We start from the raw sequence: 133,740 nt of genomic DNA, 5'->3' as shown, positions 1-133,740 counted from the left end.
GGGGCCTCCTTCTGCCGCCGCACCACCAGAGCATGATTTCTGTTCTCATCCTGAAGCAAAGTTCTTAACCCAAGGTAATATTTCTGGGTTAGCAGAGTCTGTAACCTGAAGCGTATGTAACCCAACGTACCACTGTACTGAAATTTAAGGGGAGGGGAGAAGCAGAATGAGGAAAGAATGTCATTCTCAATATTTTAATATTTTGCAAAGATTCTCTTCTGAAAATCATTTCCTCCCATCAGTTCAATCATGTTTCTGAAATAATGAGGCCAGTGTCAGAGGCTTTACAGGTCAAAAGTACAACTTTGAATGGGGTTCAGAAAGTAATTGGCAGGTAGTACAGTCAAGCCAGGATCGATGTTGTGTGCCCACATCTTGTTGCACTGGTGAGCAACCTGGCTGCTGAATGCTGTACCAGCTGAAGTTTCCAAACCATCTTCAGAGACAGCCCCACATATGATGCATTGCAGTAATCTAACAGAGCATAAACAACAGAAGCTAGGCTGTCCCTGTCCAGATAGAGGCACAACTGGGAAACCAGCTGAAGCTGATGGAAGGCATTCTGCACCACCAAGGTTTCCTGAGCCTCAAGACAGCAAAGCATCCAGAAGTAGCCCCAAACTACATACCCACTCTTTCAGAGGGAGTGTACCCCCATCAAAAGCAGGCCATCTCCCAACCATCCTCTCTAGGGAACTGCCCACTGGCAATGGATTGAGCTTCAGTGAGTTGGCTCTCATCTACTCGACTAACGAGGCAAGGTCCAGTACATCCACTGCTACTCCTGCAGGTGTGAAGAAGTAATTGTTGTTGTTGTTGTTTAGTCATTTAGTCGTGTCCAACTCTTCGTGACCCCATGGACCAGAGCACGCCAGGCACTCCTGTCTTCCACTGCCTCCCGCAGTTTGGTCAAACTCATGCTGGTAGCTTCGAGAACACTGTCCAACCATCTCATCCTCTGCTGTCCCCTTCTCCTTGTGCCCTCCATCTTTCCCAACATCAGGGTCTTTTCCAGGGAGTCTTCTCTTCTCATGAGGTGGCCAAAGTACTGGAGCCTCAGCTTCAAGATCTGTCCTTCCAGTGAGCACTCAGGGCTGATTTCCTTAAGAATGGATAGGTTTGATCTTCTTGCAGTCCATGGGACTCTCAAGAGTCTCCTCCAGCACCAGAATTCAAAAGCATTAATTCTTCGGCGATCAGCCTTCTTTATGGTCCAGCTCTCACTTCCATACATCACTACTGGAAAAACCATAGCTTTAACTATACGGTGGCAAGGTGATGTCTCTGCTTTTTAAGATGCTGTCTAGGGTTTGTCACTGTTTTCCTCCCAAGAAGCAGGGGTCTTTTAATTTCGTGACTGCTGTCACCATCTGCAGTGACAGTGAAGAAGTAATACTGTGTGCCTTTGACATATTGCTGGCAACATGCTCCAAAATTTCAGATTTATTTATTTATTTATTTATTTATTTATTTATTTATTTATTTATTGAATTTATATACTGCCCTATACCCGGAGGTCTCAGGGTGGTTCACAGAACAAAATCAAAATATAAATACATAATCACAATAAAAGCAACAACACCACAATTACCCCTCCCCCATAAAAAACCCCACATTTTAAAAGGGCACAAGATGTCAATAAAATCAACCAAAGGCCTGGTTAAAAAGGAACAGTTTCGCCTGGTGCCTAACTTCCCTGGGGAGAGCATTCCACAGATGGGGAGCCACTGCAGAGAAGGCCCATTCTCATGTTGCCACCCTCCGGACCTCTTGAGGAGGAGACATACAAAAAAGGTTATCTCAGGGTCTGGGTAGGTTCACATGGAAAGAGGCGGTCCTTGAGGTATTGCGGTCCTGAGCCATTTAAGGCTTTATAGGTCAAAACCAGCACTTTGAATTGGGCCTGGAAACTAATTGGTAGCCAGTGCAGTCAGACCAGGATTGGTGTAATATGCTCAAACCGTCTTGATCCAGTAAGCAACCTGGACCCTGAATTCTGCACTGCACTGAGTAGTTTCATGTAGAGGTTAAACAGCATGGGGGATAAAAATCAAACACTGAGGAACCCCACACTGAAGCTCCATGGGGCCAAATGATACCCCCCTCAAGCATCATCTTATAGAAATGAACATCCAAGTAGGAAGAATGCTGCCCACCTCAACTCAAACAGCTGCTCCAAAGGATACCATGGTCAGTGGTATAGGCACTTATAAAGGATACAATTTGGGGTTGCTGCACACATCAGTGGGATGCTTCCAAGTCCCTTCTGCCCTGTTCTGCCCCTGCCCCTTCCTTGTGGCACTGAAAACGACATGTGAATGGGGAGTTGCCTGTCTCAGAAGCCATTGAGAGGTCAAGGGGCAAGAACACATTTTCCTGCCTCTCTCCCGACAGAGGCTGCCATATAGGGTTACCAAGGCTATTTCTGTAGCAAAACTGGACCTAAACCTCAGTTGAAATGGATCTAGAAATCAGTTTTCTCCAAGAGTGCCTGAAACAAGTTCTGGTATGATACTGTACTGCATCCTGAATGAAAGTTCAGCACCTGTTATGTGGACTCTTTTCAATGCATTATTTCCCAGTTACTCACTATGAAACCTACTTGGCCTGAGGCCCCTGTTTTCCATGTGTGATATTTTGCTATGGCATTTTATCAGTGTGGTTCTCTACCTCTACCATCTGTTATTACAGTATACTCCAGAGAACAGCCTCCCCATCCCCGGAAAATGTACCTATTTACGGGGAGACAGAGATCTTTAGACACACACACTACAGAAGGGATAGTGGCTGAGAACCTCAGCCTTTTGCATGTTCCTGGAGTGGGGTGTGCATGTGGATGGTTGTCTTTTTCATAGGTTTGTCTTTAAAAACTGGAGGGGCAGACAGATACACTTAACTCATGTTTAAAAGGTGCTGTGTGTGCATATCTGGAGGTCCATAGATGAGTGGCAGAGCATCTGCTTTGCATGAAGAATGTTGGAGGAACTGGACATGGAGGAAGGGGTTAATTTATTTCATGGGCACAAATCACCCCATGCATGAGATAAGTCAACAGGTGCAAGGTCAGCCAAGCCAGTTGCTATGACAATGCCCCAGTGCCATCTAGATAAGTGATTAAGGCGTGTCAGCTCATCAGTCATTCTGTTTATGAGTTGGCATCTATGTTATGTCCTGAAGCTGGAGTAACAGAGATGCTTTGTACCTGTATATACCTATATCTGTTTCAGCAAAGCCTACAAGCTGCATCTGCATATCAACGTCCAGAACTGTATTGTGCAATCTAGTTTTCTACAGCAGTAAACTGCCCTCTTTGCACTAGGTGCCAGGAAGAAAGGCTTGGGATCAGGCCTGGGCTAGGCCATGAGATTCCTCACGGCCTCACTCTTTCTCCCAGTACTTTCCCACCTTTCTCCCTTAGTGTTGGTGGCGGCGGAGACAGAAGTAAGTGTTAAATAGTGGGTAGACATAGCAGACGACACAGCGATTTCTCCAAAGCAGCTCTTTATTTGTAAGCTGGAACAGAACTGAACAGCAAACAGCTCGGCCGGCCTGCTTTTATAGGCAGCTGGCTGTCAACATTGTAGCAACAACAACCCAGGGTTTCCTGCCTAAAGTAACTGATGTGGACCTGAGCTGAAAACTACATACATGATACTCCTGGTGGCCAGGGTGAGAACGTAACAGTAAGCTGGTGCTAGGCTGGGTGGGGGGGGGGGCTCCTTTTTGCTCCAGGCCTCATAGAATCATAGAGCTGGAAGAGACCACAAGGGCCATCGAGTCCAACCCCCTGCCAAGCAGGGAACACCATCAGAGCACTCCTGACATATGGTTGTCAAGCCTCTGCTTAAAGACCTCCAAAGAAGGAGACTCCACCACACTCCTTGGCAGCAAATTCCACTGTCAAACAGCTCTTACTGTCAGGAAGTTCTTCCTAATGTTTAGGTGGAATCTTCTTTCTTGTAGTTTGGATCCATTGCTCCGTGTCCGCTTCTCTGGAGCAGCAGAAAACAACCTTTCTCCCTCCTCTATGTGACATCCTTTTATATATTTGAACATGGCTATCATATCACCCCTTAACCTCCTCTTCTCCAGGCTAAACATGCCCAGCTCCCTTAGCCGTTCCTCATAAGGCATCGTTTCCAGGCCTTTGACCATTTTGGTTGCCCTCCTCTGGACACGTTCCAGTTTGTCAGTGTCCTTCTTGAACTGTGGTGCCCAGAACTGGACACAGTACTCCAGGTGAGGTCTGACCAGAGCAGAATACAGTGGCACTATTACTTCCCTTGATCTAGATGCTATACTCCTATTGATGCAGCCCAGAATTGCATTGGCTTTTTTAGCTGCCGCGTCACACTGTTGGCTCATGTCAAGTTTGTGGTCAACCAAGACTCCTAGATCCTTTTCACATGTACTGCTCTCAAGCCAGGTGTCACCCATCTTGTATTTGTGCCTCTCATTTTTTTTGCCCAAGTGCAATACTTTACATTTCTCCCTGTTAAAATTCATCTTGTTTGTTTTGGCCCAGTTCTCTAATCTGTCAAGGTCGTTTTGAAGTGTGATCCTGTCCTCTGGGGTGTTAGCCACCCCTCCCAGTTTGGTGTCATCTGCAAATTTGATCAGGATGCCCTTGAGTCCATCATCCAAGTCGTTGATAAAGATGTTGAATAAGACCGGGCCCAAGACAGAACCCTGTGGCACCCCACTAGTCACTCTTCTCCAGGATGAAGAGGAACCATTGATGAGCACCCTTTGGGTTCGGTCAGTCAGCCAGTTACAAATCCACTGAGTGGTAGCATAGTCAAGACCGCATTTTACCAGCTTCTTTACAAGAATATCATGGGGCACCTTGTCAAATGCCTTGCTGAAATCAAGGTAGGCTACATCCACTGCGTTCCCTTCATCTACCAGGCTTGTAATTCTGTCAAAAAACGAGATCAGGTTAGTCTGACATGACTTATTTTTCAGAAATCCATGCTGACTATTGGTGATCACAGCATTCCTTTCTAGGTGCTCACAGACTGTTTGCTTAATGATCTGCTCCAGAATCTTCCCTGGTATTGATGTCAGACTGACTGGTCGATAATTATTTGGGTCCTCTCTTTTCCCCTTTTTGAAAATAGGGACAACATTTGCCCTCCTCCAGTCTGCCGGGACTTCGCCTGTTCTCCAGGAATTCTCAAAGATGACTGCCAGTGGTTCTGAGATCACATCTGCCAGTTCTTTTAATACTCTTGGATGTAGTTCATCTGGCCCTGGAGACTTGAATACATCTAAACTAGCGAAGTATTCTTGTACTATCTCCTTAGTTATTCTGGGCTGTGTTTCCTCTGCTGAATCATTTACTCCAAATTCTTCAGGTCGGGCATTGTTTTCTTTATCGGAGAAGACTGAGGCAAAGAAGGCATTGAGGAGTTCAGCCCTTTCTGTGTCCCCTGTTTGCATTTCACCATCTTCTCCTCTGAGTGACCCCACTGTTTCTTTGTTCTTCCTTTTGCTACGAACATACCCATAAAAGCCTTTTTCGTTGCTTTTAACCTCTCTAGCAAGCCTGAGTTCATTCTGTGCTTTAGCTTTTCTGACTTTGTGTCTACACGTGCTGGCTATTTGTTTGAATTCCTCTTTGGTGGTTTCCCCCCTTTTCCATTTTTTGTACACATCCTTTTTTAATCTTAACTCAGTTAAAAGTTCTTTAGATAGCCACCCTGGCTTCTTTAGGCACCTTCCATGTTTCCGTCTCATTGGTATTGCCTGACGTTGTGCTTTTAGTATCTCCCTCTTAACAAACTCCCAGCCATCATGAACTCCCTTTCCTTTTAGTATTACTGTCCATGGGATCTCACCCAGCACTTCCCTAAGTTTTATGAAGTCGGCTTTCTTAAAGTCAAGAAATTGAGTCCTAGTATGCTTGGCTGCTCCTTTCCGCTGTATAGTAAACTTCAGAAGAGCATGATCACTCGCGCCTAAAGATCCTTCCACTTCTACCCCACTAACCAGGTCATCAACATTGGTTAGGACCAGATCTAAAATGGCTGTTCCTCTTGTTGCTCCTCCCACTTTCTGGACAATGAAGTTGTCTGCAAGGCCAGTGAGGAATCTGTTTGACCTTATGCTCTTGGCTGAGTTTGACATCCAACAAATATCCGGGTAATTGAAGTCCCCCATTACTACTATCTCCCTTCTTTTTGCATGCTTGGCCATCTGTTCCAGGAAGGCATCATCTATGTCCTCCGTTTGGCTTGGGGATCTATAGTAAACTCCCACAATGAGGTCACTGTTATTCTTCTCTCCCTTAATTTTGACCCAAATGCTCTCACTTTGGCTTTGAGTTTCTAAATCTTGGATCTCTTCACAGGTATACACATCCCTGACATATAACGCCACTCCTCCTCCTTTCTTGTCTGGTCTGTTTCTCTGAAATAGATTGTATCCCTCCATTATTACATTCCAATCGTGGGACTTATCCCACCAGGTTTCAGTGATGCCTATTATGTCATATTTAGTTTGCTGTACCAAGAGCTCAAGCTCATCTTATTTCCCATGCTTTGCGCATTAGTGTACAGACATTGAAGTCCATTAATCATTCCCCCGTGTCTCTTATTTAAGGATTTTTTCCTCCTACCACTAGGTCTGCGTGCTGTTTGCTCCATTTGGTCTATGACATTTGGATGATCATCTTCATCAATTGATAGACTCCTACCTTCAGGAGCACTGTCTCCCTCCCCCCACATTAGTCAGTTTAAAGCCCTCCTGATGAGGTTTCTGAGATTTTTGGCAAAAACACTTCTCCCAACCGTTGTGAGGTGCAGCCCATCGCTTGCCAGAAGTCCATCTTCAAGAAACTGCATTCCGTGACCTAAGAATCCAAACCGTTCCTGTTTACACCATTTGCGAAGCCAGCTGTTCACTTCCACTATTTTTCCCTCTCTCCCTGGGCCACGTCGTTCAACTGGGAGGACAGATGAGATGACAATTTGTGCATTTAATTGCTTCAATTTCCTGCCCAGAGCCTCGTAGTCTCTTTTGATCTTCTGGAGGCTATTGCTTGCAGTGTCATTGGTTCCCACATGAACCAAGAGGAAGGGGTATTTGTCAGTGGGTTTTATGATTCCTTGCAGTCGTTCAGTTACGTCTTGGATCTTAGCCCCAGGGAGACAGCACACTTCCCGAGACATCTTGTCAGGCCCACAGATCACTGCTTCTGTTCCCCTCAGTAGGGAATCCCCTATCACCACTACACGCCTCCTCTTAGGTTTGTTCGGGGTCCTTCCGTGAGCTGTCCGTTCCAAGGTCGCCTGCACATTCCCTGAGGACTGACTTTGCTGCTCGTCTTCATATACCTGATTGACTGTAATGAGGGAGAGATCCTCGGAGCTCCTCTGGGCTGTCGGTCAGGTGGTGTCGGTCGCAGACGCTGGGGGGAGTTGGGGGCTCTGTGCAGCCTCCCTGGTTGTCGCATTGGGCACCTCTGGTTACCCCCAGTTGCGGTGGTGGCAGCGGCAGTGTTGGTGGCGTGGGGACCAGCCAGGCAGCACAGTTGGTGCTGGAAGTCCTCAGGAGCTCTGCGCGGCCAAGGCGCTCGCCATTGCGCCTCGATGCACTCCTTCAGCTTTTGGAAATTGGCCTCCTTAAAGTCCAGAGTGCGTGAGTTTTCCCTTGCCACCATATCCTGAAACCCAGGAAAACATGATCACTTCTTCCCAAGTTTCTGAGCACTTTCACTTCATCAATCAGTTCCTCCATATTGGTGAGGACCAGGTCCAAGATAAGTGATTCCCTTGTTGGTTCTTCCACCTTCTGAGAAATGAAATTGTCCGCGAGCAATGGAGGAATTTGTCACATCTTACACTCTTGGCAGAGCTTGAGTCCCAACAGATACCGGTGACGGTGAAGTTCTACGTGATTATTTTTTCTTTCCTTTTTGAATGTTTGGTAATCTGCTCTAGTAAGGCATCGTCCAAGTCTTCAGTCTGGCTTGACACCCACAGTAAGGTCACTGTTGTTTCTCCCTCCTATAATTTTTACCCATATACTCCCAATCTGCTTTCCATGCTCCAGGTCATGGATTTCTTCACAAGTGTACCCATCCTTTGTATATAATGCTGCTACTCCTCCCTTTCTGTTTGATCTATTCCTTTTGAACAGATTATACCCCTACCAGGTTGTATTTGCTATCTTGTATTAAAAGCTCCAGTTCATCTTGTTTCCCAGACTCTGTGCATTTGTGTAGAGACAACTGAAACCATGAGTCGTTCCCTGCAGCTGCTTTCTTCCTGTGGTTTCTTGCCCTTTAGCAGGTTTCTGGAGCCCCCCCCCCCCCAGTTTCCTGTGCATCAATGAAGCTATTATCTCAGTGTCAGGTGCTCTTTTGCTTTTCATATTGTTTTCTCCCTCCCCCTGAAGATCTAAAACTCTCCTGATCAGATTCTCAAGTAACCAATGCGTGCACTACTGTTGCAAGGCCTTCCTGGTCCAGGAATGGCCAGAATCTAAAATCGTCCTCCGCATTACAAAAGTTTTTATCTAAATTGCATGACACTAGAACTGGTAGACATCCAATGAAGCTGAATGTTGGGAAATTCAGGACAGACCAAAGAATGCACTTTTTCATGCAGCACCTCATTAAACTATGGGCCTCACTCCCACAGGAAGAAGTGATGGCCACTGTAGAGGATTCCACCAACCCAATTAATAAAGTAGTTGATCCAGCCCACCAACTGCCCCCACCTCACAGTACATCAATTAAATGAATGTCTATAATTTACCACAGGCTATCTTGTGTGAGGGAAAACTTAATCTTAGGCAGGAGCTGAACAAACAAACAAAGTTTTATTTACAAAAATAGTTTGTGAAACAAAGTTCGGTCAAGAGATGTGTTCTTTCAAACAGAAGTTAACTAATTACTTAAACTAGATATAAAGATGACACAGGCTTAAATGCAATATAATAGGCACAGTAGTTCTTAAACTTCAATTACTAAAAAAATCAGTTGGTACATGCAGGCAGCGCTGTGGGTTAAACCACAGAGTCTAGGACTTGCCGATCAGAAGGTCGGCCATTCAAATCCCCTCGACGGGGTGAGCTCCTGTTGCTCAGTCCCTGCTCCTGCCAATCTAGCAGTTCGAAAGCACGAAAAGTGCAAGTAGATAAATAGGTATCACTCTGGTGGGAAGGTAAGCGGCGTTTCCGTGCGCCGCTCTGGTTCGCCAGAAGCGGCTCAGTCCTGCTGGCCACATGACCCGGAAAACCAGAAAAATTGTATACCAGCTCCCTTGGCTAATAAAGCAAGATGAGCGCCACAACCCCAGAGTTGGCCACGACTGGACCTAATGGTCAGGGGTCCCTTTACTTTTACCTTTACACTTCAGGTAGGTGTTCAGGTTTCTAGGCTAGGTGGTAAAACACTTAACTCAGTTTCAGTTATTTCCCTCTTGTTTCTTCAGTTAGTTGAGAGAGTTTAATACTTACAAATATATTAACTTTGGCAGCAGGAAGTGGAAGCACAGCTTCCTTCACCACTTAATACTTTGTTTCATGAGCGAGGGGCGCTTTTTGCCAGTTCCCCTCTCCTAGCAACTCCCCTCCTGGGGGTTCCAGTTAGTGTAACAGACCCAGGGGATCCCCTCACCCAGGGCCGGATTGAGGTTTGATGAGGCCCTCAGCTACTGGAGGTAATGGGGCCCTTGATATGTCCAGCTGTCCTTTGTCAACAACAAATTGTCGCTGTTTTTTGTGTTGAATATATGCTATATGGTAATTTGTGGACCTAATTTACACATAGCAAATAGGAGCCTACACAACACAAAACATTGTTGCTGTATGTAGGTTTTATTTTAAATTTTTTTATCTTATATTTTGGAAATGTACATCCAGGTTTTTTTCCCTTTAATTTTTTTTGGGGCCCCCAAGAGAGTGGGGCCCTAAGCTATAACTTGTTTAGCTTATACGTAAATCTGGCCCTGCCCTCACCCCTTGTTTCTAGGTTCTTCTTTACCTAGAGAGGTACCTAGAGGTACCCTCTGTTCCTGACAGGAATGAGCCCCAGGGAGTCCCTGTCCCCCCAGCTCCTGCCTCCCCAGGCTCAGCCCTCCACTTTAACTCCTGTCTGAATCCTCTCCCAAGACGCTCCACACGGCCTCCCTCTCTAAGCCACGGCGATCTTCCCTCTAGCTACAGGTATTCTCCTCAGAGCCAGTTCTTCCTCAGACAAACCCTCTCCTGCTCCCTGTCCCCCTTCGCAAATCAAGCCCTATCCCTCAAACTCAGGCATTGGCAAACTCAGCCCTCCAGATGTTTTTGGCCTACAACTCCCAGGATCCAAAGCTAGCAGGACCAGTGGTCAGGGACGATGGGAATTGTAGTCCCAAAACATCTGGAGGGCCGAGTTTGCCTATGCCTGCTCAAACTGAACCCCATCTAACATCTCAAATCAAGCCCTATCCAACGCTCTCCCTCAGAAACTGCTCCTTTTATTTTCCCTCCAAAAGTGCTGCTCTCCCCCCTCCCCCCTCTGGCTGGCTGTCTCTGTAGCCAATCAGAGGGAGGCTCTAGTCCTCTGGTGGAATTCTGAGGGACTGCATCACTTGGCTCTGCTGTCCGTCACAGCCGCCAACTTGGATGGTTTGGAAAGAGAATTCGACGGATTCCTGGAGGAGTCTGCTATGGATGGCTACTAGTCATCAGGACTGTGCTCTGCCTCTGAGGTCGGAGTAAGTAATGCTTCTGAGTACCAGGTGTTGGAAGCCGTGAAAGGGTGGAGTTGCTGTTATAGTGCTTATATCTTTCTTGTATGCCCTTCTTGGGTGCATCTGGTTAGCCACTGTGAGACCAGGATGCTGAACTAGATGGACCCCTTTTGTTCTGATCCAGCAGGGCTCTTCTGATGTTCTGATGTTTAGGAGCACAAACTGCCAACATAGGGAGCACTTCAAGATACCAGGAATATACACCAGATGCAGAGGGGGCTTGGGAGCCAGTGTAGCAAACCAGATCTACTGATGAAGGGCGGTATGCAAATTTAATAAAAATATTACTATTTTTTTGGTGGGAGGAATAATAAGCTTCAGCTTTGGAAGGCCATTTTTTCTGTTATTTGTTTGTTTGTTTGATTGTATGTTTGTTTACTTGTATGTACGTCTGTTTTTCATAAATGTGTTTATTTTAAATTAATAAAAATATTTATTTTTAAAAAGGAAACACTTGGGACCCCAGGGTCTGTTGGTTGTGGAGGAGACAGAGGGGAGATTTGGTTTTCTTCCAGCTTGTTAGCTAGTTTATTTGTTATATGGTTTCTGTGAGTTTTTAACTGTAGAGTGAGTGAAATATAACACCGTGATGCAATTTTAACAAAAGATTTATTCCACAGATTTAGTCTCCCCAAATAATGAAAAGGAAGCACCTTCACTTCAAAAAGAAGGCTTGGTCAGTTGCTTGTTTTGTTTTCATATAACCTTGAGCTTCTCTTGTAAGGCTCTCAGGGACATGTGGAACAGGCAGCTGATAAAACTGGCTCTCCATTCCTCCCCACCCCCACACAAAGGCAACATTTGCCCTGTTTTTCATCCAGTAGAGTGCCACACACACAGCTTTGTGATTAAACTGTGCAGCTAGCATTTGACAAACGGTGGCATAAGAAGAAATGTGTGCATAGGCACACCAAAAAATATGAAGAGGGGAACTGGTGTTGCCCTTTTTAAAAATGTTATTATTTGTGGCTGGTGGCTTTATATGCTGTTCAAGAGCTGCAACACGGAAGGCTGAAGACTCAGCAGCTGGAGCATTTGAGGATGGAGCTAAATATCTCAACCCTGACTAGCCACCACCTTGGATCCATCCACTTCCCACTGCCCAATCCCACCCCCTCTGTTTTTAGATTTTTCTTATGGGGAACACTCCATATTAGTGTGCTGAGGAGTCCTGAAAAAACAAGAGCTGCTCTCATGTCTCCTTCCACATTTGGCCACGTTTAATGGAGGCCAAACTGCCAGAAGTTAAGCAAAATCTATAAGCCCAAAAGGAACTGAATGTCACATTTGCAAGAGCTGGTTTGAGGCTGTTGGGTGGGTTTTGATGAATAGGAGAGGATATTTATTGTCTGATTATCTTTCCTCTTCTTATTTGTATAAGAATGCAAATACTTATTTCAGCAGAGTGAAAAATCTCCACCCATGAGCAGCTTATCTGCTCATGAGCCTATTTGGGCTCACCCGCAAAGGCTGATGGATCCTGATAGATTCCGTCAGGCCTTGCAGGACCCTGCTCCTCCTGGCGACTCATTAGATGACCTTGTCAAGGACTGGAATAACTGGCTCTTGGCAGCCATTGATGAGATCGAGCCTAAGCGCCCTCTGTGACCCCGTCGAAACCGGGCTCCTTGGTTTACTGAGGAGCTCCGGAAAATGAAGCAGGATCTCAGATGGCTAGAGCGAATATGGCGACGGACTCGTGACGGAGCCTCAAGAACATCTTATAGGACACTTATGAAAGCCTATGAGATGGCTATGAAAGCTGCTAAGAAATCTTACTTCGCAGCTTCCATTGCATCCGCTAGCTCTCGCCCGGCACAACTTTTTAGAATAATTAGGTCGATAACGTCCTTAGGAGGACAACCAAATTTAAGCTCAAATTCGACCCACAGCTGTGAGGCATTCGTGAGCTTTTTTGCGGAGAAAGTCCTGTTGCTCCGCCGTGACTTCTCTGCCAATTTAGATACAGTGACTGAACTGGAGGCCCCTCGACTGACTTCGGGTCCAATGTTGGACCATTTCGATCTGATACTCCCTGCTGATGTGGATAGATTCCTCCAAGCTGGTAGGCCCACCACCTGCCTCCTCGATCCGTGCCCGTCTTGGCTGATTAGGGCATGTCAAGGTGTCGCGCGGATCCCTCAGTTGAAATTATCAATTTGTCCCTTGGCACAGGGACATTCCCAGGGGAACTGAAGGAAGCAGTGGTGTGTCCGCTCTTAAAGAAAACTTCACTAGATCCTTTAGACCTATCCAATTACCGCCCAGTTTCAAATCTTCCATATCTGGGTAAGGTAACTGAGAGAGCGGTTGCTGAACAGCTTGGTAGGTTTCTGGAGGAAACATCGGCTTTAGATCCATTTCAGTCCGGGTTCCGTCCTGGTTTCGGGACCGAGACAGCTCTGGTTGCCCTAACAGATGATCTCCGTAGACAACTGGATCGAGGCGGGTCAGGACTGCTGATCCTTTTAGATTTGTCAGCAGCCTTTGACATGGTCGATCATGATCTTCTGGACCACCGCCTCGCCAACGTGGGAATACAGGGCATAGCCCATAAATGGCTGTGCTGTTTTATCTCTGGTCGGGGACAGAGGGTGGCACTAGGGAGGGAGATGTCATCGTGCCACTCCTTGGTGTGTGGAGTGCCGCAGGGCGCAATCCTCTCCCCAATGCTTTTTAACATCTTTATGCGCCCCCTTGCCCAGATTGTCCAGAGCTTTGGGCTGGGCTGTCACCAATATGCTGATGACACTCAGCTCTATCTGCTGATGGATGACCACACCGACTCGGCCCCGGACACACTGACCAGATGCTTGGAAGCTGTGGCTGGATGGTTTCGTGGGAGCCGATTGAAACTAAATCCTTCAAAGACAGAGGTCCTATGGCTGGGTCTGGATGGCATGGGGATGAGGGACCAACTCCCTTCTCTTGCAGGGGCCCAATTAGTGCCATTGCCTTCCGTTAAGAGTTTGGGTGTAATCCTTGACACCTCTCTTTCCATGGAGGCGCAGGTTACAGCAACAGCCAAGGCGACATTTTTTCCACCTTCGCCGCATCAAGCAGTTGGTCCCTTACCTTTCCCGCCCCGATCTGGCCACAGTGATCCATGCGACGGTCACCTCCAGGCTTGACTACTGTAATTCGCTCTACGCGGGGCTGCCCTTGAAGCTGTCCCAGAAACTCCAGTGGGTGCAGAATGCTGCAGCGAGGCTCCTCACGGGGTCTCTGCCATGGGAGCATATTCACCCAGTGCTTTTCCAGCTGCACTGGCTCCCGGTGGAGTACAGGGTCAGATTTAAGGTGCTGCTTTTGACCTTTAAAGCCCTTCACGGCCTAGGACCCTCGTACCTACGGGACCGCCTCTCCCGGTACGTCCCACGGAGAGCCTCAAGGTCCATAAATAGCAACACCCTAGTGGTCTCAGGCCCTAAGGAAGTTAGATTAGCTTCAACCAGAGCCAGGGCCTTTTCAACTCTGGCTCCGGCCTGGTGGAACACTCTGCCTCATGAGACCAGGGCCCTGCAGGATCTGATTTCTTTCTGCAGGGCCTGTAAGACAGTTATTCCACCTGGCCTTTGGCTTGGAGCCAATTTGATTCCCTCCCCCTCTTTCTTTTTCCTTTTTCCTTTTCTCCTCCTGTGACGAGGCTGCATTTTAATATTTTAATGTTTCAATATTTTAATGTTGTATTTTAATCTTGTTTTTAAGTTGTATTCATTCAACTTGTTTTTATTATTGCTTGTTAGCCGCCCTGAGCCTGGCCCGGCCTAATTATTATTATTATTATTATTATTATTATTATTATCTTTAGAAGCTTTGAAGACAAGGGTGTGTAATGTTCTAAAAGAATTATGTCATCCAAGGATGCTCAGGCAGATGTTGAATCCCATCCCATCTATGTGAAATCACTCTCAGACTGTTTAAGTAAACAATAAAATACAAGATTTGCTCACATTGAAAGATGTGCCAGGATTCAAACAGGTACAGCGATGAAAATCAGGCACGCAATAATCCTTGAAAGTTGCAAAAGTCCATTGTCCAGATCAAAATGCTGTGCACTCTCTGGAGAGAGCTTTCTGACAGCCTGTCCGTCCCATTGTAGGTAAGAAGAATAGGTGCAGTGATTGGAAGAATAAGGTTCCCACCACAAATTTTAGAGGATGTGACATAATACAATCCCTTGTTTGTGACTCTCTAGCAATCTGTGTTTGGGATTTTTGGCTACTGATTTTGGTTTCCCTCAATTCCGCTTGTTTAAAGGGGGTGGGTTAGAATCAGGCAAAAAATGATGAGGAAGCCAGACAACGCGCTCCCCAAAGTGTTAATGCAAGACCCAAAGTCTTGACAAAGTCCATTGCTCTCTGGAGGATGGTTGGAAACAAAAAGTATGGATCTGGGTACTGTACTTCAACATGAAAACAAATGGGTGTTCCCCCATAAAATGCCAGGTCATGGAAGTAAGTCCCAACCCCCTGCCTTGTCCCTGAGTTTTCAAACTGTGGCCTGGCTTTCATAACATCCAAGAAGAGCAGTTGACTATGTCTGCAGAGAATGTTCTATTGGAAATGGATGTCACAGTGACATGCATCTCACAACAAAGAAGTCGTTTTGAGAGAGAAATAGCTACCCATCCTTTCCCCACCTCACTTCTTCATCCAGGGACACAAGATTCTCCCTACCTAACCAATCCCTCTGCTTGGCCCAAATTCAACACCAGAAATGGCAATAGGTTCTTAGGGTTATTTGGGCACTGTGAGAACTGGATGCTGGGCTAGACAGGCCTCTCCCTTTGGCCAGAGCTAGCTATGGGCTGTTCTTGCATCCAGCAACCTCTGAGGTCCACAGAGGTGCCTGAAAGATGTGACCACCTGGCCTCCTGCAACAGAGCTGTTTCCCTTCTGCTTCCTTCTAGGACTGGAAATGTGCCTCCTTCCTGTCCCACCCCCTCCCTGAGGCTCACCATGACTGCGTGCATCGGTTCATCCACAGCGAGGATCTGTGGGAACACCTGATCTACCCTTTGGCCCTTGTTGTAGGTAATGTTGTGGATGTATCAGGCCAGGCTGCAGCCACTGCCCGTGAGGATGGTCAAAGCCAGAAAGTAGCCCTGCCACTTGTAGGTGTCAGCTCATGGCTTGCTGTAGTGGTGGTCCATAGGGGCTCTGGATGCCTGCAGCCCGCTGAGAGCTTGGGGAAGCCAGAAGGTGGGACAGGCAGGGAGACAGTGGCTTTGCCTGGTGCTTCATGCAAGCCAAAGTCTGCCCCTCTGAGCCACCCTCCCTCCTGCCCAGAGGAAAGCTGGACTCTTGATTTGATATCTGTATCAATCAATCCACAGTAGATGTACCATCCTGCTTGCTAGCAGGTAAGACCTTGCCAGTTATTAAATCTGCCAATAGATGAGGACTCCAGTCCCTGCGGAGGTGATCTGACTCCATCCCCACTTCCACATAAATCAGACCCAACAGCATCAGACCCTCCAAGTTCCCCTATTTTCCAAGGAGTGTCTCAGATTTACAGAAGCCATTCCAGTTTTTGATTTGATTCTGGAAAGTCCCACTTTTCCTTAAAGGTAAAGGGAACCCTGACTGTTAGGTCCAGTTGTGACCGACTCTGGGGTTGCGGCACTCATCTCGCTTTATTGGCCGAGGGAGCCGGTGTACAGCTTCCAGGTCATGTGGCCAGGATGACTAAGGCGCTTCTGGCGAACCAGAGCAGTGCACGGAAACACCATTTACCTTCCCCCTGGAGCAGTACCTATTTATCTACTTGCACTTTGACGTGCTTTCAAACTACTAGGTTGGCAGGAGCAGGGACCGAGCAATGGGAGCTCACCCCATTGCGGGGATTCGAACTGCTGACCTTCTGATCGGCAAGCCCTAGACTCGTGGTTTAGACCACAGTGCCTATTTTCATCAGAGAAACGTTGGAGGGCATGGAGTTATGTGACCCCCAATTCAAAGAGATAAGTAGTCTTTAGAAGACATCTGTATAGGGAAGTTTTTTAATGTGTAATGTTTTATTATGTTTTTATACATGTTGGAAGCTATGATAATAAATAATAATTATTATTTATATAATTAATAATTATTATTAATTAATAATAATAATAATACATTGGTACCTCGGGTTACAGATGCTTCAGGTTACAGATTCCGCTAACCCAGAAATAGTACCTCAGGTTAAGAACTTTGCTTCAGGATGAGAACAGAAATTGTGCTCTGGCGGCGGGAGGCCCCATTAGCTAAAGTGGTACCTCAGGTTAAGAACAGTTTCAAGTTAAGAATGGACCTCCAAAATGAATTAAGTTCTTAACCTGAGGTACCACTGTAATAATTGTAGAATAGGACGTCCCTATTTTCACTGGAGAAATGTTGGAGAAGGTATTGCAGCATTGTGACTAAGATCCAGGGAACTGGGTTCAAATGTCTCCTCTCTCCATGTTTTATTCTCAATACTGCCATTTTGGGCTTGGCTCCTTCAGCGCAGAAGCCAATAAAGCTCCTTGGGAGAAATCATGGGATAGAAATGCAATAAATAAAATAAATAATAACATTTGAGTCCTCCTGGCTCCCCTTAGGCCATGTTGCTAAGCATGTCTGCCCATCTTTACTCAAGCTTTGATCTCCTGGCGCTTTCTCTTTAGATACATGAAGCCCCACAGCACTCCCCTCTGCACCCATATGTTCCCATGTACACCCCCACATAACCCATGTACATGTACACTCACGTGCACTCATGTATACCCATACACACATGCCCGTGTACACCCTGTGCACTCATGTACACCAATGTGCACCCCAGCCCCTCTCCCCCCTCTTCTCCCTCAACCTTATACTGTGTACAACACTAATGTCTCACACTGAATGTAACTGACCTGTAGAAAAGACTCTGGGACCTGAAAGAAGATGCACGTACTTTTGTAAACGAAGAAAATCTTTATTGAAATATTTTTTTAAAAGGTAAAAAAATAATGGATAGAAACAAACACATTGATACAGAGGTTTTTGAATGTTAATATCCAGCTAAAAGCAGAACTTCTTACTGGGACTAATGGATATACAATTAGAAAAAGAGTATAGAAAATTATTTCAATATATGATTACAGCAGCAAGATTGTTATATGCACAAAGACAGAAGAGCTTATCATTACTATGGAAGAATGGCTATTGAAATTAATAGATTTGCATGTTTAATTAGAGTAAAATTATTGCTGACATTTTTAAGGATTTAAACTACTTGTGGACTATTTGCACAAAAAGAAAAATAAGCTTGTGATATCTAGGTTTGAAGGTTGATTTATAGAAAGTAGGATATTACTACAGAGCAAGGATTTTGCATAAATCGATAAAGCTGATAGAAAAGCAGAAGCATTTCTTTTCTTCTTTCTTTTGGTTTTCATGTCAAAAAGGGTTTGGAATTTGATGTTAACTGCTGTATATTGCTTTTTCTTTGCTCATTTCAAGGTTTAATAATAAAATACTTTTTTAAAAAAAAGGCAGAAGCATATTGGAATTCTATAATAGGCATTTAAGAGTTGCAAGATCCTCTCTACTTTTTTTTAAGCTTATGCATAAGATTCTACCAAAAAACTCTGCAGGCACTGCCATCATTATTCTGAATACTTTCTCTTAGATTACACCCCCTCAGCAGGAGGATCAGCACGGGGGCGGCCTCTCCCCCATCTGAAGGCTGTGGGCCAGTCTCCCCTCTTGCTCTCTCTTCCTCTCTCCGTCATCTCTTTATTTTTGGCTTCACAACAGGAGGATCAACACTGGGGCCGGCTGCTCCCCCACCCAAAGGTTCCAGCCCAGTCTCCCCTCTCCCTCTCCCTTCCTCTTCTTGTTTTCTCTTCATTTGTGGCCTCCCAGCAGGAGGATCAGTGGCAAAGATTCCCAGCATGTAGTGGAAAACTGGAGCTCTTCTGAAGTACTTGACTGCTTCATGATGAAGTTTATTCCAAGGAATGCTAGGTAAAGCTCCACCACCAGCATTTTCTTCACGATCACGGTCTTCTCCTTCTGGTTGATTTAAGCCCATAAATGATGATACATTTTTGTCAAAATCATCTGCATCGAATTTGGTGCTCTTTGAGGGCAACTGGCTCACTTTCTCCTTTCCTGAACGTGATGCCAATGTTGGGGGCAGAGCTTCCATGTCAGCCTGGGACATGCCTGCAAGCTGTTCATCTGCATCTTCATAAGATTCTTCCATTCCTTCAGGTTCTGCAAACATTGCCGGAGCTTTTTCTTCCAGAGGCGAACTCTCTTCCTTATCTTGCGCCCTCTCAACAGGAGGCTCAGCACTTCGGCCAGCTGCTCCTGCATCCAAAGGCTGTGGGCCAGCCTCCCCTCTTCCTCCCTCTTCTTCTTGCCTCTCAACAGGAGAATCAGCCACAAAGGTTCCCGACATACAGTGGGAAACTGGAGCTCTTTTGAAGTACTTCATTGCTTCCTGGCCACGTTTATTCCAAGCAGTGCTAGTTGAACATTCACCAGCAGCCTCCCCCTCTTTGCTATCATGTTCTTCGTCTTCCAGTTGAGTTAAGTCCATAAATGATGATAAAGCATCAACAAATTCATCTGTGTCAAATTCGGTCTGCTCCTCTGGATCCTCTTGCCCCTCCTGATCCTCCTGATCCTCTTGCCCCTCCTGATCCTCCTGATCCTCCTGCCCCTCCTGATCCTCTTGCCCCTCTTGCCCCTCCTGATCCTCTTGCCCCTCCGGATCCTCCTGGTCCTCTTGCCCCTCCTGATCCTCCTGATCCTCTTGCCCCTCCTGATCCTCCTGGTCCTCTTGCCCCTCCTGATCCTCCTGGTCCTCTTGCCCCTCCTGATCCTCCTGATCCTCTTGCCCCTCCTGATCCTCTTGCCCCTCCTGATCCTCTTGCCCCTCCTGATCCTCTTGCCCCTCCTGATCCTCTTGATCCTCTTGCCCCTCCTGATCCTCTTGCCCCTCCTGATCCTCTTGCCCCTTTTGCCCCTCTTGCCCCTTTTGCCCCTCTTGCCCCTCTTGCCCCTCCTGATCCTCTTGCCCCTCTTGCCCCTCCTGATCCTCTTGCCCCTCCTGATCCTCTTGCCCCTCTTGCCCCTCCTGATCCTCTTGCCCCTCTTGCCCCTCCTGATCCTCTTGCCCCTCTTGCCCCTCCTGATCGCTTCCTAGAGTTGCTGCCAACATTGGGAACAGAGCATCCATATCATCCTCCCTTGCCAGGGATAGGTCTACAAACTGATCATCTTCATCTGCATACAATTCTACAATTTCTTCAAGCACGTCAAACACTGCCAGGGCTTCTTCTTCCCCCTCAACAGGAGAGTCAGTACTGGTGCCAGCTGCTCCCTCATCCGAAGGCTGTGGGCCAGTCTCTCCTTTTCCTTCCTCTTTACTGTGAAATAAAAGTAATAGCAATAATGATAATTATAATAATTAATAATAATAATTTATTATTTATACCCCGTCCATCTGGTGCATCTGGTAATTAAGATATGTATGTAAAATAGAAGGCCCTCTAAAAGAACTGCTATAAGCATGGGGAGGGGGTAATTAAAAAGCAATTAAACATTGAGAAAATTAGAACTATATACATACCAGGATATAGAATCTAGTGGGTGCCAGTTAAAGTATTTCATTTTAATTGCTCAAACTATATAAAAAGGGGGCTAGCTGACAACTGAGAAGTGCTGAAAAACTAATTATAGGAGAAGCCAATCTACTAAAATGACTATTTTCTATATGTTATAAAACATTAATCAACATTTTATTCACTTCTTTTAAGCAAACCCCTGTGGATGGTGGGAATCAAACTGGCAAATAAAGGAGGAAAGCTGGTCAAAGAGACCATACAAGTCTTCATTGGCTTTGACAAAGGAACGTCCTCTCAAGTCAGCCATGGCTGGTGCTTGACCTTCAGGCCGCTGTCCTTCACAAAACCAACTCCTGTATGCTAGAGGGGCTGTGCAGGCCTTGGTATGTCCAAAAACAAGTGGTGGGACTACCCCAACAAAGCAACTTTTTGGAATAGTATTTCACTGATCACAGCACAAAGTAGTCCTCTCTGTTCTTATTTGGCTCTACCTGATGTATTTACAGGAGAAACAATGCATTTACTAAGTAAGGACTTATATATCTGTTAACTGAAGCTCACACTGACATAGCCAGATCTTGGAAAGCTTTGGATTTCTTAAATCTGGATCAATGGTACACTGTAGTTTCGCAAACAGTGCTATTAGAAGAATTATCCCACAAACTGAAAGTTGCAAGAGGTCAAAGTAATCATGGCAATTTCTATGCAATTTGATATTTCTTTTTGCTTATTTATTTATTTATTTTATTTATTTCATAAAATGAATATACTACTAGAGGGTGGGGTGGGGGGGACTCAAAGCAGTTTACAAAAAAAAACCCCACAAACCCATAAAAACATCATTAAACATTTTACAACCATAGTGTAAAACATACAGAAAGTTAATGAGGTTCAGGTAATGGGGTACATAACAAAGGAGTTAACTCAGTTTATAATATAGTTGAGCTTTCATAAATAAATACTTATTTTCAGGCTGGCATACACACTATCCAAACTCTTTAGCTAAGAAAGTAAAATAACATGTTTTCGAAATAAATACCGTAAATAACAGCTATTTTAAAAAAACGTGTGAATCATAACAAACCTGTTTTCATTCATCATATTTTTGGTAATGTTAATAATTGTGATTCTTTTTTTCTTCTCCTTTCTATTTTCTGTTGAAGATTCAATAAAAATAAAAAGAAAAGATAAAATTAAAACATGTCCGTTTAGGCAATCCTATCAAGATATGTAGAATATTGAAATGTTTTTGGCTCATCGTTGATTTTAATGATTATTCTTTGAATGTTTAAATACTTGTTTTTAACAGTTTTCACATCTAAAGTCATTGTTTTATTCCCCCCCCCCCCGTAAATCGCTTTGAAATGATATTTTTATACAGTCAAGCAGTGCTTAAACTTTAAGGAAAATAAAATAAATAAAATAATTCTTGTGGAGTACCATACGGGGGTGGTTTCTTTCAATGGTATTTAATGCATTCATTGGAAATAGTTCTATACCGCGGCTCCTGGCATCTGGTTCCCGAATGGTTTGCACAATTTCAACAGACAGGTTCCATCAATAGGAGCCTGAGCTAAGGGACTCCAGCTCTGAGATTCAACCATTCACTTTTATCCTCCCTGGACGAGCCTAAGATTACAATAAGCAAAACTCTACCTCTGTTCTCGTCGCCAAACTGCACTGGTCCACAAAAACGAAACTTTTTGCCAATTTGCTGCCCGCTCCAGAGGCTTTGCAGAACAACTTTCACCAGCCTCCACCTAAAACATTTGGAGAACAAATGTTTTTCAGATTTGAAAATAAGGGATCAGCAGCCTCACCTGTTCCGGGGACAGTCTACGGGATATCTAACAATCCGGGATAGCAGCGGGAAACAGTGCTGGAATAAGGGGATTTCCCACAAAAAAAGGGAAGGTTGACAGCTATGAGGGGAATAAGGAGGCTCAACTACAGGCAAACGGCAACGGGGCAAACCACGCATAAGCGAAAGGCTGGTCTCCAAAACAAAAAGACTCCTATGAAGGGCAGCGGTTGCTGCCAGCTCATTTGCAGCACATTCGAGAAGCTAAGAATCTGCGAAGGACGCCCCAAACTTTCATGTATGCACACTCACCCTCCCCACGAAAATAAATATTTTGTGGCGCTTTTTCCGAGTTTAATTTGATTTGCTGTGGCGTGGGGAGATGATCCGTGTTCAAGTCTCCTTGCAAGGAGAGAGGGGAAGACTCAACAAAAGGTTTCTTCTAAACCTAATTGGGGACAGCTGAGGATAGGAAAGTTAAATCTTCCAACACCAAACCACCACCACCCCAAAATCACCCCTTCCTTGTTGCAAAACAGAAGTCCTCTTCCAAGTCGCCATGCAAGCGCAGAGAGCGGGTGCTACGGGGACCAGGGCAGGCGACACACAGCTAACTCGAATATTAGGGCACAAGGAAGCCCGACCCCAGCGTTTTGTTCCCGGTCCCCCATGCATGCGTATCCTTTCAAGTTCTTAGGCGCATAAACTTTTGCAATTGTTTAAGTTCGAGCAGGTGCCGATTCCCACCACAGTCGCTCCACGCGCGCACGCGCACATCCCTTCGGAACAGCATCCCGGCGCATACGCATCTTTGGATGCTCATCTTCAGGACCTGAAAAATTGGGGCTTCAGGTGAAATGCTATCCCTACCGCATAGAAAAACCTATGTGTTTCCATCCCCCCCGGACCGTTTGCTCCGCTTCGAAGACAAATGGTCTCGGAGGCGACAAGGGGCAGTGGGAGCAGCGGGGGCGCTTTCCTGCAAGGTGGGAGCCCCCTCCAAATGCACTTCTGGAAGTCCCTGCGGAGGATTCGGAACGCGAGTCAGCCCGGGTGAACCGAGGAGGCTCCTGGAGCTCTCAGTCTTACCTTTTTCTCTCCTCAGATTCAGAATCGCCGTCCGCAGAAGCTGCTTCAGTTTGCCTCCCGCTCGCTACCGAGTCAGTTCAGCTGCTGAACTGTCCTGGGCGAGGCTCCTCAAACCACCTGAAACAAAGCCTGTCTTGTCATTGGTCCAAAGGCTCCACCAATAGAAATTCAGCAGACACCTTCAGCGTTCACCTTAAAGAAAAACTTGCGGGAAACTTTATTGTATACCACTAGCTTCTGCCCGCAATTAAGGATACATCTTCCCAGGAGAGGAGTTTTCTTATTGCAACGTTCTTAGAATCATAGAGTTGGGCGGTACAACAAGAATCCATGACAGATAACCACCCAACCTCTGCTGAAAAACTTCCCAGGAAGTGGATTCTCTTTCTTTAGAGGTTTTTACGCAGAAGTTGGTCGTCTTTAGAAGTTGGATGCTTTAGTTTGGATTCCTGCATTGCGGGGGGTTGGGCTAGATGACCCTCGGGACCCTTTCCAGCTCTACAGTTCTAGGATTCTAAGGGCGTGAGAAGCCTCCCCTCTCCCAACTAGCTAAACCAGTGGTTCTCAAACTGTTTCCTCTGGGCCACACTTTCAGAATAAAAATTTGTTCATGCCATACCATTTTTTTATTGATAAAAAAATACACTGGAAAACAAAAAGAAACAATGCTTAGCTGTGCTTAATTTATAACACAGAACACAGCTGCTATATAATATGATCACGAAGCATCCAGAAAGTGTGAAAAAATGAAGCTACATAACAACATGAATTATTCCCAAAATAAAATTAAAAACAAGCCTCTTACATATGTACCTTAAGTATATATACAAACTGAATGGGAGGTGTGAAGTTGCTTTTGTCAGGTAATGCCATTTATAAGACAAAATTTGAGACAAACTCTCATCTCCCCAACAACACAACCCCCCCCCCTTTTCTGATCTTTCGTATTTGTCAGAGTTGAAAATCTCTGTTGACAACAATATGTAATGGAAAACAGTAGAATAGCCTATGTTTTTGAAGAGAGGCGTGGACACTGTTTTTTGGTTATGTATATGGGGGGATGCTATGCTATGCCATGCCATGCTGCACTGACATGCTTACATGTTACATGTTTACATGTTACTTTGAATCTTTATTATTATTATTATTATTATTATTATTATTATTTATTAAATTTGTATACCGCCCCATCCCGCAGGTCTCAGGGCAGTTCACAACATAAAATTACGATTTAAAAAGCACAAAATACGTAATAATAATTAAAAACCTACAAAGACAACCCAATAATCCCCCTTCCTACAACACATTTTAAAATGGCAGGGGATATCAAACAGCCAAAGACCTGGTTTTTGTCTGGCGCCCAAACCTCCCTGGGGAGAGCATTCCACAGACAGGGAGCCACTGCAGAGAAGGCCCGTTCCCCTGTCGCCACCCTCCGCACCTCTCAAGGAGGAGGCAGACGGAGAAGGGCCTGATGAACGCAGGGCTCAGATTGGTTCATACGAAGAGAGACGGTATTCGAGGAATTGCAGTCCTGAGCCATTTATAGCTTCATAGGTCAAAACCAGCACTTCGAATTGGCCTGGAAGGCAGCTGAGTCTACAACGCTATGCACCCTTACTCGTGAGGAAACCCAACTGAAAATAGTGCGACTGAGTTCTGAGTAAGCATGGATAGGTGTACCTGCTGTGAATCTGAAAGACTGGCTGACGCAACGGAGCAGAGCAACCGCAGAAAGGAAAAATTAAAAATTAGTCCCAAGGAACCAGAAAAAAAATATATATATTTATGAAATCAAAATGTCTATGCCGCAGTAACTTTCCCACGATTTCTCCTCTTCAAATTAAAAAAAACAGCTTGCGCCATCACCAGCATCAAGTACGAGGCAGGAAAAAATAGAATAACGTACATTCATAGAGCTTTAACATACATTAGCTTAGAAATCCTGATAGCAGTCGTACATAGGTTGGTATGGTGCTTATTATTCCTATACAAATTGGTGGACTGATTGCTTAGGGGTGAAAAGAGGGGAGGAAAAAGTTAGCAAGGAAAAGTTTCCTCCCTCATGCTATCGTTCCCTCCCCTCTTTCCCCCTTTAACCCCCCCCCCCAAATATGGCATTTACTTTACTTGCACACTGCAGCACGTCATTGCCAAATTCTTAGTTGTGTGTCTCTGTGTTAGAATCAAAGAATCGTAGAGTTAGAAGCGATCGGGAACCTCGAGGGTCATCTAGTCCAACCCCCTGCAATGCAGGATTCTTTCAACCAACATGGGACCCGAACCCGCTACCCTGCATCTCATGTTCTATGGAATGAGCCATGCCAGCCATGTTGCAGTGCAAGGCTATTCAGAAGTAATCGCCGCTGTGATCAGTGGGAGTTAAGTGCCAGAAAACGGATCTAGGACTGCGGACAGTGCACATTTTAAAATGCATGCTTTTTACAGTACAGTGGTACCTCGGGTTAAGTACTTAATTCGTCCCAGAGGTCCGTTCTTAACCTGAAACTGTTCTTAACCTGAAGCACCACTTTAGCTAATGGGGCCTCCTGCTGCCGCCGCACCGCCGGAGCACGATTTCCATTCTCGTCCTTAAGCAAAGTTCTTAACCTGAAACACTATTTCTGGGTTAGCGGAGTCTGTAACCGGAAGCGTATGTAACCTGAGGTACCACTGTAGTTTGTTTATTTTTATTTTTTTACAGTTTTGCCTTTCTAAGCTAAAGGGCCAGATCGCTCCGCCCCAACTTGCCAACCCCTTTTCTGCTCTTAGGCTGAACGGGGTTAATTCAGAGGGCTAATTCGGCGGAAGACAGGGATGAGTGCGGGGCATGGAGGAACACATTTTCCCTGGAGGAAGTCCCTTTGCAGTCGGTGGGGCTTACTTCAGTGCGTGAGCCTGAGTCGTTAGCTGTGCTAGTCAGTGAGGACCGCAAGATGGGTTTTCCTTCCTCCGCCAAGGAGAGAGGGCTTTTGTGAGGAAATGACGGACCCTGCCCCATGTGCTATTCCCCCTTTTATGGGCAAAAGGTTTGCCAACTGGAAGGCACAGACAGCAGACCCGCCGGCTTCTGCTTCTGAAACTCCGGAGCAGCCCCAAGGTCAGAAGTGCCCCCTCTTCCTCCTGCAAAGCTGCAGGGTGCTCAGAGCAAAGAACGCGCAGCGGGGCTGATAGAGCGGATAGCAAGGCGAGACCTTGATGCTGATCACGGAAACGCGTTGCTAGCCAGGTGTTGATACGAAGCTTAATCGGAGTGCAGTGACGACCTAACGAGGCTGCAGAAAGTAAATGAAAAAAGAGAGAGAGAAAAGCAGAGCGCAGCTGTTCTCCTTATTTCTGCCAGAAACTGTAATAGAAGGGAGTGGCCGCGGTTTGACGGTCTGCTTATGAAGGGTCCATGTAGGGTTTTAAAAATGTGCAACGTGACTCTAGATCTGAAATACAAACAGGCAATCAGAAATCAGGAAGACCAAAATTTTGATAAGGAATGGGGGAAATTTCTAATTTATCTTAAAAATCATTGTAAACAGTTAAAATCGTTAGTAGGATTGGAATAACACTTGTAGTTTAATTTTGGATATAATGGAGGTGCAAAAGATTTGTATTATTATAAAAGATGTAGGAGGAAATGACTAACAATAGGCCCCACAAAGGGGAGGAGGGAAGTTCAGGAGATTCTTTGGAATCTTGTTTTTATGATGTATGTTGGATATGTGATTGCAAAACTTTAATTTGGAAAACCATATATATATATATATATATATATATATATAGTATGAAATACAAATAGGCAGAAGCTGTATGGACACAAAGTCGCAATGCTTGCACACTGTTTGAATGAGGACCCCCCTCAAATATTTTGTTGGGAGGGCGAAGGGTGTGTTTTCTTGTAAGAGCCTTTTCTACTCACTAAAACTCCATGTGTTGCATTTTCAGTTTAAAATTCTCTTTTGCCTATAGAGGGCAACCAAGTCCTTATCGTTTTAACTCTGGGAGACTGATTACAACAGATAGAATCCATAGCTTGATAACTTTAAAGCAAACTTATAAGAAATGTACATCTGAACTATTATTATTCTGAGTGGTTATCACAAACCATTGTTTCCTTGCCTTTGCCATAAGCATACTCGTATGCATGACTCGTATGGTATCATTTACTCTGTTTGGTTCATCCACTACACTCTTTCCTGGAAACACAGTTATTTTTCACCTCTGAAATACTGGGGAAATTGAATACACCACAGCATTAATGCTCCCCATGCAGTAGCATCACAGAACTAATAATGCAGAATAAATTCACCACAAATGTACTATGATTATGTCAAGTGCAGAATACACCCACAATAAAATACCAGTCTGGAGGGGCCTAAAGAATAAAACAAATACCCCTGACTAAAATTTACAACACCCCGTTATTGAAACAATGAAATAAATCAAGCATAATTCAAGACTCTAAAAGTGTGTTTAAGAAAAACAAACACCAGTGCTCACATACCCATTGAGACTAGCAATTGATGAAGCAGCAAGAGAATCAAAGTCTTGCTTTAAAAAATGAAAACCTTCAAATGTCAGAACACAGATAAAGAGGAAGATGAGCTAACTTCTTTGGGCAGGAAGCTCCCCAGGTGAGGTGATGCCACAGACAAAGCCCTCCCACACATTCCCTTGGACTGTAACCCTCCTGCATGTGAAGCAAGCGCTCTGTGCTCCTTTGTAACAACCTTCTGCAACCTGCTGCCCTTCAGATATTTTGGACTACAACTCCCATCAGACACTCCCCCCCCCCATCCTAGATGATGTTTATGATATTAATTCTTTGCCCCTAGAGGAGCCACAGGAACCCACTATTTGCCACAAAACCAGAGCAAACAGCAATTCACAGAAAACCCATTGGCTCCAATTCAGTGGTAAAGGTGGAGTTTTCCTGGGGAATGCAGGGGGGTGGGTGGGAATGCTCAGACACAGACCTGGGAAGCCAAGACCTGTGCCTAGAAAGGCAGAGCAAAGGTAAGTGTGAATGAGCCCTAAGACACAAGGGGGAGGAATTCCAAAGAGGAGGTGTCATGACACTAACTGCTCAATTCCTCTTTTGGGGTCCTCTATTGGTGACCTCCTCAAGGAATCCCCTTATAGGTTGGTACCTGCAGTGGTTAATTTGGTATAGAAGGGGTGAGATGCTCTTTTAGGTTTCCTGGTCTCAACTGGTATACACAACCAAAACCAGGACATCAGCATTGGCTGCTTACTCAGGTTGTCAGGTGAGGAGCATCCCAGACTGGCAGTGTTCATTGGGCTGTTTGAGGGGTGAGATGCTCCCTTTCCGTCATTTGTCTTAATAATAATTTTTAAAAAGCATCCTCTGCAAACCTTCTGATATTGCCCCACTGGTTGTTTTTCAAAAGCAATGTGATTATCAGTCTGGTTTTGGACTACAATTCCTATCAGCCTGAGATAACTGAGTATGACATTTCAGTTCAAAACCTCTGAAGCACACCAGGTTGGCAAAGGCTCATCTTTATGATAAAAGTATACCTACAAATTGGAAGTTCTTTTTTCAGTCGCTTAATATTGCTGTGTCTATTTTACCTTTGTTTTTTTGACCCGGATTTGGTGTAAGAAGAATCCTTTATATTTGTTTGCTTCTACAAAAGAAAAGAAAGCAAGGATTCCAGCATTAACAGGGCGCCCATTTCTTCCTGCATTGCAGGGGGTTGGACTTGATGAGCCTCAGAGTCCCTTCCAACTCTACTGTTCTGATTCTGAGAGTTCCCACACAGTGCATAATTGGCTTAAATTCCCTTTGTCCCAGGCATTGCATTGTTTTGGGTTTTCAGAGATACCAGTAATATATAAAACCGCTTCTTATCTTCTTTGTCTTCTTTTTCACATGAAAGAGTAAAAAGTTTCAGAGTTTCGCTAATTAATTTCTCAGACTCCCACTCACTGTGCCTTCTTCAAACTCCTTAGCAAATTTCTTGATAGCAAACTGATCAAGACCTGAGCAAAATGGAAAGTTAATAAGCAAGTTTGCAGCTTACCTCACCATATGAAGTGCTTTGCTTAGCCAGCTCTCTCTCTTTCTTTCTTTCTTTCTCTCTCTTTCTCTCTCTCTTTCTTTCTTGCACCAGTCTTTGAAGTGTGTTTCAAACTTTCTCTTTCTCTCCCTCTCTTTCTTCGTATTTATTGTATCAGCATACTGTGCTGGCAGAATAGCAGCTAGGAAGCAAAATCATGTGCAATTCTGATTCTTTTCTTGAAATTAAAGTGATAAAATATTCAAAACCTTTTACATGCAGAACATATAGCTAAAGAAGGATATATGCAAAGTATTTACATTCACATGTTAATCCAAGCACGGGCTTAGTTTTTCCTTAGGTGAAGATTACAGCGTCTTCCTTAAACATTCAAACAAATGTGTCTTTCTCTCTTTCCAGTCCTTGCACTCCGCCTTCTGTCCGTGACCCAGCCAGGCCACACATATCCTTCATGAGAGGTTTCCACTTTCTCCTTCCAGCAGATAAGACTTACCACCCCAAAGTTAACACGCACACACACACACACACACACACACACACACACTAAACTTATTGTAAGCCATTTGTGTTCTAGTAAGCAGCATGCAATTATCGTAAATGGCTTGGATATTTTTAATGATATAGCAGTACGTAAATGTTTTCTATGACTCAAGAAGGCCTTGGGAAACAGAATGGTCCAGCTGGCCGGAAAGAACCTCAAGGATGGTGCTGGGAGCTTCCCTAGCAGGATATTGCACAGCTGGATTGTCGCTAGGGAAAAGGCCCTTGCCCTGGTGGGTGCCGGCTTCCCTTCATTTCTGTGAGCACTCAGAGCAGGTATTGCAGGGGGGTTGGACTAGATGGTCCTCAGAATCCCTTCCAACTCTGCAATTCTAGGATTCTGAGAGTTCCTATACTGTGCATAAATAGCTAACATCCCCTTTGTCCAAAGAGTTGCTTTGTTTTGGGTTTTCAAAGATCCTGGCAATGTATAAAACCCTGTCTTATCTTCCTTTTTATACACAGGGATGAGCAAAGCACTTCAGAATGTCTCTGAATAAATTCCAAAACTCCCAGATAAGGTTTGTTGGAGAAACCACACACCGTACTCCTTCAAAGTGGGGGGTGGGAGTGGGAGTGGGAATCCAGAGACTATTTCCTGGTAGCACAGTTACATTGATTGTTTGCAAATGTCTTTTTGGCATCCTTTTTAAATATAAAAAATAACAACTATCCTCTTATTCCACCTATCATTGAAAGGTTTCCTCATACACAAAATCCAAAATCCTTATAAAGGAAATAAGGATTCCCTAATTCAGGGGTCGGCAACCTAAGGCCCACAGGTCACAAGCAGCCCATGGGGGTCGTTTAACCGGCCAATGGACACCCGGCGCCCACTCAGGGACCCCCAGCGCCCGGTTGGTTGGCTCCCATGTGCCGCGCTAAGCCAGCATGGAGCAGAGTGGGGACAGCCTTCCGTGACGCTAGCCGGCATCCCATTGGCTGCAGGAAACTCCGGCCCACTGCAAGGTCTGCGAGACCGTGAACTGGCCCAAGCCACAAAAACTTTGCCAACCCCTGCTCTAATTGATTAAGCCCATGGACATGTGAAAAAGTAGATGCAACCTTTGGAACTAATGGAATATAGTGCATATTAAGCTCACATCTCCATGTTTTTTGATTCTCAAAAAGCCTTGTTTGCAGCCCCATTATCCCAAAAAGCATGTGAGTAAAGTTTTTTGTTTTTTAAATGGGGCAGTATACCAGCATACAGCTCTTTCCTACTGTTTACACTGTCCAATAACATTATTTGATGTACTACACCACACCCACTGGGTTGAATGAGATTCATTGCATTATTATTATTATTATTATTATTATTATTATTATTATTAGAATTTATATACCGTCCTATACCTGGAGGTCTATTGCTGATCAAATGCTGATCAAAAAGGCACAATTCCAAAATGCAAGAGGTACTGCAGTGTGAAAGGAACATTAGAAAATGGGACAGAAGTACTCACATTAGAATCAGGAAAACTAGCACAATATTCTCCACATCCAAATGCGCCTTTCGTTCATAGAAAATAACCTTGTTTCTCTTTATTCCAGTTTTCCACCTATAGTACCAGGAACCTGTCTGCTTTGCCTATGAATGCAAAGAGACCTGGGTAAGAGACAAGTTTTTTGCTTCCAGAGACAGGATATCCACCACTGTCATGCACCTGGTTCCCAGCATGTTGGTGCAACCTGAGTCCTGCATAGCCCCTAAAAGGACCTCGTGGGAATGTCAGCTAACTCTCCTGACATTCATCTTGAGACTGGGACCAGATGCAGAATCCATGGCTTCAATATCAGGCAACAACATGTCAAGCAGATGTTATCCCGCTTTCCAATGCATCTCCACATCACTTTACTTATCCCGAAAAGTACAATTCTGGTGAAGCAGGTTTCTTGTGCAAAAGTTTTGAATCAGGTTTAATTGTGCAACATGAATTTGCCAATGTGTGATTGGATCCCACCAAGAATAGAGACTGTCTGGAAGAAAAGTGCAGCCAAAAACAATCAAGGGACTGGAGCATCATACCTATGAGGAAAGGGCTTTTGAGTTTTTAAAAAAGGTTAGTGGGTGGGTGAGTGGGGGCAGATGTGGAAGCACTTCCCTCCCTCCCTCCCTCCCTCCCACCCTCTCTCTCTCATAATACCAGAACTCATGGACTTCAATGAAGCTGAATGTTGGAAGTTTCAGGACAGATAAAAGAAAGCACTTACTCCCACAGAGTATAGTTAAACTATTGCGTGGCGAGTTCCCGCCCCCCACCAGGATAAATAAAGACACAAGACACCATAATTTAAGGTTAATTGGGCGAATTAGGCCACAACTTTATTGAATTCAGGAATGAGAGGCATTGGCTTAGGCATTGGTCCTATCGACTATCCGGCTCCAGCCCATTTGCTGGAGACACGGGGAAGGGTTAACACTATATCGGGGGAGTCTCCTGCCGAGGCACATCGACTAGGAGCTCCCCCGGGTCACCGCTCGGGGGCGTGCCTTTGGCCCACACCTCCATAGGCTTCGGACAGGTCCTTTAACGGACCACCCTTCGCTCACTGGGGGGAGGTGATGGCGTTCCTCCCCCCACACACATCATCTTAACTCCTTCTTACCAATGCCTACCACCACTCGAGCAATCGCTCGCCGCCAATACTCTCATGCCTGAAACCAATCCCTTATCCCCTTCGCTATGTCCCACAGCCAAACATCATTTCCAGCATCCGAAAGATGCACGCCATCAAACCGGTAGAGGGCCTCACAGTTGAAACAAATGCCCGGGTGTTCAATGACCTTCCCACCCAGGGCCGCCACTCTACGCACCACCGCCCGATCCAAGGCTTTCCTAGCCCTATTCATGGCTATCGGGCACCTGCAATCTCTCCAGACCCGCCTCTCCATCAAAGAGGCCCAAATAATTGTCACGTTCGGGTAAGAGGCCTTAAGCTCCTCAAAGTCACTGAAAATGTGCCACTGCAAATCAACTGCCTTTCTGTAAGCTAGGTCATTTTCTCCCAATTGTATCAGCAAAGCATCTGGGGGGGGGGGGCCTCCGCTGCTGCTCTGGTCTTAAATGCGGGCAACATCTCAGCCCAGCACATTCCCCTCCACGAGACCCAGGATATAGTGATGCCAGACGGTAAGCCAAGGCGCGGTCTGAGACTGGAATTGATGGCACGGACCCTGGCCCAATGCACAATGCTGTGCCCGAATATCCAGACGCGGACCCCCATATCACCTGCAAGAAATTAAGAGAACAGGCCATGGTCAATCGACCCCAGTTGAACCGTCATAAATTTTTCCTAACATAGCATTTGTAAGCGTCCGATTTCCAGCGGCCTAAGTCCTTAACCCTCTCAGTAGTAAGGCCCAGGTGCATTGCTGTGGTGGCCACTCCTATCCTAAAAGAGTGCGCCACGAAATCTGCAGGGGGAAGGCCGCATGCTGCCAGTGTTAAGCGCATAACGTGCGTGAACTGGTGACGCGTCAGGGGTAAGCCATCTGCATGGATAAAAAATGGCCCTGCCGAATTAACCCTCAGAAATAAGAAGCGCCTGGTGTCCTTAACTAGACACGGGCCTGGTTCTCCGGTTGCCAGGAGCCGAACCAGGGCCCCGCTCCCGTACTGCTCTGTTTTGGAGCTACGTATCCGTAATACTAGATCCTCCCAAGAGAGTGTAAGGTCGCTTAATAGCAAACCCCGGGAGGAACCGCGCTGACCCTTTTCGTAAAACACCTCACCCACACGCATTGCGCCGAAGAAGGCGATGGAGTATGCCGCTGAAAATAAGCGCGCCTCATACTTCGACCAACAGATCATTCTCAGCTTTTTGTGAATTTGGAAAAGGATGTCAAATGATATTGGCCTCCTCATATCGCGGCTTGGGGGTAGCAGTCTGCGCCAGCCCTCTAGAGTCTTTCGTATGACAAAATCGGCACATGGATCGGAGGAAAATACCACCTTACAAAAGAATGATATTGCCGCAGCCTGAAGGTTAAGGGTTCTAGGGGCGCGGCCCAAACGTCTTAAGTATACTAAGTAGGATAAAACCTCGGACTTGACGGGAGGGGCGTTGCTTCTTTCGGCGTGGGTTTTATTGCGGAACTTAAGGAAATCCGACCACGCCTTCTTATAAGATCTTAAAGTGGGCGGCGCCAATGAGGCTAATACTCCCTGAATCACTTCTGGTTCCCATGACTCTGGAACCAGATTGGCTGGCTGGGGGGGCAGACCCGGCCGGGATTCCCCTGTTCTCGCGGGGGCTGAAACCAGCCCCTGCTCAAGTGGGGTGGGCGTGAAGCCCACAACCCCACCTCCTGGGCAGGCCGGAAGTGGCTTTGCCCTCAGCTGTAAAAGAGGATTAAGCAAATTCATGATAAGGATGTCAATGACAGTCTTCTCCCTCCACTTGCTGCCTCTGAATAACATTTGCTGGGAATCACAAGCGGGGAGAGTGCTTCTCTTGAACTCAGGTCCTGCTGGTGGGTTTCCCTTTGGGGCATCTGTTGAGCCAATGTGATAACAGGATACTAGATGGGCCTCTGACCTGATTCAGCAGTAACTTCATTGGTTCTTAAGCACCCTCAGAGTTCAGATTCACTATTTTGAGTAGCAAGACTGAAGGGGGAAATCCTCATTGCAGCGTCTGCCTGGGCACCATCAGGACAACTGCAACACTGCAACTCCTTTCTTCAAAGAGCAACTGCCTTCCTGGTATGAGACCTGGTGCGGAGCCCTAAGAAGGGGCCTTGCCCAGGATCAGCTGTTTTAGGCCTGCTGTTTCCACTCCATCCTGGGGGCAACAACTGGTGGGGATGAGCGTCATTATCAGCCTTCATTATCAGGATGAAGACAAAAAAGAGAGATTCTCAAGGGATGCTCTTTCGGGACCCGAGTCCAAACATGATTCATCCCACACTGAAGACAAGACTATAAATGATTGCTTCCTTCACTCACACCCCATCAACCCCGGTTTTGACAGCGGGATGGGTAAAATTCCTGAGAAAGGCTCTACTTTTGCCATGATAAAAACGGAACAAGGGGAGCCAAAGCCCACTACAAGACCTTTAGCAATCACTAATAATGGTTCGCTGGAGCTGGGCTTGCAGGGCAGGTTTTGCGTTTTGATCTCTTGTGGCACACACCTCTGTAACCTTCCTAGATGCCTCAGCATCTCAAAATGTGTCTGATGGAGGAAGGGCACCTGTGACTATTTTCAGCTTAGGGAAATGGAAAAAAGGCATTGGTGTAACGTGAGCAATGGGTTAAATGACACAGTGCTGTCATGGTCCATGTCTTGAGTTAGCACATCCCCAATGTCTATAATAAGAGAGCAGGGGAATTGGTTTATCATAGCAACAGAACAGAGGGCGAGTGTATGACTTGCTGGGTCTTCCCCCCTCCCATTGGTTCAGGAATGGAGATAGAGGTAGAACAGTCTCTTGGGCATGGCTTTTCTTCTGTCCTGGAGCTGTCCTGTTTGCTGTCAGGATCTGACTCTGGATCTGTGAGAGTCAGGGGAAGAGGCTGTGGGTTTTACGCAGCAGCATTAGCTAGAATGCTGATTGTGTTAGCAGTTCTTCTGTACATATGGGATGTGTTACTAGACATTTCAAGGAGTAGAGAGTGATCAGTGAAGAGGCAAAGAGAGGCAGCAGTTCCTTGTCTCCTTTCACAGGAGGACTATAGCCCTCTGTGGAGAAGACGTCTACTTGCAAGAAGTCTACTCTAACCAACATTCACATACTAAACGCTGCTCACTCTGCATATGAAAGGGTTTCAATAGGCAATTGACCCATTTACACTTTAATGAAGATATTGCAATGCCATTTACCAGATCTTTTTAACTGGCGAAGCCAGGGATTGAACCAGGGACCTTCTGCGTGAAGAGAGCTATAGTCCTCCAACACAGCTTCACAGAGAGGTAACTGTCTTAATCTCGTTCAGCAAAAGCAACATAGTTATTTTCTAGCACCCAATAGGTGTTATGTATTGCAGCATAAGCTTCTGTGGACCAGAGCCCACACCACCAGAAGTTTCTTGTCTGCAAAAGCTCTGGCCACAGTGCAATCCTAGAATATACATCTACTCAGAAGTAGGCCCCATTCCATGTTCTCCCTCCACTATCAGGAACAGATTTGCCTTGGAATGGCAATTTCTTGTATGCAAGCAGGGAGATGCCCTGTTTGTAGGCATCCCATTAGGGTTCACCACTTTGAGAATTGGATGCTGGGCTAAATAGGCCTTTGGCCTGATCCAGGTGCAGGGTTCCTATTGTCTTCTTAATAAGACTTACTTCTGAGTAACCATGTTTAAGATTGTGTTGCAAGTGTGTTTAGGACAGTAACCTAAGTCTTCAAAGTGCCAGACCATCTCAGCAATTGAAATCACTGACCTTAAGTGCATGCTGGATCATGTCCAAAGATGATGATGCTATGTGTGGCTGGTGCTAGTCCTAATGTTGCAGAAAGGCCTTTCGTAATGATCAGAAGGCTCTGTGTGTGTGTGTGTGTGTGTGTGTGTGTGTGTGTGTGTAAGCAGAGAAGAAGGAGCCAAAAGAGAGATGTGTCCAACTGGCTGGAGACATGTGGCAACAAAGCTGTGCATTCCTCTACAGATGCAGTAATAAATCACGTCTGCATGGATGAGTAGCCTGGATGGAGCCAATACTTTGCTGCTGCAATGTGTTCAGTGAGGAGGGGAGAACATGCTGTCCTCAGTGGTGTTTACTAGTTGTGCACACAGTAGATAAACGAGCAACTTTTCTGACTGTTTTAGAAAAAACAACCTCCCTCCTCTGAATGCAGGTCGTTAGACTTTCTTCTCATTAAAAGGTGCCACAGATAAATGCAGAGGCTGACATCATAACAGCTGCTCATTATGCTCCTCAGAGCAACTTCTTGATTCTGAGTGACAAAATTAATTCTCAGGGTCCAAAGAAGACACATCATTAAACACATCTTTGCACTTAATGTGCATGCCTTTTTTTAAAAATACACAAATGGCAACATGGGCATAGCCAGGATTTTTGTTAAGGGAGGCAGGCCTTTTGTTGGGGAAGGACAGAACCTTAGTTTGCTATGTATTTTTATCAATATTTGTTGATGGGGGGGGCAGCTTCCCCTCCCTGGGCCCCCTTGGCTACGCCCATAAATAGCAGGCTGCTAGCAGTAGGGGCATAGATAAATAGGTACCACTCCGGCGGGAAGGTAAACGGTGTTTCCGTGCGCTGCTCTGGTTCACCAGAAGCGGCTTAGTCATGCTGGCCACATGACCCGGAAGCTGGACGCCAGATCCCTCGGCCAATAAAGCGAGATGAGCGCCACAACCCCAGAGTCGGCCCCGACTGGACCTAATGGTCAGGGGTCCCTTTACCTTTACCTAGCAGTAAGGGCAGGGAGGGGGCTGATGATAATTGGGATTGCAGCAGATGGGGTGAAGAGTTAAACTTTAGCACTTTCTTCCTCTACTGTGGTCCGTGTTGGTTGCAAGGTAAAATAAAATAGTTATAAAGGAAAATCTCTGGATGCCAAAATCTAGGTTTAGGGCAAGTCCTCTTTGGTGAGAGAATCCCAGCAGAGATTTAATATCACAAAATATACAACATTAATTTCAAAGGATGGCTGTGTTTCAGTTCTTGCCTTTCCCTCCCCCCAGAAAGTGTGAATTAGGGAGGTTTGCTTTTAAATGAGAACTTAATTGAATTTCTCCTCCCATTCCCGGAAGGTATGTATATCTATAACTCAGGATAACACCTCAAGCATCTGATGAAGTGGACTATATTCAGGGCCAGCTCTACCACGAGGCAGAGTGAGGCAGCTGCTTCAGTTGGCAGATGGGAACAGGGAGTGCAGGGGTGAGGCCTGGCATCCTCACACCCCCAACAAACTTGCTGCCCCCAGGAAATGGGGGAGACACTGCCTCATTGTCAATGTGGGTACTAAGATTCAGCAACCAGTCTAGCTGGCTTCTGTAAATGGAATGGGGTGAGATGGAGAGCCATTTTATCCCTTGCCTCAGGCAGCAAAATGTATTGGACCAGCCCTGACTGGTCCATGTAATCTGAGGCCATAGTAGACCCAGTAGTCTTTAAGATTCCACAAGACTCTTTATTGTTTTAGCACATCCAAAGCAAGAGGGCTGTCTGTGCACTTGCTCTACACACTATAGCTGCCATACGTCTGGATTTTCCAGGACATTACCGGAATTTCAAAGGCAGAAATGACTACATACTGTGCTCTCGCTCTCTCGCTCTCTCTCTCTTCCTCCTTCCCTCTGGCATTTCCTGTAAGCCAGCTTTCCCCCCTGATGGCATCTAGAAGCCAGAAGGGCTGCCCTTTCGTCACAAACAGCTACTGGGTTTGTAATGTCACCCAAATGTTTACTGACGGTAAGTCAAACCCTGTCCCATCCCCCCCCCACACACAATGTATAAAAACAAAACACAGAGCAAGTAAAATGCATGAAGAAGTCAAAATTAGTTCAAGAAATTGAAAGCACAGTCTTTGCTGGACAGTTTGTTCCAGGAGATGTGTAAAAAGCAGGCGAGGAAGCCGAGCAACAACGCAGCCTCCTCCTCCTCCTAAAAGTTTCCAGATGCTGCTCACTCACTCAGGGCACCCACGGTGGGTGTGTCTGTGGCTTCGCATAGACTCTGCTTTGGTCTGCCCCCATCAGGGACTCCGTGATTTTGGGGGAGCAAGTTTTGCTGGGGCAAAGGTTTTCCCCTTGAACTGATAGAGCCTCAGCTTGAACAAATGTTGGAGTTTCTCCTGGAACTGGCTGCTGATGACATAGTACAACAAAGGATTGATGCAGCTGTTAGCGAACCCCATGGAGAGCCCAAACGGTAGGGCTGCGTCAATGACAGAGGTGACCCAGCAATTGCTGATCACATCCATCCAGGAAAGGGCATCCAGGAAGGTGAGGATGTGGAAGGGGAGCCAGCAGACCAAGAAAGCTACCACCACAGTGGCCACCAGCTTCAGGACTCTATCCCTCATCTGCTGGTTCTTCCCAAACCCCTGAGCTCTCATCAGGTGCACTCTGATCCAAAGGTAGCACGTGATAATGATGATGAGGGGGACCAGGAACCCAAGGATATTCTTCATCAAGGCTGTTCCAGCTGACCAGCTGGAGTATTTCTCTGATGGGTAGGCCATGATGCAGGCTGTCACACCTAGCTCCACGATGTATTTGGTGTTGCGGAAGTAGAAAGTTGGCAGGGAAGTTAGGGCCGCCAGTCCCCAGACCAGAAGCGCAGTCTTGGACGCTTGCTGCAGTGTCCCTTGCTGGGACTGGAATGGGTGGGCAACTGCCTGGTAGCGGTTCAGGCTTAGGCAGGTGATGAAGAAGATGCTGGCAAACATGGTCAGGCAAAGGACCGAGCTGGTGATTTTGCACATCACTGGGCCAAAGAGCCAGTTGTACCCATACGTATAGTATGCAGCCCAAAAAGGAAGTGTGGTCAGGGCCAGCAAGTCCGCCACAGCCAGGTTGACAATGTAAATGCTGGAGACTTTCCTTGGGCTCCGCTGCCAACACAGCACTGCTACCACCATGCTGTTCCCCACCAGTCCGAGGATGAAGATGATGCAGTAGAGGACTGGGATGAGGACAAACTGGTAACTGGAGACAAAGATAGGGCAGTGGGAGGAGACGTTGGCTGGAGAGGAGTAAAGATCTTGCAAAGGCTGCTCAGTGGGGCTGGGGGTGGAGTCGTTGTCCCTGGAATGCATGCTGGTGCCCAGGATGGAGATTTGGGGTGCAGTGAACTCTTCTTGGGAACTGGAGTCTTGTGTGTCACATCATCCAATAGCTAGCCTATTTTTATTTTTTTTAAGAAAGAGAAAACACAACAGAATCACAAGCTGCATACGTGCAAACTACATCCTTGGCCTTCCCAGTTTACTCATGAAGGAGATGAAACCAGGAAATGGCATTCTATGGAGTCAGAGCATCGTTCCCTCTAACATGGTATGTTGTCTTCATTGACAGGCAGTGGCTTTCCAGGGTTTCAGGTAGGGGACATTCTGGAGGTGCCAGGGAATGAACCTGGGACCTTCTGTGTGCAGAGCAAATGCTCTACCACTAAGCTACAGCACTCCCCCAGGATGCAGGTGCATTCCAGGTCTACTATTGCTTAAGATCTGATCTGCTGGAAGAGATCAAAAGTCAGTCGAGTCCAGCATCCTGTCCCCCGAAGCAACCAGCTTTGTGCTTCCAAGATTGGAGGGTCTGAAGGCAATGTCTGCCTTCAACTTTTGTCCCAGGACTCTAGGGTCACAGCTGTGAAGGCAAAAGCTTAATTCTCTCCCTAAACCAGGCAGCATCAGCCTAGAGCCTTCCTTTTAGCTCTCTGCTATCAACACTGACAGGCATCAGCTCCCCAGAGGTCCAGACAATGGTCACTTTCCCAGCTCTATGTGGGGATGTCATGGTTGAAACCTGGGACACTCTGTACGCAAGCAGACACTGAGCCACAGCCCTTCAATTGAAAGGCTGCGGAAGGATGTTTATTTTAAAACAGAAATAACGAAGGAACCATATTGAGCATGGATGCAAAAGTTTGTGTGTGTTAAATACCCTTTAAATCTTCACTGTTATTATTCAGACATTTCTATACAGCAAACCTCCCCTCCATGCAAAGCAGTTTCTTCACACATTGCTAGATAACATAAAGCCTTACGGGAAACACAAAGAAGACAGGTGGTGACTTACTCTGGGAGTGCTTGAACTCAGGCTGGTTACACACCAAGTTGTGTCCACCCTCAGGCAGGAGCAAAACCTTCCAGGCAAAACCTTCCCTTCTCTCTCTGGCTGCTTTGTGAGAGTTGGTTTAACATCACTCCAAGACTGAAACATGAACACCATCGAGAAAGTCTTTGCATAGCTTCCCGCTTTGTATGAGAGGAGCATTGGGCTGGTAGAGAGCATACATGCGTCTCTCAGTCTCTACAACCAATAAGAGGCAAAAGACTGAAGGAGGGAGGGTGTTTAAGCAATCCATTCCCAGTGCAGTTGTTTGGAGAGAGAATGTTCCCCCTCCCAGCTTACCCTTCATAAAGTTTGGCTAGAAAGTGTGCAGCTATTTCTTCCTGCAATCTGAGAAGAATGTGTGCGAAAGAGGGATGGAAAATAAGCAAAATAAACTAGCATCTTCAGTAAGGTGTAGCTTCCAGGAAAGTGTACAGATAATGCTGAAAGAGAAAAAAGCTTCAGAGCAGAAGTTTCATCTACACTTACTGTTTGCCCTGCGCATTCTATGTGCAGCTCCACACTGAATCTCAACAAAAGGCGATTCAGGTTTTCTGAAGGTTGCTGTTTGCTCCAAATCAGCAGTAAAGAGCGCGTTTTCCTGGAGAAAGTGTATGTGGGGAAGCAGTTGGACACGGAGCTTTAAAGTGCAGACCTGTGTCTAGAAACTCAACACAAAATGAAGTTTGAATGAGCCAAGAATCTCTGAGCAATGTGCTTTCTGATAAGCAAGCAAGGACTCAGCAGGTAAATGCAACCAGCTCTGTGCCAAAGCTATTGGCTGTGGTTCCTAACTTTCCCCCTTCCCCTGCCCAGCAAGAAAGATAAATGCATGGAATTTGGGCTGCATGGAATTTGGAAATGCTGTTGGAAAGGCTGGTTCCCATCAAACTCAGAGGTCCGATTAGCAACATGTTAGAGGTCAAATGGTCCATGTGCATGAGACTGTTCACCTGTTTGCATGCACAGGGTTGGCTGGATTCTGTGACTGGAACTATGCAGGGGTAGGGAGCAGCAGCATCTTTCCCTTGGCCTCAGGTAGAAAGACATCTTGAGTGAGCCCTGGTAAGCTCGTTTTGCACTGAAAATTGATCCAACTGCAAGCTGAAGGAGAAGCACAGAATGTTTATTCTCCAGGATGCCAAGTCCTGGCTGCTTAACTTTCAGTGTCAACAGAGCTTCCTCACACATTAGCTTTGCCTCTGCCCATGGGTGCCAACCTGCAATGTTTTTCCACCCATTAGTCAGACGCTGCTCCTCCCCCACTACAATCCAGAAAACTGTGGAGTGCAATTTTCTTTTCTACAGAATTTTCTTTTCTAAATGGTGGCATTTTGTTATCTGGGATCACAATGTTATTGTATTCCTAAGATCTCTTTCATAGTCAAAAGAATAGTCATAAGAATATCACAAAAAGAAAGAACGCTAGTAATTATGCCTATTTTTAAAATTTATCTAATTTTTATATTTTGTGACGTTTTGTGTTTTGGAATGTTGCAGACCTCCTGTTACCCTTACTATTCAACATTTTGCAGGCACAACAGTTTACAGTTCTGAAGCTGCCTTCTGCTGAGTCAGACCATTGGTCCAGCTAGCTCAGTTTTGTTGACACTGACAGGCAGCAGTTCTTCAGGAATCTTTCCTAGCCCTCCCTGGAGATGCTAGGGATTGGACCTGAGAACTTCTGCATGCAAGTCAGGTGCTCTGCCACTAGGCCACATCAATTCCCCTCTCTTTTCTCTACATCCACGTGAGGCTTTGCTTGCTTAAAATCCAGTGAGGTTGGTTTTCCTCATTATGTTTCAAATCACCTTTGCATGGTGTCATACACATCAAAATGGCTAGATGTGTTTCCAAATCAGCTTCGGTCTGTCTGTCCACCCCAGTGGACATAGAAGGTGTGTGAATCTCTTCATGTGGCTTATGTTTTCAGTTCAGATAATAGCTTGTTGGAGGAAATACATCAAAATGCAGTATCCAAACATAGATGAAGCTCCTTGATCTCAGGACCCATCATGTGAAATTTGGGGGGGAAATCAGTGCAGTTTTAAAAGACTCAGTCCGTCATCTTGATTCAAAACAGGGTTCAATTCTATCCAACCATAGATGAAAATCCATTTTTCAGTTTTGGGAACGCACACAGAAAAAATTGGTATGGTATCTTAAGAGGTGTGCAAATGTATAATGAACAAATAACTTTCCAAAATTGAGAGTATATTACACCATTCCTCCAATGAGCTCAATGGTTCTGCCAGTTTACCCTCACAACTCTGTGTGGTAGGTTAGGCTAAGAGATGGTGTCTAGTTCAAGGTCACCCAATGAGCTCCAGGACTGAGGGGGGTCTCCTAAGGTCCAGGTCCAACACTCTAACCACTATACAACACAGACTGCTTCCTAGCTGTTCGTATTTCGTATGGGTGGGAAAATTTAGCTGCAAAAGGCAAATTCAAGTTCTGCAATTGAAATTGGTTTACTGTTAAAAAAAAAACACCTCCAGAATTTTTGCTGTAAGGAAAGTTATGGGGAAATGCACTGGAAAGTGTGGGGTGGCAGTGTCTTAATGTGACACTACGTAACCTGCCCACAAACAAATCAAAAGGAATGTTCAGTAAATAGCAGGCATTGTAGCACCTCCTGCAAAGTCAGGCTAAATGCTCAATAACCAGTTCATCTGGAAGTATCCCCAGCTTGTTAGTCTTTTAATGAGTGTCACAAGACACTATTGTTATAAACAAGCTGTGCTCTCCAAGAGCCATTTTAATACATGTGTCATAACATAAAGTCAGAATGAGAAAATCAAGAGGCTGAAGATGATAAAGTATGGGATAAAGCAATTTCATTCCCAGAGTAAATGAGTGGCCTGGATTTAACCCAGCCAAGACTGAAGGGACTTGCCTTCACAATCTCTGGCATATATCCCAGCCTAGCTGTGCCTTCAGGATGTACAGACTGCATGGACATGAAGTGTTCCAGTGACCTACATTATGTGCAGTAACTTGGAGAGGGGGCTTTTAAATGATGTCCCCTCCCAATTTCCTTTAAAACACGAAGAATAAGCTTATGTTTAGATTCCACATCGAGGACTTGGCATATCAAGGAGCTTCTGCGCTCCAGAGCATGATTTGACAGTCTCTCTAGAACATTTTGAAACTGCATGTTTGGAATATTCCATGAAAGAGGAGATTACTGCAGAAGCTTGGCTCTGTCTTCCCTTTTCAAGCATTTCTTGCTGACTTAGAAGCATCCAAATGAACTCCAGCATTCAGAGAGAGTCCAGTTTTAGAAAGCCTCCTTGCAGTTATTATGAGTTGCAAGCACCTTTCAAGTATGTCTTTTGTGCAAAATAAACAGCTTTCTTAATTTACCTAAAGTCATATCCCGGGTAGAGTATTCTCCAACAAATACTCCAACAAAGTATTCTGCTTCTGTTGATACATTTGAACTCCAGATGCGATCACTTTCCATCCCCTTTCTATTAACTAGTACACCGTGCCCCCTCATGGGGTTGTTTTGCGTTTTTCCTCCATACCCTGCTTTTAGAGTTGTTAAAATTGTACCTTTGCAAATCTGGATTTCTTCCTAACCCTTCTGAAACTTTCGTCTTTTGTGTGGGACTCTGTGCCATTATTTATATTTATTTATTTATAAGTCATTCCTACACCACTTAATTATTTGCATTTCTTTTTTAAAAAAAATAATTTTATTGGTTTTTTTAACATATCATTTTCAACAATTATTAAACATACTTATATATCTTATACAATTTTTTTTTACTTCCATCAATCACATCTGACAATTTCCCAATCTTTTCACTTATTTTACATTTCTTACTTTCACTATTACATTCAAATCTCATAACTAATATCTCTCTTCTTTCTCTTCTTTGCAATGTTTCATATATTTATCCTTACAAAACTTCTTGTAGTCCTACTAGCGTAATTTGTTGATTACGGTTGCTCTTCAAATAGTTCGTATATTTCTTCCATTCTTCTGTGAATCTCTGGTCCTGCAGGTTTCGAATCCTTCCTGTCATTTTATCCAATTCTGCGTAGTCCATTAATTTTGTCTGCCATTCTTCTTTTGTCTGTATTTCCTCCATTTCTGGGCCAACAATACTCTTGCCGCTGTTGTTGCATATAAAAACAATTTAACATCCTGTCTATTAATATCCTCATTTATAATACCAAGTAAAAATGCTTCTGTTTTTTAATATATATATATTTTTCAACATCTTTTTCATTTCATTATATATCATTTCCCATAATTTTTTTACTAATTATTTGCATTTCTAAGTGGTGTGCATAAAAGAATCAGCAGAAAAATACAACAATAAAACAATTTTTTGAAAGTGGAAGAAATATTACCTCCCACTCTAGATGCAGAGAGTGGGATGTGGGACTGAACCTGAGAGAAGATGGAGGGAGAGGGAAAGCAGGCAGCCAGATAGATTAAATCAGCCAGGAGAGAGGCTCCCTGGCCAGGGAATGAACAGAATCTTAGTTAAGGTGCTCTTGGTAGGAGAGGCTGAAAAATAAACTAGAGAAATTCCACTGCAGAGGCCCATTAAAATCTGTGCAAAGGATATGTCTGTCTAGCTCAGCATCTTAAGCCAAATGAGGGTAAGCATTTGTGCTACTCCTTAGTTTGCCAGATATCTAGTGATCCAGCCCTTGGGGCTTGTTGTGTTTTTGCCAGGGCTCAGCAAAATTACAAGATGTCTGGAGTCCAATCACAGAGCAGTCCTGCAGTGCTTGAACCTCCTTCTTGGGTCAGAAGCAAAGGGCTCTCACAGCAAGCAACATAGTGGCTGCCAGGGGTGCCAATTTTAATAAAATACTGGGGGGGGGCAGGTAAGCCCCATCCCACATAATCAATCACATGACATAGTGCACACACCATTTGAATGGCAATGCCCATCAGCTTTGGGAGGGGCAGTTCCCTTAAATATTTTATTGAGGGGGCGAAGGGACCTTGGCCCTTAGAAGTTGGCTCCTACGGGGCTGCAGTCAGAAGGGGCTCAGAAGGAGATAACCCATGGAATAATTAGCTCCTTCCCACCCAGTTAGGCCCCATGTCCATTTAGATGAAAAATTGGCCCCCAAATTCCGTAGTTTTCCAAACTCTCAAGAGTTGAATTCGACACTTGGGGCCAGTTTACCTTTGAGGTCATATTACCCCATCCATGCATAGGCTCAAACACGCATTCAGCTGCTCCAGTCTACAGGACTGGCACCATGGCAATGCCACAAAGCACTTGCCCTACATTCATAGGAAATCAAACTTAGTGTGTTAGCAGCCACACTTTGGAACTCCCTGCCTATTGACATCAGGCAGGCACCCTGACCCTTTATGGTGCTGCTTAAAACCTTCGGGGCTAGACGAAGCCTGTCCCGGCATGTTAACATGTATTTTAAACTGATTTTTAGCTTAGCGTGGATTTTCTGATTTTTTTAAACTGATAATTTCATTTTAAAAATTCTTTTTGTCAACTACTCTGAGGCGTGTATATACATTTCAGGAAACAAATAAATATAAATAAATCTGTCACCCAAAGGTGATTTGCACAATTCATAGAATCATAGAGATGGAATTGCAATTTGCTGATATCCTGAGAGTTAATTTTACTGTGTACTATTATATTTTAAATGGATTATTGAATATTACTTTATTTTATGCATCATTTATTTTACAGTCATTTTTTTATTATGACTTATTTGTATTGGATTGTTTTGTTACTAGATGTGTGATCTTTGCAGTATATTTTGACGCTTCTTTGGCTTATATGCTGCCTTGTGTATAGCAATCCAGGAAGGTGGCATACAAACTAAAGGTGAAATGGAATGAAATGGAATCATATCTGACCAGACAACTTATGCATGTAGTGGCATTGGGTCCATCTGCACATGGGTGTAGCCAAGATTTATGGAGGAGCGGGGCAGAAACTCAGTTAAGTTTTTTTTTTATTTACTGGGGGGGCAGTTGCCCCCCTGCGCCTCCTTGGCTACAGCCGTACATCTGCACACAAACATAGCAAGATGTATTATACAGATCCAAATCCTTGGTCCATCTGACTCAGGTCTCTGGGTTTCAGACTGGGAATGTCACCAGCCCTACTTGGAAACTCCCACGATTAAATCTCAGATCTTCTGCCTGCAAAACAGATGTTCTGCTGTCAGACCAAGGCCCATTGCTACACAGTGAACAGTGGATGCTATGTGGTCTGTCTGCAGGAGGGTGTCCAAAGAACTACCTTCTGTGCTGCCCACCAGCAAACATCAACCCCTGCAAAGTTCTCTGTTTATTTGCAGAGCCTGGGGATTCAGAAGGAGAGGGCAGCTAGCAGATTAGGTGGAAGGTTCCCCCGTGAGGAGTGGCAGCTGGTGAGGATGGGCTGCTGACCAATAGCTTTTAGCTGTGTTCAATCAGTGGAACCTCCAGATTCAGCTGCAGTATATCTCTGGATACCTGACACTGAAGGGCAATCAGGAGGGCTCTTGCCTTAGGGCCTTTTCTGGGATTCTAGAATTCATTTGTTTGAGCCGTTGTGGGAAACACAATGTTTGACGGGGATCCGATCTGTCAGAGATTGACTTATGGCTTCTCCGTGTTCTGGTCAGAGTGTGTGTGCCCGTGCCCACGCACGCTAATGATGTGTAAATATGCAAATCTGAGCTGAGCCTTACAGAATTAGCATCAGATTAGAGCACCAGAAAAGCTGTTTTCTCTTGAGTGGAATGGAAGCGATTAGGCGCCTGATCGTTAAGCGAGTTGCTGCTCCGGAGGTCTTAAAGCTGCGGCAGGAATCGCCATTTGGAAGCTCAATGCGTAGCTGGGGAATCCTGTCCTTTGGCGGCCTGTGTGCGTGTGACGCTTTGAGTCTTTACAATGCCTTCTAGGGAGTAATGCAGACTCGGGATATTACGCTGTGGTGGATTCTAGGTTACCGAGGCTGTTCCGCCCAACTTATTTCATTATTTATTATTTACGGGTCCCTGACCCTAAGATCCCAAGGCGGGCTACAACAATCAAAAACACAATGTTGAAAACAGCTTAAAACAACTTTCAGAAACAATTGTGTGAGTCCTAAAAGTATACATCTCTGATATACACATCTTACAGTATGAATTTTACTTCGAATTAAAACGAACAAACAACACACACCCCACCCCACTCTCGCTTGCAACACACTTTTAGAGAGACCATGGAAGCTGCTTTGTGGAGAAGATTTCAACCAAAGCTGGGTATGCATTGTGTTCAAAACATAGAATTGTAGATATGTAAGGGACCACAAGGAGGATCACATAGTCCAACTCCCTGCAGTGCAGGAACATTTTGCTCCAAGCAGAGCTCAAACCCATGACCTTGAGATTAAGAGTCTCTTGCTCTACTGACTGAGCTGTCCCTCACCCATCTGCTTCGGTTGGAATTGTGTGTGCATGGAATTTAATGAGCAAAAGGGGCCCTCTCCAAGCCCATGGTTGTCATCCCTCCAGCCCCCATTCCAGCCATATAAAAAACAAAACACAAAACAAGGGTATCATATTAGCCTAGACTCTGTAAGAAAAAAACAGCACCCTGAAGTCCTTAGCTGGGTCCTTGGGTGGTATTGCTGCTGGATGTTGACATGACAGGGTCTTCTCACTGGTGGCTCCTCAGTTCTGGAATACCCTCCATGGTGAGCTGTGTATGTTATTAACATTTCAGCATAATGGTTTTGTTTGTTTGTTTTGTAGAAATAGTCTGCTGGATGTTGACATGACAGGGTCTTCTCACTGGTGGCTCCTCAGTTCTGGAATACCCTCCATGGTGAGCTGTGTATGTTATTAACATTTCAGCATAATGGTTTTGTTTGTTTGTTTTGTAGAAATAGTCTGTTTCTGGCGTCTTTGAAATTTTGAGGATATTTGAGTGTTTTAAAACATTTTCAAAATCTTTGCATTGCTTTGATAGTTTTGCTGTTTGCTGCCCTGGGCCCCTTTGGATGGAAATACACGATAAAAGTTGAATAAATCAAATAACAAACACAGTATGTTTATTAAAAGTATTCATCACACAATATGTTGCACAGAGCGGGTGGTGGTTGGACATCTTACCTTTCATGCCAGATGAAGAGTGCTGCATAACTCAGAAGCCTGCCACATTCCTTATGATAAATGGTAAGTAAGAAATCTAAAGAATAAAAATAAATCCACATCCATTCAAGGAGGAGGAAGAGGAGGAAGAGGAGGAGAAGCAGCCTGTCACATTTCCAGCAACTCACCATACTGCTCTTGCTTAGCCAGACCCTCTTCAGGTAATGGAGTCTAGTTGGGGAGAAAAGTGTTGCATGGGAGCCCCAACCGCACTTTCTATGGGATTGCAGTAGATCCAGGCTTAGCCGCACAGATCCACGGCTGTTGTGCGTGTGTAGAATGACAAGGGATGCCCTGGTTGAGGCAGAATCCTCAAGTCACAGAAGGCATCAGAACAGATTCACATACTGAACTAGAAAGTTAAAGGGAGCAACAGCTACAACAAAATTCTCAAAAAGGCAGATCATAGGTGAAGAGCATCTAAGGATGTTGGAGGTCTGCAGACAAGCAAGCTATTAAATGCTTTCTTCACATAGCTGTCAACTTTCAGATTTGAAAATAAGGGATCAGCAGCCTCACCTGTCCCGGGGACAGTCTACGGAATATCTAACAATTTGGGATAACAGCGGGAAACAGTGCTGGAATAAGGGGATTTCCCACAAAAAAAGGGAAGGTTGACAGCTATGTTTCTTCATCAGTCAAAACAAGTAGACTGCAGGCATCCTTGTTGTGGTTAATGGCATGCTGTTCCAGTCTGGAGCAGAAATTGGATTCAGTTCACACTTGCTTTTTGGGAATAGTTCCTGTCAGGGGTTCAGGAGCAGAGGCAAGGGCAAGGGAGGAAACAGAGAGCGAGGGAGAGGAGGCAGAAGAAAAGATGAGTGATGACGACGACCCGAGATCTCCGAGTCTTTCCAGTGAATCAGAAGATTCACAGAAAGGAGCACCAGTGGCCAGGGCAAGGGAGGAGCCTAGGGGGACACCCCAGGAAGATAGAGCCAGAGGGGACTCAGAGGGGAGCAGTTGGAAATCAGGACCAGCGTCACCGCCAGAGAGCAGGGAAGAGGAAGGGCGCCAGGGATCAAGCGCTGGCAGCTCACAACAGGGGGGAGGGCACGAGTCAGGAGTGGCCACACCTCCATCGGGGAGCGAAGAAACGGTCAGACGGAAGGTGGAAGGTTGGGCGCGCGTGCCAAGTTCAAATGCACAGGAAGGTGGCGCAGTAGGCAGCCCGGAAAGGGAGCCAGGTCCTAAAGCCCGCCGAAAGGAGGGAGAAGAGTCAGGGGGGTCAGCGTCAGAGGAATCCCGGAAGGAAGAGACCCCGGGGGGCAGAGGGACCCAGAGAAGAACAGTCAGGCGGAAAAGGTGGAGCAAGGCTAGGATATTAAGTTGGTGTACAAGGGGCGGAGACTCAGATGGAGCTTCGCCGATCTAACCATGAGACGTAGAGTTGCACGCAGCAGCTTGAGAATGGAAACTGTAACTCAATAAAGACTTTTATTTAATGATCGCTGGCTAGCGTAATCCTCTGTGAGCTAGGATCTGGAAGCAGCTCTGACAGTAAGCTCCATCTCAAGATTGTGGGCATCTACGTCCTCGCGGAGAGGAGAGAAAGCGGGTGCCTACTAGCGAGCTCACGAACGGCAGACAACATGACGGCCGAACAGCAGATAGTGGAACTCAGAGAAGCAGTGACACGACTGAATGCCGAGGCTCTTGCATCCAGGAAGAGAGAGGAGGACGCAGCTGCCGCCTACAGGGATCTCCAGGTCAGGTTGGAAGTGCTTACGAAGCAAGGGCAACTGACACCCAAACCGGAGGGGATTGGGTTGGGGAGACGAACAGGCGGTCTGGTCTCTCACTTCGATGGGAATTTGCAACAGTACCCCAACTTTAGAGCAGATGTAATGTGTGCACTGCAACTGCTGAACAAAGACTTTAGAGATGAGCAAGAGAAGGTGGGATTCATCATGTCCCATTTGCATGGAGATGCTAAAGCATGGCTGCGCAATTTGTGGAGAGATAAGGATCCGGCGCTCCAAAATGCGGATGCCTTTATTAAAGCGATGGATGGGTGCTTTTTATCAAGCATTGACGTGGATCTTGCTCGGCAGGAGATACATGGACTGAAGCAAGGGAGGGCCAGCGTAAGGCAGTACCATGCCCGCTTTTTCGCTTTGGTCAGTGCCCTGGAATGGGACAGAGATTCGGCTCCTGTAAGAGACCTGTTTTGGGAGGGATTGCACGGCTCGGTTAAAGATGAAATTGCGAGGGGGGAGAGACCCCGGACCACGCAGGAGATCGTTCAGAGGGCGCTGGCGGTGGGGGTGCGGCTGGAAGGACGTCCGTGGAGCAGGGACGAAGGGCGTGGAGGGCGCGAACCAGCCAGGGGCTCCTCCTTCCTTCCCAGAGAAGCAGCGCGTGCGCAATCCACGCCTCCGCCAGGAGGAGGGGCGGAACCTATGGAGGTTGGAGGTGCAAGGGCTCAGTCAGCAGCCAGAGCCCTAGCACCGGCAGCAGTGAAAGCGAAGCCTCCTAGAGGGAACAGGAAGTGTTACATCTGCGATGATCCACAGCATATGGCGAAAGAGTGTCCCCAGAGGCTCCACAAGCACACTGCAGCCTCAGCAATGGTAACTGCAGCAACGCAGCAAGGACAACCACAGCAGGGAAACGAAGGAGTCTGGTTGGAGGAAGAGGCACTGGGGCCCAACCAGACGTGTCAGTGAAGCAGTCCCCAGAGATTTTACAGCCCATGGACCCCCTCCCGCCCAAACCGGTAGTGAAGCTCACCGCGTCGCTCCAGCTGCCCAATGGAATCACCATGGACGTGCCAATCACCATTGACTCCGGAAGCAATGCGGACTTTATAGGGCAGGACTTTGTCGACCGGCACGCTATACAGTTGCTGCCTGCCACGCTGCCCTTGCAGGTTGTCACGGTGGATGGCAGGGAGCTGCTAGGGGGGCAAGTGGTGAAGCAGACGCCACCAATGGTGATGCGACTTGGGAATCACAGGGAAATCATCAGCTTCAATGTCACTCAACTATCGGACACGCCCATTGTATTGGGCATGAGTTGGCTGGACAAGCACAGCCCGACGCTGGCTTGGTACCAGAGGCAGCTGACCTTCGGCTCTTCCTTTTGCGCTGAACACTGCATCGTGCCCAGGCAGGAAGGAGGGGAAGAGGAGTCACAGCTGCAGCTAGGCACGCTGCAAGCGGTTCCCCACAAGTACGCAGAATTTTTGGAGGTTTTCTGCGAGAAAGAGGCAGACAGGCTACCCCCCCACAGACCATATGACTGCAAAATTGACCTGCTGCCGGGGGCGGCGCTGCCCAAAGGGAAGCTGTATTCCATGTCTGAGGACGAACTGCAGGAACTCAAAGAGTTCATAGATCATAATTTGGAGCGCGGTTTCATCCGAGAGTCCAAGGCAGCGGGGGGCAGTCCGGTATTCTTTGTTAAGAAGCGGGACACGCCCCAAAAAAGACTTGTAGTGGACTTTCGCATCTTGAACAGTGTGACCAAGCCATCGGACTTCCCCATGCCCCGAATCGACGACCTCCTCGCAAAGGTACGGAAGGGCAGAGTGTTCACCAAGTTGGACCTGCGAGGGGCATACAACCTCATTCGCATGCGGGAGGGAGATGAGTGGAAGACAGCCATGTTCACGCCCCTGGGCACCTACGAATATAGAGTTATGCCTTTTGGATTGCAAAATGGCTCCCACGTTTTTCAAGCTTTCATGCATCACGTGTTGGCGGGGCTCCTCTACAAGACGTGCGTCTGTTTCTTGGATGACATCCTGATCTTTTCGGAATCACAGCAGGAGCATGACAGACACGTCAAGGAAGTGCTGAGCAGGCTACAGCAACATAGGCTTTACGCCAAGCTGGAGAAGTGCCAATTCGACGTGACCGAGGTGGATTTCCTGGGCTACAAGTTGTCTGATAAAGGGCTCGCCATGGACAGCGCCAAGGTCCGAGCAGTGTTGGATTGGAAAAGCCCACGCAACCGGAAGGAGGTCCAACGGTTTGTCGGCTTCGCGAACTTCTATCGCAAGTTTATCAAAGGCTTTGCGATGCAGACAGCGGCCATCACGGACACGCTCAGCTCCAAGAAAAAGAAGTTCATCTGGACAGAGCAGGCGGAGCAGTCCTTTCAGGCACTCAAGCGTCTCTTCGCGTCGGAAGAGCAGCTGCTTCATGTCAACCCCAGCAGGCCGATGAGGGTGGAGACAGACGCTTCGGACAGAGCCGTGGGAGCAGTCCTGCTGCAGAAAGACCCGCAGGGGGTTTGGAGGCCGGGAGCGTTTTACTCAAGGAAGCTCAGCAAGTCCGAACAGAACTACACCATCTGGGACAGGGAGTTGCTGGCCATTCATGCAGCGTTCAAAGCGTGGAGGCACTTCCTGATCGGCGCCAAGCACACGGTGCAGGTCTGCACGGACCACAAGAATCTAGAGCACTGGCGCACGGCACAGTTCCTGAACCAGAGGCAGATACGTTGGGCTGAGTTCTTTGCGAATTTCGACTTCCGAATAGAGTATGTCCCGGGGGACACCAACATCATGGCGGATGCTCTCTCCCGTAAGCCACAGTATCTGGAGGAGGCAACGCCAGCGGCCGCCATGCACATCTTCGCACCGACAGTGTGGGCGTGCGCGGCGGCAACAGTTGACCTGGATGCGGTGCGACGAGCGTTGCAGGATGACTCCTTCGCGCAAGCAAAGATGGCAGAGGTGCACAGGGGCACGGCAGCGACCGACGAGTTCCAGCTGCGAGATGGTTTGCTCATCCGTAAAGGGGCCATCTACGTGCCGGGAGACGAACTTCGCGCCAAGGTACTGCAGCAGCTGCACGACGCGCCCACTGCCGGGCACTTTGGCAAGGAGAAGACGGTGGAATTAGTAGCCAGAGACTTCTGGTGGCCCGGAATGAGAGGGGAAGTCGCGGACTACGTGGCGAGGTGTGACACCTGCCAGAGGTCCAAACCAGTGCACAGACCGCCGGCCGGACTGCTGGAACCGCTGCAAACTCCGTTCGAGCCATGGGAGAGAGTAGCCCTGGACTTTGTCACGGATCTGCCCAGCTCGAGGGGCAAGACGGCTGTGCTGGTGGTGGTGGATTTGTTCTCCAAGATGGCACATTTCATTCCGTGTGCGAAGGTGGCCACGGCGGAACAAACTGCCAAACTGTTCATAGACCACGTGTTCAAGGTTCACGGTCTGCCGCGGTCTATTCTGTCCGACCGAGGGCGACAGTTCATCTCAAACTTCTGGCAGAGGCTGATGGGCTTCCTGAACGTCAAGATCAACCTGGCGTCGGCTAGACACCCGCAGACCAACGGGCAAGCGGAGCGGGTCAATGCCATCATGCAGCAGTACCTGAGATGTTATGCGAATCAACAGCCTGCGACGTGGGTGGATTACCTGCCTCTCGCCGAGTTCGCCTACAACAACACGAAGCACGTGTCCACGGGGGTCACGCCGTTCTTCGCCAACAACGGGAGGCACCCTAGAACCTTCCCGGGACTGGAAAGAATGGGGGAGGGGGAGCCGCAGACAGCAGATGCGTTCGCGTCGGAGTTGCAGGAGGTCCACGATCAGCTGCGGCGGCACCTGGAGCTGGCTAAACACGCATACAAGGTACAAGCGGACAAACACAGAAGGGTTGGCGAAGAGATCCATGTGGGAGACTGGGTCTGGTTAGCAGCCCACGCAGTGCCGGCCAGGTCGTTGGCGAAGAAGAAACTAGGGCATAAACAACTGGGGCCCTACCAAGTCGACGAACAGGTCAACCCGGTGGCTTTCAGGCTGGCTCTTCCGGAGGGTTCCAGAATGCATCCGGTGTTCCACAGATCGGTGCTCACTCCCTACAAGGCACCTCACAGGTTTCAGGAACCAGGAACGGCACCGGGTCCGCTCCGAGAGAGAACTGGGCAAGGGGGAGTGGCACAGGAGGAGCGCATCAACGAAGTCACGGAGATTTTGGACTCCAGATGGGGGGAAGAGGGGGTAGAATACCTTCTCGCCAAGGAGGGCACCCCGGCCAGTGCCAACAGCTGGGTGCCGGGCTACGCTTTAGACGAACCTCTGCTCAAAGAAGAGTTTCATGCCCTTTTCCCACATAGGCCAATGCCAGCAGACTTTTTCGATGACTGGCTTTTCACGCCCACGCTTTCAGCCAGCACGTTCCGGGGGTTCGACTCGGACGAGGAACCGACACGAGACGCCCGTTCCCCAGAGGGGTCACCCTCGGGATCTGCTTCAGAACCCTCGTATTGGTGGGATGATCGACCAGAGGAGCAGTTCCGCAGAAGGTGGCTGGAGGGTCCAGGACGAGCAACGTCTCCAGAAGGCAACGAGGGAGAGACGGACATGGACGTTTTCGGGGACGACCCGGGTTTCGAGCACGGCGGCACAGAGATGGAAGCGGAGGTGACCGTCGTCAACGAGAGCAGGGAGGAAGAACCGGAAGACTTCGGATGGCGGCCCGCCACGGGAAGCGAACTGTATCCGACATTCGTCCCCCTGACACGGCAGCACCCAGATCCCGCACCGGAAGGAGGGGAGGGGGGAAGAGGGGGCTTCGAGGGGGGGATGGATGTCAGGGGTTCAGGAGCAGAGGCAAGGGCAAGGGAGGAAACAGAGAGCGAGGGAGAGGAGGCAGAAGAAAAGATGAGTGATGACGACGACCCGAGATCTCCGAGTCTTTCCAGTGAATCAGAAGATTCACAGAAAGGAGCACCAGTGGCCAGGGCAAGGGAGGAGCCTAGGGGGACACCCCAGGAAGATAGAGCCAGAGGGGACTCAGAGGGGAGCAGTTGGAAATCAGGACCAGCGTCACCGCCAGAGAGCAGGGAAGAGGAAGGGCGCCAGGGATCAAGCGCTGGCAGCTCACAACAGGGGGGAGGGCACGAGTCAGGAGTGGCCACACCTCCATCGGGGAGCGAAGAAACGGTCAGACGGAAGGTGGAAGGTTGGGCGCGCGTGCCAAGTTCAAATGCACAGGAAGGTGGCGCAGTAGGCAGCCCGGAAAGGGAGCCAGGTCCTAAAGCCCGCCGAAAGGAGGGAGAAGAGTCAGGGGGGTCAGCGTCAGCGTCAGAGGAATCCCGGAAGGAAGAGACCCCGGGGGGCAGAGGGACCCAGAGAAGAACAGTCAGGCGGAAAAGGTGGAGCAAGGCTAGGATATTAAGTTGGTGTACAAGGGGCGGAGACTCAGATGGAGCTTCGCCGATCTAACCATGAGACGTAGAGTTGCACGCAGCAGCTTGAGAATGGAAACTGTAACTCAATAAAGACTTTTATTTAATGATCGCTGGCTAGCGTAATCCTCTGTGAGCTAGGATCTGGAAGCAGCTCTGACAGTTCCTAAACTGTTTTAATTTATGTGTGGTTTTTATTTTAGTGTAAAATTGTTGCAAATCACTTTGATTTTTGTTATTCAATTTTTATAAATAAATACAGAAAGGCAAACCTGCCTAATTTGCTCTTTCCATGCAAACTTAAACACATATATTGGAATTTTCACTTTTCCTAATGTTTGCAATGTGGTTCTCCATCCTGGTTAATGTTTCTAAAACTGCAAATGCTAGGTTAAAGTGTGCATAAAAATGAGAACAGCATCTATATTGAGGAGACAGCTTTGCAAAACTGTCTGCATTGAGCAAAATTGCATACAAAAATTATGGGTCAGGAGGAATTACTACTAAAATGCAGATTAAATTTCTTAAGGGTTGGTTTTGAAAATGGGGCTGTAAATTGATGTGGAAATGCAGAGAACTGAACTTAAGACAGATTTGTTCACTCTTTGGCCAGTCCTTCTTCTAAGCTCTCATTTGACTAAGAACTTTATCCCTCCTTGTTCATAGGAAGCTTAATCTCCCTTGGCTTCATTTCACTTGTCAAAAGCCACCTCATTCATCTCAGTCCCCTCTGCCATTTCTCTCTGCAAGGCAGTCCACGTTCTTTATCCAATGCTGGGACATGCACCTCCTGCTTCTTCTTTTGATCTTCACATCTTCATTGAGGCCTGGCTTGGGCCCCTCAACTTGCCCCTCTTCGTGCAATTGCTCCCCTGGTGCCACTATTTACTGCAACAGCGCTGGACTCCGCAGCCTCCCTAGGGAAATTGCTGCTTCCACCATCTCGCTGAACCTGTCCAATAACTTTCTGCGCTTGCTGACCACCGACGCCTTCAGCAACCTCACCTACCTGAACAGTCTCTGGCTGGATCGCAACAACCTCACTTTCCTGTACCCGGGAGCTTTTAAGTCACTCTGCAACCTGCGGGTCTTATATCTCAGCAGGAACCCCAGGCTGACCTACCTCCATGCCAACACCTTCCAAGGCCTTCATAACCTCATCAGTTTGGATTTATCCCACTGCAACCTCTTTGAAATCCACCCTTTTGTTTTCTCCCACCTCCCCTCTTTGGAAGCCCTCGACCTAACCTCCAACAACATGCGTTACATCCCACAAGCTTTCCGGAGCCTGACGAGCCTCACACAGCTGTCAATGGAGAGGAACCACATCGAAGCCATCGGTAGAGACTCCCTGAAGGACATGGGAGCCCTGAGAGAGCTGAACCTCCGGAAGAATCGCATCTGGACCATCCAAAAGGATGCCTTCCTCCAACTGGACAGGCTTGGCACGTTAAATTTAGGACACAACCGTCTCTCCAATTTGCCTAATCAGCTCTTCAGCGGATTGACGCAGCTCAAGAGCATCCACCTAGAGGCCAATCGGCTCACCAGGATCAGCTGCCCTTTCGACAGTCTCCAGAACTTGAGGAGGCTCTACCTCAACAACAACCGGATTTTGTCCATTGCAGGTAAGAATGGACAGGTCTTGTCCATTTCAGTTCCTCTTAGTTTATCGTGCCCCCCCCCCCATCTTAAATTCTAAAATCTCCCACATTTCTGTAGGAATTTGTGGCTTTAAAAGCAACAACAACAGCCTTGTGAAAATTCATCAGCATTTCCATGATAATTGTACCTAATAAACACATTTTTGTATACATTAAGCTAAGAAACAATGGACTAATATACATATGGCTAATGTACTCTCAGCACAAATGATTTTTACTAATGTGAATTTTGCACACAAAATTTTCATCAAAATTTATTAATTTATTATTTGATCTGCTGAATCTCTATTGACAGAGCATTCTGCAGGACTGTGCTGATAACACTAAAGTCTCTATTTCTTGCTGTTATCAAGTGAGCCTCACCAACTCAAAGAATGATCAATAACACTCCAGTGTTGATCTCACTGATCAAGCAAGGAGATAAGGATTTAGGTGGTCCCTGAGCTGGCCTGGTCTAAGTTGTTCTGGGCTTTGTAAATTCATGCAAAGACCTTGAACCTTGTGTATATACAGTGGTACCTCCAGTTACGAACTTAATTCATTCTGGAGGTCTGTTCTTAGGCCAAAACTGTTCATAACCTGAGGCGCGCTTTTGCTAATGGTGCCTCCTGTTACTGCTGTGCTGCCGGTGCACGACTTCCACTTGCATCCTGGGGCAAAGTTCACATCTTCCGGGTTAGCAGAGCTTGTAACCTCCTAGCGTTCGCAAGGAGGATGGTATGTAACACGAGGTTCCACTGTACACAGTATGATCACAGCTTATGTGTGGGTTCAGTTCCAAGGCTTCTGTGTACACTTGAAAATGTGTATATTCAAACTGCCCCCTTGGAACTGGCACTGCACAAGCATCCCCAGCCTTCTGGAGCCAGCCTGCTAAGTGGGCCTTGCCCCCCAAGTGAGGCAGAGAGCTTAAAAACTCTTTCCACACCTGGAAAATGCAGTGCAAAAAATTCTTCCAAGTTCTCCATCTTGCTTGCAGTGTTTCAATCAGCCAACCTTCAACTGCACACGGCTGGAATCACACCAGTTAAATGCATGTAAGTTGTGATTGTACTATGTATATATGCATATTTATGCACATTTCTGCCTAATCTGTGCTTTGGTTGTCTGTAGAACCACATCACAAAGTTCTGAGAAGGGTAGGTGTCAAAGGACCAGCTGCATTTCAGTCTGCCTATTGCTTTGAGAATCATGAATTTGATTGCTTGCCATCGAAATGCAAATGAAATCCAGTTTCTCTCCCCTCCCTGACTGCAGGCCCTGCTTTCGCCCACTTGAAGGAACTGGACTTCCTCCACTTGAACAGGAACAACTTGAGCTACCTCTCCAGCCACCTCCTGGTAGAGCTCCCCAAGCTGAGATACATCTTCCTGTCACACAACCCTTGGCAGTGTGACTGCGGAATGTTGTGGTTCGCCACTTGGATCCTCACCTACCAAGGGGTCATTGAGGGCTTGCACTGTGCCTTTCCCACCATTCACAACACATCTCAGTTTGGCCAGCATGCTCAGGGGGCCTTACCCAGCTGCCCGCCACGGTCTGGGGTCATAAAGGAAGAAGGATGCGATGGGCCCTACCCAAGCGGGGCTTCTCCCCTGGTTGTTGCTGCTGCTGCTGAGAAATCGTTTTGCCTCCTCCTTGCCTGTTGGGCCTCGTACTCAGCTGTGTTCTCGTTACCTAAGCAACTGGATATCCACAATTTCCTTGTCAAGGCTTTGATTTCAAGCTGCCTGCTATAAAGGGACAGATCATTTCTCTAATCCCTTTTTTGGAGGGGGGTTTGCTCCCTGTCCATTAATAAACTGTGATTACAGTTTAGCCTCCGCCAAGCTATCAATTAGCAAAAGTGTGATTAATGCTGCAGGCAGTGGCATAGTGTGGGGGAGGGGCACAGGGACGGCTGCCCAGTGCGCAAAATCGTTAGGGGTGCAAAATTTCAACACCCGGTGCTGCCTCAATGCAGCTGTGTGCTTCTGTCGCTCCATGCAAACCAGGAAGTGACCTCTCCAGAGAACAAACAAGTCTTCTTTTCAGATCTCTGTGGCTGTAATCTCCTGGGTGATGTGGGTGCTGTTGGGCAGCTTAACGTGCATGTGTATTTTGCCTGATTCCCTCCTCTCCCCACCGCTCCTTGTGGCCCTGGGCACTGGCAACCTACACCACTGGCTGCAGACATGCTCATGAGATACTGGGCAAGGGCAAGGGCATATGCATACTTAAGAGAGCCAAAAGTTCAGTAGGTCAAGTTAGCCGCCAGGGCTCTGGGCTTTTAATCTGGAATGCTGCTGCCTGTTCCAAGACAACTGCGAAAGGATGCTTTGGTGTGGGATCTGTGGGCTGCAGCTCAGCTTCCCCATGCAGGTCTTATGCAGAGAAGGGTCCTTCCAGGGACTTCCTATCTGAGCTTTCTGTCTGATGATGTCAGGGATTAAAGTTGAGTCTTTGTGTGCACAGTATGGGAACCATGGGTCGTAAAGTTGGCTTGTTTCAACAGGCAGTAGTTAAGATTAACCAGTTTAGGGTTTGAACATGGGTCACTGTCTTTACTTTGAATCACTGTAACAGCCTGCAGGCGTAATTTCAGTGTTTCTGTTTTGGTAAAGTTCTACTGGGTTCTTATTGTATTTTGATACTCTGCTTTGTTTTGTTTTGTTTTTGCTTGTGGTATCATGATTGCAATCTGTAAAACTGTTTAAAGATGTTGTTATATTAAGTGGATATTTAAGTTATTAAAATAATGATGATGAAGATGATAAACAAACAAACATAGGAAGCTGCCTTATGCAGAATCAAATCTAGCCCAGCAGTCTCTGCATTGACTGGCAGCACCTCTCCAGGCTTCCCTGTCCTACCTGGAGATGCCAGGGGTTGAATCTGGGACCATCGGCAAGGAAGGACCATCCACTTTGCCGCTGAGCTTATGGCCGCTCCCCACTCGTGGCCAAAATTATGGAAACATTTAGGAAAAGTTGTATTTCTGAGGCTTGATGGCTTATAACATCAGTCTTTTTTGGAATAAGATTATAATGAAGAATATAATGCAACAATCTAGGATGAATTATCTTTATTCTATAAAAAAACTACTGTATAGCCAAATAAAATAAGTTAAACACAAAAAAACATGATAAAGGGTATTTCATAACTTCTCACCATTTCTGTTTTAATACTTTGTATGGAAACCTTTGGCCACAATCACAGCCCTACATCAGCATCCCATGGAGTGAACCAAGGAGTTTAGGCCACCAGGTATTATAATGTGAAACCAAGATTGCATGATTGCTTCTATCAATTGTGCTTTATTCCTTGATTTCCCCCTGACTAAAATAGTTTCTTTCATTTGCTCCACAGATTTTCTATTGGATTTAGGTCAGGTCTATGACACCATTTTCTAGGTGACTAGTCAATTCTTTACACTCCATTTGCCACTGGTCACTTTTGAGTTAAGGAAATCCAAACCGCAGAGCCTAGGACTTGCTGATCAGAAGGTCAGCGGTTCGAATCCCCGCGACAGGGTGAGCGCCCGTTGCTTGGTCCCTGCTCCTGCCAACCTAGCAGTTTGAAAGCACGTCAAAGTGCAAGAACATAAATAGGTACCGCTTCGGCAGGAAGGTAAATGGCATTTCCGTGCACTGCTCTGGTTTGCCAGAGGCGGCTCAGTCATGTTAGCCACATGACCCGGAAGCTGTACGCCACCTCCCTCGGCCAATAAAGCAAGATGAGTGCTGCAATTCCAGAGTTGGCCACGACTAGACCTAATGGTCAGGGGTCCCTTTACCTTTACTTCTTGCCACACAAGGCAGTTGTGCTTTCTTTTTCTGGTTATTTGGCTATACCTTTTGATACAATAAAGATGAGTCAGAAAAATTTGTTGCATTATATTCCACATTAAATAATCTTTCTATTGCTATATGTTTTTATAGCATCATTTTCTGGTATTATTCTAAAACAAGATTTAAGTTAAAGGTAAAGGTAAAGGTAAAGGTACCCCTGCCCGTACGGGCCAGTCGTGTCCGACTCTAGGGTTGTGCGCTCATCTCACTTAAGAGGCCGGGAGCCAGTGCTGTCCACAGACACTTCCGGGTCACGTGGCCAGCGTGACGAAGCTGCTCTGGCGAGCCAGCACCAGCACAGCACACGGAAACGCCGTTTACCTTCCCGCTAGTAAGCGGTCCCTATTTATCTACTTGCACTTAGAGGTGCTTTCGAACTGCTAGGTGGGCAGGAGCTGGGACCGAAAGACGGGAGCTCACCCCGCCGCGGGGATTCGAACCGCCGACCATACGATCGGCAAGTCCTAGGCACTGAGCTTTTACCCACAGCGCCACCCGCGTCCCATAAGATTTAAGTTATGAGCCACCAAACCTTAGAAATACAACTTCGCTAAAGGTTTCCACAATTCTGGCCACTAGAGTATGTTCTTTGCCCCAAGTTACAGTACAGGAAGCCATCTCCCCAAGTCCTTTCAGATATTATTCAGTCCATCCTTTCTTCTTGCAGAATGTTCTGGTCCTGATGCCTTCACACACTCCACAAACTCCCTAACTTGCAACATCTTGGAAGCAGGTGGGTTTGGTCAGGGATGGAGAACCTGAGGTCCTGAAGATGTTGCTGGGACTACAACTCCCACCATCCCCTGAACATTGGCAAGGCTGGCTGGGGCAAAGGGAGTTGTAGTCTGGTAACATATGTAGGGCTACCAGTCTCCCATCCTTGGGGAAAGGGGAAGGAAAACCTAAGAACAGGCAGGGCAAACGTAACAGTGGCCTCTTCTAGGTTCTGAGTTTGTCAATAGATGCCCCTTAAGGTTTTCATTTTGTTTCATCTAATAAGACAGAATCTCCAAAGTGCAAAATGTCCTTTCATTGCAGAGAATAACTTCACTTTTTAGGATACTAGGAGCCTTCCTAAGATTTCCAGCAAGTTTGCAAGATATGGATACATATTATTTACAAGGTATGTTTTGAAAGATGCATGCTTCTCCAGCTAGTAGTAAAGAAATGTAACCAGTACAGAATGATCTATGATAGGCATGCCAGAGGGATGTAGAAGAAATGTACAAAGCAGCACCATTTGGGCTTCATTGCAACCAGTGACACAGGGCCAAACTACACATTACACCAAGTGATACATTATTGAGCTTCTGAATTCCGCACCCAAAATACAGCCATGAGGAGAGCTGCCAGTTTGTTTGCAACACGAGCACTGGGATCATTTTTTAAAACCCCTTCCTCCATGCTATTTCACAGTCAAAATCCCAAACTGTTTGTTTGGGCTGGGAAGAGCGAACATAGCTACCTGCATTGCAAGTTTTTCGTCCCCAGAATCTCTTACATAGAATGTTGCTCAGTCCTCTGTGCATTCCTGGGTGAGTTGGTTCAGCAAGCTGTTCCTACAGGAATGGTGAACACCTCCAATGAAGGAGCCCACATCCTAATTTAGGGTCCCCTATCCCGTCATGTGAGTGGAAAGGAATGTTCAAGCTTTGAACTGAGAAGTAGGGTTGCACCTGCTTACTGCATGCCCCCCTCCCTGTGCCAAAACACCTCTTATTAGCCACATGTTTGATGATGCAAGAAAGGGCTATTACATGCATCAAGCTGAATTTCACTGGGCATTCAATGAATCTGAATTTAGGGCAGAAAAAAGGCAGTAACTACTTCACACAGTGTTACAGAGTTAAATTATGGAATTTACTCCCCTGGGAAGCAATGATGGCCATCAACTTAGGCAGAGAGGGCTGTAAAATGGGATTGGACAAATTCATGGAGGAGAAGGCTGCAAACAGCTACCGGTCATGATGGCTATTCTCTGCCTCCATGGTCAGAGGCAGCCATGCTTCTGAATACCAGCTGCTGGGAAAGGCAGCAGGGGGAGAGCTGCTCTTGTGCTTGGATCCTGACTGTGGGCTTCCCACCGATCTCTGGTAGGCCACCGTGAGAACAGGATGCTGGACTGGCTGGGCCACTGGCCTTCATTCAGCTGCAGGCTCGTCTGACATCCTTATACTGGGCTTGAACCAGGAGGTGCAAGAAACTGGCACACTGACAGAAATCAGATTTGGTCTGTATTTTAAACAACTTTATTTCAACTTTAAACAACTTTTGATTTGCCTCCATATTACATCATTTTGAATAGCTCAGGATAACAATATGACCTGAAGGGTAGCTAACAGCTTGCCAAAGCCAGAGTACACTTGCTCCTATGGATAGAATGCCTTCTCATTGCTGATAACATTTCCCTTTTTTATTTATATAAAAAAATAGTTTCTGAAATCTCAGCACATTCCGCAATTACTGGTCCCTGCTGTTTGTGGAATTGGCCTGGTCCCATCTGCCATGCTTTTCTATACACACACACACACACACACACACACACACAGCTGTTTTTCTAGAAAAAGAGGTGTCAGAACTCATCATGAGCACCTCCCTTGCTCTCTTATAATGGCAATGGTGCCCCCACCTGAGAGGGGCCAGAACTGAGTTCCAGTGAGTTCCAACTGGGGGGGGGAGCCCTGTAGATAGATAGATAGATGGATGGATGATAGATATAGATAGATAGATAGATAGATAGATAGATAGATAGATAGATGTGTGTGTGTGTGTGTGTGTGTGTGTGTGTGTGTGTGCATATTTAAAAACTTAAGATGTTTCACATACATATTCTGGGGTTAAACAACAAAGATCTCTAGCAAAATACAAACTGAACCAAGATAATATTACCAAAAAAAAAAAAAGGCATTCATTTGGTTCTTTTGGTTTACTGAAGCAGTTGGCAATGCAGTAGCCTTTGAAGGTGGTGCTTCTCAAAACAAAAGAATTTGTTTTATATATAATGAGAAAACTTAGCCAAAAAAAGGGGGGGAGCCCTGCTATGCTTGTGCCTGTGAAAGAATAAAAAGCATCGTTAGGCTGTACGGAAGAAAAATAAAGATAAGAGCAGCACCATGTTTTGAGAATACTGCTGGAAGACTCATCTTTGGAAGTACCATTTCCACCCTGCCCCTTCCTGTCTCCTCCCTTGAGACCAGCTGTGTGCAGATTTCCATCCCACAGGACCCCTGGGAAAAGAACTGGGTGAGGTTAATTGGGCTTTTGTTTTCAAAAAACAAGTTTCTATCTTTACAGAGAGCATGTTTGAGGAAGTGTAGGCCATGCTAGCTGAAATTTTAGAAACCACTGGCATTTCACATTAAGATTTCCACTGTGAAAGTGATAGGGAATAAGCACCTAGCATTGCCCCTCCCTGTGACTGTCACTGCAATCCTAACCATACCCACCCAAAAGTATTATTTACTTCAACGGGGCTTACCCCTCGTAAGTGGGGTTAGGGTTGCGGCCCAAATCATGCAGGGCAAATTAAACCTACCAGCTTATAGTTGCTGAGAAAATGATGCAGAATTACAGAATGTGTACAACCTCACCCAGTTCTATAATTTACAAATAGCTGCAAAATGCAGCCTTTTATTAGCCAAGATGTAGAATCCTTTTTTTCTTTTTTCTTTTTATGCCTGGGGTAACACACAGTTCTGGTTACTGCCTTTGCCTCAATGAAACTGCAGCAAAAATTCAATGGAAACTCAATGCTGTCACACATTCTAAGACCACCTGAAAGAAAATAAAAACTAGACTCCCCCCCCCCTTTTGTTAAGACAGAAGAGTGAGATGCATTACTATTAAGGACTGATGCCAGCCAGCTCTGACAGCCCACTAAAGAACGGAGCATCTAAGCAAGGAGCCTCAGCTGCCAGCCCAGCAGTCTGCTCCACAAAAATATCCAAATGCTTTCTTGCAGGCACTTGAGAAAACAAACCTTTCTTTAAAAAAAAAAAATCTGGGGGAAGAGAGCTCTTGTGGCTGGTTAACGCTTCCCCCCCCCCTCCATCTCTTTCTCTGAGAATTCTCATCACATTTCTGCCTTTTGCAGGACAAAATGGAGAGTTCACCTTTAAAAACAAAACAAAACAAAAACCACACCAAGAGTTCTTTTGTTGTTGTTGTTGTTGTTGTTGTTGTTGTTGCTGCTGCTGCTGCTGCTGCTGCTGCTGCTGTAGAAGCTGGCAGCCTTTCCCTCTGGAATCAGCTGCTCTTGCAAGACACAAACGGGTGGGGGTGGGGGTGGGTTGGTCTGGGTGCTTTGGTTTTGGTGCTTGGACTCTTAAACTCTCTTCATTCCTCGGCCCATCAAGCAGGCAAACACTGTCATTACCATCTTGGGTTTCACCTCCACCAGGTCCTCGGGGAGAGCATACACACGGGCCCCGATTCTCCTAGCCATTGACACGGCATACCTAGGAGCAAATGAAGGGATGTCAGGTGTCTTGAACCCTTTTGCCACTTGACAACAATGGAGGAGGAGGAAGAGATCTACACCCAAACATGTGGGGTCTGCAGTGCCGGATTTATGTATAAGCTAAACAAGCTATAGCTTAGGGCCCCACTCTCTTGGGGGCCACCCAAAAAAATTAAACAAAAAAACCCCTGGATGTACATTTCCAAAATATAAGATAAAAAATGAATAAAATAAAACCTACATACAGCAACAGTGTTTTGTGTTGTGTAGACTCCTATTTGTTATGTGCAAATGGCTTTAGATACCTATTAGGTCCATCAATTACCATATAGCATATATTCAACACAAAAAACAGTGACAATTTGTTGTTGACAAAGGACAGCTGGACATATAAAGGGCTCCATTACCTTCAGTAGCTTACGGCCTCATCAAACCTAAATCTGGCCCTGGGGGTCTGAGACTGTCAAAGAATAGTTTTCCCCATTTTACCAACTATGGGCAGATCCACAACATACATGAAAGCACATCCAGCACACATTTAAAGCACATGATTTCACCCTCCTAGGAATCCTTGGAATTGTAGTTTCCCATTCACAGGTCTACAATTCCCAGTAACCACAACAAATTACAGAAGAAGACCCCTTCTGGATCAGGCCAAAGGCCCTTCTAGTCGTGCGTCCTGTTCTTACAGTGGCTAACCAGGTACCCCGTTGGGAGGAAGAACACAAACAAGACCCGATCGCAAGAGCCCCTTCCCCTCCTGCTGCTTCCAGCAACTGGCATTCAGAAGCACTGCTGCACCCAAGTGGGAGACTGAGCACCACGGCTAGTAGCCACGGACAGCTCCAAATTTCTCTGTGAATTTGCCAAATTCCCCTTTTAAAGCCACCTAGTTGGCGACCCTCACTGCCTCCTGTGGGAGTGAGTTCCGCAGTTCAACTAGGATTCTTTGCAGGGAGTCATGTGCTTTAAATGTGGAATCCTGAAAGCAAAAATTCTGGGATCAGCATATGTTTTTGGACTATGAGGTCTGCACACTAGACCTGGAGCCAGAGTTTCAAATGAGAATACATTGGTAGAATGCTAAAAAAATAGGACACTGAAGAAGAAGGAAAGAGGCTTACTTGGCATTACTGTGTTTATCTTCCTCTGACAGATCTCCTGTCTTCACAAGATCATAATTTATACAGCCAGGTTGAATGGCATCAATTAAGTCCACAACGGCTAAGCTGCTACTAATACTCTTGTCCTAGATGAGAGAAGGGGGGGCAGTATGTTAACGTAATTTAAAATTTGAGGAAGCAGGTGACAGACAATTCATACACAGAACACACACAGTTGAACTGTATAATAATAATAATAATAATAATAATAATAATAATAATAATAATGTATTATTTATACCCCGCCCATCAGGCTGGGTTTCCCCAGCCACTCTGGGCGGCTTCCAACAAATATTAAAATACAATAATCTGTTAAACATTAAAAGCTTCCCTAAACAGGGCTGCCTTCAGATGTCTTCTAAAAATCTGGTAGTTGTTTTTCTCTTTGACATCTGGTGGGAGGGCGTTCCACAGGGTGGGTGCCACTACTGAGAAGACCCTCTGCCTGGTTCCCTGTAACTTGGCTTCTCACAGCGAGGGAACCACCAGAAGGCCCTTGGCGCTGGACCTCAGTGGCCGGGCTGAACAATGGGGGTGGAGACGCTCCTTCAGGTATACAGGCCCGAGGCCGTTTAGGGCTTTAAAGGTCAGCACCAACACTTTGAATTGTGCTCAGAAATGTACTGGGAGCCAATGCAGATCTCTCAGGACCGGTGTTATGTGGTCCCGGCGGTCACTCCCAGTCACCAGTCTAGCTGCCGCATTCTGGATTAATTGCACTTTCCGGGTCACCTTCAAAGGTAGCCCCACGTAGAGTGCATTGCTGTAGTCCAAGCAAGAGATAACTAGAGCATGCACCACTCTGGCAAGACAGTCTGCGGGCAGGGAGGGTCTCAGCCTGTGTACCAGATGGAGCTGATAAACAGCTGCCCTGGACGCAGAACTGACCTGTGCCTCCATGGACAGCTGTGAATCCAGAATGACTCCCAGGCTGCGCATCTGGTCCTTCAGGGGCACAGTTACCCCATTCAGGACCAGGGAGTCCTCCACACAAGGGAAAAACCAATGAAATGGAACAAACAGCAGCTCTTACACTTGGGAAGAATCAATATTTCTTTCTTGAGATCTACAAAAATCTCTTGTGGGTGTTTAATCATCTCTAAGAATCTGCCATACAACCTGATATTCAGTGCTGTTTTTCTAGAAAAAGAGGTGCCAGAACTCCCCATGAATATCTCCCTTGTTCTCTTAGAATGACAATGGCACCCACCAGAAAGGAACTGGAGCTGAGATCTGGCGAGTTCTGGCTGAAAGGAAGCCCTGCTGATATTCAGTATCTGCAGGCTGCATCCAGCTAAGTCCAGCTGCTCACTCAAGTGCAGTTCCAGTGAAATTAAACCATCTCGGTTAGCCACGCCCATTAATTTCAATCAGTTTACCCTGAGTTAGGATCAGCACTAGTGCAGCCCTGTAGCATTGAGAACCGTGCGGAACTATGTCTTGGGTGAACCAGACTGCAGATGGTGGCCACTCAATCGGTGGACTGCACCTCCATAAATAAATAAAGAGCAGTAGCATGTCACAGAGGATAGTTTGAGCGTAGCCTCCTTATCTACAAGCAGGGAGATGTTTAAATGGAGAAACAAGAACTCACGGCAGCAGCTCACACCCAGATACTAATGACAGCCTGAAGTCTCCCAGACTTCAGTTAGAACAAGGCCTAAGTTATTTGTGGATGATGGAAGATTTAGAAGAAGCTAGCAAACTGCTCACTGTCAGAGAGGTGTCTGCATGGGGAAAATTATTCCACAAGAGAAGCCTCCTGTTTTTCCCCGTCAGGATGGCTACTTATGCAGGCCTCAGGCCCAGAATGTGGCTACAGACACACCAACCTAAAAATACCAGGCTGCACCATTTCAGGAATATTTATGCTAGAATAAAGGCAAGAAATCCAATACCCATTTTAAAAGAAAGAGAGAGGAATGCTTTGCACCTTAAAGCTCTGGATAGAGCTCGATTTCCCAGCTTCTGCCAAGGTCTTGTTTACCCAGCTTACGATAATGTCATCATTTGCCTTCTGACCATCTCCAAGATCCTCTAGGACGTTCAGAGTATATCTAGGAGCAGGAAAAGGGAGATATCATTGTTCATCACAAAAGACAGAGGAGAGCTTCCAAATAAAATAACCTGCTTGGGGTTTAGCAGTGAAAAGGTGGCTAATGAGCAAGAAAAAACTTCTCAGAAGTCTTCCTAGGATAACCAGGGACAAGAGTTGCAGCCCTGGGCTAAATCAGGAGGGGGCGCCCTCAATATGCTGTGGGGTTGTCAACTCTTGATTTGTCAATTTTTCCTAATTCAAGACATTTCCATAGTCATTCCCTTATAGCTGGGGCTTCAAATTCTTTCCAGACCCTAATTTTCCACATGAATAAGCAAACAATTTTTTATTTCCCTTTTTCTTTAAAAAAAAAGGGGGGGGGAGAAAGAAGCTGCCCCAGTGGACCTTCTTTGTTTTTCCGTGTGACAGCAGAAGCTGGGTTAACAACAGCAAAAGCAACCACACCAGACACAAAAGGCACCAAGCCTTTTCTGAAACGTTTGCCCACAGTGGAAGCCCTGTGGGCAGCCCACACCAAGGCCTTCGTCCTGCAAGGAAGCATTTGCACACGTCAAAAACTAAAGCTCAATGATACCTTCTCATCACCTGCCACACTACAGCCAGCGTGAGAGTTGGGTTGCCATCATTGAGGTCTTGCCCGCCAATGCCAACCAGGGAGAACTTTGCCGGATGCTTCCCTAGGTCGACGGCATAATTGCAATTTTCCAGCTGCTCGTGGGGAAAGGGGGAAATTGTGGAGGGGGGGGGGAGAGAGAGAGAGAGAGAGAGAGAGAGAGAGAGAGAGAGAGAAAGGTTAGATTGTGTGATGTGCCTTATACTGATGCAATCCAGCTAGCCTACTATGGTGCAGTCCCACCTGGGCAGAAATGGAGTTGTATTGCAGTTAAGTGTGTCAGGCTAGGACCTGGGAGACCAGGGTTCTAATCCCCACTCGGCCACGAAGCTCTCACATGGTGATTTTGGGGGCCAGTCATTGCCTCTCAGCCTAATCTACCGCACAGGGTTGCTGTGGGGGTTAAAACAAGGAGGAGGAGAACAATGCATGACACTTTGAGCTCCTTGGAGAAAAAGGAGGGATACAGATTCCATGAATAAATAGGAAAATCTTGGGGTTACTTGGAACAATATTCCCCAGCTCCCAAATGCCTGAGTAAGAAAGAAAGTTTTTTAATTCCTCCTGAATGTTAAGAATAATGAAGACAGGTGCACCTCACTAGCAAAGGCATTCCACAAATTGGGGAACCACCACTGAAAAAGCAGATGCTCTTCTGCTGAGTTACAGCCCTTCCGTTCCCTTCCTCCATGGAAACAGCAATTACGGGCAAACCTTCCTGGGAAGAATCTACTCCTGCCAGGCACAGCTGCCAGGTGTTCTGTGTGCTGTAGAACACAATTATGCAAGCTGGGGAGGTGGGGGAGGCAGCAGGCTCTGTCTGTCTGTGATGTGAACTGAATCTGAACCCTGAATTTGTACAAAACCGTTTCTAAGCAGCAGCGCCTCCAGCAGGCATCATTACCTTTTTCATGTTTGCTCCAAGCTTTGGGTACGGGGGCTTGTTGACCTTACTCCAGTCAACAGGAACTTTTATCTTTTCATAGAGCTGCAAGATGACCAATGCATCCTGCAGATCACTGGAAACAGAGAGCATCAATTAATAGTTAATGTGTTTTTGCCACATGGGACATTTTCTTTTTAAAGCAAAACCAGCTCAATATTTAAAATACAGACACAACCCCCGCCGGAGTTACATGCATTCGACTCACACACAACTGGGCATACCCGCAGTGCCAGGAAATAATTAAATAGTTCAATTCAAACCCAGAAAAGGTGGGCGAGAGCTGGAGTCTTCGTGGCTCATGAAGAGACCCTCCCCAGAGCGCAAAAAGGACATGTGAGGAAGGAGGAAGCCCTGAAGAGACTGGAGGCACTGATAATAATAATAATAATAGTAATTTATTATTTATACCCCGCCCATCTGGCTGGGCTTCCCCGGCCACTCTGGGAGGCTTCCAAAATAATATTAAAATACTATAATACATCAAACATTAAAAACTTCCCGAAACAGGGCTGCCTTCAGATGTCTTCTAAAAGCCTGGTAGTTGTTGTTCTCTTTGACATCTGGTGGGAGGGTGTTCCACAGGGAAGGCGCCACTACCGAGAAGGCCCTCTGCCTGGTTCCCTGTAACTTGGCTTCTCGCAGTGAGGGAACCGCCAGAAGGCCCTCGGTGCTGGACCTGTGTCCGGGTAGAACAATGGGGGTGGAGACGCTCCTTCAGATATACTGGACCAAGGCCATTTAGGGCTTTAAAGGTCAGCACCAACACTTTGAATTGTGCTCGGAAACGTACTGGGAGCCAATGTAGGTCTTTCAAGACCGGTGTTATGTGGTCTCTGCGGCCGCTCCCAGTCACCAGTCTAGCTGCCGCGTTCTGGATTAGTTGTAGTTTCCGGGTCACCTTCAAAGGTAGCCCCACGTAGAGCGCATTGCAGTAATCCAAGTGGGAGATAACCAGAGCATGCACCACTCTGGCGAGGCAGTCCGCAGGCAGATAGGGTCTCAGCCTGCGTACCAGATGGAGCTGGTAAACAGCTGCCCTGGACACAGATTTGACCTGTGCCTCCATGGACAGCTGTGAGTCCAAAATGACTCCCAGGCTGCGCACCTGGTCCTTCAGGGGCACAGTTACCCCATTCAGGACCAGGGAATCCTCCACACCTGCCCGCCTCCTGTCCCCCAAAAATAGTACTTCTGTCTTGTCAGGATTCAACCTCAATCTGTTAGCCGCCATCCAACCTCCAACCGCCTCCAGGCACTCACACAGGACCTTCACTGCCTTCACTGGTTCTGATTTGAAAGAGAGGTAGAGCTGGGTATCATCCGCATACTGATGAACACCCAGGCCAAATCCCCTGATGATCTCTCCCAGCGGCTTCATGTAGATGTTGAAAAGCATGGGGGAGAGGACAGAACCCTGAGGCACCCCACAAGTGAGGGCCCAGGGGTCTGAACACTCATCCCCCCCCCCACCACTTTCTGAACACGGCCCAGGAGGAAGGAGCAAAACCACTGTATAACAGTGCCCCCAGCTCACAGCCCCTCAAGACGGTCCAGAAGGATGTTATGGTCGATGGTATCAAACGCCGCTGAGAGATCCAGCAGAACTAGGAAACAGCTCTCACCTTTGTCCCTAGCCCGCCGGAGATCATCAACCAGTGCGACCAAGGCAGTTTCAGTCCCATGATGAGGCCTGAATCCCGACTGGAAGGGATCCAAATGGTCCGCTTCTTCCAGGCGTGCCTGGACTTGTTCAGCAACCACTCGCTCAATCACCTTGCCCAAGAATGGAAGATTTGAGACTGGGTGATAGTTGGCTATCGTGGCCGCATCTAAAGATGGTTTTTTAAGAAGCGGTTTAATAACCGCCTCTTTCAGCGGGTCTGGGAAGGCTCCCTCACGGAGGGAAGCATTCACCACCCCACGAAGCCCATCGCCCAGTCCTTCCCGGCTAGCTTTTATAAGCCAGGATGGGCAAGGATCAAGGAGGCAAGTGGTTGGTTTCACTCGTCCAAGCAGCCTGTCCACATCCTCGGGAGGCTTTGTTTACACTGCTCGACCTCCCCGCCTAACAACCGGTGTGTGGGGCAGCACAGCAGCAGCGGCTTTCTCCCTAGAGCTTCAATTCTAGTTGTGGATATTTTTGGATACAGTATTTTTGGTAAGGATTGAAGAGGAAGTGGCAGAGAGGGCGTTGAAAGGGCATTTAGAGGGTGCTCCCCATTTTACACGATTTCATGCACAGGGCCCCAGAAAATAACCCCCACATGTGTAGAGTCACCTGTAGGTTCCAGCAGGGATGAAAACCCTCTGTGGCTCCCCAGATGCAGAAGGACTTCATCACCACCAGCCAGCAAGCCCAATGGTCAGGGACAATAGGCGCTCCCCTTCTATGTACCAGAAACTGATTGCTCCAAACAAGGCAGGCAGTGAGCCTGCTACTTACCCGTAGAGATGGTTCACATGGGGGTTCACGCCAAGAGAGTTCATCCAGTTGCGAAATGTTCTTTCTTCTCGGGTCTCACCTAAGTTAAGGGGGGGGGGGGAGACAGACAGGAAATTAGGTGCCCCTTTTACAAAACAACAACAACACTGAAGGCAGCTTAAAAAGTTAAATATCAGAAAACTTTTAATGCAACCACAGCGAAAATTAAAGTTATCCAAGTATACGAGAAGAAATCCATTTAATCCTTAAAAATCTGCAAAGCTTGGGCAGAACAGGGCAGCATGGTTTCTGAGAGAGAGAGAGTTGTGAACACACCATGTGAGTCTCCAGGAAATGTCTTCTTCCCAGTTGCCCCCTGCATAACTTCTGAACATAAGGAAATGTGCATGGCTAATTCTTTGAGTGCAGGAGAGAGAAAAGCACCTGCAGCTGTCCACCTCTGCAACACACACACACACACTACCCTCTTCCCTCCAACAAGAACGCTGGAGAGGAAATGCAGCCCTTCCTTACCTTCCAGCAGTGTCCAGTCAATGTCCTGGTTTTCAGGCTTGGTGAGTGCCGGGTACTTGTTGAACAAGTTGGCCACGAAAGCCAAGTTCAGTTTGGGGTTGCCACTCACAACGTCCGCTGGGGTGACAAACTGCCGGCAGCCCAGTCTGTCTGCCTGCTGAAGCATGCACTCAGCCCTCTTCAAGTCGTCTTTCTCCTGGAAAAGCAGGGATAGCACCATGAACTATCAAGAGGACCTTCTTCAACCACATCACAGGGCAGTGATGATTAGCAGACTGATCGCCCAATCCCACATGTTCAGGGCTCGCCCTCCTCACCACCCACCACCAACAAAACAAGCTGGGGTGGGGGAGGTCCACAGCTCAGTGTTAGGACACTTGCCTTGCATGAAGGTTCAGTCCCCAGCATCTCCAAGTAGTGCTGCAAAGCCTAAAACTCTGGAGATTGCAAGTCAGTGTAGGCAATAGTGAGCCAGATGGACCAACAGTCTGAATCAGTATAAGGCAGCTTTGTATGGTAGGGGAAGGGCTATAAAGCAACTGCTATGCATGGAGAAGACCTGGGTTCTACATGGGGCTGCCCATGCAAAATTCAGTGGGAAGGTGCCACTTTCTTTCAACAGCATCTGGTGTTTTAAATTAACCAAAAGCCAGGCAACTATAATGTCCCGATGTTCAAGAGATTTGTAGCAGCCCAAGAATGGGGATGACTTACACTGAAGCCAGACATGTTGATATCAATTTGCGGCTCCCCTTCCTTCTGTCCCTTGGGTGCAATTTGGTTGAGAAGATGGTAGTATGCTCTGGAGTCCTGGAGCAGACCAAAAACGAGGAAGAAGAGAGTCAGCCATTGGTTTGCCTACTGCAAGGCAGAAGACACATACAAGACCATTAAATTAGTTAAAACACTGAGGAGGTATACGTTGCTTTGATACCTTAACAGAGTTATTGAAGTCAGTGAGCTTGCAAAAATAAAAGCAAGGGGAGGGGGAGAGAAAGGAAGGCAAGAGAGCGAAAGAAGGACAGCAGAAATCCAGGAAGCATGAGAGAAAGAGAGAAGAGAAGTAAGGTGGTTAGATGGGAACCAGTGGGAAATAGTTTCAATTCCAAAAACCAGGGAATATTCCCCAGTAGATAATCCAGCTTTTTGGGAGGGGGTGTCTCCTACTCCCAAAGCTACAGCAAGATCTGTAGGAATAATTCATTATCCTCACCCTCAGTAATATTTATATACCACTTAATGTGCAAAATCCTCAAGTGGCTTACATAAAGCAGAGTAAAGTGGTTTTTAAAAATAAAAATGTATGAACATTTAAAACCAAAATTACAAAGAAATACATTGGCAAAAGCAGAGAAGCTACTGATTTAATATTATGTTGAATATCAATAAATGCATCTGTTGAGTCTGGGAATGCCTGCTTCAATAGATGGGTCTTTAGGCTATGTTTAAATCTTGCCAATGTTTCTGCCTCATGAACAGCACACAGAAGGCCGTTTGGCCATTGGCCATGTTGGTTGGGGAAGGCGAGAGCCCCATAAAAGCTAGAGCGCCACAGGTATGCTCCTCCCTAGTTGAAAAGTTTGAAACATGATTTCAAGGGCCCTCAGACCAGGCAGCCTCGGCAAACCCCTCACCTGGAAGAGATGGGCGTGAAATTCTCCCCCACTGTTCTCTGTACAAAGCGAGAACTATGCCTGTAGCCAGATGTTTAAGGTGGGATCATTGCAAGGCAGTCAGAACTTCAGTTGTAGCCCATTTCTTTATTGCTTAGACAAGGCACCCCACTGTCTCCAGCCCCACGGATACCTTGATCTCTGAGCTGAAGTTGTTGATCTTGTGCCACCCAGCATTTTCCAGGTGGAAGTTGGCCCACCTCAAGAGCAGCTCCTCTGGAGACAACTTCATCAGGTCTTCCAAAGTCTCCCCATCTCGGAGCAAGGCAGCCAAGGCTGAAACAAAAGGACGGGGTCATGGATGTTGGAGGGCACCATTGGGAGAGGCTAGGTTTGATTTCGTTCCTCCCAAACGAAGCTATCTTAATTTAAAAGGGGCATAATCACATTTGGTTAAGGGAGGAAGTAAGTTGTCTTAATACTGAATGAGGCCCTTGATCCATCTAGCTCAGTACTGCCTACACTGACTGGCAGAGGCTCTCCAGAGTTTCAAGCAGGGAGTCATTGCCAGCCCTACCTGGAGATGCCATTGGAGATGGAATCTGAGATCTGCTGCATGCAAATCAGGTGCTCTGCCACTGAGCTATGGCCCTTCTCTGGCACTGTTGAGCTATGCTTTCTGTCCCCAACTACAGAATCCAGAGTTCTCCACCTGGATATGTGATAGACTGAATCTGGGACTTTCTGCAAGAAACACAACTTTGACCCTCCACTTATCATAGGGAACTGCCTTATATAGAATCGGACTATATTAGCTCAGTCTCCCCCAAGAGGTTGTGGACTTTCCTTCTTGGAGATTGTTAAGCAGAGGTTGAATGGCCATCAGCCATGGATGCTTTAGTGGTGATCCTTGTGTTGCAGGGAGTTGGACTAGAGGACCCTTGGAGTCCCTACCAATTCTACAATGCTATGATTCTGTGAACTACAACTTCCATCAGCCTCAACAAGCCCAGCCCAGGATGATGAGAGCTGTCCTTCAGCAACATCTAGAGTGTGAAAGGGTCTCCACACCTAGTCTACACTGACTGACAGAGGACCTCCAGGGTTTCAAGCAGGAGGATTTCTCAGTCTCACCTGGGAAGTTTTGGGGACTGCACCTGGATAGCTTAAAACATCTTAGGGATACCCTAACCGTGGCAAAAACCCCAGCATTCTAACCATGGCATCCTACTGGCTTGCTCACTCCCACAAATAGGGGCCAGCCACTTTCCAAAACAGCAGCAGCAGTGATGACAACGAAATGCAAAACTTGGCCTGCTCAAAGGAAAATAAGAGGGTGGCTGGGTCCAGCAGGGACTTTTGCTGGGTAGTTCTTAGTCCGTCATCCGGATGGGAAGAGAGTGCAGCCTTTGGCTTACCTTCATTTCTGCTGAGTTCTATGTCTGCAAACAAGCCAATCTTGATGATCTGCCACAGAAGCCCTAGAACCAGATGTGGCTTCCCTTCCCTCAAATCTTCTGCTCCAATGTTGACCACATGACACCCAATGGCAGAGGCCGAGTTCAAGGCCAAGTTCAGGTTTTCCTGAAGACAGAAGGGGCTCAAGTCAGAAGGGATCCCTTTCATACCGTTATCTCTTGCCTAAGAGCTGTCCCCTCTATGGGTGGTCAGGTGCACTGTATCTAAATTAGTAAAGGGACCCCTGACCCTTAGGTCCAGTCGCGAATGGCCGACTCTGGGGTTGCGGCGCTCATCTCGCTTTATTGGCCAAGGGAGCCGGCGTACAGCTTCCGGGTCATGTGGCCAGCATGACTAAGCCGCTTCTGGTGAACCAGAGCAGCGCACGGAAACGCCGTTTACCTTACTGCTGGAGCGGTACCTATTTATCTACTTGCACTTTGACTTGCTTTCAAACTGCTAGGTTGTCAGGAACTGGGAATGAGCAATGGGAGCTCACCCCATCGTGGGGATTTGAACCGCCGACCTTCTGATTGGCAAGCCCGAGGCTCTGTGGTTTAACCCACAGCGCCACCTGCATCCCTTGTAGCTAAATTACTGAAGCCCAAAATTGCCTGGCTGTTCCTTTACCCACTGCCTTTCCCCACAAAGGGGCTATTTGTGCAGTGGTTCAAATGAAAATGCTAGGCCATTGTTGTTGTTGTTTTTAAAAATCCTTTCTTGTTGATCTTGAACCCTATGCTAGCAAACTGCAGCACAGGAAGCTGCCTTATACAGAGTCAAGCCACTGGGTCCATTTAGTTCAGTGTTGTCTACACTGACTGGCAGAAGCTCTCTGAGGAGTCTTTCTGAGTTTTACCTTGAAGATGCTAGGGACCAAACCTGGGTAACTTCTGTGTGCAAAACAGATGTTCCAGAACTGAGCTATATAGCGTTCCTTAACATTTAATGTTGTTTCATTGAAAGCAACATTAAATACTGCAGTTAAAGCTTTTTTTCTGCCTGTTGAAATAGGTTTTGGGGCCCTGATAAGGAAAAAACAGACACAAATCCAACAGGTGTTGGGGTTTTTTTTGGGGGGGGGTAGGGCTCAAAGCAAAAATTGCTCCCCAAATGCTGTTGCTACAATGCATTTCCATTGAATAAACTTCGAACCCAGTGGTGGTTTTTTCACCTGTTCTTTAACCTATATTAATATTTACAGGCAGCTACTTCGAACCTAGCAGTTTGAAAGCATGTCAAAGTGCAAGTAGATAAATAGGTACCGCTCCGACGGGAAGGTCAACGGCGTTTCCGTGCGCTGCTCTGGTTCGCCAGAAGCGGCTTAGTCCTGCTGGCCACATGACCTGCAAGCTGTATGCTGGCTCCCTCGGCCAATAAAGCGAGATGAGCGCCGCAACCCCAGAGTCGGCCACGACTGGACCTAATGGTCAGGGGTCCCTTTACCTTTTTACTTTTTGCTATAAAGCAAAAGCACAGAACAAGAGGCCCCTTCAATAATTAAAAGCAAAAAAAACCTCACCCCCCTTGGGTCAATGAACAACTCCAGCATTATCTTAACCCACTGGGGAAGTGAGGGAGGAAAGAAAGCCAGTTGGAGGAGGATTCCCTACCTGAATTATGAATGGTGTTAGCTTTTTCTTGTTGATCGCTCTTTCATCAATTGTGTCAGGAACAGAAAGGTTGATCATTTTACTGGTGGAAAGAAGCAGGGGAGAACAAGATTCAAACTGAGATTAGTCAGGGTCTATGCACTCATGTGAGAGGAGGGGGGAATTCTGTGAAAAGGTGCAGGGCATGATTAAACGGTGTTTGCAGAATAACTCCTCTAAATAATATTAGTGCAATATTACTGCAATGTTGCTCAAAGAAGCAAGGAATTTTTAAAAACGAATTCTTCATTAATATATGTGAACTTATAAGCAGCTGTTTTTCTGCCCAAAACAGATCAGTGCAGAGGTTTAATTAAAAAAAAAAAAAAAAAAAAAAAGGTTTCCCCTCCTGTGATCTAAATTATTTTTAGCAAAGTTACCCTTAAAAGCAGGGGTGCAGAGACCTTTTTGCTCCATGTCCTGGATTCTTACCAGGACTGGCCTTGCAAACCAAACTGGGCAGCTGGATGGGGCCACACAACCAGCAGCCACACATCTTTATGATGCCACATGACTGACAGGTGGCTTGTCAAAATCGCTTGTATGAGGCCTGTGAAATGCGTGAGTGAGAAGCCTGGAATTTAAAATGCTGGCTTCTTTCTTGTGCTTCCCATTGATGGCTGCAGGTAGAGGCTGGACAGAGGGGAATACAGTATTAGAATTAGTATCAGTATTTATATCCTGCCTTTCTCCTAAGTTGGGATTCAAGGCAGCTTCCAACAATTGTTAAACGACTTTATAAATACTATGTTATAAAACAAACCAGTTAAAACCAACATTAAAAAAAAACAAACTCAACAGGATGAATTCAGAACCAGCGATTAAAATGCAGTTTGCCCTGACAACATCCCAGAGATCAGAATAGTCTGCACTTCCATTTCAAAAGGTCTGTTTGAATAGGAAGGTCATATAGGCTGCCAGAGGAAGAGTTACCAAGGAGGGAGCTAGGCTAGCCTCTCTTGGGAGGGAATTCCACAATATGGCAGCGACCACACAAATGGCTCTCTCGCATCACCACCAGCGGGACCCTATTCAGACATGAAGCTCCCTGGGTGACCTTAGGCCAGTCCCTGCCTCTCAGCCTAACCTACCTCACAGGGCTGTTGTGTAGATGAAAAGAAGAGCAGGGAGAACTAGGTACGCCACCTTGGGCTCTTTGGAGGAAAGGTAAGGTACAAATGTAATGAAGAAATAATGAACAAACTGCTGCTCTGAAGTTGATGGGATGAAGAGAGGGCGATCAACAAAGGATCTTGGCATCCACGTAGGTTCGTATACAAAGAAAGGATCTTTCGGGTGGACTGGACCCAAGCCATATACTTAAGGCTTAAATCATGTACTTTTAACCAGGGAATAAGGAAAGTGTTAAGGAAACTGGAAAAAAAAACCATGGGGTTTGCTCTCCATGAGTTGGCAGAAATGTTATTTTGCCCGTGTGCAGCTGAGGCATCTTGTGACTGTCTCTGTTGCTGGGCCAACTATCACTAGGCACAGGGCAGAAAAGGACTCAAGCTGCAGTGCTGGGGAGTGCAGGAGAATCTGTGGGAAACGTGGAGATTGTTGGAACAAGCCTGTGAAAATGTGGAAGATGTTCTAAAGGGTTCGTCTGACAGACGTCAGACAACGTGCAAGACCTCTAGACTCAGAACGTCTGAGAACTCTGGAAGTTGCAGAACTTTGTTAGCAACTATATTTTGCCTTTGCCTTGTGGACTCTGCAAGGAATTGGCAAGCAAAGAACCCCTCTGGGCTCAGAAAGAGAAAATTTACTGTAGCAGCTTTAAATAGTGTGTGCATATTTTGTGCATGTGTTTGTGTAGGCCGAGTAAAAGCAATCTCTGCTACACAGTTTTTTTCTTCCTGTGGTGAGCTTAGCCACTTGGCTGAACTTCTATAGCACATACACAAAACCCAACAGGACACCCTAAACCATACACTGTGAACTTTAGACAGGAGGGAAGAACTAACATACAGAGTTACAAGAGTTGGTTTCAACATTGCCACTGGTGCTATATGCTAAGTCAATGGGGAGCAGTCAGTGCTGCAGATGTAGATGAGGGAGACTCAGGTTCAAATCCCCAATTAGCTGTGTCAATCAGTCTTTCTCAGCCTGACCTCCTTTTTTAAAGAATAAAATCATGTGTGCTTTAGTATGTGAGAGTCCACACTTCCACTGGAACACTAACCTCTCCTTGACCTCTCTGAACACTGACCTCTCCTTGAGCTTTTCCATCCCAGCTGGTAACTAAGAACTTGTACCCGAGTTTCCTTATTTCCCTCTCCCTCCAAATTCACTTTCCTTTTGTGCCATTAAATTATACAGACTGATTTTTTTGGTTCATTTTGCTATTTAAAGTTGCAATTGATAAGCTGCTCTGGGGGAGTTTTTTGATTGAAGAGTGGGATAAAAAATCCTTTAAACGAATGGTTAATAATATGTACATCACCCTGAGTTCTCTGAAAACATAATGGAATAAAGACTAAAGAGCAAAAATAAAATAAAATTATTGGAGGGAAGTGTGATACCCATGCGAAGTGTGACAATCTAAAACATCGACAGCAAAGCTAATATAGGAATGTCACTTAACTGGAGATTACAATTTTCCCCTTTCTGCACCTTTCTAATTGCATCCATAACTCCGGAGAACAAAAGCCCTCCAAAGAAAAAACTCACCACAGCACAATCCCATCTGCAACGGCTTTGAAGAGATCGTCTGTATTTGGGTTCATTGGAATGACATGCTTACAGTCCGGATCGTTTTCCAAAGCCTTGTTTATCCAGTTCACAAAGGCATATTTTTCTTCCTCTGAAGAAGAAGGAGACTGTCAAGTTCATTGTATGTTTAGGGTTCACACAGGTGGCAAGCAAAACAAGAGGACTCAGTGCATCATCAGGCACCAGAAAACCCTGGGACAGGCTCCCCCCACCCACATCTAATCACTTTAGATACTGCAGAAGGTGGGGGTTGACCCATAGGAAGTTCGTGGCCTTGGTGTTTGTGTGTTCCACAATGAAACACCAAAAAACACCTGGGGCTCAAGCAATTAACTATAGGCCTCCCACAAATCTGCACAACTTTTAACTGTGTCACATATGCAGAGACCATCTGAACTGTTCAGATAAAACTCCTCCCCAGTGCACCCTATCTTTGATAAGAGAATTATTCACAATAGCAGCTTCCAAGACCCACTAAGGCCGTGGAGATAAATTCAAAGCAGTAACGCTTAATTGCACATTGACTCGGAATACAATTAAATTGATTCATTTAATTAGTTCCACGAAACTGAACTTTGATCCAGTGGTATCTGGGGTCAAATCCCCCATAGTACACCTCCAGCTGATCTTACTGCCCACCAGGGAGCGCTACCAATCACTTTGGGAACCATGACTGCAAATTGAATTCTTGAGTTTTGATCCATTCCACCCTCTGTTTATTTATTTAGTCTTCACGTTTCTACCACAGATCACGGATGGGATGGCTCTCTCTTTCATCCTCACAAAAACACAGGGAGGCAAGCTGGGTCAGGCCAAGAGAGCATGACTGGGTGAAGAAGGCCCAGTGAGATCCCTGGCTCCACCAGGCCTCCTTGGACTCTCACACCCAACAGGGAGTGCATTCCAGTAATAGCTTATGGCAAAGCTGGGGAACCTGGTGGCCTCCAGGTGTTGTTGGACTCCAACTCCCATCAGTCCCAGCCAGCTTGGCCAAGGGTCAGAAGGACAGGAGCTACAGGGCACCACATTGGTTACACCCAACACAGCTGAATGTTGTAAGATTCAGGACAGACAAAAGGAAGTCCTTCTTCACACAGCGCCTTGTTAAACTATGGAACTCCCTCCCACAGGAGGCAGTGATGGCCACCAATCTAGAGAGCTTTAAAAGAGGACCACTCACCATGACAGCGATGATCTGCCTCCACAGTAGGTGGCAATAGCACCCCTAAGTATCTGTTGCCGGGCAATTGTTTAATTGTTGCACTTAGATCCTAGTTTCTCCTCCCAAGGAGCTCAGGGTGGGATACATGGTTCTTCCCCTCCTTATTTAATCACCACAACCACCCTGCGAGGTAGGTTAGGCTGAGAGGCAGGGCCTGGCCCCCAGGGTCACCCAGTGAGCTGCATGGCTGAGTGGGGATTTGAACCCTGGTCTCCAATGTACTAGTCCCAACATGCTAACCGCTACACCACACTGCTATGGTGTGTGACTCCGTGCATCATTTCAGCCAGAGCACATGGGTCCCAGGATGCAGCTGGAGCTAGGGATTTGCATCACCGGCATGGAGGGAATTGAGGTGGTGCCTGAAAATAACTGATGGGTCTTCCTAGGAGTGCCGTCTCTGCACCCAATTTACACCTCAAGGGCACAAAAAAGAGGCAGAGAAAATAAACCTCAGTAGCATAGGATGCAGGAATGTATTTCAACTTAGTCCAAAAGATTATTTCAGGGACTACCTGAGTAGGAGTGCTGGGTGCCTTCGCTGGAGAGCTCAGATGTCCCACCGATAGCGCAGATGCCTTCTTTTCTGTTGATGGCTTTTCTGAAAGTCTTGGCGATGTCACTGCTTTTCACCTCTTGGAAGATCTGCGCAAATAAAACACGAGCAGTCAGTGATAGGCTCTTAGTGACATATGAAGCCTGTAGCTGAGGTGCGCCATGTCAGACTTGAAGCTTGGAGGCTGGTTGTGGTTGTGCGCTTTGCCAAACCCAACCTCAATAATACGGAGTTTCAGCAGGTAGGAAATGGGGATCCAGGTGTATGTGGAGCAAAATGCTCAGTATGAAGGAGACCCAATCCTGGAAAACCCTTAATAGACGTTTCAAACGCTGCAACCACAACCTGGGTTTGCCACCTCAGTGAGAACCAGCTCACAAGACAAACATTTTTGCAGTGTCTTTTCTGTTCAGGATTCCAGCTACACTGGTACCTTTGGATATGAACAGGATCTGTTCTGGAGCCCTTTTCGCAACCTGAAGTAAACGTAAGACACAACTGCGTGTCTACAGGTTGTGTTTCGCCGCTTCCGCACATGCGCGTGATGTCACTTTGAGTGTCTGCACATGAGCCAGCGGCGAAACCCAGAAGTAACACGCTCCATCACTTCCGGGTCGCCATGGAGCGCAACCCGAAGCTACTTCAACCCAAGGTATGACTGTACTCCATTTTAGTGCACTTGGCACATGGTTTATGATACCCCATCCATCAAACAAACAAACAAACAAACAGTGAGCATTTCATGACCACTGAACAAAGTGTGCATTGGGCTGTTTTTTTGAGTCTTCCCACCCCCCCACCCACAAGGGTCCCACCCCTAAATATTTCATGGTACTTCTACAAACTTTGGAGCTTCCACAAACTAGCGCAGTTGGTAGAGAATGAGACTCTTATCTGGGGTCAAGTCCCACAACAGGCAAAATATTCCTACATTGCAGGGGATAGACTAGATGACCCACACAGCCCCTTCCAACAATAATTCTATGATTCTATACAACTTGCTGATAGTACTCTCTTATGCCTGGGTGGTCCTGTCTTGGCACTTGGAGAACTGAGATCAGGACTGGAGAACCAGCAGCCTCCCAGATGTTGCTAGATTCTAGCTCCCATCAGCCAGGGCCAGAACAGAAAAACATCAGGGATGGGGAGTGGGAACAGTAATTCAGCAACATGTGGTGGGCTGCAAATTCACCTCTCCTGAAAGATATGATGACACAAGTCTTCTGCGCTTGTTGGTGCAGCTCCAAAGCACAGCAGGTAAGCACCTCGCATGCTATTAGATCAGAATCAACTAGAACACCTAAAGGAGTCAAAGGGCTGGAGGAAGTCTGGGGATAGCAGAGTCCCCGACTGCCAAAATACCTCACCACAAACTGCTTTTGAGATTCCCTCAGGTTTTCCCAAGTGGTCTTGGGGGTGGACGGCATTGTTGTTTGGGAAAGAGAAGCCCAGAGGTTTCAAGGCCTTTAAGAAGTGGAATAAAATTCTTAAACCTTGCCAAATTTCAGATCAGTCCATTCAGCTCTGCTGTGTGTGGCACAATGCCCCCTCACCATCACAGATAAAAGGCTGGCTGCCTTGCAACAGAGGCAGGCACCGAGGTTCTAGGACTGGAAGAGACACGGAGGACTAGCAGGAGGGAGTTTTTTTAGATACTTACGTAAACGAACTCTTCAAAGCTGATCTTCCCATCTTTGTTCTTGTCCCCATCTATCATCAGTTTCTGGATGATCTCCCTCACTTTGTATCCAGGAAGGGGAAGGTTGGCTTCTTTGAAGAGTTCGTGCAACTCATAATCACAGATGAATCCATTGCTGTTGAGATCTTTAATGCAAAAGAAAAAAACACAAGGCTTGTGAGAAAAAATTTGTGGAGTTTTATTGTTTGATATTAGGTTGTTCTAAGCTGCTTCTAAGTCACAAAATATAGATTCATTCATTCATTCATTCATTTGCTTGCTTGCTTGCTTACTGAATTTGTATTCTGCCCTTGCTCTCAAATGAGCCCACAACACCCACATTTATTTAATTAGGTATTTATTTAAAAAAACATTCTTAAACAGTTAAAACATTCTAAAAACAGTTATCATACAATGATCTTGGGGTTGCCAGGAACTGTATTTCTTAGCCATCAAATGCCTGGGTAAACAGGAAAGTTTTCAAATGACTCCTGGGAGTTCATAATGATGATGACAGGGGCACCCCACTAAGGAGTGCATCCCATACAATGGGGAAAGCAGGTGTACATACTCATATATAAGCATGCATTTGTAGCCTGTGCTTCACCATGTGGTCCCAGGGAGAGGCTACATATGGCTCAACGCAGAAAGGAAACCAAGTAATACATAAACACTATGAAATCGAATAAACAGCAAACACAAACCAAAGCAACATTGCAATAGGAGGGACAGCCTGATCTTATCTTCCATCTCCCCAAAAGGTGCTTCTTGACCTGACTTCCAAAGCACATCCCATGCTGAGGCCGCAGGCTCCTTAGAAAAGGAAGGCAATTTGCAGCTTGGGGAGTGCCGCAGAGATGCCCCTCTCATGCCCCCACCCCCATGAATCTCACGAGGGCGCCATTAAAGCAGTAGCAAGGCTTCCATTGCAGATCTCAAGACCAACCCAGGTCTACTTGGAAGGAAACACTGCTTCTGCTATGTTGGGTTAATGTTGCGGGGAAAATACAGGACAATGCTGGATCACAACCTCATGTGCTTTTAATTCTGTTGGGAGCCGCCCAGATCGTGGGGGGGGGGGGGGGTTAAATAACAAATTATTATTATTATTATTATTATTATTATTATTATTATTATTAAATACATTTTCAATAAATATATCCATCTTTTTATGATCATTTAAATAGCACTGGTTCCTTTCAGTTCAGACTTTGGGCTCTGTTCTGTATATTATCTGGCTGCTTGGCTAAGATCACCCACTAGGAGGCAGCACAAACAAACCTGGCACACAGAGACACCACGCTGGAGAGAGTTTGGGATCCAGTTTGCTGCTCCCAGAGCAGAGGCACCCACTCCTGACACCCAGATGCATAATTCATGGTGCTGTAAGCCATAATAGACACTCACCGACTTTGGCAAAGGCCTCCCTGAGTTCCTCTAGCTCATCTTTGGATATCTGTGTAGTGCTGGCCATTTTCATGCATTAAAACAAGCACCTGCAAGGGAAATAGAGAGGGGAGGTGGAAGAGAAGCAGGAACACTAAATAAAATCAGGAGCACCAGTCTAGTTTTGAAATCCCTCCTTTCCCAACAGACTGCAACAGAAAATGGGCTGCTGTGTCTGCTACTCTTCCAGTGGGATTTCTCCAGGCATGAGAGAGCAGTGTGCTAGCTAAACCATTAATGCTATCAATATCTAACCATCCCCGTTTACTTTTGAGAACAGGGCACACTGTGGCTGCCTGTTAAACCAAAGAATTCGCTCCCGCCAGAAGAAGCGCCGAAGGCCATCAACTTGGATGGCTCTAAAAGACTTATAGACAAATTCTCCTGCTCTGGAAGGCAAGACTCGAACCAATGGCTTCAAGTTACAAGAAAGGACATTCCAGGAAGAACTTTCCGACAGTAAGAGCTGTTAGACCATGGAAGAGACTCCCTCGGAGGGTGGTGGCCTCTCCTTCCTTGGAGGTTTTTAAGCAGAGGTTGGATGGCAACTTGTCATGGATGCTTTAGCTGAGATTCCAGCACTGCAGGAAGGCTGGGCTAGAACTCTACAGTTCTGTGATTCTAAAATTCTATGAGTATCTCAACAAGGTTAGTAAGAGAGAAAGTGTAAATCAAACACAATTATACCGAAGAAGAAAGTGGATATTATAGAAAACATGGAGGGGTCGAAAAATAAAAAGGCAAGATTATTATAGCTATTCCAATAAAGGACACTGAAGATATTGCTTCTGTTCCCAATAATTAAATTTTACTCAACAAAGTGTTTAGATTTATGGTCTCCTATTCTTACTACAAAATAAAAGGGATTCTCAATGAACATGCTGTTCTGTTATCTGCCTTAATTAAACTCTGCCATGTTTACTGTCATTATGGTGCTGGAGGAGACTCTTGAGAGTCCCATGGACTGCAAGAAGATCAAACCTCTCCCTTCTTAAGGAAATCAGCCCTGAGTGCTCACTGGAAGGACAGATCCTGAAGCTGAGGCTCCAATACTTTGGCCACCTCATGAGAAGAGAAGACTTCCTGGAAAAGACCCTGATGTTGGGAAAGATGGAGGGCACAAGGAGAAGGGGACGACAGAGGACGAGATGGTTGGGCAGTGTTCTCGAAGCTACCAGCATGAGTTTGACCAAACTGTGGGAGGCATGGAAGACAGGAATGCCTGGCGTGCTCTGGTCCAGGGGGTCACGAAGAGGCAGACACGACTAAACGACTAAACAACAACAGCAACAACAACAACAACATGTTTTCTGTCTACAACCCCTCCCCACAACTTGGCATTCTCCAGACATTTTGGACTATAAATCCCACCATCCTGAAACATCTGGAGGGCAACAGGTTGGGGAAGGCTGGTGTATATATCCCATCCCAGATTCTTATTATCCAAGTCAATCAACAAGCAGACCTGAAATCTCCTAATTTGGCTTGGAGAAGATCTCACAAGCTCATGGGTTTTGCAAAGGAACGATGCTGTACCCTGAATAGTATCAAGGAGGAAGCTTTTCAGGTGCCTCCAAGCCTCAATGTATTGCATTAATACTGCCAGCCACGATGCTTCCATGTGTGATTTATTCGCAGTCTGGTTTTGGGGAGAGTGTTTCCTCAAGGCTCACGTAGAACCAAAGTTTTGGCTTATTATCACTGACTACATGCTGGGTAGCTTCTTTACTCTTAACTGGTTTAGGTGTCATGGCTTCTGGTCACCCAGGACGGAAATGTTTAAAACAAAACTTGCAAATCAATGGTTCTCAAACTTTTTTACGCCACCACATCCTTGGTTCCATAAACTCCTCCCCAAGTGCTCACTGCCCTATCTTATAAAAAGCATTATTCAAAACAGCGTTTTCCACTAAGGCCGTGATAATAACACCGTAAAATTCCAAGTGATGGCAATTAACTGTGCAGTGCTCAGTGGGGTTATAATTCTTTGATTATGGTGCAGAACAAGTTATACACAGTGTGCATATTCTTGGAAATGTAACAAATAAGTAAGTAAGTTGGGGTGGGGAACCCGCTTCAGCTGAAGGGCTGCATTTCCTTTGGGGCAACTTCCCAAAGGTCACAGGACAATGGTGGGAGGGGCTAGAGGGAAAATTTGGCAGATTTACCTGTGCACAGGAGGGTACTTTCTACACAGCCAGGTGAGCAGAGGCATGATCAGAGTTCAAGGCCATATTTCCAACCAGGCAAAAGCACTCAAGGAGAGTACATAGCAAAGGGCAATGAAGGGCTGTGGTCTGGGGAAGAATCTCAAGGGCCAAAGAGAGGGTCACATTTGTGCCCTGGCCCGGGGGCTCCCCACTCCTCAATTTAATAATAATAAAAAAGGATTGTGTGTTTTCAGGTGAATATGGGCTGCCAGGTACCACTCAGAAAAGAGTGCGCTGTGAAATGAATCAAAGCAGAGTGTTTTGTTGTGTGGCTAAAGGTGGCCACCTGCCAGGATCCTTTCTTTGAACTGGCACCAATGAACATTCCCCCTGCCTCTGTTTGCAGAGCGTCTCAATAGGCCCCACTTGCTGTTCCAAGCTAGAGGCTTCAGCATGTGCTTCCAGGCGATAGAGATGTCTGGAGGCCCTGTTTGTCTGGGGTTGCAAACATTTGCTGAGGTTTGGTGCTTTGTTGTTGTTTGTTTATTCTGTGTGCTTAAGAATCCATTTTCACAAGGGTTGTGGGGCAGAAGGCAGAAAACAAGAAAAGGTTAAATAAACATGGCACTCTCAGTGCCCCTTTCCAGCCCAATAATTATATATGCCATGTCCTGTGTCACACATGGCACCAGGTGCGACAGAGGTAAAACCCTGTCTGAGCCCCAAGGAGGTTGCCTGCCACCGCCAATCTGCTGGTCAGCGATGCCTTCAAAACCCCAAGAAAAACACTCTGTGAGCTTAAAAGCAGCTTCTGAAGACCCAAAATACTGGCTAATTGTGGGATCTGGAGAAGCAGCATCTTGAGCAGCGCTGGGCTACTGGCAGGTGGGTGGCTCCAACCACCTGCCAGACTTGGCCCACAAGTGGTGGAGGGTGGGAATGTCCTGGTCCACTGGTCAGATGCAGTTTCCCTACCTCTGATATTTGGGGCGACCTTTCTTTACTTCCTGCCCAGAGTCTGGCTGCTGCCATTGAGCGCCAGGAAGCAATTCTCTACCCCATCCAGCCCCAGATCACCGCAGGTGACCAGGGTAGGTAAAACATGGTGGGCATCGCATGAAGCTTGGCTCATGTGCTTCAGGAATCCATCACTGTGAGGCACCGTGGCCTGAATGCAGTCTGCAATCTCTCCTGCTCTCAGTTTGTGCCAAACACATGGCATGGATGAGCTGGTTAGAGGGACACCTGCCTTGGTGCTGAGGTGGTGGAAGCAGCCTTGAATTTATTAACCTTCTGACCCAGGGCTTGCCCATCTTTTATGGCCAGGTGGCACATCTGCAAATCAAAAAAACTCTGAAGGGCACAGAAAACACAGGGCCCAGGCAGGGTCTCTGTTGGTGCAGGTGCACCTCTGGGTACCATGCTAGCAAACCTCATTCCAGCCCTTAAAAGGTAAAGGTACCCCTGCCGGTACGGGCCAGTCTTGACAGACTCTAGGGTTGTGCGCTCATCTCACTCTAGAGGCCAGGAGCCAGCGCTGTCCGCAGACACTTCCGGGTCACGTGAGCAGCGTGACGATGCTGCTCTGTCAAACCGGCACCAGAGCAGCACACGGAAACGCCGTTTACCTTCCCGCTATAAAGCGGTACCTATTTATCTACTTGCACTTAGGGGTGCTTTCGAACCCTAGGTGTGCAGGAGCTGGGACCGAACGATGGGAGCTCACCCCGCCGCGGGGATTCGAACCTCCAACCATGCGATCGGCAAGTCCTAGGAGCTGAGGTTTTACTCACAGCGCCACCTGCGTCCCATTCCAGCCCTTACTATTCCTATATATATATTTTAAAGCCTGATGCTCAGTTTAGGATCTGTCAAGAAAGAAGGAGTGGAACAAAACACTCCCTCTTCCCCCTGTTTGCTTAACAAAAGCTTTTATTCTGCTAAGCTTTGCAGTTTTCACCTTTTGCAATCAGGACACACTGAGCTCTGCACTGGGAACACACAGAGGTCAGCTGAATAGAACAAGGCCAGCCTGCTTGCCTGTCCATCACCGTAATTCCATAAAAGCAAAGGGGAGGGAGCATAAGGCTACTAGTGACTACTAGCCACAATGGCTGTGTTCCACTCCCGCTGCTGAAGGCACAGAAGTTGGGGAGGGGGCTGGTGCACTGGGGTCCTGCTTCCCACAGGCACCTGGGTGGCCACTGTCAGAAAGGGTGCCAGAATGGGTGGACTCTTCTTAAGTTCTCACCTCCCACCAAGCAGGCAATGGCCTTCCAAATGATCTTGGGCAGGGTTTCCCAAACTTGGGTCTTTGTTGGACTACAACTCCCATCACCCCTAGCTAGCAGGATCAGTGGTCAGGGATGATGTGAACTATAGTCCAAAAACAGCAAGTTTGGGAGACACTGGTCTCCACTGATTGGCAGCAGATCTGCAAGGTTTCAGGCAGGGTTCTCTTCCAGCCCTACCTGGAGATGCCATTGGAGACTGAATGTGGGACCTTCTGCATGCAAGGCAGACCCTCTGCCCCTGAGCTGCAGCCCTTCCCCAGCTCCAGCTTATGTGGTTTATGAGGAAAGGCATTTGGGGTTTTTTACTTAAGAGAAAAGGCAAGTTTAAGAGGGGATGTGATAGCAGCACATAAAAATTATGCATGGAACGGAGATAGTGGATAGAGAAAAGTTGTTCTCTCTCTCCCTTATACTAGGACTTGTTGACATCCAAGGAAGCTGCATGTTTGAAGATTCAGGACAGATGTGAAAAGGGTACTTTTCCATGCTGTTCAAAGTTCAAAGACTGTGGAACTCACACCCACAAGAGACTGCTATGGCCACCGCCTTGGATAGTTCTAAAAGAGGATTAGTCCAATTCATAGAGGATAAAGCTCTCAATGGCTAATAACCCTGACCTATACGTTCCACCTCCATGCTTCTGAATACCAGTTGCTGGGAATCACAAGTGAGGAGAGCACTGTTGCACTCTGTCCTTCTTGACAGCTTCCAAAGGCAACTGAGAACAGAGTGCTGGACAAGGCGGGCCATTGGCCTGATCCAGCAGGTTCTTCTACAGTTCCTTTCTCCTCCAATGATGACTGGAATAGACAGCTGCTTCTGTGCAATCACACACACAAAAGTTGCCTCAGTTCTTCCAGCTCAAGCCAAAACCCAGTCAGAAAGGGATTTTCCCCATGCATACAGGATCTTTGGGGATTTCCTGGCATCAATGGAGAAGTGGTTCAAAATATACACACATATATAAAATACACAGGATGCGGGTGGCGCTGTGATCCAAACCACTGAGCATAGGGCTTGCTGATCAGAAGGTCAGCGGTTTGAATCCCCGCAACGGGGTGAGCTCCTGTTGTTCGGTCCCAGCTCCTTGCTCACCTAGCAGTTCAAAAGCATGTCAAAGTGCAAGTAGATAAATAGGTTCTGCTCCTGTGGGAAGGTAAATGGCGTTTCTGTGTGCTGCTCCGGTTCGCCAGAAACGGCTTAGTCATGCTGGCTGCATGACCCGGAAGCTGCCTGCGGACAAACGTTGGCTCCCTCGGCCAGTAAAGCGAGATGAGCACTGTGACCCCAGAGTCGTCCACGACTGGACTTAACTGTCAGGGGTCCCTTTACCTTTATATAATACACACATACACACACAGTGATGTAGTGAAGGCAAATTACTACACAATAGTTGCAAGAGGAAAAGAAAAAGGGAATGATAAAGTGTTTTCCATATTCTGCCACTCCTCACTCTCCAGCACTGTGCAAAGGCTGAGAGCACCTGCCTACATGCAACAGAACAGCCATGCAACAACAACAACAAAACCTGAACATCAGCCAACCTTGGCTGGCTCAAATTCAGATGCGTAACAGTCCTGACCAAGTGTCTGCTGGTCTGGATGCATCAATTCACCTTGGGGACTGGCTGTTTTAAGTCCACACACCATTTAAACTGACTAATGGAAGTGAATGAGTCAATAGCCGAGGTTTTATTTCACCAGCTGCTAAAAGCCTGAGGAACACACCCACAGTTTAAACACAGGTTAAGGAGCAGCACCCAGGGGGAGGGACTGGAGAAGGTGGGGAGAAACTGCAGGTGAGCAGAGCACAGGAAGACTTCAGCCGCAACTGGAACCGGCGTTCCCATTTGCTGGTGTGAAGAGATCGTTGTGAGCAAGCCTCACTGGCTGATGCAGCTCTCATGTCTCAACAGGCCAACCACACAATGCTACTAGTGTGAGCTAGAGTTACTTCTGGTGCACCCTTGTTTACACCCATGTTGGGAAATGAAAGCAACCTTTATCAGGGAAAAGCAAGAGGGGGAAAACTGGAAAGGCAAGCCCCAGCACGTGGTTCAGTTAGAATGTCAAGACTAAGAAAGAAAAAAGGGCCCTGCTGGATTCAAGTCAATGACCCATCTAGTCCAGCATCCTGCTCTCACAGGGGCCAACCAGATGCCCCAAAGGGAAGAAGCCCACAAGCAGGATTGGCACACAAGAGCCCTCTCCTCACCTGTGTTTTCTGGCAACTGGTGTTCCGAAGCATGGCCTGCCTCCAACAGTGAAGGCAGCCCATCAGTCCTCATGCCTAATTCATAGCCCCATTTTCCATGAATTTGAACCCAGCCATACAGTTTCTGAGTTTCTCTAAGCAGGATTTGTTGTGAGGATGCAGAATGTGAGGTGGGAGGAAGAAAAGCAGGCATTGTCATGGCCTCTTCCTCCTCCTTGGAGAACCGCTGTGATAAATATACAAATAAGTTAAAGCACCACATGGTTCGCCTTACCTATATATTGTCTTGCGTGGGGGGCGGTCGCCCTCTGAGCCAGGAACACAGTAAAATCACAGCAGACACCAAGTGGAAATCACTGCTGTTGGCTTTTCAAGTCCTGTTGGGGGACAGAAAGAGGGGCAGGGTGGAGAGAAAGATGCATGCAATGGTTAGTAATGCTTCGTTGACTCTATTAAACACGGAGAGAGCGAGGTCAGCTCCTGTTTCTGAAAGCAGAGAGCACTAATAAAACCACTTCTGCTGTTTTAAAATGGAAGAAAAGGGGCTCTGGAGGAGTCGTCCCCCCACCCAGAGGCGCCACAGAAGCCTGCTTGGAGGATGCAGCAATTGGGATGTGGGTTCAAGGGTCAGTTTTCAGCTCTAGGCAGGGCAGAATAGAGTTTTATGAGCCACCGAGCCCTTTTCTGAAGCCTGTTTGAGAGAGAAACTCAACTTCCACATGGTAGAGGATTACTATGCAGGAAGCAGCAGCAAAGTCGATAGGGGAGAGCCCCTAAGCATCCTGTATTCATCCATCGCATGCAGACCACAGAGAGTATCATTGGTGCAACAAAGCATTGGCTCCTCTCAGTTGCAAGTCCCACAAATCTTGTGTCACAGGGAAGCTCCCAGTTGATGCAGGGGCTCTTCATTTACATGTGAGCACAGGAAAGTCCCCAAACCTTTCTGGCTGTGATGGAATCATTCCAACTTCCCTTTCCGCTACTTTATTGGCTTATTTCTCAAAATTTACATATACTGCTCAGTTGTAACCTCAAAACATTTTGTGAAAGGTAAACCACCATATATATATATATATATATATATATATATATATATATATATAAAATCAATTAAGGAAACATTTTAAAACAACATTTTGCAACATTCAAAAATAATTAAAATAAAAGCTAAAAACCAGCTTAAAACAAATGTCAGATTTCTACATGCCTTGATGGGCTCACCTAAACAATTCTCACGAGTGGTTTAACAACCAACCCTTCTTCACAGGAAACTTTGGAAACCGTAGCTCTAGAAGGGGAATAGAAGTCTCCTAACAATTCTCAGTACCCTTCACAAACTGGACTTCCCAGGATTCTCTGGGGGAAGCCATATTCATTTAAACTAGAGTGACAGGGTGTTGCTTTAAAAGTTTGGTGGGAATGCAGCTGAATATTTCCTCTCGGGAAGCAAAAGTTAATGTGTGAAGGAGACATCAGATGGGAAAGATCCTCTATTCATGGGGCTGCCTCCTACCACCCATCCCAATAAGCTCAGTAAGAGGAGAGGAGGGTGTTTTCAGATTAAATATCTCCTCCTCTTTTTTTGCCATCGTTCCTTCAAAGCCTGAAGGATTAATTTACTTCCTTGTTTATCAAATTCCTTCCGTGCCAGAGGCTCTGTTTGTTGCTGAAAGATAATTCTGAAGTTAACTGGCTACAGTGTTCCTTAAAACTTATTTAAAGAGAGAAGAGATCTTGCAGGACAAGATTGCAGGGGTGGAGAGCAGATGAAAGGGTCCTTCAACCTTCTAACTTAGTGGTTCCCAAAGCAATGCCCCCCAGGGGGAGCAGGAAGGGGGAATTACCTAGGGGAGGCAAGTGGGCAGCAGAGGGGGGGCTGCAGGTGTCAATGACTATCAGATTTTGAAAAGCTGGTGTCGCTGGATCATATCTGCTGAATTAATTAAATGAAATAGTTTTGATTGGATTCTGAATCAATGTGCGATTAATTGTTACTGTTTTGGCTTTTCTGTTTTCCTCTTGCACTTAGCAGGTTGTGCAAACTGCTATTCTGAATAATGCTTTTTACAGGGTAGGGTAGGAGGCACTGGGGATGAGTTTATGGAACCAGGTTTATGGGGAAAGGTTTGGGAATCACTGTGTTAACTGGTTGAGCTGCTATTTTCGGGGGCTCTTTGTGCACACCTGGTCCTGCAAGAGACACATATGCAGGTTTGGATTCTGCTTCTCCCTTCAGTTCCCTTCAGGTCAAAACATTTCCCAAGTGCTGCAGCACTATTACCCCCAGGTGGTACAATGGGTCAGTGTTAAGCAGCAGGTTTGTGGTTCAAGCCCTCCCAGGGATAGCTGTGGGAAGGATTCCTGCACTGCAGGAAACTGAACTGCAAGATGACCCTCTGGGTCCCTTCCGACTTGCAATTCTGTGATTCCCATCATTTTGGATGGTGATGGACAGGCACTCTGGAAGCTGCCAATGGTCCATGTAGCTCAGTAGTGTCTGCACTGACAGACAGCAGTTCTCCAAGGATTCAGAGAGGGGTCTCCCCCAGCCTCACCCAGAGATGCTGAGCACTGAACCTGGGACCTTCTGCATGCAAGAAATGTGCTCTGCAACTGAGCTATGGCTCCGTTCCACAGCTCAAGAGCATCTCTCCTTCTGCATTTTTTCATCCACACCCTCCGTGTTTTATTCCATTATCTTTGCACTTCCTTTTCCCTGTTCAACACTTCCATTCTCTGCTCTAGCCAAACTCCCTTAAATGAATAGCCGCTTAGACATTCTTCTTGCTTTCTAACACTTGTTAGATTAGGGCAAACGAGCGGCATGCAGACTCAGCAGCACAGTCAGAGCCATCGTCAATTAATTAATCTGCTGCATTTTCTACAAATAGGTCTGTGCTCAAAGTGGTACACAAAAACTCAGGAGTGGCTCCCAGAGCCAGAGATCCCCCACCCCTGGGATAGCTCAGTGGGCAAAGAAAACTCTTAATCTCAGGGTTGTGGGTTTGAGCCCCACGTTGGGCAAAAAGATTCCTTCAATGAAGGGAGTTGGGACTAGATGACCCTCGTGGTCCCTTCCAACTCTACAGTTCTATGATTCCTTTGACTGGCAGCTGTTCTCTGGCTGGTAACTATAACATGATGCTGGACTAGATGAGCCTGTGACTGATTCTGCAGCACACTTCTTGTGTTCTGCCCAAGTCCCTGGAGAAGGCTCTTGCCCATCACCTAACAATGGAGCCTTTGAACTTTCTGAACGCAGAGTAAGTGCTCCAGCCAGCCGGCTGCAATTCCTCCCCAATACTTATATTAGAACAGACTAGAAAACATACCAGATCCTGCTGCCTTAGCATTAAGAACCTCCATTGTGGGCTACTTTACTCTGAGTTGCCTAGAAGTTTAGCTACTGCTAACAAAACACCTTTCCAACATCCATGAAATCTGGTGCAGTCTGAGAAACTATGAAATCAGCATCCTAGCAGCTGTGGCATAACCTGCAACTATCTGATTTTAAAAAGCCACACAATTATAAGGACTCGGAACTTGCTTCCAAGCGTGCTTACAGGGAACCCACCCAAAAGACTGCTGACGTTGTCTTGATGACAATATTGCTATTTGTTCACTCAAGGGAGGCATTAATCACAAATTAGTTAAGCGTTGGCTTTTGCTTTCTGAATGCAATCGGATGCCATGACAAGGGAGTAACCCACGAGGCCAGGGAACGCCCAGATGGCAGGGCAATCCTGTGGGAGAAGCCGGCACAATTAGATCATGCTGACTAAGGCCAGACTCACAGCCCTGCCTAGGAGACAAGGGAGCAGGGAAAAGGCAACAGCTGCCTGGTCTAGAGCATGATCCGCTTCACCTGATGAATGGGCTGCCACCAATGTTTCAGCTACTGTCAAATGCTTTTGTGTGTGTGTGTGTGTGTGTGTGTGCGCGCCATTTGCAGGTCTTTGTTAAGAGCCCTGGCACTTTCATTTCCACATGAACTAGCTACTAATATTCACAGGCATGCTCCCACTTTGCTCCTTCACATGCTGTGGCCGACCCTCTTAAAGCCACTTCTGTTCACATCCTGCGGCAGCTATGTGGAGACGTTTTCATCCAGTGGGCCAGAGGCAGAAGCAGGCAGAGCAACAACTGTAAGACTGCCTGTATTTAATTACTGCATTTCTATCCTGCTTCCCCCACCCAACCAAGGAGATCATGGTGGCCTATGTGGTGGTTCTCCTCCTCCTTGTTCAATCTCCACAACAACCCTCTGAGGCAGGCTAGGCTGAGAGGCAGTGACTGCCCGAAGATCACCCAGTGAGCTTCAAGGCCGAGTGAGGATTTGAACCCTAGTCTTCCAGGTTCCAGACACTCTAGCCCAGAGTCAGCAAGGTTTATCTTGCCTGGGCCAGATCACGCGTGTGCATGAGCGTGCACACCCATGATTTTCAGTGTCTGCGCAGACGTGCATTTTCGGCATCTGCGCATGCACAGACATGATTTTCGGTGCCGCAGAAGTGAGTTCCCATACCACGCTGCACCGGTTTAGCACAGCGCGTGGGCGGGCAGCTCAGTGGTGGCTCGTGGACCGGTCAAACGACCTCTGCAGGCCGCTTCCAGCCCATGGGCCTTATGTTGCTGACCCCTGCTCTAGCCATTAGTAGGCTAGTTTCTTCCTTCTCTCTCTCTCCCCCTCAGGCAAGCAAGAGGCATTATCAGAAGTCAACAGCACATTTCCTGCAGGGCAGAAGCCCTCAAGCATCGAGTGTGGGGCAAAGCAGGGCTAGACAGTAAGAACTGGAGGATCACATTTGAGGGTCCAAAGTCCTGCATTCCTGTAGTACAGGAAGGGGAGAGGTGACGGGAAGTGAGATGGAGATGTGCTCAAGAGAGGGGTGTTGGGTGTTGCCCATCCTATGCTCAGTGCTTGGGGTGGGGGGACCCTCACAAAATCTGGTTTAAACTCATGTTTATTTATTTTTCCTTTGGGTAGCCACCACTGGATTGTATATTAGATGACTGCTTGTAAACAAGCCAGCCCATGACCTGTGGATATTTCAAGCTGTGCCAGAGCTACAAGAAACAGCAAGCAGGGAGGAAGAGTCTGTCTACACAGGGCGAGCCTCTCTCTTTAGGCCAGAACATTTGACACTAGCATACAGAATTATGAGTATTTTACGAAGTTCTAGCTAGTTCTTAAACATTTGAACCTGGCTCACAAAAAGGGCCAGGTGTGGCACCAAGGAATCAGAATTAATTTTCCCACCTGTGCCTGCCCAGCTGGTTTCATACAGACAATAGACATGAACCATTAATGGAGAAATAGGCTATTAATTATGCTGTGGGTGTCCTTTCCTCTAACCAGAAGCAAAGCATAATGGAAATTCTCCTGTGTTGATCACAACAGCTAGTGCAAAAGGAGCTTCCCTTCTTTCACATTGCAAATGCACTTCAGCAATCTGCTTGGTTCTGGACTACAGCTCCCAGAAGCCTCAGTCCGGGATGATGGGAGTTGTAGTCCAAAACATTTGGGGATGAAACTATGGAACTCAAGTCCCACAGGAGGCAGTAATGGCCACCAACTTAGATGGGGGAGACAACTATTGATGGCAACTATCCACAATGAATCATAGAATCATAGAGTTGGAAGAGACCACAAGGGCCATCGAGTCCAACCCCCTGCCAAGCAGGAAACACCATCAGAGCACTCCTGACATATGGTTGTCAAGCCTCTGCTTAAAGACCTCCAAAGAAGGAGACTCCACCACACTCCTTGGCAGCAAATTCCACTGTCCAACAGCTCTTACTGTCAGGAAGTTCTTCCTAATGTTGAGGTGGAATCTTCTTTCTTGTAGTTTGGATCCATTGCTCCGTGTCCGCTTCTCTGGAGCAGCAGAAAACAACCTTTCTCCCTCCTCTATGTGACATCCTTTGATATATTTGAACATGGCTATCATATCACCCCTTAACCTCCTCTTCTCCAGGCTAAACATGCCCAGCTCCCTTAGCCGTTCCTCATAAGGCATCGTTTCCAGGCCTTTGACCATTTTGGTTGCCCTCCTCTGGACACGTTCCAGTTTGCCAGTGTCCTTCTTGAACTGTGGTGCCCAGAACTGGACACAGTACTCCAGGTGAGGTCTGACCAGAGCAGAATACAGTGGCACTATTACTTCCCTTGATCTAGATGCTATACTCCTATTGATGCAGCCCAGAATTGCATTGGCTTTTTTAGCTGCCGCATCACACTGTTGGCTCATTTCAAGTTTGTGGTCAACCAAGACTCCTAGATCCTTTTCACATGTACTGCTCTCAAGCCAGGTGTCACCCATCTTGTATTTGTGCCTCTCATTTTTTTTGCCCAAGTGCAATACTTTACATTTCTCCCTGTTAAAATTCATCTTGTTTGTTTTGGCCCAGTTCTCTAATCTGTCAAGGTCGTTTTGAAGTGTGATCCTGTCCTCTGGGGTGTTAGCCACCCCTCCCAGTTTAGTGTCATCTGCAAATTTGATCAGGATGCCCTTGAGTCCATCATCCAAGTCGTTGATAAAGATGTTGAATAAGACCGGGCCCAAGACAGAACCCTGTGGCACCCCACTAGTCACTCTTCTCCAGGATGAAGAGGAACCATTGATGAGCACCCTTTGGGTTCGGTCAGTCAGCCAGTTACAAATCCACTGAGTGGTAGCATAGTCAAGACCGCATTTTACCAGCTTCTTTACAAGAATATCATGGGGCACCTTGTCAAATGCCTTGCTGAAATCAAGGTAGGCTACATCCACTGCGTTCCCTTCATCTACCAGGCTTGTAATTCTGTCAAAAAACGAGATCAGGTTAGTCTGGCATGACTTATTTTTCAGAAATCCATGCTGACTATTGGTGATCACAGCATTCCTTTCTAGGTGCTCACAGACTGTTTGCTTAATGATCTGCTCCAGAATCTTCCCTGGTATTGATGTCAGACTGACTGGGCGGTAATTATTTGGGTCCTCTCTTTTCCCCTTTTTGAAAATAGGGACAACATTTGCCCTCCTCCAGTCTGCCGGGACTTCGCCTGTTCTCCAGGAATTCTCAAAGATGACTGCCAGTGGTTCTGAGATCACATCTGCCAGTTCTTTTAATACTCTTGGATGCAGTTCATCTGGCCCTGGAGACTTGAATACATCTAAACTAGCCAAGTATTCTTGTACTATCTCCTTAGTTATGCTGGGCTGTGTTTCCTCTGCTGAATCATTTGCTCCAAATTCTTCAGGTCGGGCATTGTTTTCTTTATCGGAGAAGACTGAGGCAAAGAAGGCATTGAGGAGTTCAGCCCTTTCTGTGTCCCCTGTTTGCATTTCACCATCTTCTCCTCTGAGTGACCCCACTGTTTCTTTGTTCTTCCTTTTGCTACGAACATACCCATAAAAGCCTTTTTTGTTGCTTTTAACCTCTCTAGCAAGCCTGAGTTCATTCTGTGCTTTAGCTTTTCTGACTTTGTGTCTACACGTGCTGGCTATTTGTTTGAATTCCTCTTTGGTGGTTTCCCCCCTTTTCCATTTTTTGTACACATCCTTTGTACAAAAGGATGCTATGCTCCACCTTCACAGCTGGAGGCAGCAACGCCTCTTGAGTACCAGTTGCTGGAGGCTGCAGGAGGGAAGAGAGGTAATATGCTTAAGTCCCACTTGGGGGATTTCCATTACCATTGGCATCTGCTTGGCTGCTGTGAGAACAGGATGGATGCTGGACCGGGTGGGCCATTGGCCTGGTTTTATGTTCTTATCTATAATAATTAATAATAATAATAATGGGTTTCCCCAGCCACTCTTGGCGGCTTCCAACAAAATATTAAAATACAATAATCTGTTAAACATTAAAAGCTTCCCCAAACAGGGCTGCCTTCAGATGTCTTCTAAAAGTCTGGTAGTTGTTTTTCTCTTTGACATCTGGTGGGAGGGCGTTCCACAGGGCGGGTGCCACTACTGAGAAGGCCCTCTGCCTGGTTTCCTGTAACTTGGTTTCTCACAGCAAGGGAACCACCAGAAGGCCCTCAGAGCTGGACCTCAGTGTTCGGGCTGAACGATGAGGGTGGAGACGCTCCTTCAGGTATACTGCATCTAGAAATTAGTTCATCTAGGGGGTCATTAAACTGAAACATCCCTGGGCTTGTATCCAACAGAGTGCTAAGTAAGCATCCCGTTGTCAGTGCAAGAATTCCCTTATGCACAATGAGTTTTTCCTCCTCTCCCCCCTCCATGCTCAAACATGCACCCTGTACTCTCCCCAAATATGATCTAGGAGATTGGGGGAAAGTTTGGGGGGGGGGAGAGAGGCAAGCAGGAGGAATCGTAGAGTTGGAAGGGACCCTGAAGATTATTTGGTCCAACCCCCTGCAACGCAGGAATATGCAGCTGCCCCAAACGAGGATGAAACCTGCAACCTTGGCATCCTTAGTACCACACTCTAACCAACAGTGCTGGCCATGCCATTGGGGCAAGTCCCACTGCACATGAAGAAAGAAATCCTTGTGCTGACGGGATGCTTAATTAGCACTGAACTGGATGCAAGTCTTCGTTGACAGCAACTCTCAAAGATCTCAGGAACTTTCAATTTCCTTCTGCATGCCAAATATGTGCTGTGACCTCCTCCTACACTTCAGTCTGAATGCTCACTAGGCAGCTATAGGTGTTCTTTCTGAGATCTTATCTCTCTACCTCCGATACACACATCTGTAATATGGGGATATTAATGGTCAACACCTTTCTCATGAAGACTATTGAGAAGCACTTTGAACAGATAAGGCCCTATGCAAATATCAGAGTTCTACAAATTTTGGTTGGCAACCAATATCCTGCCCTCACCCTTAAACACAGCCCCATGTATGTCCACTTGGAAGTAAGTCCCAATGGGTTTTGGTCCCACGAAACCATGCTTGCTGCCGCCCTATGAACATGGGGGCAAGCCCCATCGAGCTTTGCAGGACCAGCTTATGACTAGATATGCACAGGAATGGGGTACTGGTCCCTGACACCAGGTTATGTCTCCCAGTGAGCACGGGGCCAATCCTGTGCCCCCCTTCCCCACAACCCCAAGTCTGGAGGTGTAGATATAATCTAGGAGTCCCCCACAGCTGCACTTCCCTCTGGAGGTCCTTCAAAGCCCAGTGCAAGTGCAGGAAGGATGACTGCCACTCCATAGTTAAAACAATGGAGGCAGTGATGGCCAGCAACCCGCCACCGTCAATATTCATATGTCTCTGAATATTCATTGCTGGGATACAGCATTTGAAATTCAGCAAGTGAAGTTTGCACCTGGCTAGTAGCCACTTACAACCAAGTGAAGATGCCTGGACACCAGGATTGGCACCTGACGTCTCTACCATTTGGAGGTACATGCCTGTGGATCCTGTTTTCGCACACTAGCAAGACATTCTGTAGAATTCTATCTGTTATATTTTATCTGCACATTCAGAATGAATTTCAGGAACTGAAAAGTCCTATTAAAAAATACAACTTTTGAGCCGTCTGGCCCCAAAATGGCAACTAGGCATTCTGTTTGGGCTTAAGGAGCCATCCTGGTTTAAGAAGCCACTTGGTGCCTGGCTTATATATATCTGAATTTCTAACACTGGCTGGGAATCATGAGCTGCACTTGGGTCCTGCTTGGGTGCTTCCAATTAGGGCATGCTCTTGACCACTGTCAGAACATAGTGCTGGACTAGATGAGCCATTGGTCATTGTTGTTAAAAATAATTTAAAACATTCAAAAATGATTAAAATCAACGCTAAGGTAAAAACCAGATTAAAATGCATGTCAAATTCCTACATGTCTGGATAGGCTTGGTAAGACACATATTTTCACTGAAAAGAGCACAGCAAAGGTGTTTGCCTGATGCCAACAATAAGGAGTCCCAAAGAGTGAGTGCTTCTGACACTAAAATATACATTTCTAAAAATGTGAAGGCTAATACCTTTCACATCTACCCAATGTATCTTTTAAGAGACCTCCTGATGTTGCTGTATTAATACTACTACCATTATTACTACTCATAGTACTAGTACTATTAGTTGCTGTTGTACCCTTACAGTAGCTTTGCTTTAGGATGGTTTTGTTTCCTCTGTGTTTGCACGGGCCTTTTTCAGGGTGGGGTTTTATTTTTCTGTCCCGAAGCCCTTTCCACACATGCTGTGGAAGTTACACAAACAAAAATTTGAAGAAAAGAAATCCAGTCCCTTTCTGTTCCAAGTGACCTACACTCAGAATAATCCCGGTTCAAAAAGGTTAAGCTCTCATATCATCCACCTGTTTAGCAGCAGCAACAAGCAGAGATTACAAAAAAATAGAAGAAAGAACTCTTGGAGCCGGCAGAGCAGAGTACTTGCTCAATCTCCTTAAAGGTATGAGGAGTGAAACCTTTCCACATTCCTCTACCTGAAAGCCAGCAGCTTTCAGCATCTTTCAACAGTTCTTTTACTGGGTCCACCACCTCCCAAGGAAACAAAACAAATAGAACTCAGCAAGGTCACCACAGCTCTCTAGCAGTCAGGCAGAGGCTGCCATTAGGCCACAAAGATTAGGACCGAAACGGCACAAACACTGCAGATCATAAACAATATATTCTAACAGGAATGAAATAAAATAAATTTCAAACTGCCAGCGAAGGCGTTCCTAGCAAGAAAAAAGAAACACGCCCACACCAAGCCATTAGTGTTTCTGCAATCAAGGATTTTCTAATGCCCCAGGCAGCGTTTCCCATGTTTGGGTCTCCAGCTGTTTTGGGACTACAGTTCACATCATCCCTACCACTGGTCCTGCTAGCTAGGGATGCTGGTAGTCCAAAAAACAGCTGGGGGGACCCAAGTTTGGGAAAGGGGGAGGAAGCTTCTTTAGACTGGGGGCCTCATTTCATCTGGGGCAAAAGTGAGCCAAGTGTCAGATTCCAGGCATGCAAAAGACCCCTACACACACACACACACACACACACACACGTTCCACACATCTCTCTCCACTCAGGCGAGCAAAAGTGGTTATCACTGATCATTATGCACCCCAGCCAGGCAAAAAACCCAACATCTTGAGGAAGCCCCAGGGCAGCGTGAGGGGAGTGGCTTGAGGAGGCCAGCCCAAAATGACTACATTTGGCTCCCAGGCCTCAGGTTCCCCACCCCTGCTCATAGATCAGCTGTTTTGGACTACAACTCCAATGAGCTATGCTGGCTGATAGGAGCTGTACTCCCAAAAAACAGCACCAGGTTGGGGAACAATGGAATAAATGCTTGAACGTGAGAAGTCTTCAAAGCGAGAGGCTGGCTGGCACGCAAGCAGTGGAGCTGGGGCTTTCTGGGCCATTAAAATTTAGTAGGAGGAGAACTCCTAAAACTAATCAGAATAATTTAAATATATATATAAAATATTTATTAACTTGGCAACAGATTAAAGGTACCAGTCCTCAATGTGGGATGGGAGACAGAGGCTATCAGCTGTTTTCTTTGCTACTTATGTCCTGAAATGGTTTGGAACTAGAGCCATGTGCCGGCCCCTCCCTGGCCAAGCCCAACATTACCTGAACTGAGCTGCAATTCAGGCCTCACAAGCTATTCTGAAATCTTCTTTTGTCTTCAGAGAGAGTGAGTGAAATGGAATTGAGATTTCATTATAGGCAAACTTGTGAAAATCCCACATTACTATTATTATTATTATTATTAAGATGGAGTCACTGCCAAGATGTTTGTGTGTTGCTGTTTGAAGAAAACAACAACACAGCTAACAGTTACCCTCTTTTGTTAAAATGTTTTCTAATATTGTTTTAGTGAACCTTGTTAATAATACGACAAAGAAATTACTTACAAAACTTGAAGGTTTAGAGTAGCCTCTCATTTTACCCTGCACTTTCACATATCCTGCTTTGCAAGACAGATTAAGTGGGAGGCAGTGAAATACTAAACCCATTTTGACTAAGTAGCCATCTGAACCACACCTACCACTCCCCCCCCCCCACACACACACAATCAAGCTGGCTTGGAAAGATAATTTTTTTTTAGGTTATCGCATGATATAAGTAAGGAGTTCTCCAACTTTTTGTACCAGTGGGCACATTTTGAATTTTGAGAGAACACCAGTCCCCAAAGAACTGTTGTGCGGGGGCATAGGACAAAGTGGCTGCCGTGGGGAGTGCAGCAAAACACAAAATTAGAGAGACAGTCACCTCCACAAACCTTACCATGGGAAGTCATAGAATCAATAGAATTGTAGAGTTGGAAGGGACCCCAAGAGTCATCCAGTCCATCCCCCTGCAATGAAGGAATCTCTGCTCAAGCATCCATGACAGATGGGTGCCCAACCTCTGCTTTGAAACCTGCAAGGAAGGAGAGTCCACCACCTCCAGAGGGAGACCGTTCCATTATGTCCTACTGGTCCCAATTATGGAGATCACAAGGTATTGATTTCACACAGAGAGAAGGGCGGGGGAGGTGCTACTTCTGTCTGATAGCAACAGGGTGCATTCCTCAGTACCAATAAAAATATACAATGTGGCTACACCACACCCTCATTTCACAGAAATCACTCAAGAAGTACCTGCGTATTTTGACTCATAAAGTTCTATGAGAGCTAGAGACTTGCTTTTTCTTTGGGGGGAAAAAGAAAGCTCAGAGTGTGGGGCACATGCCTAGAGGCACCAATGAAATCCTATGGCCCTGCTGACCAGGGATGATGAGAATCGTAGTCTAGAACTGGGTGATGGGCTGGGCGATGGGCTTCGTGGGATGGTGAATGCTTCCCTCTGTGAGGGAGCCTTCGCAGGCCCACTGAAAGAGGCGGTCATTAAACAGCTTCTTAAAAAAACATCCTTAGACCCGGCCATCATGGCCAACTATTGCCCAGTCTCAAATCTTCCATTCTTGGGCAAGCTGTTTGAGCGAGTGGTTGCTGAACAACTCCAGGCACGCCTGGAAGAAGCAGACCATTTGGATCCCTTCCAATCGGGATTCAGGCCTCATCATAGGACTGAAATTGCCTTCATCGCACTGGTCGATGATCTTTGGGGGGCTAGGGACAAAGTTGAGAGCTGTTTCCTAGTTCTGCTGGATCTCTCAGCGGCTTTTGATACCATCAACCGTAACATCCTTGTGGACCGTCTAGAGGGGCTAGGAGCTGGGGCACTGTTATACAATGGTTCCGTTCCTTTCTCCTGGGCCGTGTTCAGAAAGTGTTAGTGGGGGATGAGTGTTCAGACCCCTGGGCTCTCACTTATGGGGTGCCTCAGGGTTCCCTCCTCTCCCCCATGCTTTTCAACATCTACATGCAGCTGCTGGGAGAGATCAGCTGGGTGTTCATTAATATGCGGATGATACCCAGCTCTACCTCTCTTTTAAATCAGAACCAGTGAAGGCGGTGAAGGTCCTGTGTGAGTGTCTGGAGGCGGTTGGAGGATGGATGGGGGCTAACAGATTGAGGTTGAATCCTGACAAGACAGAAGTACTGTTTTGGGGGGACAGGAGGTGGGCAGGTGTAGAGGTCCTGAATGGGGTAACTGTGCCCCTGAAGGACCAGGTGCACACCCTGGGAGTCATTCTGGACTCACAGCTGTCCATGGAGGCGCAGGTCAATTCTGTGTCCTGGCAGCTGTTTATCAGCTCCATCTGATAGGCAGGATGAGACCCTACCTGCCCAGAGTGGTGCATGCTCTAGTTAGCTCTCACTTGGACTACTGCAATGCACTCTATGTGGGGTACCTTTGAAGGTGACTTGGAAACTATAACTAATCCAGAATGAGGCAGCTAGACTGGTGACAAGAGTGGCCGCCGAGACCACATAACATCGGTCTTGAAAGACCTACATTGACTCCCAGTACATTTCCGAGCACAATTCAAAGTGTTGGTGCTGACCTTTAAAGCCCTAAATGACCTCGGTCCAGTATACCTGAAGGAGTTTCTCCACCCCCATTGTTCTGCCCGGACACTGAGGTCCAGTGCCAAGGGCCTTCTGGCGGTTCCCTCCCTGCGAGAAACCAAGTTACAGGGAACCAGGCAGAAGGCCTTCTCGGTTGTGGCACCTGCCCTGTGGAACGCCCTCCCACCAGATGTCAAAGAGAAAAACAACTGCCAAACTTTTAGAAGAAATCTGAGGGCAGCCCTGTTTAGGGAAGCTTTTAGTGTTTAATAGACTATTTTAATATTCTGTTGGAAGTCACCCAGAGTGGGAAACCCAGCCAGATGGTAGGGGTATAAATAATAAATTATTATTATTATTAATTATTATAGATAAGAACATAAAACCAGGCCAATGGCCCAGCCGGCTTCTGAATGCCGGCTCCTGGAAACTGCAAGAGGAAAGAGTGCTCCTGTGCTTGGATCCGGATTGTGGGCTTCCCATAACCATCTGGTTGGCCGCTGGAAGAACAGGATGCTGGGCTAGGTGGGCCATCGGTCTGACCCAGCAGGCTCTTCTGGTGCTCTTGTCAATGCTGGGTGGGGCTGGTTTGGAGTTGCAAAACAACTGGAGGTCCCTAGAGCTGTTGGGCAGCCCATTTATTCCATTTCTAATGGGACAGTTTATGTTTAGTTTAACCTACTGCTGCCTGTTCTAAGGCTAAATGGACAAGTTAAGAAATCGTTGCAGTATTTTTGATTCTCTAATCAAAGAAGAGGTCAACCCAGCAGTATACAGGCTGCAAAATCCCATAGGTGCTTGGCATCCCTGAAGTCAAGGGATTTTAGGTGCTCTTCTCTGTGCAGGATTGCAACCACAGAGCCCTGCCTAAACAGCCCCACAACAAGGAGCCAGGGGAGTTGTAGATGGCAGGAACTCCCCTTCCAGAATCCTGCTCAGTTCTCACACACACCCCAACCCCAATTCTCACTCTAGAGCAAATGAAGTTTTACATAAAGATCCAAAGCCCATTTTGCAATAGCTTCATGGACCATGTATCACATTACAAGTGTCAAAATGAAGACAACAAGAAAGTTTGTTTTCAACACTGGAGCTTGCAGCATCTCATTACTAGATAACTTAATTCTTGACTTAAAACATTAATACACTCCTGTCTAGAGCAACCTAGAAAATACCTCCCATTACCTAAATTGTAGCTTCACATATCAAATGAGCAAAAAATATTTACTTAGAATGCTCTGCAAAGAAGTGTCCCACCCCACGAAAGCATCCCCCCCCACAAAAAAACGCTTCTCCTACTTCACAAAAATCAACTGTCAGATCTAAAAGCAGAAGTGTGTGCAGAAGAATCACTGAGAGAAGTAAAAAAAAAACCCTCGCTATTTTGATTGGCTCTGTTATAATAGCATACTGTGAGTTTTGGAATCATATTTAAGGGCACAGTTCCTTTGCTTATATCTAGAAAAAATGACTTGGGGTGGAGAATGACAGACCAGCATTGCTCTCATTATACTCACTGCTTTCTTGGAGAAGCAAACCAGAACTACAGAGCTATTAGTCCGCCATCGTAGCCTGTCCAAAAACATAAGACACTGCTCAAATCTGCTCTTATCTTTTCACAAGAAAAACTCTAATCTTAAGATTTGTCTCGACTGAATTCCATCTCCTGTACGCTTCTATCAAAAGGACTGCTTAACACACCAGTGGTAAAGAGGAAGTTAAATGTAAAAAAGAGAGGGGAATCTTGCAAGTCAGCTTAGCCTCAAGAATTCATTTTGCCACACTGCAGCAACACTGAGCCAAGACTTCCCGCTCTGGATCCCCGAAATTGTTTCAGTCTCCTTACCTCGCCCCATCCAGATTTCAGAGGATAGCAGATCTGTTTCTTCACTTAGCCCCACAGCAAAATATGGAACATTCTTCCACGCCCAGAAAGTTAATTCTGGAAGCCCAGCATTCCTCTTAGAATTGTAATTCTAAGCAGCAAGTCACAACACTTCCTGCCAGCAAATGAGAGCATGCTGACAGAAGCCTGAGCTGTTTAAAAGCCCCCTCCCCACTGTCTAGAAACTTTGCATTACACAGCAAAACTCCCAGCAAGTAGCTCTCCTCACCTGCCTCTAAGCTCCAGGGCAGACAGATCACAGATCCAGCCCAGCGGGTGGGGCAGCGGCTTCTCTGAAATTTGATTTGTGAATCAAACAGAAGCTTTCAGCTGCAAGCAGAGAGCAAACCAAGGATCCTCCACGGCTTCCCTGCACATTGTTCCAAAACTTCAGTACAAGAAAAAGGTACATCTTCAGGCATAAACTACTTCTAAGCAAAGTGTTAGAACTTCTGTTTCACAGATTAAAATTGTGGGTTTTTTCTCCATCCCAGAAAAGGAAGACAGTTCCTTTGTTCTGCCAGTGCAGCTTTACTAAGGAAAGATTTCACATTGCTAAAAGAGTACAGTAGTCCTGACCAAGGAGAGATTTGGCCAAAATGTTTCCCTGCTGCTTTTCTTCTCAGGAGGGAAGAAAGAGTCCTCCTTGAGCCAGGAAAGTGAGTCACTCTCCTGACTGGCCTTCCTTAGCCATGACCTAGAAATTTAGCTACTAGTAGCTAATTCTCCAGAGAGGTAAACACTTGCCAAGGTTCCAAGTGTGTCTGTGTGTTTTAAATATAAGGGCTTGGATCCAAGATTTTTGCAGAGACTGCATTACAGAGATTGCATTGGGGAGTTCCTGTCTCCTTTCCTACTGCAGATCACCCCCCCAAATGCCATTATTGGGGTGGGAGGATCCTGAGAGCAGCAGGTGATATGGAAGGGGGCTACAGCTGGAGAAGGAGAAACTGGAGAAGGCTAATGCCATCCCAGGCCTTCTTTGTAGAAGGAGCCCCACGGGACTAAGTACAGTGGTACCTCAGGTTAAGTACTTAATTCATTCCGGAGGTCCGTACTTAACCTGAAACTGTTCTTAACTTGAAGCACCACTTTAGCTAATGGGGCCTCCTGCTGCTGCCGCACTGCCGGAGCACGATTTCTGTTCTCATCCTGAAGCAAAGTTCTTGACCTGAAGCACTATTTCTGGGTTAGCGGAGTCTGTAACCTGAAGCGTATGTAACCTGAGGTACCACTGTATCAAGAAGGAATTCTGTTATCAGGCCTTTGGCTGCAAAGGAGAAGGAATCTGCTGGTCACATCACAGACTCACAGAATTGCAGACTTGGAAGGGAGCCAAAGAGTCCAACCTCTGCAGTACAGGGGATCAAATCAGTTGAGCTTCTCTGTTTTATATGCCTGGACACTGTTAATTTGGCTGTACTTGGCTCCACCTGTACTTGGCTCCAGCCCCATCAGAAAGGCAGAGGTGGCAAGGAACTGTACATTTAAAACATTGTGATGTCATCTCAACACCTAACAGGCTCTTTCATGATGGGAGTTTAGAACTACTGGCTTTTGCATTTTTCTTGCCACTTTGCATCAGGCCTAGTCCCTTCAGTGAAAAAGCACAACATATGGTAGGCTGGTTAAATAGCCTTGAAGGACTAATTCCACCCTTACAACCTGAAAGGCAGGGACGCAGGTTGCTTGTGAAAGAGACAAGCAACATGCGTACCAGATAAGCTAAGAGAGAGCTTTCAAAGCCCATATCAGTCTCCTCACAGTGCAACATGTGCATGCAACTGTCATTTTATGGCCACCTAATAGACACAAAGGGCCTTGTTCACACATAACTTTTAGTCACGCATTTGGTCAGGCCAAACCTCAAATTAACCACGAGTTGCCCCACAGATGATCTAACAAGCCATGGTTTGTTTCTGCAAAGCTCCGTTTGCTTTTCAGAAGCTCTTGCTTTGTGCTTTTATAGCTTAGGGAGCTTCTTGACAGGGTGGCCAAAAAAACCATGGTCAAGGAAGGATGCCAGGTTCACACACCCAATACCTAACTAGGCTCAAAGCAAACCAAGGTTCATAAACCAGTGCTGCTTTTCTTTGAGGCTGAATTAAAGCATAAGAATCCAGAAATAATTCTTGTTTTTTGTTTTGAGAAATATCAAGGCATGTAAGGAAATCAAAACCATGGCGCTTTTGCATTATGCACTGTTCAGCCCTGAGAGAGGAGCTGGGTGTCTGGGGGTGTCTTTTGCAAAAAAAAACACCACCAGTTTTCAAATAATCCAGAGTTGTGAATGTTAGGTTTGAACATTCCAGCTTTAAACTAGGAAACTTTTTTGAAATGAAATATAAGCTTAAGAGAAATGTGGGAGCCTCTTAGATTGTAAGAACCCCCTTTAGCAACGCACACTACTCCCCAATGCCTGTTTGGCTTTTCCAGAATTAAAATAATTATTCAGAATTGTTGGGAGTCAAGCATCAACTAGGGGGCTTAGAGGAATGGAGTGTTTTATTACCTGGTGAGCAAGGCTTCATCAGCACCCTTCATACTATTCCCATGTTGAGGAACACCTGCTTTTAAAAAGCTGCGTGGTCAGGCCCATTGCAATCATGCAGTGGAAGAAAAAGGAACTGCGGATGCACATCAGCATGTTGAAACAGCACAGAAAACCTTTAGAAGCGCCTCCACAGGCAACAGAAGAGGCCCTGAAGCACAGGAAATGACATCAGGGTTCCTAGGAAGGTGCCAGCTTCCATTTCCCTCATCATTTCCCCAGCCACACCCTGAGCAGAGAGAACTGGAAGAAGATTTTCACAGACATTTCACGTTCTGGAGTACAACAGGGCAAACTTAGCTGGGCAAACATAGAGGAACCACTCTTGCTTGCCTCCTTGCCTTCCTGAAAAATCTTGCACAATATTGCTAGGGATATCAGAGAATTCAAATGAAAGCAAAAACACGAGTGGAAACTGCCAGTATTCAGTTATTCATCCTATGTCCAGAACGGAAATCAATTAATAGAAGCGGTATTCATGGTTGTGGATCCTTTCAGCCTGCAAATGATAAATAACTGATTACATTCCTCCCCACCCCATTTTCATGGTGTTTCCTTTGCAATGAAACAAACAAAGTGGAATAACATAACAAGATCAAAATGCATGTAATGACTTTGGCGAGTTATGTAACTCTGCCACAGCAGACAGCGAGACCAATAATGCAATATTTGGTGGAAGATGAAAAGCAGCAGAAAAGAAACAGTGTTGCATGCAATAGAGTGTGGAATAAAAAATCCCCCACTGCCTTCTTAACATCCCTAGCTATTGCTAAGGGAGATAAGAGACCCATGACACTCCAGCTCTAACCAGTGTGCAGAAAACTGAATTCTGCATGCAGCAATTGGTGCCTTCATAAAGTACCCAGCATATGCTACGAGCTTTGCAAAAACAGAATGGACAGATCTCTGACTGCAGGCACAAAGAAGGATAAAGCTAAAAGAAAGCAACGAAGCGCATTAGAAGTGCAATAATTAACCTCCGAGTAGGGAAAAGATCAAAGAAACCACACAGAACATGAAGAAGAAAAAGGAAGTTTTTAATCATTTCTCAAAAGTGGGACAAAGATGCCAAAGAACATCACAAGAAGGATGCTTATTCCCACAGCCACTTTCTCATGGGCTGGGGAGCTGCAGGGAGCAGGCTTTCCCTCGCAGTGACCCAGGAACCGATGATCATGCAAAGAGGACGTCTGCACCCGACAAGCTGCTCAGAGTGGGCCACGGAAGTAATTTTGGCTGCCAACCTGGCATGCAATTTAGACTGCGCAAATCTTACTGAAGCCAATGCCCACCTTCATCCTGACAGATCCCTTCTCCCCCAACTGCCCAACAGTAATACAGTAGCAAAATGCTTATGAGGAGAGACTGTCCAGCAAACCTGCAACAGATGTATATTTGGCTTTCATTACAGGGAATCTGCCTATACACTTACCCAGAGTTCTGAGATGCAGGAAAGCCAGTGACTCAGAGCTAAATTTAAAACATGCCTCCTTCTTTGTTCAGCTTGTCAGCATCAGGAAATGAATGGGTAGAAGCTTATTAGAGGCTCCAAGAGAGACATTTGTCTGCATTGTGCTCAGATTATGCTTTTAGCCTACAATTCTGCATCTCTCTGTGGCAGTAAAAGCAAGGAGAATGCACACACTTCTTGTTTTTAAGTGGTGCCAGTAGCTCCTCTCTTTTGCTTCAGAGACTGCTACAGAAGACACCCACAGCAGCAGGGTGACAACAGAGAAGAGACAAAAGGACAGGTCACATAATTGGGATATTTGCATGCAAAAGGTGGCTCTGTTACTATACTCCTCATCCTTAATTGGCATGAAATCGCCTCTTAAAGAAACCTGCTAAAGACAAGGACATGGGACCAAGTGACAGAGCATCTACAATTCTATGATTCTGTGATTCATCTAGGAATCATCCACATTTAAAGTCTAAGCTGTTTGGGACACGACTATTCTGATCAGGAAGTCTTCAGAGACTGACTCCACGTCAACCACTAAGATTCTGTTAAAAGCAACTGAGGAAGGTAAGAACACAGGAAGCTGCCTTGTTCAAGTCATACCATTGGTTCACCTAGCCCAAAATGGTCTATACTGACTGGCAGAGGCTCTCCAGGGTTTCAGACAGGAGGTCTCCCCCCACCCTGGAGATGCTGGGGACTGAACCAGGGTCCTTACACATGCAAAACCAATGCTCTACCACTGAACTTTGGCCCTTTCCACAGATGTTGATTGGGGAAATAGTAGGGATCCAGATATACAAAGGGTTTAGCTCAGTGGTGAGGTGAAGTGCATGCATGGTCTGAAGGCTTCCTCACAGTCCCTCACATCCACACTTTGAAACAAAGAAAAGCCAGGTGGGAGGTGATGGGAAGGCCCTCCACTGGGAAGCCACTGCCAGTCAGAGTGCACAATGCTGGATTAGATGAGCAAATAGATGACCCATTACAAGACAGCTTCCCATGGAATACCTGAGTGGTGATTTCAACCCAGACTTGTCAGGGCCAATATTTTATCACATGGGGTTAGGCATGCTCTTCCCATGCACTCTTTTCATCTTACGTCTTCATTAACCTACCTCACAGGGTTTTCGTGGGGAAGGGGAGAACCTTGTTCACCACCTTGAGCTCCTTGGAGGAAAAAAGACAGGATATATATAAACAAAGGAGTGAAATACTGTGCAGAAGACTTCACCAACCGGGCAGACTTCACGTTTTGGATTACAACTCTCATCTGCCCCAGCCAGCACAGGGAGTTGTAGTCCAAAATGTCTGGAAGCCACAGAGTAGGCAAAGACTTTTGCAAAGCATCCCTACAGTGGGAAGACATTGAGTAGCACCCCTCCTTTCCACTGGTCGTTGGCACACACATCTCAAGATTACATTGGAAGAGCCGGGACAGGAGAAGTGCCAACCATGGCACCAAACAGAACGAAATAATATCTCCCAACCATAACTGAAAGAGGGGACATTCTAGCTGAAATCACAGGTGGGATTAAAGCCCCCAAACTTGTTGGTTCTCCCCACCAAAGCACCAAATTGGAAAACATCTAAGTGAAGAGTCACACACAGTCAACACATCTCAATAAGGGTTTGAAGAAGGAAAATGACCTGATGGCAGAAAGCCTCATTAAGTTGCTAAGCAGAAAGCAAATTACTATAATCATCTTGAGCAAGAGAACCATGGGCAGTAGCTATGCCTTTGGATGAGTCAGGACAGTTGCCACAGGAGGGCAACTATGCAACAAAGGAGGGAGTTGGGAAATGCATTAACAGACTCTTTCTGTAACAGGCTATGCAGAAGGCAGATTTTGTGCTCTTGCTTTGAGTGTTTACCTTTCTAAAGGCAGACAAGAGGCTACCTGCCTGAGCAGGTACCCACCACTTCCTTGCAGAAGTGTGTGTGTGTGTGTGTGTGTGTGTGTGTGTGTGTGTGCCTCTCTCTCTCTCTCTCCAAAGTAAGATCTCCCAAGCAAAGAAAAACAAGGTAGAAAAATAAACAGTTGACTCTTCCAGAGTGAGCTGGCATAGGAATGACCTTTGGAGCACTACAGTATACATTTGCAGGCTGTTTCCTTCCATTCTTATATCCAGTCACAACAGTGAAACCATATCAGAAATCATATCTCCCTTATCTTTGTAGGACAAACGATGTCTGCATCTCATGCAGGAAGAAGTTTATATTGCAAAAGTTGACCAAATGCAGTTCCCACATAACATGTTTGAAAGGGGGCATTTCCTGCTTTTCAATACATCCAGTAATTTTATTTTTTTAAACCTTAAGAGTGAAATTGACAAGTTTAGACAGTTCCATCAATCAAGTGAATGATCAGGGAGAAGGAAAGCAGCTGGGACTAGGAAATCAGAAACAGTAAAACAAAAGCCCAGTTCTCATAAACATAATATGAGGTGGAAAACCTCTGTCTGGTCTGGACTGCTTCACTCTGGAGCAAATATATATACTGCATGAGAGCTATTAGGGTGCTAAATCTATCCTCCTGACATGCTACTTTTTGACATCCAGAAATTCCCCTCTCCCAAAATATGGGAGCCAGCCTTCACCCTCAGTCTAAACTGGCAGGGTACAAAGAAGATCACCACCTCATTGGTCGGTCTCTGAGAAGCAGGTGATAAAAATGAACAGGTTTTTTATCCCTGTGGCCAGGCTTCCACTGAGACACATCCCACCTGTGGCACATGGGTAAAGACAGTAGTTCAGGGCTTGAGCACAGGTCCGACCCTTGGCATCTTCAGGTTAGAAAAGGATCAGGCGGCAGTAGATGTGAAAAGATCCCTCTGCCCAAAACTCTGGAGAGAAGCTGCCAGTCAGAGCAGACAACACTGGACTCAATGGACAAATGGTATAAACAAGTTCTTATTTCCTTAACCATTATTGCAGCATAAACTTTAATAATAAGAAGCCTACTTCTTTGGAAGCAGAGGCTAACACAGAATGTATGCATCAGTTTCTGAATATATGATGGGCAGGATTCCTGCGTTCCGGGGGGGTTGGACTAGATGACCCTCGGTGTCCCTTCCAGCTCTACAATTCTATGACTCTACATGCATGCGTGGAACTTTCTCATTGGATTTCCCACCACCACCAAGTATTCAGAGTAGCCTATTCTAAGAGGAAACGGTCTGAAACATTTCCAGTTCCTTTTCCTGAAACTGTTTATAAAATGATCCACTAGCCCCTTTTAAAGCTACTGTTTGTTTTGAACCTGGTTTTCTTCTCCTGGGTATCTCCCAGAAGGAAAGCAGTGAATTCCAAGAAGTGTCTCAGCATGGTTAAGAGACTCAGCCTCCAGAAGAGAGCACTAAACATAAATTATCAGTCTGAATAGTGAGGATTGCTGCTGCACTGCTGGATTTTATTCCAGATTTTTTTCCAAGAAAAAGAACAGAAGATTTCACTCTCTACTCATCATTTTGTCTCTGCTTGGGATCTGGATGTAAGTTCCAGTTTTTAACCCTCCCATCCTCTGGCAACTCAGGAACAAAATCAGGGTGCCTCTGAATGCCAGATGCTGAGGACACAGACAGAACAGGAGGATATGCCTTGCTTGCCAGCTTTCCAAAGTCATCTCTGGTTGACCACAGCTGGGGAAAGCATGCAGGACTACAGTCTATCCAAGATGGCTTTTCTGGGATGTTTTGGCCATTCAGCTTCCTGGTGAATCTAATGCAAAGTCCTTAGGACCCACCTTATCAATTCAGGGATCAGTTTGTTGGGGGTTAAACTTCCCATTTATACATGCTCTCTTCCAAAAATATAAAAAAGGAAAAATACATCAGAGCAGAGAACACCTGCTGATAACTAGCTGGCCAAAATTACCTGGAAGCTTGCAGAATGGCTTGGAAACAGCTAATGTTTAACATGGCTCCTTGAGTTACCTCAGTCTAGAAGCTCCAAATGTTCTTCAGGGTTTTTTTAAAAAAAGGTAAAATCCATGCTGCTCAGAATCCTCTGCAGATATGGCGGCACAGTGTAAATGGCTACTTACTTTATGGGGAAAGGGTTTTTTGGTTTTTTGCAATAACGCAAATCTGGGTGTGCCTCAGACTCTAGCAGAGGCCAAAATAACTATTATGTTCTCAGAAGACCAATGTCTGGCAACCTTTATTTATAGATCTACATCTTCTGTTATTTAGGGAAAGTGACCTCACTTCTTTGAGGTTTTTAAATATACAATAACATCTGCAGGATAATCCACTGGGAGGAAAATCCATTCGCCCTCTGTATTTGTTGGCTAAGGAAGGTGGGCAGTGCAGGAGTTGAGAATGAGCATGGTGGGTTGTTGTTTTTTCTTGGGATCCTGTACTTTCTTTTCAAACACCCACCCACACATATAGACACATGCCACTCCTCCAGAAGAGAAACAAAACAAAAAAAAATCTGCATTTAATTTTATTTAAAAGCAGGGCAAACAATGTTCCCATGCATTTATACAGGAGGCTTGCAAATAGTAACTCATCTGGTCTCCTGTGGACATCAGAGTGAGCCTAAACAAAACAGCTTCTATAAATTGTTTGATTCTTTTCTCGCTCTTTTTGCCCTCCCTTCCAAGCTACTGATATGCCCAGCTAATTCACATACTCAGACAGCAGAAAAGAGCACAGCTTCCTCATACTTGTATAAAGCCCCTGCCACACGTACCAGATTTTATATACTGCATCTCTGGGATGATGCTATTTCCTCTACTGAGCTCCAAACAGAAAGAGATTGAAAGCAAACTTACTTTCATCCACAATCCAATAGTACATAGTTCTGTGCATACAATACCTGGGTGCATTAACCACCTGGCATAATTAAGGAAAGAACTTGCATGCAAACAAGTCAGACAAACAAGCAGGTTCAATTTAGGGTTTGTGCTTAACTGAATACATGGCTTAGGAGTTCAGTATTCTGCCCACCGTGCAACATATTGAAGCTGCATGTCACAAATTAACCAGATCTGACAGGTGCACCTGCAGAGTCACATTTTCCATGTGTTGACAGGAGAAATCTGTACATAAGGTTTCTCTCAGAGGCAGCAGTCACAAATGCAAATGGAATCATCCTTGTTTACTCAAGAGTCTGATGTTTCTCCGTCCTGGAGAAATGAAACACAGGGACACCCAACAGCTGATGCTAAATGGACAGGGGAAGGGAAAACTACATCCGCTTAAGAAAAGCAATCCTGACATGTGGAAAGCTTAAATTGTCACTCCTACATTGCCGTGAGAAATCACCACCCCTTTTTATTGTTATTTTAAAATGTATTTCTTGCTTGATCCCAAAAGGCTTAGCACGATTCATGTGCACAATATATGAATTAATTTTGAAAACCAATCCCCCCACTGCTCCTGAGTTTCTTCAATACTGGATTGTTAACTGTGTGATTTTGTTTTATTTTGCATTTTGTTTTACTGCCATTTCTAAAATTATGACCTGCAGTTCTGTTCTTACATACTTCTTTATAACCAGTATACTAATGTTAAGTGCTATACCAGGGGCTCCCAAACTGTGGTCTGTGAGTTTCACTCAGGCAGTCCACCACATGTCTGCATTAAAAATTCATACTGATTTTTAATTGTATTTTGAATGATAGAACAGCAGGGTTGGAAGCAACCCAAATAGCCATCTACTCTAACCCCCTGCAACACAGAAATTGCAGGTAACAAATGCAGGAGTTGTAATCCAGTGGTGAATGCTCAGCTTGTAAGCCAAGATGCTGCCCCACCCCCTTACCTGTTGGTGGGGTCGATCAGCCCCACCCAGTTCACAAGCAGCAGGACCTCGCTGGTCAAGTATGTCCCGTGGAACATGCCAAACTTGCCCACGTGGCAGTAGTGCTGCTGGAAGAGGGCAGGAGGAAAGGAAGGCTGGGGGCAAAGGGCAGCAAAGGCTTTACCACGCAGGGTGCCGAAGCCCCCAGAACAAGACATTTCTCTCCCAACCTCACCCCCCCAAAAAAATCTTTTATTTCTTCTATCGTGTTTTATTGCATTACCATCTGAATTCTGTGGAATCATTTGGCATCTAGCAAAACATGCTGCAATTGGCAGAACAGGGAGAAAAGTGGTTCACCATGACCATCAGCAATCTTCAAGTGGTAAAGGTCGAGGATTCAACCCAGGAAGGGCAGAGAATGGGAAGAGCCCATGCCTGAAACCCTGGAAAGCCACTGCCAGTAGACAAGCCAATGGTCTGAACATGGTACACAGCAGCTTCCTCTGCTCCAATGACCTCACTATCCACACATAAGAAAGCGAGGAAGGCTATCAGGAAGCCAGGTCACCAGACAGCAATGCTCATGACTGAGACACAGCAAGTGACACATGGGATTTAATCCATTTAAAGCAATTCCTGGTTATGCAAATGTGCCTTGAACAGGGGAAGTTCCTGGAGGACTGCGCCCAGCAGCTATGAGTAAGCTTTTCAAAAAGCCCATAAAAGCAATTGGCCCACCAGAATTCTCACTGGCTACATCCCAGACCAACTCATTTTTAAAAAGTATTCAGCAGCAGCACCTGAACGGTGTGCAAACCTTCAACAAGACAGGAACCCACAGCAAGTTGTTGCAGAGTTCTCCATTCCTGGACATTTTTCGTCTTAAGCATGTTAGGTGGAATGATTCCTGTTCTGACAGCTGAATTACTCCTGTGAAGCACATTCAAATGAAGCCTGACTCCACAGAGACAAGTAAGCACTAGGCCTGGGCGATGTATTGATACATCTTCCAGGATCAGATGGAGGGCCAGATCGTGATAGCGTTTGACCCAGATATTGCAGGTATCTCGCTTGCCAGTCAGCTGGCACCTTGACTTGCTTCTCCAGCCAAGCGGGCAGATTGCCTACTTCCTCCTGCTCTGCCTGGTGCCTCGTGGGGCCAGTGCCCCTTCTTCCTCCCTCCGCATGCTGGCAGCAGCAGGGGTGGTAGCAGTTTCACCCTGGTGCCTCGCAGGACGAGGACCAGTGCTTCTTCCTTTTCAACATCATCATGATGCTCAGCTGGTGATACATCACAACGTTGAGAACCTAGTATCGCCCATCCCTAGTTAGAATGTAAGAGTAGCCCTGCTGAATCAGACCAAAGGCCCCTCTACTGGCCAAGCAGATGTCCTTTATGGGAAGCCTGCAAGCAGGACCAGAGCACCAGAGCCCTCTCCCCTCTTGTGGTTTCCAGAAACTGGTATTGGGAATCATGTTACCTCGAACCATGGAGACAGAGCATGGCCATCGTGGCCAGAAGCCACTGATTCAGCTTTCACTTCTCAAGGATGTGAAGGCTACAGGTAAAGTGAAACAAGACTACTCTACCTGCATAAAATACTCATTCGCAGGCTCAGTGGATAGGGGCCTTTACATCTTTTTAAGTCTGCCGTCTCCAATGTTCCTGGAGTTCTGCAGCATTCCGAGTTACTAATTCAGAGCCTCATGTCTTCCAGATTAATCATTTGCAAACACTATTGCAGAGATGGTGTAGAAAGAATGCAAGCTAGCATATGCTGCTGGGTAGCGTGTGTTGCGGGTTCTTGACACATGTATATCACAAAGCAGCTGTCTGCAACATTTGCTGAGGGGAGGGGAAAGAAGATAACTTCTGGGACCATTTGCTCGAAAGGGACGGGTGAGAAGAGAACTCCTCATGTAGAGTTAAGCCAGGGAGCTAGCTCACCCTGTGGAGCTGAGGATTTATGAAACATATGGGCAGACAACTGCTGCGCATACTGAGCATCATCCCGCAATGTGTGCTAAGGATTTCAGAGCTGGGCAAAAGTTACATCTGAACAGGTGCCCCTCACCCTTCCAAGACCCACTGAGCAAAGCAGTTCTCAGAAGATTCATCTATTACATCTGTTCACCCTGCTTCAGTGTTAGGTACTCTGGTATATAATCTAATTGCCAAACAGTACAGTTGCGACAATGGAATGCGCAGGTGCTTTTCTGCAGTGGGGTATTATTATTATTATTATTATTGCTCATCTCACTTCTATGCCACTTTATATTTTGAAGAACAAATCTCAAAGTGGTTTGCAGCACATTTAAACATCAAATAAAACAATCTAGTACAGTGGTACCTCAGGTTACATATGCTTCAGGTTACAGACTCCGCTAACCCAGAAATAGTAGCTCGGGTTAAAAACTTTGCTTTAGGATGAGAACAGAAATCATGCTCTGGCGGCACAGTGGCAGCGGCAGCCCCCATTAGCTAAAGTGGTGCTTCAGGTTAAGAACAGTTTCAGGTTAAGAATGGACCTCCGGAATTAATTAAGTACGTAACCAGAGGTACCACTGTATAAAACAAACTCAAGCTCGAAGGAAAATATTTCAGATCCTTCTCTAAGTGGCATTTGGCTTTCCCAGTCACCATCCTGGCATCCAGAGAGCTCCATGTTGTCACAACTGGACTGCACCAGTTGCAGAACGGCTATTTTCTAACACTGCCCTGGAGATCCCACTGAAATGAACATACAGTGGTACCTTGGGTTACATACGCTTCAGGTTACATACACTTCAGGTTACAGGCTCCACTTACCCAGAAATAGTGCTTCAGCTTAAGAACTTTGCTTCAGGATGAGAACAGAAATTGTGCTCCAGTGGCGCGGCAGCAGCAGGAGTGGTGCTTTAGGTTAAGAACAGTTTCAGGTTAAGTACGGACCTCCGGAACGAATTAAGTACTTAACCCGAGGTACCACTGTACATTGGAAAGAAAGCAGAAAACTGCAAGCTGCAACATTGTGAGAATTGCTTATTTTCCTTTAAGAACTGGTGCTTGGGGTTGCTTGCCAACCTTTCTCTCCCCATCCCTTTTCCCTTTTGTGCCACGTCTTTTGCCATGGTCAATAACATGCACCCTTAAGATGCCCTCCTTGATATTTGAAGGGCCGCCTCCCCTCTGTGAAATTAGGCTTCGAAGAAGCATTATATCATACTCAACAAAACTGGCCACGATTTGTTGACAGCTTTGTAAATGCGTCCATCTGCCCAAAGGGACTCTTCTACGAAAAAAGGCTGTTTTATTTTAATTTGCTGCTGTATGAACAGTTTTGGCAGATGAGCAGGGTTAAAAAATGCTCTAAATAAATAAATAAGAGGCTTTGGTGCCAATTAATTGGCTGAATTTGCACTACAACCTCGCAGTGACATTATAGCCTCACAACAACCCTTTGAAGCTGGTCAAGCCAAGTTACTGCCTTTCCCCAAAGCTTGTGAGCTTTAAAGTTTGGGGCAGCAGGGGCGGTGGTAGGATTTGAACCAACATTCCTGTTAACACTACAGTATAGTCATTCTTGTGTGGCCTGAAGTTCCAGATTCTTTATACAGCTGTTTGCAATGTGAACACTCACACAAACACACATGTGCAAACGCAGACACAGAGCTTCTGGAAGCTGCCACAGTAGCAGACAGATCCTTTCAGAGGCGACAGGAAGGGAGGTTGAAAGAAATGTAGCATAACCCCCTTTCATATGAGCACCTCGGCTCCTGTAAAGGAAATTAAATGCTCAGTTGAATCAACAGCCAAAATGCAGCAAAATGAAAACTCTGCACTTCCTGCACCTTGGCTTACAGCTACATTCACAATTCCAGAGAGAGGGAGCGAGGGAGAAGGAGAAGTGGGGGGGGGGGAGGACCGGGAGGTTCTACAGTTCTGCAACTCTAGCGCCCAACTTACCCCAGGTGCAAATGAGGTCACATCCACACCAAACATTTAAAACACATGGCTTTCCCCAAAGAATCCTGGGACCTGTAATTTGTTGGAAACTGTGGCTCTGTGGGGGTAAACTCAAGTTCCCGGCCATATGCTCTAAAATATATGGTGTGGGTCTGAGCAGAGAACACAAAATTTTTGCAAGGGGGTATTTCACGTTGAAGTCAGGTGGTTGTGTCCTCCAAAGTGAAGTCAGTGGCCCTTTTAAAGCCCGCACATTGACAGATAACTGACTAATGGGACAATTTGACTCTTCTTTATAATTACAAGTTTTCCATAGGCTCTCTTAAAAACACCGAGAAGACAGGAAAATGTTTTCAGCCTTAGCTGCATTTTACAGTATCCTCTGATATTCCACATCTGATTTTTGTCAATAAGGAATGAGGAACTGCATAGGACCACTATTTTTTGCCACAAGGACCATCTCTCCCAATATTAACTGTCCCAGACTCTGTTCATCATCTGAGGGCCTTCTTCATGTGCCTCCTCGTGAGCTCCAGAGAGTGGCAGCATGAGAATGGGCCTTCTCTGTGGTGGCTCCCCATTTGTGGGATGCTCTCCCCAGGGAAGTTTGCCTGGCATCTTTATTATATATATTTTAGGTGCCAGGCAAAAACATTCCTCTTCAGCCATGCCTTGGGCTTATTAATATTCTACAGCCTTTCAAATATGTCTGTGGGAAGTGGGGGTTATTGTTTTGCTGTTTTGCTTTTAATTATTTACTTGCTTTTATTCTCTGCTTTATTCTGTCAACCACCATGAGATCTTACGACAAAGGGTGGTATATAAATCTAATAAATAAATAAAAACTACCTGAGATGGTATATTTCAAAGGCTATGTTCGGCTCCCAGTCTTCATACATGGGACTCCCACGCAGCCTGCCTGCCCTCCAACCCATACTTCAGTTACGAATCACTGGTTATCTGAACTTTAAAGAAGCATCCCACTTTAAACAGCCATGGCTTTTCCCCACCCAAAGAATCCTGGGAGTTGTAGTTTATTAAGTGTGCTGAGAGTTGTTAGGAGACTCCTATTCCCCTCACAAAGCTACAATTCCTTGAGTTCCCTGGGAAAAAGGATTGATCATTAAAATTATCTGGAAACTGTAGCTCTGCGAGAGGAATAGGGGCCTCCTAGTAACTCTCAGCACCCTCAATGAACTACAGCTCCCAGAATTCTTTGTGATACTGCTTTAATGGTATAGTGCAGAGGGGGCTATAGAACTGCTGTAGGAATCTTACAAGCATCCTTGGAATTATGCACATCGTTCGCTATGCACAATCATTCCTAAACCAACGCTTCAATGCAGTAATGGCTCCTCCATCTGTTAATAGCAAAGCAGTATCGGGCGGAATCCTGTCAGCGTTCATTTGCAAGTTTAATTTATACATGAGAATGGAGAACAAGATTTCAGCCTCCAGACTTAATCTAAAAGCTTTGTTACAAGTAGCAGCATCCCTGGCTCCCTTCTAAAAGATCCATCTGAGATCCAAAAGTCCCATGCTGTACCGACTAAGCCTCTCCACTGAGTGAATGGAGTAATCCCCTGAGCACAGAGAGGAAACCGGTTATGTCTTGACATACAGAGAGCTATAGAAGCCCCAAGATCAGGGATAGAGGAATCTTTGGCCCTCCAGATGTTACTGGACTCCAACACCCAGCTGCCTCAGACAGTATGTCCAATGGACTCAAGGATTATTGGAACTGTAATCCCAACATCTGAAGAGCCACACGTTCCACATCCTTGCCCACGATTATAGGCTTGAGTTTCTCTGATGTTGTTTTCCTTGAGGCAAAGTCTCTGTACTTAAACTTTTAAGTTTCTCTGCACTGAATTCTCTGCAGTCCTAATATCTATGGTGACCTTTGCTTTTATACTGACAATTCTCTCAGTGTGTTATTTCAAATGTGATTCTTGCCTCCAAAATGTTAAAAACCTGTGACATCTGTTGCACTTCATAGCCTTTATCTGCAGAAAAGAGGAAGAAAAGCCCACAAAAAAACAACAGGAAGCCGAGTTTGGGTTGCACATCCACATTCCACTGGGATTATGCAAGATATAACAGCAACTTGATCTTGTAATTCAGTGGTGTTTGCTTGGGGATATATAAATAATACTCTGGGGTTGGGGAGAGTAAAGAATGAAAGTTCTAAAACACAGGTAGCAAATTTCCCAGAGGACTTTTCAACCTGCTGTAAAGAATGCTTAATTTCATATTTCAATGTTTTGATATACAACCCCATCAGCTCAATACCCGAAACGAACTAGTTTTTATCTTCATCACAAGCTCAGCATCTAACCTTAAGCGTATAATGTCTCTGAAACTGTGCCAGTTTTGGCATTTGACAGGAAAGCCAGAGATGCTTTCAATGCCTTCTTAAAACTGGGGGACGGGGTGGAGAGATAGAGACGCCAGTCTGAGAAATTGTCTAGCGCACAGATCTGTCTTTGCTAATAGAACAGTCATCTTGGAGCTAGGGTGTGGCTGCACATTCTCTCCAATAAAAAAGCACTACTACCGTTCTCAAAAGATAATAATGAATCAATGATGCTTCTGAGCCGCTAAGTGAAAATCAGAAGGGTCACCACCACATGGATGCCCAGGAGTGCTTCCCTTTGCAGCAGTAAAGGCTCAACAAAGCAAGTGTCTATTGGAGTCACTGCCCCAGGGATCCCTGAGCAGCCAGACTCATTGCAAGCCAATTCATCTTAATGAATCAGCCCATTCAGAGAAGACTTTATCTGGCAGAAGTGCAGTTATCTCCAAATGAGGGGCCCCATGGCAGGAGCAGAAACCCCCAGTTTGAGGAAGAAGTTGAGACAAAGCATGCTGGGGTGAGGGCTTCTCAATTTTTTTTTTTTAAAGACTGCTTTAGTTTAATAAGAGCCACATGTGCTTTGAGAGGAAAGGGATGCAAGGAGGCTTCCCGGGATGTGCATCTTCATTGCAGCCAGGCTTCAGCCTGGAGGCTAAATCTTCCTTTCCTCTCCTCCTGCTGTGTCAGCTCAGTGGGAGGTTATTTGTCAGAGTGAATATACACCCCCTCCTCCAATTACTGGTGGCGAAGGCTTGGGGGGCATCTTTCGGTTATGCCACAAACTGTCCCCCAGCAACCCCCCAAAAAGGCTGATGAGGTGTGTGGTGCCTTCCAGCAAGGAATGTGGATATCGGGGCAAAGGTGTGATAGTAAAATAGGACCCTGTGAAGGAATGGAGGGGGGGGAAAGGAGGGGGAAAGAGCAACAAAGAAAATCAAGTTGAGGTTCGTGCAAAAGAAGAAGTTTTCCTCCCCCACTCACAGCATTAGGACTTTTGGACATCCCATGAAGATGAATGTTGGAGGATTCAGGACAGGTGAAAGGAAGTCCTTCTCCATGCAGTGCGTGGCAGAACTGTGGAACTCCCTCCCACAGGAAGCAGTGAGGGCCACCAACTTGGGGGGCTTTAAAAGGGGATTTAAATAAATTCACGGAGGAGAAGGCTATTAATGGCTACTTGCTTAGTGGCTTTGTTCTCCCTCCGCCGTGGTTTGAACTGCTGTTGCGCTGAGGTCCTCCATGTTTGCTTTCCATAGGGATCTGGCTGGCCACTATGAGAACAGGATGCTGGACTAGTCTGGATGGATCCAGCAAGACATTTATGTTCTAATGGATTTGCTATATACAAAAAAAAAAGGCAATAAAGATTTGACTTTACAAAAAACTGTTATAGTCGCAAGTATTAACACAAAAGGTTTGATGCATCCCTAGCGGAAGAGGGGAGGCATGATGTTAAAAGAGAGGTGGCAGCAGTTTCATGTCCACACTCTTGCAGGGGCAGAGGCAGCACTTTTGGAGTTGCAGGGGAGGCAAGGAAGGAGGGGGGCAAGAAGGTAGACAGAGGGTATTTCAGGTTTATGGTACAGCAACCACTAAGTCATATTGCACCACAAGTACCAGAGTTGTTTGTGTTATCTGCATGCCACCTTTTGCCCTGACCGGAATGCAAGAAGGTTTACACCAATTAATTAATTAATTAATTAGAACTTACTAGTTAAAAAAAACTAATCTATTAAAATCCTGATAATAAAAACAGCACGGCACTGTTAAAAGCCCTTTCCTTTTTTAAAAAAAATGCAGTCAGTTCCCAAGAGCCTGACAGAATGAAACAGGCTTTACCTGTCAGCAGAAGGACAACAAGGAGGGAGCCAGTCTAGCTTCTCTAGAAAGGGAGTTGCGAAGTCTGGGAGCAGCCACCAAGAAGGCCCTCTCTCACGTCCTTGCCAAGTGGGTCTCTGAGGGTGGTGGGACTGAGAGATGGTTCTTCCCTGAAGATCCCAGAGCCTGGGCAGGTTTGTATGGGAGAAAATGGTCCTTCAAACAGCCAGCACCTAAGAGATATATGGCTTTATAGGTATTAACCAGCAGTTAGAATTGCATTTGGAAACAGGCTGGGAGGCGGTGGATCTGCTGTAACAAGGGAGTAGTATAAGCTCCCAGTCACCAATTTGGCAGCAGCTGTTTGAGCCGGCTGGAGTTTCTAAGCTCTTTTCCAAAGGCAGCCCCATGCAGAGTCCATTACAGTAATCCAAACTGGATGCAAGGAAGGCGTGTGCCACTGTGTCAAGAGTTTTTGCAAACGCTGCCAAGTTCTTTTGTCAGTGACTTGCTCCCAATAATACAAACAGCCTTTTAAAAAGAAGATGACCAGCAAACCAAACTTGAGAATCCAGATTAAATGTCTCAATCAGCATTGGTCACATCTGTTGTGACCAACACATTCAAGGCATTGTTACACCACTTTAACAGTTACAAGACTTCCTCCAACTCTCTCGGGAACTGTAGCGTGTTAATGGTGCTAAGCATAGATAGCTGCATAAGGGGTCTCCTAACAACTCTTGGCGCCCCTCAACGTACTACAGTTCTCAGGATTATTTCGGGAGCAGCCATGACTGTTAGTGGAATAAATGGTGTTTCTGTGTGCTCTGGCACTTGTCATGATGTCCTGTTGCACCAGAAGCAGTTTAGTCCTGCTGGCCAAATGACCCAGAAAGCTGTCTGCGGACAAACACCAGCTTCTTCAGCCTGAAGCGATATGAGTGCCACAACCCCATAGTCGCCTTTAACTGGACTTAACTGTCCAGTGGTCCTTTACCTTTTACCTAAAGTGAAATATGAGATTTTTTAAAGGTATGCTGTGGATGAGACCATTATCACAAAGAACTCAGGCGTGATGCTGAAATTAGTTCCTTAATACCACAGAAATTCAAAACACAACACAATTAGAAAACTTGTTTGTTTGTTTCTAAAGTGAAGTCTTATATGTCCCTGAGCCCCAAAGCAAGTTTCTGTGTGCCTCCATGGCCTGCCCCCTTTGAAATCCACAACATCCCCCCCCCAACCCAGTTCACAACAGTCATAAATGTGTGCTAACCTCAGATAACAACAGCAACGAACTTGGGGTGACACCAACAAATTAGAAACTTCAGCATAGTAAGGCTACACCTGTTTTCACACCACATTTGAGGCACATTATTTCCCCAACAGAATCCTGTGAACTGTAGGTGGTTTTTCTTTTAAGATAAAGGTAAAGGGACCCCTGACCGTTAGGTCCAGTCGTGACCGACTCTGGGGTTGCGGCGCTCATCTCGCTTTATTGGCCGAGGGAGCCGGCGTACAGCTTCCAGGTCATGTGGCCAGCATGACTAAGCTGCTTCTGGCGAACCAGAGCAACGCACGGAAACGCCGTTTACCTTCCCGCCGGAGCGCTACCTATTTATCTACTTGCACTTTGACGTGCTTTTGAACTGCTAGGTTGGCAGGAGCAGGGACCGAGCAACGGGAGCTCACCCTGTCACGGGGATTCGAACCGCCGACCTTCCGATCGGCAAGTCCTAGGCTCTGTGGTTTCACCCACAGCGCCACCTGCGTATCGGCAAGCACTAGGCTCTGTGATTTAACCCACAGCGCCACCCGCGTCCCTGGTTTTTCTTTTAAAGGCTGCTGCAAAATGCAGTTCCACAATGGTTAAATTGCAGTTCCCAGGATCGGGGGGAGGGGAAGTTTGCATCAAATATGCTTTCAGTCTATGGTGTGTACATGGCCAAAGCATGGAACAAGGCGTGTTGAAAATACCTGATGTCCACTTGAGGATTACAGCAACACGTGTTTTGATGCCAAGGCACACATGAGGGCAGGGCTTTCCCGTCAGAAATGATAGGTAAGTCAAGTCAAGAGAAAGTACATCCATTTCTCTGGGGGACATACCTGCCTATTCGCGAGTGGGGGCCTTTGATCAAGTGTGGCACATGAAGGGAAGCGAAGGGGAGATCCCAAGAATCAAACCAGGCATTTGAAACTTAAAGGGTGCTCTGGCTGAAACTGAAGAAGGGAAGAGGAAGGTGAGGAGGCTCCTGACAGACACTCTGCCTCTCTCTGCACAGCCTGGAAATGGAGCAGCTGCAAAGTGCATTGCAATACTCTTCCCCATTCAGCACTTCCCCCAGGGAATATGGAGCCACTTGCAAGTTGAGATGGGGGGAGAAGCAGAAGAAAGGCGAGTTTTGGAATGTGTCTCTCACACACAAAAATTGGTGAACATAGGAAAAGTCAATGAGTCACGCAGCTCAGTCCAGTTAGTCACTGGGACATGTGAAAGGTCTGCAATTCACTCAAAAAGGTCTGCAGCTCACACCCACCCCCTTGAATGGCAGCAGGCAGAAGGCCACATGCAGCCAGGCAGTTTAGCGTGCCCACGTGCAAACTGTTGCCAGCTGCTTTTATGTCCGTTGAACAGAGGGCCCCAAAATTAACCTTACAGCCAGCATTTGCCCTGTGCACTACATTTCTCAGTGGTAGAACCAAGCAGGTTGGAAAGGCAGAGGCACCACCTGCCTATGGCTGGAAGCAGGGCAGCTTGTAACTTTCCACTCACCTGAGAATCAGCAGCAAGCGAATCAGAAGCAAGAGTCCAGTGTGCTAAGCTATGTGATGCTACAAGAGGCTCTCTCTCCCACTCCCTCTCTGTCTAGTGTAGCCTCCACTGGGCTGCTGTAAGAGTGAGATGAGTAGCCACCCATGCAGGTCTTGCAAAGGGTGGGGCCAAGGAGCCAGCTGCAGAAGAAAGGGGGAGGGCAAGAGCAGGCGCGCTCACATCTGCACCAGTTCTTTAAAGCACATTCTTCCACCTCCCCCAAAGAACCTGCAATGCTAAGAGCTCTGTCTGGTAGCCTGTCATGGCTAGTGGAAATGTGTGCTGTGGGAGTGCCCATAAAGAACAGCAGATAACCTGGGGGGAAATGAGGGGCGGGGGCGAGTGAGCTCCTCTCCCAACACACTTCATGCTGCTTCACATGCACTTAGTACTGAACGTGCAACCCACATGGAAGTGGTCAGGAGCAATGAGCAACAACGCCCCCCCCCCCCCTTTTCTCAAGCACGTGCGACAAGTTTTGTAGTCTGAAAGGCCCTTTTGGAAAGGGACGTACAGACACTCCCGGCATGTTCCCAGATCCCTTGCAAGCGGCAGTCTTGCAGAGGAAACGCGTTAGGACACAGGAAGCGCCGACTTGGTCTACGGGCCCATCTGGTCAAAGTATCCAGAGGTAGACTGCCCCTGAACATGGAAGCCCCGCGCAGCCACCGAAAATAATTGCCGGCGCCTGACCAACCACCCGCTTCCGGCACTAATTTCTCTTACACCCACGTGCCCTTTCAAAGCCATCGAGCTTAGAGGCCCCGTTGCATATTGCAGCAGTCCTGGTCAGTCCGTCTCTCTCTCTCTCTCACTGAGGAGCATTTTTCCCTTCTGGGGAAAGCATGACCGCCGCCGCCCCAACCCACCCAAGGATCAAGAGTGCTTTGGCGGCATTACCTTGGAGAATTTCTCTTTGGAGCAAGCGCGCTTGGCGCCCCAAGCCCCCTGCCCTGCAGCAGCCCCCTGGAAGAGTCCGGAGAGCACCCCACCCCCGCCTACAGCAGGCCATCCTCCCAGCTGGCCTCGCTCTTGCTGCCCAGCCCGGCCTCCTGGCCAGTGGCCCGAAGGAAGCAGGGCGGGCGAAGCCCCCACAAGCTGAGGCAGGCGCCACTAATAAAGGCACGTGCGCTTCGCTTGCGGGAGGTGGGGCGGAAAGGCTCCCCAAGTTCTGCCAGAAGCGGCCGGCGGGAAAGTTGCGGCGCCAAAGGAGCCCCCGAGCGCGACCCCACCCCCGGCCTCGCTCGCTCGCGGGGACACTCACAGTTGTGCGTTACGCTCTCCGACTGCCTCTCTCGCTCGCGCTCTGCTCTCCGACTGGCACCGCGGGCGCTTCCCAGCTCCCTAGACACCTCCCCAGCCCAGGAGCATCGCTCGGCCCTCCCGCTCCCCCACCCGCTCTTCAAGCGCCGAGGTCCGCCCCTCAGCCGAGGAAGGATTGGGCCGAGCGCCCGCGCATCAAGGCCGATCCGGGAGGCGATTCGGTGGCAAGGAATGTCTGTTACTCTCCAGAGGCGGGGATTGGAGGGAGGCTTGCCCGCCCAGGTAGAATTGGTGGTTGCTCAACTCTTAGCGGTGACTCCGAAGCTGAGGGAGCCGAGCCCGGATGAGTTAGTTTCACGGACTGACCCCTTGGGAATCATCAGGCGCTGCAAACAATATATGCTAAATGCAATTGCATGTTAAAATGAGGCATGATTTTAAAATTAAACACACTTTAAGTATTTCTGTCACAAGGAAGTTTTCCCTGCATGTCTCCTGTATCTATGTTCTCATGCATATGGAGATCATGTGAGTGTGCATATTTGCCGTTTGCAGCTGTTTATAGGGGTCTGTGTGGCGTGTGAAACAAACATGGGATATGTGTGCATGAGATGCACATGACTGCTAAACTGGATTTTTTATTTAATCCCACTGCACATGGGATGTCAGCACTATGGGCTTTTCTGGGGTAGTACAGGGCCTTTTACAGTCTGGCCTGAAAGAACAGAACCAACAGCAGCTCGCTGTGACTTGTTTGCAAAGCATTTTGAGGACAAAGTCATTTGCATCCCCCTGGAACTTGACCCTGCTGTTACAGCAGATGAATCTCAAGGGCGTCCAGAGCACAGGACTAGTTATGTTGGATGAGTTTCCTTTAGTAAGGCTCAAGGATGTGGACAAGGTGCTCGGATCAGTCAGGGCGACCACTTGTACCCTGGAAACTACATTCCATAACCTCTCCCACACTGCCATTTCAATATTATATTATAACATAACACCAAACAAAACAAAAGGTTGGTACCAAAGCAAGGTAGAAGCATGACGTCTTGAATTGAGGCAATTCTATTACAGCAGGCAGGTTTCATATGGCATAGACCTGCCCATACACATAGGGTTCAGAAACTAAACTGGAAGCAAAGAATGCTTTGGTATGACATTGGACCAGCAGAGCTGGGACACCCATGAGGCAAGGTGAAGCAGCCACCTCAGGCAGTTCCCCCACAGGTGCCCTGCCTGCCACACCACAGAGTGGAACAGCATTGTTTGTTGGTCTCCCCTGTCTTGCAGAACTATCAGTAGTTTGTGGGTTAAAGCTTTAGGTTTATGCAATTAGATTAGATGAGTGGGGAGTGCCTGGTGTTGCCTGGGGAATCTGTAGAAACCAAAAAATATTGCGATTTTCAAATGGCCAGTGCAATTTGTGAGTTTGGGCCCATCATGCTGAAAGCATGAAGTCATGCCAAGGTCTCATTTTGGTTCACCATTTTGAACCAAATGGCACCTGGCACCCTAATGTCAATGGAGACTACCACCCCCACTTTGGGAACCTTCATAACAAGTTTTGTGATTATACCTTGGGAGGCAGCCAAACCTATGCCACAAAATGGGCAAAGTCACACCAAAGTGATGTTTTGGTACACCATCTTGATTCAAAATGGTGCCTGGCACCCAAATGGCAAACAAAGACCGCTACCACCACCTCAGGGACCCTCATGGCAAGTTTGGTGACAATATCTCAAGAGGCGTCCAAACCCATAAGGAACAGAGGGACAGGCAGACAGACAGACAATCCATTTTCCAAAATATAGAATAGATTAAAGCACACTCCCCTTCATGGATCACTGCCTTGCCGTGGCAAAGGGGCTTGAATAACTCAGAGAAGCTATGAACTATGCCGAGCAGGACACCCAAGATGAACAGGTCATAGTGGAGAGTTTTGACCAAACGTGATCCACCTGGAGGAGGAACCGGCAAGCCACTCCAGTATCCCTGCCAAGAAAACTCCATGGACAAAGACAACAGGCATATAAAAGTTATGACGCTGGAAGATGAGCCCCACAGGTCGGAAGGCGTCCAACATGCTACTGGGGAAGAGCTGAGGGCAAGTACAAGTAGATCCAGAGCTGATGAAGCGGCTGGGCCAAAGCCAAAAGGACGCTCAGTTGCGGATATGCCTGGAAGCGAAAGGAAAGTCCAATGCTGTAAAGAAAAATATTGCATAGGAACCTGGAATGTAAGAACCATGAACCTGGGTAAATTGGATGTGGTCAAAAATGAGATGGCAAGAATAAATATTGACATCCTGGGCATCAGTGAACTAAAATGGACGGGAATGGGTGAATTCAGTTCGGATGACCATCACATCTACTACTGTGGGCAAGAAACCCATAAAAGAAATGGAGTGGCCCTCATAGTCAACAAAAGAGTGGCGAAAGCTGTACTGGGATGCAATCTCAAAAATGATAGAATGATCTCGATACGAATCCAAGGCAGACCTTTTAACATCACAGTAATCCAAGTTTATGCACCAACTACTGGTGCTGAAGAAACTGAATTTGACCAATTGTATGAAGACTTACAACACCTTATAGAAGTGACACCAAAGAAGGATGTTCTTCTCGTTATAGGGGATTGGAATGCTAAAGTAGGGAGTCAAGAGATAAAAGAAACAACTGGCAAGTTTGGCCTTGGAGATCAAAACGAAGCAGGGCAAAGGCTAATACAGTTCTGTCAAGAGAACAAGCTGGTCATCACAAACACTCTTTTCCAACAACACAAGAGACGACTCTACACATGGACATCACCAGATGGGCAGCATCGAAATCAGATTGATTATATTCTCTGCAGCCAAAGATGGAGAAGCTCTATACAGTCAGCAAAAACAAGACCTGGAGCTGACTGTGGCTCAGATCATCAGCTTCTTATAGCAAAATTCAAGCTTAAACTGAAGAAAGTAGGAAAAACCACTGGGCCGGTAAGATACAATCTAAATCAAATCCCTTATGAATACACAGTGGAAGTGAGGAACAGGTTTAAGGATTTAGATTTGGTGGACAGAGTGCCTGAAGAACTATGGATGGAGGCTCGCAACATTATACAGGAGGCAGCAATGAAAACCATCCCAATGAAAAGGAAATGCAAGAAAGCAAAGTGGCTGTCCAATGAGGCCTTACAAATAGTGGGGGGGGGGGGGAGAAGGCAAGCAAAATGCGAGGGAGATAGTGAAAGATACAGGAAATTGAATGCAGATTTCCAAAGAATAGCAAGGAGAGACAAGAAGGCCTTCTTAAACGAGCAATGCATAGAAATAGAGGAAATCAATAGAATGGGAAGAACCAGAGATCTGTTCAAGAAAATTGGAGATATGAAAGGAACATTTCGTACAAAGATTACCATAATAAAGGACAAAAGTGGAAAGGACCTAACAGAAGCAGAAGACATCAAGAAGAGGTGGCAAGAATACACAGAGGAATTATACCAGAAAGATATGGATGGCTCGTATACCCCAGGTAGTGTGG

The 133,740-nt window shown here is 46.5% G+C and overlaps 4 protein-coding genes across 7 annotated transcripts; 1 reads left to right on the top strand and 3 right to left on the bottom strand.

The window, feature by feature from the left end:
- Positions 1 to 16,902: 16,902 nt before the first annotated feature.
- On the bottom strand, positions 16,903 to 23,268 carry LOC308468281 (uncharacterized protein). The gene is made up of 4 exons (XM_080990371.1): positions 23,216 to 23,268; positions 21,982 to 22,085; positions 21,410 to 21,479; positions 16,903 to 20,127 (listed from the first exon to the last, which is right to left on the bottom strand). The coding sequence occupies exons 3-4, from the start codon at positions 21,424 to 21,426 to the stop codon at positions 18,477 to 18,479; spliced, it is 1,668 nt and encodes a 555-aa protein (XP_080846497.1). The 5' UTR covers positions 21,427 to 21,479; positions 21,982 to 22,085; positions 23,216 to 23,268; the 3' UTR covers positions 16,903 to 18,476.
- A 14,602-nt stretch (positions 23,269 to 37,870) lies between these two features.
- Positions 37,871 to 40,735, bottom strand: AGTR2 (angiotensin II receptor type 2). Its single transcript, XM_080990467.1, has 2 exons — positions 40,503 to 40,735; positions 37,871 to 39,605 (listed from the first exon to the last, which is right to left on the bottom strand). Exon 2 carries the CDS (start codon positions 39,518 to 39,520, stop codon positions 38,456 to 38,458), a length of 1,065 nt encoding a protein of 354 aa, XP_080846593.1. The 5' UTR covers positions 39,521 to 39,605; positions 40,503 to 40,735; the 3' UTR covers positions 37,871 to 38,455.
- A 15,448-nt stretch (positions 40,736 to 56,183) lies between these two features.
- On the top strand, positions 56,184 to 60,362 carry LOC308468168 (uncharacterized protein). Its single transcript, XM_080990138.1, has 2 exons — positions 56,184 to 57,448; positions 58,742 to 60,362. The coding sequence occupies exons 1-2, from the start codon at positions 56,602 to 56,604 to the stop codon at positions 59,221 to 59,223; spliced, it is 1,329 nt and encodes a 442-aa protein (XP_080846264.1). The 5' UTR covers positions 56,184 to 56,601; the 3' UTR covers positions 59,224 to 60,362.
- Positions 60,363 to 63,540: 3,178 nt separating this feature from the next.
- On the bottom strand, positions 63,541 to 130,360 carry PLS3 (plastin 3). 4 transcript variants are annotated; one of them, XM_080990363.1, is made up of 18 exons: positions 130,224 to 130,284; positions 108,489 to 108,589; positions 92,783 to 92,885; positions 85,812 to 85,900; positions 84,387 to 84,550; positions 82,686 to 82,815; positions 80,907 to 81,039; positions 78,195 to 78,276; positions 76,542 to 76,707; positions 75,317 to 75,459; positions 74,225 to 74,320; positions 73,511 to 73,706; positions 72,998 to 73,076; positions 70,513 to 70,627; positions 69,570 to 69,703; positions 68,870 to 68,993; positions 66,898 to 67,022; positions 63,541 to 65,771 (listed from the first exon to the last, which is right to left on the bottom strand). In XM_080990363.1, the coding sequence occupies exons 4-18, from the start codon at positions 85,882 to 85,884 to the stop codon at positions 65,639 to 65,641; spliced, it is 1,893 nt and encodes a 630-aa protein (XP_080846489.1). In that variant the 5' UTR covers positions 85,885 to 85,900; positions 92,783 to 92,885; positions 108,489 to 108,589; positions 130,224 to 130,284; the 3' UTR covers positions 63,541 to 65,638. The 4 variants fall into 4 exon arrangements, with proteins under 4 accessions (XP_080846489.1, XP_080846488.1, XP_080846491.1 ...); XM_080990362.1 differs by lacking the exon at positions 108,489 to 108,589 and having other exon boundaries at positions 130,224 to 130,360; XM_080990365.1 differs by lacking the exons at positions 108,489 to 108,589; positions 130,224 to 130,284 and adding an exon at positions 128,921 to 128,941.
- Between the last annotated feature and the right edge of the window lie 3,380 nt (positions 130,361 to 133,740).

This window comes from Podarcis pityusensis, assembly GCF_964106645.2.
Source record: "Podarcis pityusensis genome assembly, chromosome: Z".
In the NCBI taxonomy this organism is placed as follows: Eukaryota; Metazoa; Chordata; class Lepidosauria; order Squamata; family Lacertidae; genus Podarcis; species Podarcis pityusensis.
The sequence above is the reverse complement of the archived record's forward strand: the minus strand, read 5'-3'. Positions and strand labels throughout refer to the sequence as shown.

Excerpts from the sequence above, each read along its gene's own strand:
- AGTR2 (XM_080990467.1), bottom strand. The coding sequence starts at position 39,520 with ATGCATTCCAGGGACAACGACTCCACCCCCAGCCCCACTGAGCAGCCT.
- LOC308468168 (XM_080990138.1), top strand. The coding sequence starts at position 56,602 with ATGCACCTCCTGCTTCTTCTTTTGATCTTCACATCTTCATTGAGGCCT. Across the intron at positions 57,449-58,741 it reads CCGGATTTTGTCCATTGCAG|GCCCTGCTTTCGCCCACTTG; the intron begins GTAAGAATGGAC and ends CCCTGACTGCAG.
- PLS3 (XM_080990362.1), bottom strand. The coding sequence starts at position 85,884 with ATGAAAATGGCCAGCACTACACAGATATCCAAAGATGAGCTAGAGGAA. Across the intron at positions 81,040-82,685 it reads CACCCAGCACTCCTACTCAG|AGGAAGAAAAATATGCCTTT; the intron begins GTAGTCCCTGAA and ends CTTCTTCTTCAG. Across the intron at positions 67,023-68,869 it reads GCTCTATCCAGAGCTTTAAG|GACAAGAGTATTAGTAGCAG; the intron begins GTGCAAAGCATT and ends TCTCTCATCTAG.